Source organism: Rattus norvegicus, chromosome 19 (assembly GCF_021556685.1).
Source record: "Rattus norvegicus strain SHRSP/BbbUtx chromosome 19, alternate assembly SHRSP_T2T, whole genome shotgun sequence".
NCBI classification, from domain to species: domain Eukaryota; kingdom Metazoa; phylum Chordata; class Mammalia; order Rodentia; family Muridae; genus Rattus; species Rattus norvegicus.
In genome coordinates, this window is record NC_141552.1 from 9,568,509 (window position 1) to 9,697,500 (window position 128,992).

Below are 128,992 nucleotides of genomic sequence, written 5' to 3' on the forward strand. Positions count from 1 at the left end.
GACTAATTGATGTAGGAAGACCCAGCCCACTGTGGGTAGCATCATCCCCTAGGCAAGGGGTCCTGAACTGTATTGAGTGCAGGAATGTGGATGTGATGTGATGTATGTGTGCTTGAAGTCCCTGCCACCCTGACTCCCTCATGATGATGGACCATAACCTGGAACTGTTAGCTTAAAAAATATCCTTTCTACCCTAAGTTGCTTTTTCTCAAGGCAGAGAAATGAAACTAGAACATCTCTCCATCTCAAGACCCATAAATTAATAACAACTGCAAAGTTCTTCTACTGTGTGAAATAACCTGTTCAAAGACTCTGGAGACTAAGACAGGGACAATTGCCAAGGGTAGGTGGGAAGATGGGTAGGGATATTACTTAGTGTGGTGGTTTGAATAGGAACAGTCCTCGTAGACTCATGTGTTTGAATTCTTGGCCCATAGAACCGGCACAACAAGGAGGTGTGGCCTGGTTGGAGAAAGTGTGTCACTATGGAGGCTGGCTTTGAGGTCTTGGAGTGCTCAAGTCCCACCCAGTCGGACAGTCTCTCTCCTGCCTTTGGATCCTCTCAGTCCCTTCTCCAGCACATTGGCCTGCACACTGCCATGCTTCCCCCATGATGATAATGGACTAAACCTCTGAAGCTGTAAGCCAGCCCCAATGAAATGTCTTCCTTTATAAGAGTTGCTGTGGTCACAGCGTCTCTTCCCAACAATGAAACGCTGATGAAGACACTTAGGGTACCTTTGTAAAAGGAAAGAAAAGAACCACATACCTGCCTCAGTTGTAAAAGCATCTTTTTCCTTTGAACTTTGAGAGAAACATTTTTCAAACACAATTTGTCCTTCATGTTATCCTAAGGGGAAAAAAATGCACATACATTTTAATCAATTATTAACCCATCCCCCTGTTGCTCTGAATAGTAAATCTGAAACTGCAAACCGGAAGTGTGTAGGAGTGACATTCAGTCATTTCTTTCTAGCCGTCGTAGTTCTGCCCAAACTGGTATTGGGACGGCATTTCACCGGAAGCCAAGGCACAGAGGAAACTGGGTGGACGCTGTGCCCGTGCTACAGCGCACTTGACATTGGGTGTGGTGCTGTGTGGGCGCCCTTTACTGACGATACAGACCTGGGGCTCTTTGGCCTGTTGTTTGGATGATTGGCTGCAAACTTTTTTTTTTTAATCATTCATAGTGGGTTAGGATTAAGAACCCCACTCAACAGGTTACATGCTTATTAACTTGCTACAAAAACCTCTGCGGCTGAAAGCATGTTCTCTTCACCTAATTCCCCTTTCTTTTTCATGCCTGTCTGGGTCCATCTCCCAACAGGAAGGAGAGGAAAAGCCTATGCAGTAACCAGACTTCCCCAAGGAAACACACAGATCTTGTTGTTTCAAGATAACAAACAAGAGGAAACCAATCAGATACTACTTACTAATGATCATCCTGGCTGGGTTTCTGCTTTTATTTTTTGTTTCCCCTTTTTGTTTTTGCCTTAATGAGCATGCACTTAAGGCACACATTTTGGGGGTTGGAGAGATGGCTCAGCACTTAAGAGAACTGGTTGCTTCTCTACCGACCCGGGTTTGGTTCCCAGCACCCACGTGGAAGCTTTCAACCACTCGTAAGTCCAGTTGCAGGAGACCTGGCAGTCTCTTTCCGCCTACACGAGCACCAGGCGTGCACGTGGTGCGCAAACATACACATGGGCAAAAACCAAAACAAACGAGAACAACGGCAGAAAGCCATACACATAAAATGTTTAAAAAGCTTAAAAACACACATTTGGAGATGTTTTACATAGGTGGGGAGTGTTATGGTGGAGCGTAGGAGAAAACGCAGGCCTGACCTGGCAGTCAGTCTGTTTGGCGCGCTGTACGTCTAAGTAAGAATCACGGCGCGCCATGCCTCAGAAGCCAGAACACTGAATTCTGAAGGAGCTGAAGTAGCTGAAGAAGCTGAAGGAGCTGAAGAAGCTGAAGGAGCTGAAGAAGCTGAAGGAGCTGAAGAAGCTGAAGCTGAAGAAGCTGAAGGAGCTGGCCCGTGGACAAGTCTGCGCTCTCCAAGTCTCCTTTAATGTGCTGCGTCTGCACAGAGATCCTGGTGGTGCGAGCATCCAGTCCGCGGTACTGTGCTAACCAATCACAGTAGACAGGCTGCCACCGTGGAAGCGGATGCTCGCGTGTAATAAAGCAGACGTTGTTCCCTGAAAGCATCCGCAGAGTGGCTCACCCCTTTACTGACCCACAGGCATCGCTGTCTTGTTGGGAGATGCCCGTAACAGCAGCAGTGGGGCAACTGGAGGGAGCCCGGGACACACGGGCCATTTCTGCATCATTGTCCTAAGAATTCATCCTTATTTCCCCTTCGAGTCAGGCTCTCTTTACATAGCCCTGGCCTGGAGCTCAATAAGTAGATCAGGCTGGCCCGGAACTCACAGACATCCACCTGCCTCTGTCTGTCTCCTTGAGTGCTTAATCGAGTCCTCAAGTCCAAGCTCTAAGGGCCAGCGACTCACCCTACGGCGGTTCATGTCCTCAATGTACTTCATCACTTTCTGAGTGGCCAGAATGCTCCCTTTCTTCTTGGATACGGTTTTCAGGATATCTTTTTCAAAGTCGTGCACTGCTCTCTGAACTTCATTCCACCGGATGTCAGCTTCCTCAATGATAGCCTGGGATAGTACAAGAGAAAAGTTTCCAAGATGCTACAACAGCACATCCTCTAAGGATACCTACGTCCCCACTGACTTCTGCCTCAATTTAGATGTGTCTTCTCAGGCCTAGAAAGATAGCTCTGGGTATAAACTTGATCAATGACACTATTACTAAAAAAAAAAAAAAAAAAAAAAAAAAAAAAAAAAAAAAAAAAAAAAAAAACCAGGGCACAGGCCTTTAAGCCCAGGACTCTGGAGGCAGAGGCAGACAGATCTCTGAGTTCGGGGCCAGCCTGATCTACAGAGTTCCAGAACAGATAGGGTTTCACGGAGAAACCTTGTCTCAAAAACAAACAAATAGGGGTTGGGGATTTAGCTCAGTGGTAGAGCACTTGCCTAGCAAGCGCAAGGCCCTGGGTTCGGTCCCCAGGTCCGAAAAAAAGAATTAAAAAAAAAAAACAAATAAACAAACAAAAAACATGCCTTGAAAGTTAGAGCATCCACAGAAGCTGGCAACCGACAAAAACAAAAGCCAGTTGTCTCTGTCCGGAGTATTCTTTATCCGTTCAAGGTCAAGCCATGGGCTGGAGAGATGGCTCAGTGGTTAGAGCACTGGCTGCTCTTCCAGAGGTCCCGAGTTCAATTCTTAGCAACCACGTGGCGGCTCATAACCATCTATAACAAGGGCATAGATTCCCTCTTCTGGTGTGTCTAAAGACAGCAACAGTGTACTCACATATATGAAAGAAAGAAAGGAAGAAAGCAAGCCTTTAAAGGTCAAGCCACGTAAAATACATGGAAAATGTGGGTGTGGTGGTGCATACCTGTAATCCAAGCACTTGGAGGGATGAGGCAGGTGGACTGCCATGAGTTTGAGGTTAGCCTGGGCTACAAAGTGAGCTCTGTTTCAAAACAACACAATACCACTAAAACCCCAGCTAAGCAGGGGTCCCTCTTGAATCTAGAGAGGTGACGAGTTAGTCGTATGCTATGTAGCTTGGAGGACAGATACTGCAAATGAACACGTATGCACAGAAGTCCTTCTTTATCTGCACTTTCAGTGTCTGCAGAGCCGCCATTTGTAGGTTAAGTAAGCGGAAAATGCAAGAAATAACTAATTCGGGTTTTAATTTGCGCATCGTTCTAAGATTGCGCATTGTGATAAGATTTCCATTCTGTTTTTCCACTGGAATTATGAGCTGCCTGTCCTTCTGTCCTGTGGTATTCAAAACAAACTTTCCTTCTGCAGTGTGCACTTGGGCGGTTCTTGGAAGAGTGAGGAGACAGCCTGTCAGCCTCTGCTCATTAACCTAAGGACCATGTGACCAGTGAGGTGGCCATCTTGTGATTTGGTCTGCATTATTTGTTGGAAAAATGCCACAAGAAGATCACACTGGGATTTAGAAGTTTCTGGCTAATACTTATCCAGGTAGCCTTTTGTGGCCAGATTGGTCTACAAAGAGAAACAGCATTTTGGAAAAGTGAAATACCTTTGTAACCTAACATGCAATTGGTTCAATAAAGACTTCAAATTTCAAAAAAAAAAAAAAGATTTCCATTCTGTCCCACCCGGGATACAAGTCATCTTTCATCCAGTGTATCCTGTTATATATGCTACCCTCCCTCCCTTTAGTGAATTAGCAGTCATTTGTGTTATCCATTGACAGATTTCAGTGTGGGATTCAAGCAACCTTTATTTTACTTAACAAAGGCCCCTAAATCCAAAAGAAATGCTGGCAGGTCATTATGTTCATTGTTAAAAACTGTTCTATTCTGTATTGGTTATTTTAAATTATGTGCTGTGCCCAGCGTATAAGTTAAACTTTATCACGTGTAGGTAGAGGAAATTATAGTATCCGGTTTGTCGCTATCCAAGGTTTTGGGACTCCATGGGTTAACTTGGAACAATCGAAGGGAGAGCCTTCTATTGACACAGACATTAAGCAACAGGTATACTTCATGAGAGAATCTGACAGTTCTTGAAAGAAAAGCTTTCTGCATACAGAGAGTTATCTGAACTCTAGAGGGAGACAGATCCAAGTGCCAATAGTAATTACTTCTGCACTGTGATGGCAGCACTGTGTTTTTAAATACTCCTTTAGCTTATCCGTGTTTTTAGAATATTCTCTAATGGGGCCGGAGAGATGGCGTAGCAGACAAGAACACTGGTGGCTCCCTCGGGGAGCCCCCATTATGTTCCCAGCATCCGCATGTTGTCTCACAACTCTCTCTACCTGTAGTGCTAGGGATCCTGACGCTCGTCTGGCCTCCACGGCACCAGACGTGCATGTGATACACAAACAAACAAACATGCAGGCAAACACATTCATACTCACGAAATAGGAATAAATAAGTCTTTCAAAATTAAAATAGGGGGTTGGGGATTTAGCTCAGTGGTAGAGCGCTTGCCTAGCAAGCGCAAGGCCCTGGGTTCGGTCCCCAGCTCCGAAAAAAAGAAAAGAAAAAAAATTAAAATATTCTATGACAAATATGGACTTCAACACTGAAACACACACACACACACACACACACACACACACACACACTCCTTTACAGAATAAAGTAAGAAGGCATCTGGGTCACACAAAAATCAGTTTTGGCCAGTCTCTCCTGATTTATCAACAAGAAATAGCATCTTCGCTGGATCTCCTCAGACTCCAGTCTTCCCACGTGGGAGCGCCAGGCCCCTTACACACTACTTTTAGCTTGTTGTTTTTCTGCTAAATTATCCTTAATGGGATTCAGCTTTCTAAGACATGAATGGTTTTTTTTGTTTTTTGGTTTTTGGTTTTTTTTTTTTTTTTTTTTTTTGGTTCTTTTTTTCAGAGCTGGGGAATCGAACCCAGGGCCCTGCGCTTCCTAGGCAAGCGCTCTACCACTAAGCTAAATCCCCAACCCTCCCCCCACCCCACCCCCACACGAATGGTTTAAAAAACAAAAAAAACCCTCTGCCTAGTTCTCAGGTTCCTTTACCCTACTTGACCTGATTCCCAAACCAGTCTCCTCAACAAGATCTTTTTTTTTTTTTTTTTTTTTTTTTTCTGGAGCTGGGGACCGAACCCAGGGCCTTGCGCTTCATAGGCAAGCGCTCTACCACTGAGCTAAATCCCCAACCCCCAGTCTCCTCAATAGAAGAGTTTGCCAAGCTTATCCCTATGTCCTTCTGTGACTTCCGCCTCACCTGTTGGGTATCAGATCTTATCATGTCTTAGAAACAGATGATAAAATAGTTAAAGTAGACAATATGCCTAGAGTTCACTTCCTAACATTCGGGTGAGGAGAGGAGAACCAGAGTGGTCTTGTAGCAATGAGGCCATACCTGGGTAATGAGCATATAGGGGCAGGTGATGACAGTTCAATCATTTTTCATATTTTATATCAAACAAGTTTAAAGACTGTTGTGTACACATAGCTATTGGTAGGGTCTGTAAAGGAAAGTCCTCCGTTTGCCTCATCCTCCATGGGTTTCTCCCCAAGGACCGGCAGTGGTGTGGACACCCACAGGCAGAGTGGTAGGACCCAGAGGGAGGAGGATACCTCGTGATGCTGCAGGTCCCGTTCTGCGTTAGCGCGCATGTGCCGTATTTCATCTCTCGTGTCTTCCAGCTCCTTCTGTACAAGATCGAGCTTTTGCTCTACAGTGAGGCCTACCAGACGGTCCATACCTCCACGGATTTTGGATTTACGCCTAGATCGGAGCTGTAACCCAAGCAAAAGCAAGTCAGGGTAAAGGAGGATGTGGTGATACAGCAACCTTGGGTAGTCATCAAAATGAACTCCGAGACCTACAAGCAGGTGCCCTGGGCGGAGCCTGGGAGAGGAAAGGACGTTAGGCCAGAAGTGACATTTCCTAAGTCATCTTAAAGCCCTGCATTAAATAAGGCAATGAGTTCAAATATGTCTAATGTATCTCGACGGTAGAAAGGCTGTGGGGCAGGGTTGTAAGGCACCATCCTCTAGGCTGAACTGTTACCATCAGGAGAACAGCTCTATCCACCTTTGAGAGTCCAGCACAATCAGGCCTGTGGACTCTTGACAGCCGTCATCAGGAGCAGGGAGGATCGTTGGCCACTCCTCCCAGCGGCCTGTAGTCAATTCTGCCCTAATTGCATGAGGTCTCCAGAAGGGGCAAGGGAATACGGACTGGGGAGGACTGAGTAGGGATACTTTGGTTTGTGCCGGGACCTTAGGAGGATAGGATAGTTATGATTTATGTCTCCCCTGGGAAGGAATTCTAGAAATACCCCAACTAGAGGCTACAGAAAGGCCAGCGCTCAGTGCTTTCAGATGTACACAGCAGAGCAAGGTGTCCCACCCACCGAGTTTAGCAAAACAGACAAAACCCATGGATTTTTCTAAGCACTTAATGGCAGAGTTGGGGTATGAACCTCAGAGTAAGTCCCTTTGCTCCTACATCGATTGGCCCTTTGAGATAAGTCTGACAGATGGCGATTTCACTCATTTGTGTAGCTGGGTGGGTCTTGTTTGCTGCTGTTGTTCTGAGACAGGGTCTCTCTGTGTATCCCTGGCTGGCCTGGAACTCACTGTGTAGACCAGCCTGGCTACATACAATTTACAGAGCTTTGCTTGCCTCTACTTCCTGAGTTCTCAGAGTAAAGGGATGTGCGGCCGTGCCTGTTTTTGCAGACCTTGTAAATTGAGTTCCCCAGTTGAGGGAATTTCTTTTTTTCAGTGAAAGGGTTTGAACCCAGAGCAGTGTCTACACATAAGGATTCTACTCCTGAACTACATTCCCGGACCTTGGGATTTTTTTTTTTTTTTTTTTTTTGAGACATGATCATACGTAGGCCAAGCTGACCTCAAACCCTATGGCTTTCCTTCCTCAGCCTCCCAAGTGCTGGGATTACAGTTTTGTGCCGCCATATTAGCCTTCAAGGGATTTGTTCATATAAATTAAAGTATTCCAGAGGAGTCAGCTACTGAAGGAGATTCCCTTACTTGAAAGAAACTAGAAAGGAAGGAATAATCAGAAAACGAAGAGAGGAAGTCCTGTGGCTCTTTGACCCAATCAGACATGCACTGTTCACCTTTCATTGTGTACCTGTGAAAATTCTGCTGCTGATATTTTAATATCCGATAGCCGTGGCATTCGGTGGTCCCTGGGTTCCAGTCTAGAGTAATATTTCTCGAACATTTCTGTTTCTGTTTTGAGAGCAGAGTTTCCATAGCTGCAAGACACAGAGCATATAAGTAAATTCTGTGAATAGCATCCCCAGAGACTCAGTATTTAATACATCACTGGACACCCATGGCCTTCTGCAAGACATGAAACTCCCTGGTGCCTTCCTTTTTACACCTGTACAACAGGTATAATATCACCCCTCTTTAAGGATAAGGGCAAGGAGTTCTGTGGCCTGAGGTCAGCTTTGGGCCATGGAATTATGCTAGAGTATCTTAGATCTCTTGGCTATTGGGTCTAAGAAGCTACAAGATTCAGAGTGCTGGTGTCCTATTGGTGACAGTGGCCGCTGACACCTCCGGATGTCATCTAACTCATTTGTAAAAGTTCTTCTAAGTGACCGCTTTCTTGAAGCAATCTAGATCCACCAGTCATCTCCAGATACTCCCTTTGTCTTGTTTTTCCCTATTCTTTTACCACCAGCCTCCAGATTAGAAATTCCATTGGACATTGATCATAAATGGAAGAAGTATTTGAAGAGTGGCTCTTAAACAACCAGAGATATAGCATATCTAGCTTGCCTTGTATATGCCAAGATCATGACCTTCATCACTACTTCTCATACATAAAACTTGCCTTTTATGTTTGTTTGTTTGTTTTTGTTTAGAGACAGAGTATGGTGGTTTGAATGAGATGACCCCCTTAGACTCACATATTTGAATGATTAGTCTCCAACTGGTGGAACTGTTTGGGAAGGATTGGGAGGCATAATGCTGTTGGAAGAGGAGGTGTGTCATGGGGGTGGGGTGGAGGTTCTGAAAGCCTAGGCACCACTTGCTCTCTGCTTGTGTTTGTGCAACAGATGGATGCTCTCAGCTACTGCTCTAGTGCCATGCCTGCTCCCCACCATGATCATCATGAATTCCAACCCTCTGTGGCAGTAAACCACTAAATTAAATGCTTTCTTCTTTAAGTTGCTTTGGTCACAGTCTTTTTTGCCACAGCAATAGAAAAGTAAGTAAGATACAGGGTTATCACCATGTAATGCATCCCTGGGTAACCTAGAGCTCCTGCTATGTATACCATGGTTAACCTTGAATTCACAGAACTTCACCTACCTCAGAGGTGCTGGGACTCAAAGTGTGAGCCACCGTGCCCAACTTTAATGTGTGTGGAGTGGGGCACCGGGATTGAACCCATGGCCCCATGAATACTAGGGCAGGGGTGAGAGCTGCATCTCCAGTCCCAAAACGTTCCCACTGTATCTGCACGTACATATGCGGAAAGAGGGTGGTATTGAGGCCTACACGGACTGTCAAACTAATTCCTCAGTTTTGAGGTTAGTACAGAAGCCAAATGGAAAACAGGAAAATCAAGACATCTTGTCTTTTCAGCGCATATTGTGATCTCCGTGGAGCCTTCCGTGAGCCTGACTCTGAATCTGCACGACCTTAAGGAAGAAAACTTCAGAATGTGTTCAATCTCCTAAAATGGCCATACTGGGCCAATCAGTCCTCTCCATCGTCTCCACACTTAAATACTTATTCAGCCCACAAAGCCTCAATCAAATCATTTCAATAGCTTAGTTTTCACCGAGCCGCCATGTTAATAATGTTCATCTTAAAACTAACTTTGGAAAAGGGCTCTTAGGAGGCCACTTGATATAGACTGGGAAGGCAGCTTCCCAGCACCAGGGAGACATCAAGCCAAAAACTCTAGCGTCATTAAATCCTGTCTGATCCGGACCCCTTGCCTCTCCACCTTGTTCAGGCTCCATCGGTGACTTGTCAGTTCAGGAGCAGGAAAGCAGCACGGCTAACCAGGAAAGCAGCACGGCTAACCAGGAAAGCAGCAAGGCTAACCAGGCAAACGCAAGTTCCTCCTCCACTGTAATGAGGTGAGTCACCGTGGGGCTCCGCGTAGACGTGAGTGGTCTGCAAAGCTACATTCGAGGCCGCAGAGGCCCATGATACAGGTACCTGAGCTCCTCCACCAGCCCGCACAGTTGGATGACTGGCAGCTCGCCTTCCTCCTCCGTCTGGGAGTCAGTGATCGCGCTGTCCGAGTCCTCCTCAGACATCTTTCAGCCTGTGGTGCTCTGTGAGTCTTCAGTAAGATGTCCGGCTTCACTTTGGCCGCGACCTTGCAGAGCGTTGCCTAGACAACTGAACGCCGCTTGTAGGGGCGGGGCTTCGGATAATCCTCCCCCTCCCTTGCGCCTCGCGGTGGAGACCTAGCAAAGGTGCGTGCCTATTCAGATGCCTAAACCCAGGCCATCTTTTCTCTGAGAGTCGCTATTCAATTGATAGTCACAACACCAGCTGGGGTTTGCCTAGTGTCTTCTCTGTCCTTAGCACCAGGTTAAGCCTATTTCATGCAAATCTTTGCATAGATCCTGCAATAATACTGTTCATCCTCCCCGCCAGAATGCGCAGGTCCAGAAAGCTGGCAGAGACTGGCAGAAGTCTCTGCCCCGTGGTGTAGTGAAGATCTGGTCTGTGGTCACTGCCTGCAGCCTCACACGTGCTAGCTGCAGTTTTTCTATCATTGCAAAGTCTCGTGTTGCAAAAAGAAAGAGAAACTGATTGGTTTTTTAAAATAAATATGAATTCAAGACAAGTCTCTAAAGGAGACTGGTGTGTCTTCAGAATCTTGGGATAATGTGTACCAAGAACCTTTTCGGGATCTTTTATGGCTTGTAGTTAATGACTTGGGACGCTTAAAGGTGGTTAAGCTGGTAATTTTTTCAATGGTAAATTTTATGATTTGTGGTCGAAAACCACATTTTTCTGAACATTTAAATGCATGTAAAGCAGTGTGAGTTTCAAGGTGCGTTAAGTTTGGAAAAATATAAACCTTAACTCACTCATGTAATAAATCACTAAATTGGCAAAAAATACAGTTAATACTGAAATTCTTTCTTTCTGTTGGCTTGGGAGTGTAGCCTGTTGACACTAAGATAAAAGGGAGGGAGGAAGGAAAGGGCCTTTTACCTCAAGGGATTAGAAAGAGGGGCAGCTAGAGTCAAGAAGGGGGAGTTCCAGAGAGAGTCTTGTTCCTGGCAAATTGTGGAAGCCATCGTGGTGAGGGTTTTACTAAGGGCATCAAAAGTTTTCAGAATTCCACAAATGGAGTAAACCCCAGAGCAAACCTGACAGCTGTCAAACCCAGGACTCCACAAGTGGAAGGTATTGGGGTGGTCTGTTTTCCACCAACAATTGTAGTGTGGTTCAAGGGGGAGGCAGGAAGGTGCATGGTACTCTGCTACTGCTATCTAAACAGGGGCCATCCTGGCAGTACGAAATGGACCAGTAGCCACAAATGGGTCAGCTGCCATTCGGAGCTTTAATGAAGGGGCTGGTAACCTGCTGTGAGGGTTTGTCTCTGCACATTTCCCAGTGGCCCTCAGTTTGCAGAAGACCCCTGCCAGTCATCCTCCATTCAGTTAACTCACTGCTTGGGAGACCACCGGGGATAGCAGCAGGACTTCTTTCTTGGGATTCTTAGATAGATATATTGAAGTTCAAAGAAGACCAAGCTGCCATCTGTTTAAAACAATAAGAGGGGCAACTCTGACCAAAAAGACATTTGGAATTTTTTTTTTCCCTGTGGAAGGGGGCCTGGGAATGGGAGAGAAAAGATACTGTGTATTTATTTACCCCTAGATTTCGATTGTGATCAACATCAACTCCTAATGCCATTTAAAAAACACATGGACACACGCACACAACCAATCTGAGTGTGCTGGTACCCATGGCATCCCAGCACTGGTAAGTGTTGGGGGCACTGAGGTCCCTGTAGTCGCAGGGAAGCACTAAGAGAACCCAGGAATGTTCATCAGGCAGGGGAGCATCCTCAGTGGAGGAGACAACAATCAAACGCCTACATTCCATTCAGAAAGCTGAGAGTAGATTTCGTTAATGACCTGGTGACCTTTTTGCTGTCTGTGGAGGCAGACCTCCCCCACCTTTGGCTATAGAGGTGGACCTCACCCAACGCCCCAGAATGATTTATCCCAGATTCTTCCTCCCCAAGACTAGAGGTCAGAGACTACACTGCATTCTAGGCCTTCTCTTCATTTTCTTTATTTTTATTTCATATGCAATGGTGGTTGGTCTCTATGATTGACTGCGTGAGAGTGTTGAATCCCTTGGAAGATGTGTTACAGACGGTTGCGAGCTGCCATATGGTGCTGGGAATTGAACCCGGGTCCTCTGGAAGAACAGCAGTGCTCTTAACCACTGAGCCATCTCCCCAGCCCAATCCTAGGGCTTTTAGTTGTAGAACCCACCCTCGTGGTCACATGTGCTTTATACAGGAGTTTCTATGAAGGAATACCTTAGGGTTTATTGTGCACCTGGAAGTGGACTGGGTGAACCAATGTTGCCTGGAAACCTTTCCCAAGCTGTACTCTGCTTTAAATATGGGGACAATGAATCACCTGAAATTAGAGTCCCCAGGTGGGCAAAGTCAGTCTGCACCTGCTTTTCATTCTCACCTCTTCACGGGGGTGGGGGTGGGGGTGGGTTGGGGGTGGGGGTGGGGGTGGGGGTGGGTGGGAGGGGTTTCAACAGGTGAAGGAATGGGAGAGTCAGGAGTTCAAGGTCATCCTCAGGCACATAGGAAGTTATTGGTTAGCCTGGGCTTCCTGAGACCTGGTCTCAAAAACAAACAAACAAACAAACAAACAAATGGACAATGTTGTGTTGCTTAACAAGGAAACACTCTGGAAAATGGGTTGTCAAACTATTGCACCATTGGACAAACACCAAGGAGTGTACGTGAGCAAACTTAGGCGGCCTTCTGCATTCCTAAAGGACTAAAGGGTATAAATATTCATAGCTCAGCCTACCTCACTCACGGCCACGATAAGCAAGACTTACCCGAGATTAAATCAAACACCAGAGAGAATGACACGCCCACCCAGTGATTTGGTAAACACACTGCCCAGGAAGCTGCTGCTGGTATAGTACAGCATAGTATGTAAACAGAAAGGATATATAACATTTAAAAGTCTACTTTTTACTTAAACAAACATAATAGTTTGCCCTCACTATTAAATACACCAGGAGCATCGCAAACACACCAGTAATTCACTGCACTGTGTCACAATGGCTGCAATGGTGTCATTCCGACTCATTACTACCTATGGGACCACATCATAGATTTAGTCTGGGGTTGTTGGTTTTTTTTAAGATTTATTATATTTATTTGAGTATATGAGTATCATAACTGTCTTCAGGCACACCAGAAGAGGGCATCAGATCCCATTACAGATGGTTGTGAGCCACCATGTGGTTGCTGGGAATTGAACTCAGGACCTCTGAAGAGCAGTCAATGCTCTTAGCCACTGAGCCATCTCTCGAGCCCTGGTTTAGTCTGCTTTTAACAGAGCTGCCACGTGTAGCTCTTAGCTGTGTATAGACCATGGAGCAGCAGATACTCAACATTTCCTTCCTATGGAAGTGACGGGGGAAGCTATAACTTACCAATAAACTCCTATCTAAGTACATAGAACTTATGCTAACCCAAACACAGAATAGCACAATCCCTCTGGAAATCATTCAGCAGTTTCTTGAAGATCTAGAATACTTTACCACGTGATCCCGTCATGTACTCTGAGACACTCACCCAAGAGAAGGCATTTAAGCCTACCTAAAGATATCAAGGCCGAAGACAAGAATGTTGACCTAACTTTAAAATTTTTAAAATTTTATTTGGTGCGTGAATATTCGAGCACAGGTGTGATCGCGTTTATGCAAGCGCTCAGGCACCAAAGACATCAGATCCCGTTGGAGATGGAGTTATAGGTGGTTGTGAGACATTCGGCATGGGTGCTAGGAACCAAACTGAGGTCCTCTGAAGGAACAGTTTGGGTTCTTAACCGCTGAGCTGTCTCTCCAGCCCCAGGCAACTCTATTTTCAATAGTCTCAAAGAGGAAGCAACCCAAATGTTCACCCACAGATAGAAGTCGGAAGCCATTGCTGTGCCTGAGTTCCTGCCCGTGAGTGATGTCGGAAAGTGAGTGCTACTTCAGTTGAGGAAACGCATAAACCTCAGAATAAGGATGTGAGTGAGAAAAGCCAGGAAACATAAGATGGCTGTGCAGATGCCTGTGTATGAAATTCTGAAAACTACACAGTGTCTATCATGACAGAAACAGAGCAGTAGCTGCCTGGGGCAGGAAGATCCAGTGAAACAGGACCGTGGGAAAGACTACCTGAGGACCAGGACTACCTAAGACTACATATATCCAGGACGATGGGTATCAATAGACTAAAGCTTACCAAGTTCGTCACCATATACTTTTTATAGTATGTAAGCTTGCTGTCTATCGATTATAAATCAATACAACTATAAGGTAAACATCGTCTTTTCCACTCCAGCCTTGCATGTTGAACCTCTGCTCCTGGCTGCGTGGCAGGCATGTTGAATTTCATCTTCCCACTGAAGTCCTGGTCTTTTCAGCTCTCTCTGCAAACCCACTCTTGCACCTTCTTCCTCATCTTAGTAGATGCATGAGCTCAGTTCAGCAACTGGGGGAGCCATCCTACGCCAGCCCTTGAGCGTCCAGCCTCAACTCCGCCTCTGATCTCTCGCCAGATTTCACGGGCTCTTCCTTCAACGTTAAGTGCAGAGTGCAACTTCTGACCGCTCCAGCTATCAAGGTCTAAACCACCACCATGTGTTACCTAAGTGACTGCTGTTACATGTCACTTTGTCACTGTGCACTTTGTCAGATGTCAGTAAAACTGAAAGAGAGGAGAAGAGGGAAGGGACAGGAAACCGGGGAGGAGGCAGATGAGAAGGGAGGAAAGGAAAGGCTAAGGGGGAGGGAGGGAGAGGAGGGAGGGAGGGGTGGAGAGAGGGAAGGAGGGAGGGAGAGAGAGTGGAAGGGAGAGAGGGAGGAAGGGGGAGAGGGAGGAAGGGGGAGAGGGAGGAAGGGGGAGAGGGAGGAAGAAGGAGAGGGAGGAAGGGGGAGAGGGAGGAAGGGGGAGAGGGAGGAAGGGGGAGAGGGAGGAAGGGGGAGAGAGAGGAAGGGGGAGAAGGAGGAAGGGGGAGAGGGGGGAGGGAGAGAGGGAGGAAGGGGGAGAGGGAGGAAAGGCTTTCTTTCTTCCCTCACGCCATGCAGTGTATTCACACTCAGCCAAGGCACGGGTTGGACATAAATTGGATCACGCCTCTCGGTGCAGAATTCAGATAACTTCCTGTCTGCTCAAGGTGAAATCCAGAGTCCCTTCTAAGTCCCAGTTGCCCCTGCTAGCTCTTCTCCTGACTCAGTTCTTACCTAGACCTCCTGACCTGTAATTCATTCCAGTCACACTGGTTCCCTGGCAGTCCCCTCAAACAGGCCAGGCAGGCTCCTGCCTCAGAACCCTTACCACGGCAATGCCCTCAGTCTCCCCTCAGGTGTCCACATGGCTCAACTCTTGCCCCTTCTCAGATTCAGTTTCCTTTCAAGCCTGCCTCCTCCTTCCTGCTGTCTCCTCAGTCTTGGACAAACTACCAAGCAAGTTTCTTTTTTTTTTTTTCGGAGCTGGGGACCGAACCCAGGGCCTTGCGCTTGCTAGGCAAGCGCTCTACCACTGAGCTAAATCCCCAACCCCCCAAGCAAGTTTCTTAATGTTGAAAGAAGCAGCTGGAGTGCAGGATAGCTTGCATACACAGCTGGTCACTGCAACAGCACGTAGACTGCTGCTCCACCCCTCTTGTCCTTCAAATCGACCTCTGATCATCGTTTTTTTTAAATTTTTGCTTTGGTTTGTTTGTTGGAGGTAGGGTCTCAAGTAGCCCAGATTGGCCTTGAATTCCCTATAGAGCCCAGCCTGACCTTGAACTCATGATCCTTCTGTCCCCTCTGTGCTGGGATTACAGCATGTGATTCCACTCTCACTGCAGCCAGAGCTTGCTGATTTTTGGCCAGGCTGTCTGGCAAGTAAGCCCCAGTAATCCTTTCTTCTGTCGCCACATCAGCCCCAGCATCAAGGTTACCAGCACCTCGATCCCACCCCCCGCATGTCCTAGCTCTTTTCTGTGGACGCATGGGATCTGAACTCAGGTCCTCATGCTCGCGCAGCAAGCACTTTATCCACCGAGCCATCTCCCCAGGCCCAGAGGCAGATTGTTTTCATGCTCCAGGGTTCCAGCCGTGGTTTGGTTGCTGGCGTCGACGTGGGGTAAACCTCCCAGTGGTTTCCACCTTTATAAAATGGGGACAGCACTCTTCGGTGACTACTCTGTGCATGCATCTTGCAAGGCTATTATGATCCATAGGACGGGGGAGGGAAAAGTGCGCAGGAAACACGAAACGATGGGCAGGCCCTCCAGCGTCACCTCCGCCCCAGAGGAGCCGGTGCTGTGGTGTTGGGTGTGGAGGCCGCTCTATTGCATGGCTGAGTGAGTCAGCCGGCTGGATTTGAATAATAATAGTGGAAATCACCATTGTTAGCTCTCTGTGTACTCGCTACCCATTAGGTAATATTTCTGTTGCTTAAGAAACGCACTTGGGCCCATCCTTGCTTCAGTTACTGTTTGTTGAGTACTAGCTGATTGATGGTTCGATGCCTTGCAAAGCGCGTTCTGGGCATCGTCTTGTTGCGTCAGCACTGATGGTTCTGTGAGATACAGGCTCCTCTGTGTGTCCCATTCCCCTCACGGGGACACTGTGGATCAGAGAAGTTAGCAACTTGCCCGGCATCACGTAGCCATTCTGGGCAGGGCTGGAATTTAAATCTAAGTTCATCTGAGTCCTTTCTGGTCCTCTGATCTATCTGCCCTGTTATCACAGTGGTCCTCAGTGGGGGAGGTAACCCCCTCCCAGGAAACTTCTGGAAATATCTGAACTAATGTTGTTTGTAGTAACTGAGGATGCCATGAGCATCCGATGGCGGTGCTGGAATTGCTGTCCATGCTAGTTTCCTAGAACCCCGGTAACGAGTGATCCTTTAAACAACAGAGATCGCTTGCCTCGCAGTTTCGAAGCTAAGGTGTCAGCCCTTCTCCCTCTGGAGGTTCTAGAGCAGAGTTCTTCCCAATTTTCTTGGCTCCTTCCTCTCTTTGGTGTCTTAGCCTTTTGGCTGCATCACTGCACATCCCTCGTCTCCTCTCTATATGGCCTCTTTCCCTGTAACTTTGTGTCCTCTGCTATTTTCCTAAGTCACTAGGTTTATTTTTCCTTGACTTTTTTTTTTTTTTGGCTTTTGCTTTAATTAATTGATTAAGTGTGTGCATGAATGCACGTACCCCAGTACACACGTGGAGGTCAGAGGCAAACTTACAGGAGATGGTTTTCTCCTCCCACCAAGTGGGTCCTGAGAATTGAAGTTAAGTGGATCTCGGTGGCCAGAGCCTTCACCCACTGAGACGTCTCGCCAGCACCTCATTTTATTTTTAATCAAAGCTAAAATTACGGAACATTATTACATTAAGAGCCAACTCTAAATCTATAATGATTTCATCCCCAGACTCTGCTCTAATTACACCTGCAAAAACCTTAGTCCTAACTAAGGGTCATATCAGAAGCATGGGTTTGAGGAGAGAAACTATTCAACACAAGCTGTTGTAGAACAATGAGCAAGAGAAGCCCCACAAACAAGGCTTATCTAGTTTCCGATACCAGCAAGTGTGAGATTGGGGGAGTCTTAGCCACTTGTACCCCGGGAAGCAAGAAAAACACACCCTTGTCAATCCAGACAGCTGCCTCGAGCAGTGACGCCATGTTCAGAGGCCATTCTGTCTCCCCACTGCCTCTGCTTCTCCGGGACTCCTTCCATTGACCTGGCCCCTGGTATTTCTGAGCAGGTGCTGGTCCCTGCCTGCATTTCTGCAGGCGTCTGATCTACCCAAGTGTTAAGCTTTGACTCTGAACTGGAACTTCCTGGTCTCTTCCTTACCTATGGAGTATGCTCAATCTCAGAGAAGGGAGTGTTCGGGACTTTTGTAAACAAGATGAGCTGTGTGAAGCGTATCTCATCCAGCGACTTCCACAGCACTTGTCTTCATCCTCTGACAGATGCTCAGTGAATACCTACTGTGTGCATGGCCTAGAAGCCTTGGGCCTCAGCATTAAGTAGCAAGGCTAATAATGTCCGTGCTCACTAGGGGCTTCTAGTCTGTGTAAGCAGCTGCAATTCAGTGTGGCAAGGGGGGAAATGCAGGGTGCCCCTGATTTCAAGGCATCGGGATGGTTTCTGAGAGCTATTGAGGTCTGAGCTGAGATGTGAGCCTAGGTGAGAAAGGCTTTTAACCGAAGTTTGACCACAGTCTTTGACCCTAGCCAAAGGCTAAGAGAAGAATGGTAACCCAGAAAGCAAGGGTTGTGAAAGACTCAGAGAAGAGAGAACACGTCATAGGCAAAGGAAGGCCAGTTTGTGCTCCAGCCCTTTAGAAGAGCAAACAAGTCTTTCTTAGTATTCAACCTTTTCCCTTCCAGTCCTTCGTTGCGAACTGTTGTGATGCTTACCCCTGGGTCTGTGGTGAACCTTACTCCCCTCTTTTCAGAGTCACGTGGACTGACCTAGGCCTGATCGCCAAAGCCTTTGAACCCATTCAGAAGCACTGGGAGACACTGGAAATGGCCAGACATCTTCGATATCTACAAGTCGCTTTGTTTCAGCCAAGAGACAGAACGTTCCCAGGAAGCATGAGCCTGTGCACATGTTCACCGAAAGTGTAGCTCCCATCATAAAAGTCAGCCTCAGAAGCATGTGGTTAAGGGCCAGTGGGGATCTCGCCAAGGCATTGCATTGACGGCGCCAGAGCAGAGGGAATTAAAGACCTGTGTCACCTATTCTATCTGTATCAACTCTAGGCTCTGGCATCAGAGTGATCCTGCACCCGCCGTTCACTGGCTGCATGCTTCATTGACTTTGATCACACTACTGTCCCCTAGGGCTGCACACGTCTTGTGTGGACTGCAAACCTTATGACCCAATTCCCTTGAGAGCTCAGCACAGGGCTCAGCACCAGACAGAGCACAGCCCTTCATATTCATTTCTTCCCATGGCGTTCGGTCACGAACCCAGATCCAGATTCCTCCTTCATCCATTTTTCCGGGGACACTCACTGGACGGAGATGGAGGCCGTGGGGATCAATAAAAGTCTCTTTCTTGGAGTGTTCCTTTTTCACTAATTTCTGAACAAGGAAATGTGCACAAGCCATACCTGTACAGCTTGACACAACCTTGAAAGTGGGAGAGATTTATGCAACCAGCATTTGACTGAAGAAATGGGATACTATTCCTTGGTGCTAGTGGGCTGTAGACCGAAGCCTTCCAGAGGCCCCTTTAAACTCGCCCCAAGCCAAGGAGCAGTGTTAGAATGCCTTCCCAAGTTCATACAGGCCAAGGCTGCTCCAGCTCGCTTACGGACCTGAGTTGCCCACTATAATTAAATACCTGCCCTGCCTTCCTGCCTAGAGAGCCGTCCCAGGAGTGGAGGGTAGCATCTTAGACATGATGGTACCTGTGTGCCTCATGCACAGTGGGCAAGCATAGCTGACACGTGAGCATTTTACTGAGCGCAGACACTACTCACAACACTGACGTCTTAACTCACTCAACATATTGCTGGGGTCCATTCTCTGGATGAGGCGAGGCTCAAGCAGGTAATCAACCAGTGTGCGTGGTTCTCAGCAGCAGCAACGCTCAGAGCACTAAAGGCTTCCCACACACTGGGTTCTGAATGTAAAAGACTTCGGCCGGAGGCTAGAGTCTGCCTTTTGTAAGCATCCCAGCTCTCAGGAGGCAGAGACAGGAGGATCTCTTGTTCTATATCGTGAGTTCTGGGACAGCCAGGACTGCACAGAGAAACCCTGTCCCAAAAACAAAACAAACAAACAAAAAACCAATTAGGACTAGTAAGTGGTAAGGTGCTTGCTGTGTGTGCATGAAGATCTGAGTTTGAATCCCCACAACCCAAAAGCTGGGTACGGTCTCTGCAATGGCTGTGTCTCCAGTGCCCCTGACAAGATGGGAGGTGAAGAGAGGAGAATTTGTTAGAAGCCAGCAGGCCAGATAGCCTTGAGTATGCCTCACCTGAGAGATAGCAAAGACCGACACCTAAGGTTGTCTGTCCTCTGACCTCCTCAGGTACACTATGACATGCATGTTCCTGCATGCACATAAGCATTGCACACACACACACACACACACACACACACACACACACACCTATGTGTGCATTCATATACACGCACACAAAGATTGAAACAAGCCAATGATTACCGTATTTTATCTGACAAAATCATATACATTATTAATGTGCCTGTGTTATTCCAGACACCACCCTCAGGTGTGTCACCTTGGTGACCACATTGCAATCTCAGAATTACAGGTCTTTTTCCTTTCTTTCTTCTTCCTTCCTTCGTTTCTTTCTTTTTTGTAGTTATAGGCCTCCTTTTTAGGGCTGTCCTCTTAAACCTTTGATATAACAGCATTTTCAGTCGCTACACTAATAAAAGAATTGACATATACCTTTTACCTAGATTCCCCAAAACTCCTGAATATTAACCATGCACATTGGCTTTTATCACTCTCTATATGTTTAACTTTTTTGAAACACTTAAGAATAATTTGTGACACCTCTTTGTCTTCTTCAAATACTTCAGAGTGTCTGTCCTAGAAACAAGGGTATTTTAGTAAACTATAAATGAGAATCAATAGTTTCTTCTTGATAAAATATAGCTGGGGTCTGGAGAGACAGCTCAGTGGTTAGGAATACTTGCTGCTCTTCCAGAGGATCTGGGTTTGATTCCCTGCACCTCCTAAATAGATAAATAATAATAAAATTTAATAATTCACAGTGACCAGGAGAATAAGGCTGCTATGGTTGGTTTGCTGTCTAATTTATGTTTCTTGGATAGGTTTTGTCTGCTGCTCTGCTAGTGCCCTACAGAGTAAGAAAAATGAATGAACCACTGATGTTTTCATGGTTCTTTGTTCTCCAGCGGTGCCCTAATCTTTGTTGTCTGTGACCTTGACATTTGTTGTACGGAAGGCTTGTTTATTTTATGCCTGTGTGTGTTTGGTCTGCATGTATGTGTTCTGTGTGCATGCCTGAAGGCCAGAAGAGGGCAGTAGACCACCTGGAAATGCAGTTATAGATGTCTGTGGGCTGCCATGTGGGTGCCAGGGACCAAACCCCAGGTACTCTGCAAAAGCAGCTGTGGAACCAAAGGAAAATTTCACAAGCTATGTCCCTCCCTTAAGAAAAGTTCCCCTGCTGGGAAATTCCACCAGTTATGCCTCCCCCACCCCTTTATGACCTAGTTACAACCTGTCCTCCTGGTAGTCTCATGTCCAGCAGGACCGTTAGGGACTTCCCACCACCCAAAACCACAGCATTGCTCCAGGCACCAAGGACAATGTGACCATGGTTCCATCCAATCCTTGTGTGCTTCGATGTACCCATCCCCATTGCTGTGGCTTTTGTGGTTCTTGTGCTTAAAAGTAGCATGTATCTGTAGGAGGGGATTCTTCACCTTCTTCTCCCTCTTGAAGGCTGAGGAACCCTGATGCACTTAAACCAATAAACCTCTTGTTGATTGCATCGAATCTCAGCTCCAGTGGTCTTTGGGGACAAGAGAATCTTTGATGGTGGTCCTTTGGGTCCAACACAGCCAGTATTTTTAACCTCAGAGCCATCTCTCCAGCCCCAACCTTGACATTCTTTTTTCTCGTGTGTGTATGTGTGTGTGTGTGTGTGTGTGTGTGTGTGTGTCCATTTCAAGAACCCCAAAAGACCACCGAGGAGCCAATTCTGATGCAATCACACTAGGGTCTTTATTCAAGCTCCAGCTCGGACAACACCTCCACTGGACAGGAGGATGAAGTCCGAAGCCCAGTTTCAAGCAAGCAAAGGGGTTTCTAGCCTGGCACACATCTGACTGGGGAGGGGGCGGTTATTATAAAATTTTGTTGCCCTTGAAAATAATTGGCTGGTGCTGGGAGCCAAACCATAAACTTAACTTCTGCTTCCCTCCTGATTGGTGCTTGTTGGGGAGTGGCCTGGAAACTAGTGCTGGGAGCAGGCTTGTTGGTTAACTCAGTTCAACCTTAGGTCAGGTTCTCTAGGATGGAGTCTGGACCCAAGCTGGAGTTGGTCTGGTCTCTCAGTGCGTATGTGTGTGCCAGTCTCAAGTCTCCATACACAGTTCTAGAACTCACTGTGTATAACCGGCTGTCTTCAAGCACAAAGACACAAAGATCCACCTGTGTCTGTCTCTCCCAGCCCTGGCGCCAGCCCAGCCTTAATATGCTTCCTTTTCTTTTTTCCTTTTTCTTTTTGGCTTTCAAGACAGGTTTTCTTTATGTAACCTTGGCTGGCCTGGAACTGGCTATGTAGACCAAGCTGGCCTTGAACTCACAGAGATCCACTTGCCTTTATCTCTGGAGTGCTGGGGTTTAAGGTGTGTGCCACCACTGCCCGGCTGATACTCTTAGAGAGTAAACACCAGTTGTTCGTGAATAGTGTTCCTTGGTTTGGGCTTCTCTGGTGTGTTCTTGTGGTTCAGGTTTTCACATTGGACAGCAATATCAGGGTACTGGAATGTCAACCCGAGGGCAAGAAGTGCTACCTATGTGAGAATTTGAACATGGGCCAGCCCCTTGGTTAAGATGGCGTCTGCCAGGTTTCTCTGCCACAGCTGCTGTTTGTCCCTTTGTGGTTAAGAAGTATGTTGTGGGAAGATGCTGTGAATCTATTTAAATACCTTGTTTCTCACCATCCGCCACCCACCAGTGTTAGTGCTCCTTATGGTTCTTGCCCAAATTCTTGTTACTGTAACAACTGCCAAATGGTGGATTTTCTAATCCTATCGACCCCTTTGTATTTCTTCATCTAAATTCTACTTAGTTTATATCAGGATGACTGACAAGTTCTTTTTTAAATTTTTATTTATTTTTAATTTATATCTATGGTTGTTTGGGCTGCGTGTGTGCATGCTTAATGCTCCCAGAGGCTGGAGGAGAGTGTCAGATCCTCTGGACCTGGACTTATGGAAGGTTTTTAACTGTCATTTGGGTGCTGTCAGGCATTCAATCCAGGTCCCCTAGACGAGCAGCAAGGGCTCTTAACCACTGAGCCATCTCTCCAGCCCAACTGGCAGATTCTTGTTTATTGTGTAAATTGTAATTCTTTGCTACTGTTAAATGAGCTGGCACTTGAACCGCCCCAAATATGGCCAGCAGATGCCCCTTTGAGTTGGTGTCTGTGTCCTTTTGATACATCTTCATCACCTTTTGTGTCCCTGTTTGCTTCCTGGCCAGACAGATGTTCATCTGTCTGTCCCCACTAGCGATGAGACCTAAGCATGCAGACTGGTGTCTGCCTTCCCTGTTGAACACAAACTTCCAGCTGTCAGGTGCTGGAGCACATTATAATCCCTCTAGGAGGTCAGAGGACGGCAAGTTCAAGGCCAGACAAGGCTCTGTGAAGTGAGACCCTGACTTGAGGGAAAAAGTAAAAAGCAAAAACTAAAAAAAAAAAAAAACCAAAAACAACAACAACAAAACATAAGAAAGAGTTGTTGACACACAATGTCCTCCATTCACTGTGTATTCAAGATGTCAGGGTACCCCGAGTACCCGCTCCTTCTTGCTGTGGTTCTGGTTTGTTTCCAGGTGTCTACAAAAGAACCCCATCCTCCACCAGTTACCTTCTACAGAGCTCAATGATAATTAAAACTGACAGCCCTCGGTGAAGACCAAGAGCGACCCCTGTTCCATTCTGACCTACAGGACATCCGGGGCCACTCCTCGTCCTCCGCCATTCCTCAAGGAGCAGCACAGATCAGATGCAGGTTCTGAATGGGAGAGGCAGAGGGAACCGAGAAGTGCCTGACTCATTGTTGTTAAAAAACAAAGTGATAAATGGGTTGGTGGTGTGGACTCTGATCCCAGCTGGCCAAGAGACAAGAGGGTCAGGGGTTCGAGGACATCCCTGGATATAAAAGGAGTTCCGATAGGCCCCAAGATCCTAACATAAGATTATTTTATGTTAAGTGTGTGTGTGTGTGTGTTTACGCAGTGTACATGTACATGAACCTGTGGAAGGCAGAGGAGGGCACTGGAAGCTCCCTGGAACTGGAGTTTCCAATGGTTGTGAGCCGCAAGTAAGGATGTAGCAACCCAAACACTGGTCATCTACAAGAGCAGCAAGCACTCTGAAGGGTGCGGCCATTTGGCTCTCTAGCCCTAGGTGATAGATAGATAGATAGATAGATAGATAGATAGATAGATAGATAGATAGATAGATAGATAGATAGATAAATCCGCAAGCCAGCCAAGCACGGTAGCACAGGCCTGCACTTGGAAGGCAGAAACAAGAGGGTCATTAGTTCAAGGCCAGCTTCAGTGACACAGGAAGACCATGTTTCAGAGAGCTCAGGTAGCAATGAAGCTCCATAGCAGAGAATTTGGCTCCGTGCACAATGCTCTAATCTGATGCTCAGAACAACAAAGCACATGAGTAAGTAGGAAGTGTAAAACCAGGCTCCAGGAGCCACTCGGATCACCAGCAGAACCGTAGAGGAGAGCAGACAGCCCATTTGAAGACTGACCTGAGACGCTGCAGGCACGACCCAAGGCTTTGCAAACCTCAGGTGTGCAGGCACTGCGTGCAGGGCTCATGGTGCAGACTCCATCACTGCTGGAAGACAGACGACTACGAGTGAGAGGCCAGCGTGGGCTACCAGCCCCTCACTCTGTGTCTGCCAGCCTGGCACGGGTGTGAAGTTAATACTGGATGGCAAGGAAGGGGAGTGCTGTTTGAGGTAATGGAGTCTCTCTAATTCTTTCTCAAGGTTGGCCCTATAGCCGGCAAAAAGACAGAGTTCAGTGGGCAAGGTGGTATTTGCCTGTAATCATAGCACTGAAGAGGCTGAGGCAGGAGGATCTTGAGTTAGAAGTCAGCCTGGACTACATGGTGAGACTCTGTCTCAAATACAGAGAGAGAGAAAAGGAGGAGAGGGAGGAAGAAGAGGGAGAGGAAGAGGGAGGAAGGAGAGAAGAGAGAGAGGGATGAGGGAGAGGGAGGAGGGAGAGGGAGAAGAGGGAGTAAGCTAGGCTGGTAAGACCCTGGATTCAACCACTGTCAGGTCCAAAAGAAACCTGGGACAAACTACTAACTGTAGTGCTCATTAACATACCAAAGTGCATGCTGGCATCCTGGCTCTTTTAGCTCTTCTCACTGCCCCTACCCTAAACTTCTTCAGCTCATGGACTTCCCTTCCCCCACCTTCTCATTCCTATATAATCCTGCCATTTTGGTCATGTGCTTTCTTGACTCTCTCTTGGTCTTTTTTCTCTCTTGTGTGCCCCACTCCCCATCTCTTGGTCTTCCCCACCTCCCCCCTTATAGCCTGGTCCATGCCAGCCATGTTTAATCTACCTTTTCCTCTTCCTGCTCTAGACCCTTCCAGGTACATCTAGCTGTATTCTTCGTTATATCTACAATTAAAAAAAAAAGTCCCCTCAACCATACCTTGGCGGGGTCACGTCACTTCATACATGTGGTGCTGAAACCCCACTTTATACAGCCATTACCTTGCCTGTGGATAAAATCAGATTTGGTAGTTCATGCCTGTAATCCCAGGGCTTGGGAGGTGGAGGCAGGAGGATTGCCCTAGACTTGAAATGAGTGTGAATTATAGAGTGAGCTACAAGCCATCCTGAGCTAGAGTATCTGAAAACAGAAACAAAACAAGAAGCCAAATAGTCTAAAGTTTGCGGATTATTTTTATGTATTTCTGAAGCTTCGTAAGTGGTCCCTGTGGTTCACACAGATAACACCTAGAGGCAGGAGCTCTTGAAATATGAAGGTAATCAAAGAAGCTTCGCTGGTGATTAAAACCATGGACTCCTCCCAACTTCCACGTACACCGGCCCAAGGTCCTGGAGTTCATGACTCTTCCCCAGTTCCCCTCGTATGTAGTAGATCAATGACCTGGCTCTGCTTGCCTGGGTGGCTCCAAGAAACCAGCACCATGGCCTAAGTGAAACCGGTCCCTTCTATCTCTGGGTTTGGAAAAGATGCTGTCTTTAGGGTTGTAGAGATAGACTTCTGGGTAAGCTCCAGCCACAAGGTGGCTAAGCGGGAAGGGGAGGAGAAAGCCATCCCCACCCTCTCCAGCAGTGAGTCACCCTGTCAACATGCCCTTTCCAGAATTCAACTTGCAGCTGGTTTTACCAGATCCCCTGGAGATGGGGCCTGCCCTTGCCCCTGCCAACCCAGAACCCTCGCCCTTAACCTCCTCCCGAGTAAGAACCAGGAAACATGCCAGGCCAGCACTGTCTGAACTCTCAGACCCCTTCCTGGTCAAAATTCTCCCTGAGGTCTCTATAAAGAAAAAAAGATTTATTATGGATGGCTAGAGTAAAAACAGAAACCTTCACCTTCCTCTCTAGCCAAGCCTATACTCGAAGGAAACTGTTATTAATGGCTTAGAGTGGAATAGTCTAAATTTTATTTATGCATTTTACAAGATTATTTTTTTATCTTTATTAACTTGGGTATTTCTTATTTACATTTTGATTGTCTTTCCCTTTCCCAATTTCTGGGCCAACATCCCCCTAACCCCTACCCCCCTCCTCTATGGGTGTTCCCCTCCCCATCCTCCCCTCATTACCGCCCTCCCCACAACAATCACGTTCACTGGGGGTTCAGTCTTGGCAGGACCCAGGGCTTCCCCTTCCACTGGTGCCCTTACTAGGCTATTCATTGCTACCTATGAGGTCAGAGTCCAGGGTCAGTCCATGTATAGTCTTTAGGTAGTGGCTTAGTCCCTGGAAGCTCTGGTTGCTTGGCATTGTTGTTCATATGGGGTCTCGAGCCCCTTCAAGCTCTTTCAGTCCTTTCTCTGATTCCTTCAACGGAGGTCCTATTCTCAGTTCAGTGGTTTAATGATGGCATTCACCTATGTATTTGCTGTATTCTGGCTGTCTCTCAGGAGAGATCTACATCCGGCTCCTGTCAGCCTGCACTTCTTTGCTTCATCCATCTTATCTAGTTTGGTGACTGTATATGTATGGGCCACATGTGAAGCATTCGCATTTTGGTTGTCCTTCTTGAGTTTCATGTGTTCTGTGCATCTAGGGTAATTCAAGCATTTGGGCTAATAGCCATTTATCAATAGCCATGTGTGTTTTTCTGTGATTGGGTTACCTCACTCAGGATGATATTTTCCAGTTCCATCCATTTGCCTATGAATTTCATGAAGTCATTGTTTTTGATAGCTGAGTAATATTCCATTGTGTAGATGTACCACATTTTCTGTATCCATTCCTCTGTTGAAGAGCATCTGGGTTCTTTTCAGCTTCTGGCTATTATAAATAAGGCTGCTATGAACAAAGTGAAGCATGTACCTTTTTTATATGTTGGGGCATCTTTTGGGTATATGCCCAAGAGAGGTATAGCTGGGTCCTCAGGTAGTTCAATGTCCAATTTTCTGAGGAACCTCCAGACTGATTTCCAGAATAGTTGTACCAGTCTGCAACCCCACCAACAATGGAGGAGTGTTCCTCTTTCTCCGAATCCTTGCCAGCATTTGCTGTCACCTGAGTTTTTGATCTTAGCCATTCTCACTGGTGTGAGGTGAAATCTCAGGGTTGTTTTGATTTGCATTTCCCTTACGACTAAAGATGTTGAACATTTCTTTAGGTGTTTCTTAGCCATTCGGCATTCCTCAGCTGTGAATTCTTTATTTAGCTCTGAACCCCATTTTTTAATAGGGTTATTTGTCTCCCTGCGGTCTAACTTCTTGAGTTCTTTGTATACAAGATTTATTTTTAATGTATGCCAGTGCTGGAGCACTTTGCCTCACATCCTAGCTTGCACAAGGCCCTGGGTTTGATTTACAGCACACACACACACACACACACACACACACACACACCAGACAAGTCAGGGTCCCCGTCTAAGGTGCTGCATTCTTGTAGAGAAATACAACACAACTTATTGATCTCTTCCTTTTCGTGGGCATGAGTTGTTTGCATTTTTTTTCTTTTTTTTTTTTTTTACATTTTATTTCCTTTCTTTTTGTCTGCCTGTATGTCCGTGTGCCACATGCATGACAGGTGCTCAAGGAGGCCAGAAGAGGACCTCAGATCCCCTAGGACTGGAGTAACTGATGGTTGTGGGTGCTGGGAGTGAAACTCAGGTCCCCTTGCAGAAGCAGCCTAAGAGCTTAACTGCCGAGCCATCTCTCTCGCCTCCTAGTTGTCTCTTTCGTTCTTTATTGAGGACATTTTTTTTTTTGGTCAAATTCATGCACAGGCATGATATTAGTAAGTCAAGTACTATTTCTAGACAAAAATCAGTAACGTCCTCATCTCCTGCCTACACACACAATCTCCATCTGCGAGTTCCGATTCTCTAAGGAAAGGTCACTCTTGCGTCTGTCTCTCCTGACGTCCGTCATCTTTATTTCTGAATAAGATGCTTCCTTGTGATGCGTTGATCTCTTGACCCTAGACATGACTGACTCCCACGCAAGACCACATGCCCCCTTCCCCCCCATTCTCCCCATAGAGTCGTTTGCCAAATTCCTAGTCCGTTTTTATTGTAATCAGTGAAGTACTTTTCCTGCCAAGATACAGCTCTCGGCTTTAACTGCTCACTAAATCACCCAAGGACCTTTAACCACAAAGCCCAGGTTGTGCTCAAATCTCTTACATCAGGCTGAGAGTGAGGACCAGTCTTTGGGATTTTTTGGTGTTTTCCAAGTGCTTCTGACATTTAGCCAAGAGTAAGAACCGAGACTCCCAGGCCAAGCAAGCACAGCAGATGTGCTGTTTTCCCTGTTCTGCATTTCCCACTGGGAAATTTTTCACACTTTTTTTTTCTTTTCTCCTTCCTTCTTCCCTCCTTCCTCTCCAACAGAACTGTAAAACCTTTCTGAAAGCAGTCGTCTACACTGCCAACCACATCTATCTAGAACCTTCTGGAGGTCTCGCCACTGTGCCCGCCACTGCTCAGTGTGTCTGTCTGTCTGTCCCACCACACTCTGCATGTCTCTACCACACTCCCTGGCTCCTGTGTCATTCCTTTCTGAAGTACTCACTTGCTTTTGATGGGCCAAAGCTGTAGTCGTCTCCAATAAAGGGTGCGTGGGAATGTAAGAATATTTTTACTCGCTCTTTCAATCCGATGGCTTGAGGTTTTGTTTGGTTTAGAATCCCCAATTTCAAAGTTGTTTTTAAAAATTATTTCCAGATTATCTTTCTGAAGTATCGTGTAAAGGAGCGCTTTGCTGTAAATGGCTATGGCTCCTCCCAGGGGCTATTTTCTTCCAGCTCTCATACTCATGTTGGGTGCTGGAAAGCTGCAAGAACTGATGCCCCACCCACATGGACGCACTTGATGGATCCTTGACCACTGGGTGGAACACTTTTGAAGCATGCTTTTTCTGCTCACTGTCCAGGACGACCAAGCTCCATTCGCTCGCACTGTGCACTGGCTTAATAGCACGCCTGTTCATTGGCTTCCTTCCCAGTCTCACCTCCTGACCAGTCTTCAGCCAGTATTTTCTGGGATTATCTGCTTTATATTTTGTGGTGCTGAGGATCAGGCCCAGGGCCCAGAATGTGCTACAAATGCTCTACCATTGGGTTACATCACAACCTTGGCGTTAACAAAATCTCAAATCACGTTTCTTTTACATTTACTGAGTATTGGAGGAAGTGTCCACACATGGGCCAGAACCTGTGAACTCCTTCCACCCTGTGGGTCCTGGGACTTGAACTCAGGTCATCAGGCTTCACAGCAGATGGCTCTGCCAAGTAAACCATCTTTCCAGCTTCCGACATTTTTTTTTTTTTGAAAGGCTCTCCCTTGCTGTTACGTGAAGGCTTAGCCTGATACATAGCATCTACACATTAGCTTCTGAGCTTCTCCAATGGTACCTGTCCAGCTTCCTGCTGTGGGTGACATGTGCCTGTGTGTCAGAATCCTTGGAGCCATGTGGCCAGAAAGGTGAGGCTCACATGCACATTACCTGTGGTTTTAGAACCATCCTTCTTTTTTGACCCTGGCCTATATCTTTATCCCTGGTTTATAAAACAAACTGCACCAGGGTCCAAAGGGGGAGTTGTTGACCATGCTACTTTTGAAAGGGCTCCTGGGAGGTTACTCCAAGGGTAGCTGATGGGAGAAGTACCGTCCTAAAGTAATAAAAACAACAGCATTCATTTTACAATCTGTTTCTGTGGGCGGAAGACTCAGCTAGGGGCTCTGGCGTGGGATCTCCTATGCACTTCCAACCATGCAGATGAGCAAGCTAGTCAGATCTCTCCTTCCATGCGTGTATATGGTCTTAGGCTTCTCTCTGTGTTTTCCCACACAGGCTACTTTGGTGTTTGATAGTCTCGGGGATGTTGATTGCTGATCTGAAAGTTTAAGCTTCCAGCATTAAGAGCTCCAACCTGGGAAGTGGCATAGTAGTTGTCATGCATCAAATGACCCTCCATTGGAGGAACGGGAATGCAGAGTCCATCTCTTGGTGGGAGGAAAGGCCCAATAACATTGTGTGGTAGCACATGTAATAGATATGGGGCAGTCCAGTTCTGATCCAATTCCTAGCATTCGGGGCCTGTCACTCGTGAACCTTCCTGCTCTGGGGGAACGTTTGCCATGTAAGGGTAAGAGTAAGCTAAGAGTACCCAGTGAATCCACATTTTTTTTTCTTTTCTTTTTTTTCGGAGCTGGGGACCAAACCCAGGGCCTTGTGCTTGCTAGGCAAGTGCTCTACCGCTGAGCTAAATCCCCAACCCCTAATCCACACTTTTAAGGGGCAACTTTCCAGGTTAAGATATTGCCAACCTGGTCCATCGATAATAATCATTTCCCGGCAGGCATCAGCACAGTGGGAGGGAAGCCAAATGGTGTCAGTTTCCCACCAATGGAAGTTATGCCTCTGCAGGAGCTTGAAGGTCACTTCCTCTTCACATAGGGACTATGCACTGGCAGGTTCGAGCCTTGAAAATGGCAATAGGGTATCATCTACTAGGAATACATTTAGCTACATTTGTAGCTGACCCGGGATGTGTCATGTGACCTGTGAGTGGCGGCTTGGACTCACCTGGCATAGACTAGCAGGGAAGGCTGCTTGTCGGCCACATCGAGGCAGTTCCACCTCTGTCAGTTCAGTTGCTTTCCACCTTCCAAAAACTCACCTGTAGCACCTGTAGCACCTGTAGCACCCCTCACCTGCGGAGACCCCTCTCTGCTCCCTTCCCCTGCTTTTAATGGGTTTAACCTCTGAGGATTTTTACTGTGAGTTTCTGATTGGTTCTTGAGATGGGACAGAGAATTTTTCTCAGCCTAAGTCTAACTGAAAAGAAGCGCCTTGCTTTCCACTTCTCTCCACAACTGCTTTGGCATTGCCTCATTATGCACCTAAGCAAGCGTTCATACCTCTTTGTGTAATTTACATCTGTAAAAATTGGTCATGCTGTGCAATTTGCTTTTTTTTCACTTAATACACTCGAGACATCGTCAATGTCAGTTTATATAGATCCTCCTCATTCATTACTATGGCTGCATAATATTCCAAGTTAGGAACAAGAATTTTAGTCCAGAAGAAAGAAGAGAACAGTAACAGTAACAGAAATCACCTTTATCATTCTTTATCCTTCCCCTAGGGAGGGTACTGGGCCAATGGGTCAGGGTGGACATTGGGAGGGTTCATTGCCTCTGGCACCTTTTTCTGGAATTCTTTTTTTTTTTAAGTATTTTATTTATATGAGTACACTGTAGCTGTCTTTGAACACACCAGAAGAGGACATCAGATCTCATTAGAGATGGCTGTGAGCCACCATGTGGTTGCTGGGAATTGAACTCAGGACCTCTGGAAGAGCAGTCAGTGCCCTTAACCGCTGAGCCATCTCTCCAGCCCTGGAATTCTAATCATGGTGTGGACACTCTGGGTTCTTCCTTTTCCTTTGTACCATCATTCTTATAAAGCAGGATTTCTTGGCTTTGGCATGGTTGACATTCGAAGGATTAAATTTTGGGTTTTTTTTTTTTTGTTTGTTTGTTTGTTTGTTTTGGTAAGGACACCAAACCATGGGCCATGCATTTGGTTTCTGTCCCTGCTTGGAGTCTCTAGAGTGGTAAGAAGGAGAGGAGAGAAGTCAAACGCTAAGGTGAGACACTCACTGGCGGCCGGTGACTTGGTCATGCTTACCTTGGAACTTTCCATAAACACCCAAGGACTGCATGGTGCTTGCTTTATGACAGGTGAACGCATAGAAGGTGCAGGAGAAGGGCAGCCTGTAGGGGATGGGACTCACTCCTCCTCTCTCCCTTTGGCTCTGTACACCATGTGCTGTTGTCTGTAATCGTTCTTATCTCTTTCCTAATAAGCAGTCCCTGAGTTCTAGCAAAGTGACTGAGCCCCAGGAGGGTTGACGGAACCCCAGTTAAGGTACACAGTTGGCCGGAGGCACAGATTACAGTCTGTGCTTGAGACCGGTACCCAGAGTGGAGGCTGGACCCTCAACCTGTGGGATCTAAGTCTGTCTCCAGGCAGAGCTCTGTGTTAGAACTGAGCTGAATTATAAGTTGCCCAGCTAGTGGCTTTTTAGCAAATTTTGAAGGGGTACTTGGTGTGTGGGGAAGGGGGAGAGGCCCCACAAATCTGGTAGGGAAAGTGTTAGATGAAAGTCAAGAATAGGAAAGACTTTTTGTTATTTTTTCCTTTTCTCTCTCTCTATATGAGTTTAAACATAATCCTTCTCTTTGTGTCTGTTGTTGTTGTGTGGTATGTGAGAATATACCCATGTGCATGCATGTGGAAACCAGATCGAGACATCTCCCTTTGCTGCTTTCCTCTAACTTCCCTTTTACATATGGTAATGTAATATCTCCCTGGGGTTAAGTACCCAGAATCCTTTGCAATACCTCTTCCAGGCCAAGCAAAGGGAGACCCTTCTGGTACAACTCCGGACATCTTCTATCCTAGAACATCACTTTCAGTATCAGGGTTTCGTTTTCTCTTTTAATAATTTATTATTTTTTTTATTTCATGTGCATTACTGTTTGTTTTATCTGCACGAGAGTGTCAGATTTCCTGGAGCTGGAGTTACAGACAGCTGTGAGCTGCCATGTGGGTGCTGGGAATTATGCCTAGGTCCTCTGGAAAAGCAGCCAGCGCTCTTAACTGCTAAGCCATATTTCCAGCTTCAGTATCGATTTAAAAAAATTTTTTTAAAGATTTATTTTCTTTCATGTGTATGAGTGGCTTGCTTACATGTGTGTCTGCGAACTGTGTGCATGCCTGGTGCCTGTAGAGGTCAGAAGAAAGTGTTGGATCTCCTGGAAATGGAGTTACAGATGTGTGGGAGCCAGGACTCAAATCCAGGTCCTCTCCAAGAGCAGCAATTGCTCCTAACCACTGAGCCATCACTCCAGCCCCAATATTGTTTTTGTCATATAGAAAACAGCTGCTGTTCCTTGTCAAAATAGTCCCTGGAGAATATTGAAAACTTTAATTCTTATTAAAATGAGTATGCACGTTGGGAGGGGATCACCCATAAGGAAGGGGAGGGGGGAGGGGGATGTTTGCCCGGATACTGGGAAAGGGAATAACACTCGAAATGTATATAAGAAATACTCAAGTTAATAAAAAAAAATGAGTATGCACCCAAGATATGCTTGTCAACAGGGAGATGTTACATGGTACAAAGGACCATCTTTCCTTAGAGAAAAGAGTTGTGTGGCCCATCAGAAAAAGGCATGCCCAAAGCAGTCGGTCATGTTCAGAACAAAGTTGATTAATGGCCACAGGACGATAAAACCTTTGGGGTATCTTTTATATGTGTATATGACAAGGCCTCACAATGTAGCCAGGGCTGGCCTCACACAATCTTACTGACTCATTTTCCTATTTTAGATGTGTGTCAACATACTTGCTGGGGTTATCCTTCTTTAGCAGAAAGAAATTATTTGTCTCACTGCTGAAATTCTGTCAGTTAACATATAACTTTATCTACTCTGGCCTCCAGGAGGAGCCTACCTCAAGTCCAGCGAAGGTGCTTCTCTAAAAAACGGAAACCTCGCCAAGTGCTCCATTGGACAGTGCTATGTGACATGCACTGAAACGATCCATGCCGCTCTTTTGTTTCTCCAATTTGGGGAGTTTCCAAACATTCTTTTTTTTTTTTTTTTTTTTTTTTGGTTCTTTTTTTCGGAGTTGGGGACCGAACCCAGGGCCTTGCGCTTCCTAGGCAAGCGCTCTACCACTGAGCTAAATCCCCAGCCCCCCAAACATTCTTTATTGGTTTTTAAAAGACGTATTTATGGGGGCTGGAGAGATGGCTCAGTGGTTAAGCGCACTGACTGCCCTTCCAGAGGTCCTGAGTTCAAATCCCAGCAACCATATGATGGCTCACAACCATCTGTAATGAGATCTGATGCCCTCTTCTGGTGTGTCTGAAGACAGGTACAGTGTACTCATATATAATAAATACATCCTTTTTTAAAAAGGATGTATTTATTAGTGTTTGTACTCATGCATGTGTGAGCGTATGTATGCCGTGTGAGTACAGGTGATCTTTGAGGCCAGAAGAGGGCGCCAGATCTCCTGGAGCTGGAGTCACAGGCTATTATGAGCTGCCCCATGGGGGGTGCTGGAATCCAAACCCCAACCCTCTCAAAGAGCCAACAGGCGATCTTAACACCTGAGCAACCCTCTCTCCAATCCCGTTCTCTCCCTCTCTCCCCCCCCTCCTTCCCTTCCTCTCTCTCTCCCTCTCTCTTGGAATCCACATCATACCAGCTTAGTTTCTCCCAAAGGGAAAACAGAAAAAGCATCTGAGGTCTTTTCCCATCTGTCCTCTTCCTTCTCTCCATCCACTCTCCAGGAAGGCAAGGTTAGTCCCTAAGACATTTAGTTTCCCTTAGTCACTGCTCTGACCAGGCTTCCTGCCTGCTCTCACCTTTCTCTCTCCTTTTCCTTCTTTTCTTCCTCCCTCTCTTTCCCCCTCTCCCACTCCGATGCTTCCTCATCTACATGCTGCCTCCCTCCCTCCCAGGAACTCCCTCCCTTCCTTGCATTAAAAAAAAATTTAACCTATTTTATTGAGATATGATTCATATACCATATAGCCATTTAAAGTACACAACTCAGTGGCTTTTGACAGATTCACACAGTTGTGCATTCCTGTCACCCTAAAAAGAAGCCGTGTGCTGATTAACAGTCACCGTCATTCCCTCCCACCCCCTTAGCAACCAGGAATCCACATTCTGTCTCTACGGGTTTGCCTATTCTAGAGATCGCTATAAATAAAGCCATACAATGTGTGGGTCTTTTGTGACTGGTTCCTTTCACTTGGCTTAGTGTTTCCATGGTTCATTCATGCTGCACCGTGTATCGGTAATTCGCTATTTTTATTACCAAGTAATACTGCATTAGACAGATACACAGAGTTGCACTTAATCAGTAAACACACGGGCAAGGCCTGTGGGGCCATTAAAAAAAATTCTGCTGCAAATACTTGTAGACCACTCTTACTCACTGGAGACAGGGATAAGGATTCGCTAATGCAAATTCGCTTCTTTATATTTTAAAAACTGTCAGATCGCACGCGTTCATCTGACATGTTTTTCTGGTTGAGAAAACTGGGGGGGAGGGGGGGACTATTTAGACATTCATGTTTTTTTCCCCAATTTTTCAAGTTTATTTTTCGCTTGAGAATCTTCTATACTCGGAGAGTGTACTTTGATCAGATTCACACCCCATTCCCTCCCTTCCAATCCCTCCCCGTCCCCATTGCTGCTGTTTCCTCCAATTTCGTGAGGCCTCTAGTTAAAAATCAAGTAATCATGGACTAGATTTAGCTCATGGCAGCATGCGGATGCGTGCGGTGGCATCTCATAGAGCCTTAGTAGCCTTTCAGGGGCCTGGAGGGGAGAGCAGACAGGCTGTGAGAGCCAGAGCAGTGGGAGGTTGTTGGGAAACTGTTTTCTGGACACAACAAAGCAGTTGCACGTGTGAATTGACAGCAACTCTGACCACATGCATAAGACCGGCACAAAACCCCAACAGAGTCAGGAGGAGGTCAGGAAGTCCCACCCCAAGCTGGCCAGCTGATGGCTATTGGGGGAGGGAGAGTCAGTTTTCTTCCTTTAGTGTTTGGGGTTTTGTTTTTTAAGATAGGATCTCGTGTTGCCCAGGCTGGCCTCAAACTTACTGTCTAACCAAAGCTGGCTATGAACTTCTCAACCTCCTACCTCTACATCTACCTCACAAGTCCTAGAATTTCAGCTAGCTTCATGTCAACCTGACACAAGCTGGAGTAACTGGAGGAGCCTGGATTGAGAAAGTAACTCTTTAAGATCGGGCTGTAGACAGGCCTGGTGGACATTTTCTTAATTAGTGACCACCACTGTGGGTGGTGTCCTCCCTGCGCTGTTGGTTCTAGGTTCTAGAAGAAAGCAGGCTGAGCGAACCATGTGGAGCAAGCCAGTAAGCAGCATCCCTCCATGGCCTCTGCATCAGCTCCTGCCTCCAGCCCTGCTTGAGCTCCCGCCCTGACTTCCTTCAGTAATGGACAACTAGGTGGAAGTGTAAGCCAAATTAAAACACTCCTTCTTAACTAGCGTTTCATCATAACAATAGTAACCTTAAATAGGGCAGTGGTGCTTGAGTGCTGCCCCGAATGCAGTGACCTCCTTTGTTTATCACTACCATATTCATCACCAGCATCTAAATAAGTTGCCGCCTTTTTAAAAAAAAAAAAAAAAGAATCCTCCAGGGAAGCGTCAGCCTCTTAGAGAAGTCAATACAATGTTATTTATTAGCTTATCAGGTGCTGGCCCACACCCTGCAGGGACAGAGCTCAGAAGAGTGGAAGTTTTGACTCATTGAGAAGGGTAGGGAGGAGTCACATTCCAGGACACAGCAAAGGACCAAGTCAGGTCGGTGGCCACAAAACCCAGTTTACTTCGTCAGCCAGTAGACAGACAGTGGCAGCAAGCACCACACAACCACGTGTGCTTGTCCCTAAGTTTTCAGTGGCATTCGTCTCACAGATCCCGCCACCTGCCTCTCAGAGCACAGGTCCCATCCGGTTAGCCGCCGCCCCAAACAGACACTCACACCTGTGCACCAGCCTCCCCTTTGACCTTGTCCGTGCTTGGTCTCTTGGCTTTCACGTTCACGTTCAAACGAGACCTTTCAGAGCCATGCCCTTTCTCTGTTCCGCTTGCTCTGATGGCTTCTGACCGTGGTCATTTGATGAATCAGAATGTTCACTGCAGTCCGTAAATGTCCGTCTCCACCGTTTCCTGCTCCAGGGCTGTGTGACTCCTGCTCTTCTCCCCACACGGCAGGCACTTCTGCCCGGGGCCGTTGCAGATGAAGCCAAGTCCTGCCAAAACACTCCCATGCCAAAATCTGCGTGGTAAGCGCTCTTCATTCATATCCTCATAGGGGCTTTTCGTAACAGCCCCCTCCTCTGGCTGAAGTAGCCCTGCATTGCCAGATTGAGTACGGTCGGAAGAGGCAAAACTAGCATGAGTGCTGAGGTTTTAGCTTGAGATGGACACTTTAGACTCTATTCATAGCTTTCGATATACACACGGGTAGCAATGGGGGTTAGGGGAGATAAACACACTCCATGCCAGTATCTTGACTTCTAAAAACTATTTTCTACCAAAAGGAATAAGGACACCTTGAAGCGGTAGTCGCCTGCAGAGCAGGGGCAGGAAAAATATGTCAAGAGCCTGGAGCGTCCTTCATAACTGCTTTTGCTGGGGATAGTGGTGTACGCCTGTAATCCCAGAAAGCCGGGCGTTCAAGTCGACCTAGTGAACCTTATCTCTCAACAAATGAATAAAAGGCGCTCAGAACCCAGTTGGAAGGAGGTCTCACCGGCAAAACAGTGGACAATTTTAACATAAAAATAATTCGTTGCCAGGCCCTGGTGGCACACACCTTTAATCCCAGCACTCTGGAGGCAGAGGCAAGCAGGTGAGGCCAGCCTGATCTACACAGAGAAACCCTGTCTTGAAAATTTTCAAAAATTCGTAGGGTTGACAGTGTGGCTCAGTGGGTAAATGCACTTGCCGTGCAAGCCTGATGACCCGGGCTCGATCCTGGAGCCCACAGAAGAGGGAAAGAACTGAGTCAGACAGTTATCCTCTGACTTCCACACGGGCACGGTGGCACGTGCAAGCACTCGCGGGCACACACGCAGACACATCATATAAATAAGCACACAGACGTTTAACATCTTTTTCAAAAGACTGATGATAACCTTTGTTTGTTGAGACAAAAAATACTTTTATGTTTGTGTTGTTTTCACCCAGGATACCTGAGCCAAGTCATGAGGAGATGCCTGCCAGATACCTCACACTGAATGTTCTACAGCCGGTCTTCAGCCTTCACACAGATAGGGAGAAACCGTTGCCGACTGAAAGGGCTAAGGGAAGCGTGGTCACTAAAGCTGTAGGGTCCCCTGAAGGACAGCCCTGTGTTCCAAGGGAGCTGACTGGAGCAGATGACGTTACAGTTAGGATTACACAGTCATGACACAGAGGCGGCTGCAGATTGACAACCGCCAGAGAGTTAGGCCAGGTTCCTGCTTGGCCCGGCATTGGTTCCGGTGTTGACACTGTTGTCTAATGGCGTTGCAATGTTTCCATCTTCTGCCCACTGCTTGTCTATGTGGCCTCCACTGATTCAGTGAAGGACTGGTCATCACCTCAGTTGTGTGTCATTCAAAGTTGTTGTTTTTCCCCCTGGGGCTTGGATTGTGCTCTCGGGAGTTGAGGGTGGATCCCTGGAAACTTTTGCTACCACTGCTCTGCTGGGCAGCCCAGAGGGCAGGTCACCTGGGCCATAGAGCCATCCCTACTGACTGGGCTCTCATGTGTTAGCGTTCCAGTCAGTTGTGCAGAGCCCAAAGCATGCGCACAGTGCGCATGCGCACAGCGCGCTTCGTAAAGCAAAGCCGCAGAGCATGATTTGTAGCATGTTTCAGTTTACTCATCTTAGGGGTGCAGCGGGTAGTGTCTAAAAGGTAGTTTGATCGCAGGTTAAAGGGTTGGAGTGCAGGAGGAAGCGCGACCTTAGGACAAATCCTCCACACTGATTGATTTTTCATTCATTCCTTCCTTCCTCTTTTTTTTTTTAACCTACATCCAGAATGAAGGGAAATTTTCCACAGAGATGCCTGGATAATAATGTAAACTTTTCGGCGGAGTTCACGAACCTGCTGAGTTCTAGCCACAGGCTGTGGCTGGCATGTGTGTTGCTGATAAGAGGGTACCTACATTGAGCCTGTGGAGCAGAGGCGATCGACATAGGTTTAAATTTGTGACATAGGCTATGGGGTAGCCCCACTGTAACGGGACACGCAACTTCAAGCAAGAGGGTGGACGCGAACTGGCTTCTGCAGAGAAAGCCAGCTGGACGCCATGATGGACTTGATAAACATGGAGCTGATGATAAACCTGAACAGTCTGTCAGGACTAAGACATGCTGCGAAGAGTGACTTAACTGGCAGGGAAAGGCTTTATAAGGCACTGTGGACATTGCTTCTATGGAGTTCAGCACATTTCACTCCAAATGCCCTGCCCCGCCCCGCCAAGCACACCGGAAGCCAAGCCGCTCTGGGAAAGACTGCAAATCTCTTTTGACCTTTCCTCACTTGAAATTCCGGATTGAGGGCGCATCTGTTAGCCGTCTTCATCCTGACCCGGTTAAAGCAAGTCCCTTTGAGAAAACATTGAGAAATACTTCGGATTTTGTTAGATTTGGGAATTTCCTCACATGCATAATTAAATATCTTGGGAGCTGGGATCTAAGTCTAAAACACAAAGCTCACTTCCATCTCACGTGTATGCACATAGCTTAAGGGTGATTCTGTACAGTGTTTTTTGGTGAAGTTGCTCACCCAAAATATAAAGTTGTGTGGAATTTTTCACTAGTAGCATCATTGTGGTACTCAAAAGGTTTTGGATTTGGTGCTGGAGAGGTGGCTTAGCCAGTAAAGTGCTTGCTATACAAGCACGAAAATCTGAGTTTTTGATCCCTAGAACCCACATAAAAGTCAGGAATGATGGCACATGGCAGTAACTCCAGCACTGGGGAGTAGACGAAGGCAGATCGCTGGCGTTCATTGGTCAGCCAGCCTGGCCAAACTGAAGAGTATCAGGTTCAGAGGAGGCTTCCTAAAATAACAGCGGAGAGCAACCGAGGAAAGACACTCAACCTCGACCTCTCACTTCCACACACACCCATAAGTGCCTGCACCTTCATAATGTGTGTGCACATACCCACAGCAAGAGGTGTGTGCTTCACACACACCACATAGATGGATGGATGATAGATAGATAGATAGATAGATAGATAGATAGATAGATAGATAGATAGATAGATGGATAGGTGGGTGGGTGGATGGATGGATGGATAGATAGGTAGATGGATGGATGGATGGATAGGTGGGTGGGTGGATGGATAGATAGATGATAGATGGATGATAGATATAGATAGATGATAGATATAGATAGATGATAGATATAGATAGATGATAGATATAGATAGATAGATAGATAGATAGATAGATAGTAGATAGATGGATGGATAGATAGATAGATAGATAGATAGATAGATAGATAGATAGATAAAATCCAGGGAGTAGTGGCTCATTTATAAGACCAGTCCTGAAGAGGCAGAGCTAGGAGTATCTCTGAAGCTTGCTAGCCAGGAAGCCTAGCTAAAGTGGTGAGCTCCAAATTCAGTGAGAGACGCTCAAACTACGAGGAGCAACACCTGATGGCAACATCTTCCCTTCACACATATACAGAGAGAGAGAGAGAGAGAGAGAGAGAGAGACAGAGACAGAGACAGAGACAGAGACAGAGAGACAGAGACAGAGACACAGACAGAGAGACAGACAGAGAAAGAGACAGACAGACGGACAGGTGGACAGAGACAGAGACAGAGACAGGGAGAGTTCAATTGACTTTCTGAGCTCCTATCCCCACCCAGCCAGATGGGCAGAATGAAAAAGGCGCTTACTGACAGACTAACAGAAAATGTGGTGCCCTTTTTCTGACTGTGCTGTGCTGTATTCTGCCCCTCCCCCACCTAACTCTCTGGGTAGAGGACACTCACTGAGTCACTCCCTCAGGGTGATGAGGACAAAAAAAGAACCAGAAAGGGATGTCCCTAAGGAATGATGTGCAAGTGGGACCCTGGTAGTCTAGCTGAAGGAATCTGGCTTGGGTTTGTGAAAGACCAAGCAGGTAGTTCTGCACAAGTAGGTGGAAGGGCAGGGAGAGCCCAGTATTGACTTCACTGTGTGTGCCATTTACAAGTGAGTGTGATGAGAATCATAGAAAAGAGGATGCACGAAGATACCTCGAATCAGATTATCCAGGGCTTCCCCACCATGATTCTTCTAGACTCCAATTCTATCCAAACACTAAAACTTTCCTGAAACAAACCAAATACATTTTGAAGAGCCCCCACTCACCTGTCTTGATGAGGTCTAGTTTCAAAACATGTGAGAGATTTTACAGGCCTTTTACTGTGCATAGTTTCTTCTTAAAAACCTCCCTTAAGGCTGGAGAGATGGCTCAGTGGTTAGGAGCACTGACTGTTCTTCCAGAGGTCCTGAGTTCAATTCCCAGCAATCACATGGTGGCTCACAACCATCTGTAATGGGATCTCTTCTGGTGTAAGTGAAGACAGCTATAGTGGACTCATAAATAAAATAAATACTTCCTTTTTTAAATAAAAGAGATGGATGGAAGTTCCCTACCTGTAATTCTCCATAGTCTTGAGCTCAAGTCCAGCCCCCATATATAGAAGACCTCATTTCAAAAACAAAACTAGACAAAACAGAAAGCTAGCCTAAAAATATGAACATTAATGAAGAACAGTGATGATAGTTTCTGTATCCTACATAGTTGAATTAAAAAAAAACCCACTGAGCCATCTCTCCAGCCTTAAGGGAGGTTTTTAAGAAGAAACTATGCACAGTAAAAGGCCTGTAAAATCTCTCACATGTTTTGAAACTAGACCTCATCAAGACAGGTGAGTGGGGGCTCTAGATTTAATCCCCAGCACCAGGAAAAATAGACAGAAAATGCCCTAAGATCTTCAAAATGTATTTGGTTTGTTTCAGGAAAGTTTTAGTGTTTGGATAGAATTGGAGTCTAGAAGAATCATGGTGGGGAAGCCCTGGATAATCTGATTCGAGGTATCTTCGTGCATCCTCTTTTCTATGATTCTCATCACACTCACTTGTAAATGGCACACACAGTGAAGTCAATACTGGGCTCTCCCTGCCCTTCCACCTACTTGTGCAGAACTACCTGCTTGGTCTTTCACAAACCCAAGCCAGATTCCTTCAGCTAGACTACCAGGGTCCCACCTCATGCCAGCTGGTCATATAAAGAAAAGGAAAGGAAAGGAAAAACAAAAACTAAACAAAAACAGTGGACCCTTGCCAATACTGTGGGGGCGCCCATCCTACTTTGCAACAAGCCGCAAAAACACCTCCCATTTGGCTGTGGGAGGGCTGGCTATAGGTTTCAGGGCTGAGCCAATGAAGTATCAGCCAAATCCGGAGTACGTTGCGCCAGAGCCAGGTGTGGGAGAATCCCCAAGCAGCCACACGGGTGGGATCAGGTTATGAGACATGGGTGTGGGCTAGGTGGTGAAGCATGAGAGGCAAGAGCAGGGAGTGCGGGTGGGGCCAGAGGTGGGCCAGGGTGGAGGAGGCAAAGAATGGGGCTCTGCCAGGGCTTGGACACAGTCCTCAGATTGATGGCAGTGGCTTAGAACCCCGTACAGGCCATAGTCGCCCCTGAGAATCTGAGACATACAGAGGAAAACAGCGGACATGCTCAAACGAGCTACAACTTCTACACAGGAGCTTTCTAGAACTAAGAAAGCCTATCTGAGGGTTAGGACTATGACTTGCTAGGCTAGATAAGTTAACAGAAAATTTTGAGGGAGAATAAATCTTAGAGCAGCATTAAGATCTTAAGAACGTGTTAAATAAGAGGCCAAGTTGGGAGGGCATGCTGGAAATCAAGGTCAAAGTCCATTTGTTCCCCAAATGCTTTGTTTTCAGGGGTTTTTTTAAATTTAACTTTTTATTTTATGTGCGCTGGTGTTTTGACTGCGTGTGTCCCTAGAACTGGCATTAGAGATAGTTATGAGCTGCCAGCATTTCAGTGCTGGGAATTGAACCTGGGCACTCACGGTTCAACTATGTAGGATACAGAAACTACCATCACTATTATCCACAGTCAGTTAACCCCTGCACTCTCTCTCTTTCCAGCCCACAGTTCTTGTTTTTGAAGGTGTTTGAGTTTGTGCAAAGTTGCAAACTTGTGGGCTTTTTGTTTTATGACGAGGTCTTGCTATGAAACCCAGGCGGGCTTCAAACTCTTGGTTCTCCTACCTTTGCGCCTCCAGGGTTCTGGCATTACAGGGCTAGAGTCAGCACGCACAGATATTTGGCTTACTTCACTGTCAACCAGTGGCTCCTTCTTTCCATGGATGGTTGTGTCCTTGGGAACCCACAGGTTTTTATTATTTGTTGGTTTTTCTACAGAATTGCTTGAGAATACACTGCAGAAACTAAAACAATTCATCCTTCAACACTTGAAATTCTTAAAAACCAAATTCTTGTTTGACCCCAATATAAAGCTCATGTGCTTCAAGTTAACATTAAAGCATTGGTATTATATAATATAGACCCCATATTAAAGTTACCCCAGTGAGTGTCCTATTAGCTGTATTCTTATCCCTCTGTCACATACACACACACACACACACACACATACACACACACACACACACACACACACACACAGAAAGAGTTCCCGCTTTTTTTTTTTTTTTTTTGTCTTTTGTTTTTGAAATAGGGTCTACATAACCCACACTGGCCTGAAACACATCACAGAACCTAAGCTATGCTCCTACCTTAGCCTCCCGACAGCTAGGATAACAGTCATGCACTACTCCACCGGGCTTGACCCATGACTTATTTTAAGATATTCATTCTTTGTTGATTTTGAATGATAAGAGCAGTAGAAATAGTGTGCATGGCTTTCCAGAGTTCCGAGCAATAAAATGTGTATGGTTTTTATTTTATTTTATTTTGGACAAGTCTCACTCCACAGTCCAGACACACTGGCATCAAACTCATGCCAATCTGCCTGTCCTGACCTCCCACGTACCAGGGTTACCAAAATGCCCCCACACCTGACTGCATTCTCCCCATAAAAAAGTAAACAAAACAAGATTTTACTACGTAGCTCAGGCTGGCTTTGAACCCACAATCTACTACTCAGATAGGATTGTAGTGTGCAGTCTCAAGGGTGGCTCTCAGTTCCCTTTCATCAAGAGCAGCACCTCAAGATTTCTTTTTGGTGTGGCACTGTTATTTTTTTTTTTTTAGCAGTGTGGACTGGATGTTTTGCTGAACCACCCCTCAGTTTGGCTGTGTCTGGTTGGATGCAGGTAGAACTTTTTTGGCAGGTGTAAGTGGTGTGTCCTTTCTCCATGAATCACACAGGTCAGTTCGTCCCTGCATCTGACCTTCAGGGTCCCCTTTGTAACCAGCATGATATCTGTGGGGCAGTAGCACCATGTTGATTGAAGGCCTCCAGCTACAGCAGGCACTGAGTGACCTGGTGGTGACCACCCAGCCCAAGCCATGCCTTCAAATTGTTTTCACAGGAAGGGGACAGATGGTAAACCAGGAGAGAACTCATGTCAAGTGGATGAGTCATTGAGAGAAGTATCAACTTCAGAGAAAGTGGCCTTTAAGGAGTTGAAAAAAAAAGCCAGTCATTTGTGGGGTGGCAGAGGTACCCCCTGGCCAAGCTCAGAGAGAAGAAGGAACTGAAGATGGACATGTGATGCTCTCAGGGAAAGAAAGGTGATAGCGTTTAATAGCAGCATGAACATGTAGTGTTTTAATATTGAGCACTCCCACTTTACATGGTTTAAGTCTCTGCATAGCTCTGTGACATAGGTGCTGGGTTGATGCTACAAAATTTGAAGCACAGAGACGTTGGGTCATTGGCTCAAATCAGCATCACTTGTAAGCTACGGAACTGGGACTTGAACCCGGATAGTTAGGTATATAAAGAGGGAACATGGTCTCATCTAGAAAACAGTGGTGGGGGTAATTAGAAGTCAGAACAACCTGGGTTGGGAGAGGAGATCCTTGTTGATAAAGAAATGGACAGGAGGGGGCTGGAGAGATGGCTCAGAGGTTAAGAGCACTGACAGCTCTTCCAGAGGTCCTGAGTTCAACTCCCAGCAACCACATGGTGGCTCACAACCATCTGTATTGGGATCCAATGCCCTCTTCTGGTGTGAAAAAAAAAATATGGACAGGAGAACAAGATAGTCAGGGACCCCAGGAAATCAAAGACTGTTCAAAGCTTGTATGTTCACCAACCCTTAGTCTCTCCTTCGAGGCCGAACTCCTCACTCCCCAGTTCTCCCTCCTCTCAAACAAATAAACAAAAATGCATATTTACAGTCTTAAATTATGTCCCACAAACGACTGGTTCAATACAAAGGGAAAAAAAACCAATAATTTTATGGGGAAACTACCCAGCGGACTCTAGTTTAACCAAGTAGCCTAAAAGATGACTCAGTGGGCTACCAGGGGAATTGGACGGGGAACTGAGAGGATAGGGTAGATCTAGTAGTAGACTGGTTCTGCATGGAAGTTCTCTGCCTCTTGGGGTTGAAGGCGGGGAAATCTGTGGATAGCAGGGTGGAGTCTAGAGGGGGAAAGAGGAGTGAGGAAGGGAGACAGTTTGAGGTGAGGATTCTTGGGTTTAAAGCAAATCAGCTCAGGGCCAGTATAGGAGGTCTTGGTGGTTGACACGAGGTGACTGGACTGAGGGGCGATGCTAAAAGCGGCGCTAGTCGAGGGCAAGGGCTCCTAAGGGGTGACCTGCGGGTGGGCAGGCAGACTACCACTCTGCTTGGCGGGTGGCGAGATCGCTGAGGGGGCGGGCGCCGGCCACAGTCCCCCGGCACTGTAGGGGGCGCTGTGGGCAGGGGCGGGCTGGGGCTGGGCGGTGGCCGCTCCTGGCGAGCTCGGCCCCTTTTCCGGGTTTCCTCCGCCTCCTCCTCCTCCCTCTTCGCCGCCGCCGCCGCCGCTGCCCCTCTCCCGGCCGGTGGCTGCCGCTGCCGCTGCCGCCACCACCGCCTCTGGGGGCCGCGAGCCGAGCGGAGGCCGCCGCGGAGCACGAACCCCGCCGTCCCGCCGGCTGCCGAAGGCCCCGGGCCGGCTTGGCCGGCGCCTCCCGCGCCCCCGGCCCGAGCGTCCGTCCGTCCGCCCGCCCCCGCGGGCCCGGCCTGGCGCGGACGCCCGCCGCCGCCGCGCTCCTCCTCCTGCTCGGGCGGTCCGCGGCCCGCCGCTTCCCGCGCCTGCCGCCCCGCGCTCCGCGCCGCGCCGCCGCCGCCCTCGGCGCCCCGCGGCGCCCCCCGGTCCCGCCCGCCATGCCCGGCCCGGCCGCGGGCAGTCGGGCCCGGGTCTACGCCGAGGTGAACAGCCTGAGGAGCCGCGAGTACTGGGACTACGAAGCCCACGTCCCGAGCTGGGGGTAAAGCCGCCGCCGGCCGCCCCCCGCGCGAACCGCACCTTGACGGCCGCTCGGCCTCGGGGCTGGCAGGGAGGCCCGACCCCGGCCGCACGTGTCCCCGGCCTCTCCTGTCCGCCCGGCCTCGGTCCCCGGTCCCCGGCTCAGCAGCCGGTGGGGAGAAGCGTAGGGTCAGGGTGGGGGCGGCCCTTCCTCCTCACACTTTGGGCTTCCTATGGGATGGGAAGTCCATGTCTGTCCTCTTGAGCTGTTAAAATCTCTACCTTTTTACTTTCTGAAATGAGGCTGGGAGGGAGGAACATTTTGAACATGGCCCCCCTAGAGGGTGTAAAATGGGAGGCAGGTGCTGTGGAGCCCCGGGCAGGCGGGCACCCCAGTACTACCAGGGGGATACCTTGCTCAGTCCACTTAACAGGGCTCATAAGGCCTCATAGCTGCCTTTTCTCCCTGTGCTTAGAGTCAGTGAGGTTAAGAGCTCTGCAGAATGACGGGAGCCAAGCTTCTGTGTGGCTTTCATTTAGAGAATGAGTCGAGGTGTGATGTCAGGAATACTTTGATTAGCTGGACTTGGTGGATGGATGTATAGTGGACATACGCTTGCTTAATCCCAAATCCTGGCATTTATGTACAATATCTCTTGCCTTTCACAGTAATCAAGATGATTACCAACTGGTTCGAAAACTTGGTCGGGGCAAGTATAGTGAAGTATTTGAGGCCATTAACATCACCAACAATGAGAGGGTGGTTGTAAAAATTCTCAAGGTGAGTGTACTACAGCGGCATGTAACCTTTTACCCCCACAGGGCCAAAGGACCAGCTATTCCAGAATAAGCGGCTCCAGCTCTTGTGTATCTTCTGCAGCACTCCTACCCCATTTTTCCTGTGAGCTTTTGAGAAAATGTGCAGGCTGGTCTTAACGCTGACTTTGATAGGTCAGGAACACTTAAGGTGTAAATTCTGAACTTCTCAAACAAATATGTGAGAGGGGTTGTATCTGATATGAAACAAAGAGATGTTTGCAAGAAAGAAAAGCATTTGCATGTATCATGTCCGTGTAGGGCTCCTAAAATGTACTAGTTACTCTCTGCTCCCAGTTACTCCAGAAAGAAAGTTGTCCAAACAAAACATAACTGGGGTCTTCTCAGAGATAAGTTTAAAGCCAAAAATGCAGGGCAACTCCCCCCAGTTGATAGTTTTGTTTCATTTAGAAGTAAAGTTTCAGGTGGGCTGGATATAGCAAGCCATCACTAAAAGAGATTCGGGGCAACAGAAGAGTACATTTTAGCCCCTGAAATAGTAACCAGAACAAAACTGTCTCAGTGGCAAGATTAGCCCTCTCACTTTGATAATGATAGGGCTTTTGTTATCACTCAAATGAAGACATGATCTTAATGAGCATGAAGAGTCAGCCAAGTTTCTGTACAGGTGATTGGAGATTAATTAGTGCTTTGTAGGTTGTACAAGAAAGTGATCCTTAGGACCTGAGCGGTTCTTCATGGTTGTCAGGTCATTTAATGCATATGCATGTCCCCTTAGGATCTGAGCAGTTCTTCACGTTGTCAGATCACTTAACATGTATGTGTGTCACTCGTGAAAGAAAGACCGCTGGAGAGTGGTAGTACTTCACCTGATTTTCACAGTGCCCAGTGGAGGTTCCCTGAACAAAATGGATTGAAAAGCTCATGCCTCAGGGCAGTCCTCATTTAATTGTAGTGTAGATTTTAGCATCGTGTAAATCATCTTTCAAAAAAAAAATAGCTGCTGCTAACGTTCCTTACCATCCTAGCCTAGTGACAAGGAGCAGCACTGCTGCTGAGGCCGGTGATGCTGCCACTGCTGCCCAAGGCACTGGTACGAGGAGGAAGGAATGATGTGGAAGGCAGGGAGCTTGGCCCACTAAGTATGACTTGTACATAGGAGGTGTGTAGTTACGGATGGGTGTGTTTTAAGCAGAGAAATGTTTCCTTCAGGGAAACATTGCTGGAGGAAGCCATACAATTTCATTACTTACATAAATGCATTTTGAATAGAAGTTACTTCAGATGTTTTCCCTTTAAGGAATAAGCAAAACAAGCATTGTCAGGAACATCCATGTTCCGTTGTACATTTGGAGGATTGAATTTGCCACGTCTAAAGCAATTTAAGGGAAATGTCTCAATGTCTGTGCAATAGACTAAGTGCAGCTTCCTGAGGTGTGTTTTGAAGGGAACAGTGCTCAGGTGTTTATGAGTCCCAGTGTTTAGAGAAGCATAGTTATTACTACTTTTTGATTGTTCTCGTAAAGATTCAGAGGTTGGTTGCTTGATAGTTTTTCCTCTGCTCTGAAGAGTCTCTGCATATATTTACCACATCCAGTATGGAAGCTGCTTTAAATTATTTTTACAAATAGCCTAGGTACAGAGAGACGTACCTGCCATGGTGCTGTTTGAAATGGCCCTTCGCCAAAACTCTTCTTTCCGATTTCTTCATACCTCTGAGTGTTCATTTCAGCACTGGGCTGCAGGATCTTAGCACTGAACACAGTAAGTTTCAGGGTTCAATCATGAGGTTTGGGAAACCCTTTTTATGCTGTAGATCATGAGGTGTTTGGTTCTCAGAGGGCAGTCCGAACCCTTCTACTCCTTTGTCAAAGTCCTGTGGCATTTCTGTATAGATTTTATTTATATTTGAAGGATAGAGTAAGAAACCCCTAATTAATATTGTGGTTTTGTTCTTATAATGGATTTGAAGTATTATTTTTCAAAAAGAACAGAGACTTTATCCAAAAGTTATGCTTATTACTCAAATAAGTTCAAGTTAGGACTAATGCCTACTATTGTGATGTTTTGTTAGAGGAAGTTAAGCCCTTTGCAGTGCTAGCTGCTCAGTTTGGGGCAGTCTGGGAAAGGTTTGCTTCTCTTACAAGCCTGTAGTAGTTAACCTGCAGGGGGGACGAGTGTGCACTTGGTGACTGAGACACAGGGCACAGACTTTAGTGACACTTCATAACAGTTTTTGTCATTCTGCCACAATTGGATGCATAGTGATCATGGAGGGCTTTTATTTCATTTATCTTGCATGTAAGATCTCTAAGTATTTGATTCGTCGAGGTATGTTTGAGCCTATTAGAGGGCTTTATAAATTTAAAAAGCTGCTAGTGAAAGTTTTGTGATTTTTTTTTTTTAATAAGGTAATACTCTTACTTCTTTAATGTGTCTGTGAAAAAGTGAATTATGTGTGGAGGTCTGAGGTTAAATCTTAAAAACTTTCTAATGAATAGAGAAGTCATACCTTTTATTCTTTTGGGGGGTGTCCAAAAAAATTGTGTTAATGAGAAAAGGAAATGATTTTTTTAAAGAATTTATTGATGCAACAAGGTAGAAGGCTACTTTAGTGTCAAAAGCAGTTGATTCTTTTGTTCCTCTCTAGTGCTTAGAAAGGTGTGCCCAAAGTAAGATTAAAGCATCAGTGAGCACGGCTTGTGTGCATGGATGGCAGCTCTTCCTGGGGTCCTCAAGAGCTTTCAATTAAACTGCTGTTTCTTGAGTACTTGTCAAGAGCAATACTATTTTTTTTTTTTTTAAAAAACAACCAAAGTGTTTTGAACCAGTGCTGCAGTGACTTAGAAATTCTCACATAAGGCTCCTGTTAGCAGCTTTATTTTACATTATAAACATATAAATGGCTGTCCATTGCGTTCCTCTCTCAAAATTCTTTTTTTTTTTTTTTTTTTTTGGTTCTTTTTTTCGGAGCTGGGGACCGAACCCAGGGCCTTGCGCTTCCCCAACCCTCAAAATTCTTGAGTAAGGCAATGGTAGTATTAAAATTTGTCTTAAACATGTCTAACATATTCATAGTTTTGTTTAATGTGTTGGTAAGACTAGGTGGTTGCTCACCGGTAGAGCACTAGCTAGCAAGCTTGAGGTCCTGGATCTCGTCCTTACCCTTCTTCCACCTCAAAACACGGCAAAAAAGAATAAAATTTTGTGTTCTTAAAAGGAAGATTGGCATTGATTACAGCTCTTTAATAGTGATTTAATGCTTGGCTGATGACCTTTGTTATATCCAAAGATTGTGTCTTAAGATGAAATGCTCCTTCCTCTGGGCCCTCTCTGTCTAAGGGTAGGTCTCTTACTTCATTTAAGCATGCGTACTGATATATCTCCATAAAGAGACATGTTAATAAGCTTTACTTTTTTGTGAATTTTAGTTTTAGCAAATGTTTCATAGTATATGAGAGATTATTAAAGGGTGTTAATAACATACAGTGTTAGAAATTGTGTGTGAACTGGCCAGAGTTAGATGTAACGTTGACATTATAAGGACATACGTAGAGAGCTAAGCAGAATCACAGAATATACCTTGTAGAGTGCAGACTGATTTCCTTAGGATCACAGACTCAGTGTGGCACTGTGAACAGGGATCTGTGTGTCGCAGAGGAAGTGGAGATGGTAGGTGGCTGACTTATCGGTAATTCTGAGTTGTCATGGAACAATAGAAGGGCATTCCCTGGAAGTAAGAGGGAACCGTCTCTGTTTGGAGTTACTCCTAAAGGGAATGGTTTAGAATTTGGGTTTAATGAAGACTGAATTTGAGTAAGTTCTGTCTTCGTTCCCACAGAAGCATGCTTGCTGCTTTGTCTGCTCTCCATTTTAGGCCTTGGTGGTGGGTTTTATTGTATTTGTTTCCTACTTTTCTCTTTTTTTCCCTCTTGCTTGCTTGATTTGGGGGGTGGGGTTCATGTGTGGAGTCAGAGGATGACTTGCAGGTGGTTTCTCTCCTTCCCTACTGAGGTCCAAGGACTTGAACTCAGGTCGTTGGCAGCCAGGGCTTTACTTGCTGACATCTTGTTGATCCCTCACCAGTTTCTTTAGAGCAGTGGTTCTCAACCTCCCTAGTGCTGTGACCCTTTAATACAGTTTCTCATGCTATGATAACCTCCAGCCATAACATTTTTATTGCTACTTTATAACTGTAATTTTGCTACTGTTACGAATCATAATGTAAATATGTCTGTGTTTTCTGATGGTCTTAGGTGACACCTGTGAAAGAGTCATTTGCATCTCCTTTTTGACCTATAGTTTCTCTTAAGTCTCACAACAATTACTTGCCAGATTTTGGGGTGTATAGTTTAATCCCTTTAATACATTAGAGATAATATGAGTGTGAATCGTGTGTGAAGAGTATATAGTGATAGGAAGTGCCCATCCTTGTGTGTGGCTCAAGGCCTCATGAAGCATTTACAGCCTGGCTTATGGGAGTGCCATCTACCGATTCACAGTCTAAGCAGACTGTTAACCAGGTGAGAAGCAGAGCAGGACGTGAGCTCCACGCTGTTGGTTTCTATCCTCCGGCTCTTTTCCTCTCCCCTGTAAAACGGGATTCTATGATATAAAGGTAGAAGGGTGTGTGGCTCATGTTGTCATAATCTGTAGTGTTTTTCTTCCCAGAGTATGCCCGGAGAATAAGCGCCCTGAAAGTTAGATGTCAGGTCTCATACTTAGCTCTTTGATGCTTTGGATAAACTGTAGGAAGAGAATTAATTTACCTCAGAAGATTAAATGTGCTTAATAAGCTTGGTGCTGAGAGAGCAATATGATACAGTAATAACAATGTTACAGTTGAACTAATTGAACAATTTTAAAAGCAAAGCCAATAGTCAAAAGTGTTGTAACATTAACTTGGTGAGGTTAAAAGGCCTGCTCTACGCTTTGCAACACCCACCTATTCTATACATTGAATATAGCGTAAAATTTAACCACCGTAACCATTTTTAAGTGTTCAGTTTGTGGGATTAAATGAGTTCATAATGTTAGGACCATTGCAACCATCTATCTGCATAGCTCTTTTTTTTTTTCTTTTTCTTTTTCTTTTTTTCGGAGCTGGGGACTGAACCCAGGGCCTTGCGCTTGCTAGGCAAGCGCTCTACCACTGAGCTAAATCCCCAACCCTGCATAGCTCTTTTTATCGTATAAAACTGAAACTATACCCATTAAATGATGCTTCCCCAGTCCTCTGTCTTCCCAGCTCCTAGCAACCACCATTTGTTGTTTGGCTACTCAGGTATCTCATAAATGAAATCATAGATCTGCTTGTGACTGGCGTATTTGACTTAGCATGCTGCCTATATGCATATGATTCGGTTTCGGGTTGGCTAGGCACGCCTATAAGCCCAGCACTTCAGAAACTGAGATAGAAGGGCAAACCTAGGCTTCAGTATAAGACCCTGTTTCAAAGAAAACTAAAAAAGAAAAATTAATTTCCTTCCTTTTAGGGGATAAGTAATAGACTTTTATCTATCCATCAATGGCCAGCACTAAGCTGTTTCCACACGGTCACTGTGGTGACCTGAGCTGCTTTGAACACAGGTGTGCAAAGCCTCTTTGAGCACATGCCTTGCTGCTTTTGGGAATATATTCAGAAGTGCAATTGGTGATTTATATGGTAATTTATCTCCCTATTCATGTATAGATGGCATCTCTTAAGTGGCCTAGGCTGGCCTTGAACTTCCCCTGTACCAGTCCCACCACTGCTAGGATCACAAGTAATGTACCATCACACTGCTAATTCCCTTTTTAAAATTAGTTTCTTAATGCATGTTGTTGTTATTGGGATTTTATTCTTTGCCTTTAGCATCTTTTATTCTTTAGTTTTGAGAATAATTCCCCTCAAGGAATTGGTAGTGTGATTAGAATGATGAGACTTGAAAGATTAGAGGAAAAGTTGCTAGCTAATATTTTTATGTGGGTCAAATGTAGTGGTTTTCAAAGATGTATGCAAATGAGGACATCCATGCCAGCCTGGTTAAGCCTGTTCCGTCCTCCATCGTTCTTCATTCCTGGCACCCATTATCGACTATAATTCTTCATCGCAATGGATGGATAAAGGCCTTTGTTCAGCAGGCATTGGTTTGATAGTAAGATCAAAGTTTCAAAGTTGGTGGCCATATTATTTCCTGTCTTGCATTTATCAATCTAGTTGAACTTGGAAATAAATTTTAAAAGGGCTTTGCCTTTGATACTTTCTTTAATGGATTGAGGTCCTGGTCACATGCCATTGGTAAGCAGAAGTTGACAAGCAGAAATGCAGTTGATGCTGTTAAAATCCACGGCACTGGCTCTGAAGGAGTAAAGCTCTGTGCCGAGTAGGAAGGTAACGGGGTTTGCCGGCTTTGTGCAGTGTGTTACCAGCTTATGTTTTGCTGCGGTTTTTTTTTTTTTGTTTGTTTGTTTGTTTGTTTTTTTTTTTTAGATCTGGGCCACTTTGAACAAGGGTCTTCCAGATGGCCAGCACTGCCCTGCACATGCAGAAAACCTTTTGAACAGACACTTTGTCCATTTTTCATTTTCTGAGCATACATCTAAAACATTTTAAATGTTAAACAAGATTTTTGTCCTTAAAACTTTGTGTTTTTCTTTGCTTAAAATATTTTTTTAGGGGGTTGGGGATTTAGCTCAGTGGTAGAGCGCTTGCCTAGCAAGTGCAAGGCCCTGGGTTCGGTCCCCAGCTCCGAAAAAAAGAAAAAGAAAAAAAAATATTTTCTCAGCACACGTGGTAGTAATAACCTCTGATCCTGGCACTCCGGGGGCTGTGGCAGCAGGGTGGAGACTCAACCTTTTTTGCTGCTTTTTCTACTTTGAGTAGAATATTCAGTTCGGAAAACAGCTAAACCAATGCCATTTGAATCTTTGAAACAGATACCATCTGAATTACCTAGAAAAATGTCTGAGAGGTCTGGTAGCATGCTTGGTGATTTCTGCCTGGGGGCAAGCGGGACTGTACTCTGTACATGAGAGTCGAAGCATCTGTATTTCTGTAAAACTTTTAAAGGTGTCAGCAGTGTCAGAGGTGTCGCTCTTGTCTTCACTGGCCCTGCTGGTAGAATTAAAGGATCTTATTCACTCTCTAGGCTGTAATGGTTTGCGTCTGAGTCTTCTTAGGCTTGGGCCAGTGTACGGAGCAGATGGGGCTACTTGCTGCCTTGGGCTTCGGAGGGGTCTGTCCTGGGCTGGGGGTCACTTTCTTTTCTGAGTCGTCTTGGTGTCTGGCAGCATTTGAGGACCCCAGCTGCTGTGGCTCCACTGGACCATTCCCAGTCTGGTCTGGATAGGTTTGGGCATCAAGGGTGCTTGGCTGCACTGTAAGTTCTCTCAGACCTGGTGAAGACAGTTCAGCCTTGTGCGTGTGAGGAGCTGCATGAGGCTGGAGAAAGTGGCAGTGGCACCAAAGCAGCTTGTGTACTGGCTGTCCCTGTGAGTGGGCGCTGTCAGAAGCAGGAGGACTTTTTTGGTTGAAGATTTTGTCCCATAAATAGACCACACACAAACAGATTTATGTAGACAAGTATATGTTTTCAGATGTGTGTACATAAATATAGTATGCTTAACGTGTTTTTTAATGACCTGTTTGAGAGTAAATCACAATCATCCCTAAGTGTTTCAGTATTTTTCCTTAAATTGTGATTTCTCATATAGTTCTACAGTATCATGTTAAAAAGTAAGAGTTACCATTAACCCAGTACTGTTTCCTAGTCTGTGGTTTTATTTACATTTGCTAGTTCTTCACTCTTTACTGTAAGAAAATCACAGCTTGGAGTTTCATTCATTTTCTTCTTTAAATCTGAACTCGTCCAGAAGTTTTATGACATCGGCATATTTGAGACTTAGAAGCTACTTGACATTTATGTTTCCTTCCCTGGATGTTTTTAATTGGGTTTTATTAGCATTTGATTTCTCCCCAACATTAAAGTCCTTGATTACAGAGACCAAGTGCGATTCCTAGAAGAGATGGGTAGAACACAGTAGCCAGATCTCTCCTGGGTACCTTGACACAGTGGAGAAAAGTGTCATGGCAGCTGACTTATAAGCACACAGCTGTGTTTGCTCCCAGGTGGATGCTGTTGCAGGTGATACTGTTCTCTCCCCAGTCTTTCTCCTCCTGATTGTGGATGTGGTGTGCAGGTGTCATGGAGAAGGCCAGAGGACAGTTCTGTCCTGGGCTATCCTTCTCCACCTTACTTCCTTAAGCCAGTATCTATCATTAAACCTAGAGCTCTCTGTTTATTCTGCTAGGCTGGCCAACCAACAAGCTACAGTCAGGCCTGGCTTTTTTCATACACACTGAGGAGTCTGAGCATAGGTCCTCATGCTTACACAGCTCTTGTCCACTGAGCCACTTCTCCAGCTAGCCCACCTTCCCTGCTCTTGCTCAGAGACATGTTTCAGTTATCAACCTGTATCGTCATCTCTGAGCTTTAAAAAATTATATACATGTGTGTGTGTGTGTGTGTGTGTGTGTGTGTGTTGTATGTGTGTTGAACACAGAGAGAGAACACGGGGAAGTCAGAGAGCAAATTGTGAGAGTGGGTCTTTCTGCCTTTGTGGGTTTGAGGGATTGAGTTCAAGTCATCAGGCTTGGTAGCAAGCACTCTTGACTCACTGAACCATCTTGCCACCTTCCCAGCCCAAGGCTCTTTAGGTCTTATTTTATCATTCATGAAAGTCCATGGGCCTCTCTTTACCTTGGTATTATGATAACGGTGCCTTAACAATAAAGTAGTCCATTTCCTTAGCTCAGTCTCTCTCTTGACCCACTTGAGAGAAAAGCCCAGAGAAGAGGGTGCTGCAGGGCAGTCAGGTTACCAGGCCTGAGTCTTGTTCTGTTAGCTGAGACCTGGGGGAATAACTCCTCGGCTGCTGACCCTCCTACTTAGAGGCTTCCTGGGGGTCAGTGGACTTCCTCCTCAGTCGGCAGGCGGAGGTCAGAGAGTTAGCATGTGCTGTACACTCACTGGTGTGTCCCTTACTGTCTGTCCTGAGTGAGTTATAAATGTCGTGCTTGCCTTTTCAAAACTGCTTTTCTTTATTAACTTCAGACAGGAAATGATACACATACTGTGAGTGTTTCTAAGAACTTACTTTTCCATCTTGTAGGTTGGTGCCTTAGCAGTTAGCAATCATTGCTGGATGAGATCAGCTTTCCCCTTTGCTGAGCCAACAGCTCTCTCTCTCTCTAGGAATGAGATCTATTAGGAGAGTTACTAGCTCTGAGCTGATTTGATTCTAAATCTTAAGGAAGTGGGAGTGGCAATAGGAAATGGGAGCCAACAGTTTGGAAGCAAGTTTGTAACTTGATGTCAGTGAGCTAGTTCATGCCCTAAGATACAACTACATCTAAATTGTGGGAGAGCAGGCGTCTAGCTACTTTCTTTCACTTTTTCCATTTGTTCATGGTCTGCGGCTGTTCAGAACCATGACACATTTGGCAGTAATCCAGTAAAAATGCATTTATTTTTAAAATACTACATGAATGTTAAAGTTTGCTAAATGCCCTAGATATAACTACTTAGGGAGATTGCCACATAAGCTATAAACTAAAATGTTTAACCTGAAAGATTATTATAGGAAAGCTCACTTTCTCTCTTCTAGTTAAGCATATTCTTTAACACAACACAGTACACAGCAAACAATCTATGCTGTTGCCTTAACATTGATTAAAGTTGTATTTATTATGTTAACTTCAAAAGGAGTCTCACTTCTGATTACTCTTGTGTATTTAAGCCAGTGAAGAAAAAGAAGATAAAACGAGAGGTTAAGATTCTGGAGAACCTTCGTGGTGGAACAAATATCATTAAGCTGATTGACACTGTAAAGGACCCTGTGGTAGGTGCCTGGTGGCTGGGGCATGTGCTAGTGGATTGGGGTGGGCTGTTTTTTTTTTTTTTGTTTTCTCGGAGCTGGGGACCGAACCCAGGGCCTTGCGCTTCCTAGGCAAGCGCTCTACCACTGAGCTAAATCCCCAACCCTGGGGTGGGCTGTTTAACACCCAGGACCTTGTATGGTGCTGCATAATGGGCTGGTGGCACTGATAATTACTACCGAGGGGGTTTAAAAACCATGCAAGAGCCACGCCCAGTGGTGATAGCCCCGGGAAGCCCTGCTTTTGTTCTGTTTTTGAAAGCTGCTCACTGCCAGTTTGCATTATCTTACGTCACTCTAGTAGCTTGATCTTGGGAGTATCTATGTTGATTCTAGTGTAGAGAACTAAGCATGTCTCAGATCGCTAGTCCTTTGAAAAAGAAGCCTTACTGTTTCATATTGCTAGTCTTTAGTTCAGCACCTCATATTGTATACATACGTATAAAAATATCTACGTATTTTTACAACTAAAATGCTTCATTTGGGGCAAGATGGCTTAGTGGGTACAGGCACTTGTCACACAGGCCTGGTGACTAGAGTTTGATCCCTAGGAACCATGTCAGAGTAGAAAGGAAAAGCCTGCTCCACAGAGCTATTCTCTGACTCCACATATGTGCCATGGCACATGTGCTGTCATACGTACGTGTATATACATATACACAATAATAAAATAATCATAAAACAGTCTCAATTTCTACCTATCTTAGGGTGCTATTCACTTTTTCCTTCCTCTAAGGAAGAAGCTGGCAGTATTTGATTGCCTAGGCTTTGATCCTTGAGACCACCTTCGTGTCATTTGTGTCTTCTTGCTGTTGTCCACCTGCTCTGTCTGATTATCCCCCTGTTCCCCAGGAGAGCTTCATGTAAGCTCATCTGAGAAGCAGGTCTTTGCTTCTGCATGCTGAGGACACCCCCATACTCTAACGCAGGCCAGGGGCTAGGCTAAGTACTTGGCTGCATTGCACCACTTAATCCCTGATGATCCAGGGGCAGGGGCTCGTACTGCTCTTGTCGACATCTTACTGTAAGGAAACAGAAATCAACAAACATTAAGTCATTTGCCCACCTGCACGGTGATAATATAAGATAAGAAAATATTTTTCTTTTGGAACTTGATCAAGCCTGAGAAAGGTGGTTATATACAAACTCGTAACTGATTGTCACTAAATAATATATCTATCCTGCTTAGTTCAAATTGATTACTAGCCCAAAATTACTTAATGTTCAGGTTAAAATGGGTTTGTCCACTTGAGAATATAAATTCACTCGTGTGTGTGTGTGTGTGTGTGTGTGTGTGTGTGTGTGTTTTAATGTTTGAGATAAAAATGGATATTGCTCACTTAAAGAACACACACACCATATATATATATATAGAAAATGTAGATTTAAGGATATAGCTGGGGGTATAGCTGAGCTGGTAATGTCTAATGGCAGAAGTAGGCCTTGAGTTGGATCCCTAGAACTACATAAATTAGGCAAGGTGATGTGTGTTTGTAATCCCAGCACATAGAAAATGGAAGCCAAATGGATGGTCAGAAATTTAAGGTCATTCTCAGCTACATAGGGGATTTAGGGCCAACCTGAACTGGACACCCTGTCTGTGTGTGTGTGTGTGTGTGTGTGTGTGTGTGTGTGTGTGTGTGTCTGTCTGTCTCTCTCTCTCTCTCTCTCTCTCTCTTACACACACACACACAAACACACACACACTTTAAGAGATGGTATGGGGGGTTGGGGATTTAGCTCAGTGGTAGAGCGCTTGCCTAGCAAGCGCAAGGCCCTGGGTTCGGTCCCCAGCTCCGAAAAAAAAAGAAAAAAAAGAGAGAGAGAGAGATGGGAGTTGGGGATTTGGCTCAGTGGTAGAGCGCTTGCCTAGCAAGTGCAAGGCCCTGGGTTCGGTCCCCAGCTCCGAAAAATAGAAAAGAAAAGAGAGAGAGAGAGAGAGAGAGAGAGAGAGAGAGAGAGAGAGAGAGAGAGAGAGAGAGATATGGTATAGGGACTAAGCCCAAGGGCCTTGTACATAGAAGACAATAATGAGTCAGTAACTGGTGAGCATCCCCTCCCCCTACTTTTTCTTCTTTCCCCTCTCCCTTCCTCCCTCCCCCCTCAGTTAACTGAAGTTACTGATACCTGGCTTAGTATTTGTAACTTGTTAACGTGTGTGTAATATATGAGTTAAGCAAAAATTGAAGACTTGAAAGTGGTTAAAAGCACACGTTATCTTCCAAAGAACCTGACTTTTATTCCCAGCACCTGTGTCAGGTAGCTCAGAGCCACCTGTAACTCCAGCTCTAGAAGGATCCAACACTTGGCGTCTGTGGATAGCCATACTTACCTGCACATAGCAAACACATACACATTTAAACGTTCTTTTCTAATTGATGTGGGTAGGAATGGCTAGAGACACCTCAACCCCTGGATTTGAGAGGATTAGCCTTACCCGTGTCTGCAGAAAGGTCAGGTTCTTGATGAAAATGTTAGAATTGTTTGTTCTTGGTGCTACTAGAACAAGTAAAGACCTGTGTGTGCCAGGTCGAATCCCTAAGAACCGTGAGCTAAAGTTTTCAGTAGTAAAGATTTTTGAGATGAGTTCGTATTTCTATAACCCTAAAACCCCTGCTTTTCTTCCAGTTTTAAAACAGTTCTTCCAATTAGCGTGGTTTTATTTTGCCATAGTAAACATGACATTTGATGCTCTAGATTTCTACAAGGAAGTATTAAGCTGAACACTTAACTGGTTTCATTAAAGACTGTGGTTTTGTGTGGAGAGTTTGTGTTATGTGCTCTGTGCTTTATGCATACGTGTAAGGGGTGCATGTGTTTGGAGGCCAGAAGTCTTCATTTAGGCTGAATGCCCATTGAGCTTCTGGGATCTTGTTATCTCTGCACACTGGAGATTACAATACCCAGCTTTTGCATGGTGTGGGGGGATTTAGACTCAGGTCCTCTCGCTTTCACAGCAGGTGCCCTTAACCACTGAGCCATCTCTCCAGCTATACTGCTTTTAAAAGTTTGCTTACACTCATGGACCTCTGAGCCCAGATGATCTTTTGTAAACACTGTCAGGTGCATTCTGTTTGCCAAACCAAGATGAGTGCAGCTCTTGAACCGGTGGAGACTTGGGGTACTGCTGAGAGTAAATCTTACCAAAATCACCACTGAGCTGGTCAGGGCTGCTGCTGAATCATGTGGGGCAACAGTCTTCCTTTTTAAAACTAAACATCCACAGTTACACAGTAGTACTGTGCCCACTGAGCATGGCTGGGCTTTGACAGTATTCACCCTCATGCCAACCCCTGCCCCTCTCCCACTTTTCCCAGTTATTTTGAAGCAATCCAGACAACATAAATACTTCAAAATTTAAATTTAAAAAAAGGTTCTCAGGAGATTGTTCAGTATATGAGTACTTGGTACTCCTGCAGAGGGCCTGAGCTTAGTCCACTCACAGCTGCTTGGGACTCCGGTTCCGGGGATTCCAGTGCCCTCTTCTGATCTCTTCAGAGTTGGACACACAATAACAAATCTATAAAGACCTAGGCTGTCTCTGATTGGGAATCCCCTTTTCATCTGTGAGGTTTGAGGGTGGGACCCTGCAAATTGCATTTATTACTGTCTGAGTATCTAAAAAAAATCACTGTTCTCTCTTTCAGTCAAAGACACCAGCTTTGGTATTTGAATATATCAATAATACAGATTTTAAGGTGTGTATGCTTCTTTCTGGCATGGGGTTAATGGGGGTAGGAGGGAGTGGCTTGGGTACCATTTGAACTCTGAATCAAAACAGTCATGGATGTTGTTACTGAGTCCCATGATAACTGAATTCGAATAGTGCAGACCGTGGTTGGGGTTCTTAAATCTGGACTTCATTGTCCTTTGACTTGCTTCCTCCAGGAGTTACTGCACTGTGGAGTCCTGTGTGAGATGAGACGTGATGTCTCATCTGTAGCTCACTTGTTTTTATACAGGGCAGTTTTAGTGGATGCTAACTTTGGTTTTCATGACATCTGCCATTGTTGAAAGAAAAAGATAAGTGAAAAGAGAACTTCTGTCAAAAGAGTCATTGGATCGAAGCTAAATGTGTTCGTATACACTACAGCGTGGATAGCAAAACTACCAAGTTACTGTCATCAAAACCCTTGTCCTGAGATACTTGTATTGTCTTATATTTGATCAGAGTATACTATTTTAGGCTGAAGGGTGTTTTGTTTCTATCCATAGTTTTTATATCTTTGGGTCTAAATATCCCTGACCATCCTAGGGCTTGCTCTGTTGGCCAGCTAAACCGAGAGATTCTCTTGCCTCAGCCTACAGAGTACTGAGATGTCCTCAGTGTTTCCCAGCGTGCTCAGCTGAAGATTCTTTTAAGAGACTGTTTTAAGCACTGAATGATTTTTGAGACACTCTATCCCGGGTTACCTGGAATTCATCGTGGCCTTTGTGCCTCAGTTTCCTGAACACCTGGGTTATAAAAATAAGTAAGCAGCCATGTGCAATTTTAAACTTGGTTCATGGATTTGTTTATTGTCTTTATTCATGGAGCCTAAAAACATGAGCCTAACAGTGAGGTTTCTGGTGTTAAGACATAAGGAAAGAAAGCCCTTTTTAGAACACAGTTTGAAAACAATATAAAAAAACAAAATAGTGATACTGATTTCCAGGGGCCTGAGAGGACTTGTGGGTGATCACAACTCTGGCAGGGAATCAGACACTGGTGAGTTGTTGAGGCAGAGGCGAGAGATAACAGCATCTCGTCAGATAGTGGTGTCCAGCATTTGTGTTGCAGGTGAAGTGAAAGAACCTTATTTGCACATGGGATTTCCTTAGCTAATCTAAGGGTATCTGATAAAAACTAAAAAGATACATTTACTTAAAATGAAGTAGAAAACTTTATACCTTTCCTGTATGTAACAAATATTTTTATTATAACTACTTTACAGGTAAAATCAATGAACAGCATTTTGTGTTTCTCGGAGGTGGTATCTGCCAGGTTCTGTGGGGAGTTAACAAATTCTAATGTCCTGGAAAGCCTATTTCTCTGGGATCTGAACCTTTAAAGGAGGTGTTCTGAAGACATGGATAGTCTTTTAAAGAATAGCCTTTTGAAGAATTTGCTTTTAAAGAAATTATGGGGGGTTGGGGATTTGGCTCAGTGGCAGAGCGCTTGCCTAGGAAGCGCAAGGCCCTGGGTTCGGTCCCCAGCTCCGAAAAAAAGAACCAAAAAAAAAAAAAAAGAAGAAGAAATTATGGGGCCCAGTCATTTTTGAAAGTTGCATATTTGAGAACATGTTTTATCCTCACATTTTCACTGTAATTCTGTGTCGAATTCCTGGTCTCCTCTGTTTTGAAGAGTTTGTTCCAGTATCACACTGGTGCCGTTCCTGTTTGATATAAAGATTTCTCTTTCCTTTTTCTGGAAGTGTTTAGGAATTTCTCTTCATTCCCAGTCTTCAGAACATTCAAGCGTGTGCCTTCCTTCCTGTGGGCACCTTCCTTTCATCCTTCTTTCTGGATTCTTTCTGAGCTTTTCCCATCTGAAAGCTCATGGCTTTCCATATTTTCTGTGTCCTTTGATTTCTCCTCCCTTTCTTCTTCTCACTGACTAGAATATAATTCAGGTGTTAGACTTTGTATTTTAGAAGTCCATTTCAGTCTCTGAATTTTTAAAAATAGAGTTCTCTTACACTTTATGTAATATCTGCTCTCTCATAGAGATGGTTGCTGCTTCTCCCCGTGCCCTTCTTCTCCCCATGTTTTTCTTCACAAGTTCATTGTCTGTGACAGTCGCTGCTACTGTTGTGGAGTGATGCTCTGAGAGGCAGTCCCTCCTGTCTTGAGGATACCTAAGCTGTTGCGTCTTACTGGTCTCCAGTTGAGTGCTATAGGGCCTCCTCAGGCAGACTTCAGTGACGCCGGTGGGCTGGCTCACAGCTGCTGCTGCTCTCTTTCCAGCACAGCTGGGTCTGTCCCCTTCTGGACCTTTCTGTGTTTCTTAGTGTGTGCTTATGGGCTCCTCACTGTTTGCCTGAACTTCCAGCTTGTTAAGTTTATGATGTCCATGAACATGCTTTCTGGCTTCCAACTGTTCTTTCACTCCCAGTTCTGGAGTCCATCCCTCCCAAGCCTGTAACTTTAGAGGACCTGCAGGTGAAGCAGAGGGATAGCCATGCTATTTTGGCCAGCCTAAAAGAACACTAAATATCAGGTAGCATGTGTGTTTGGAAGGGTGAATGATGGCTCTTAGATGGTTTATCTTCTAGATAGGATAGCAGGTCACCAATTGGCCATCTGTTCGTCTTTATGTCCTTAAGAAGGATTTTTTACTTTGTCCTGTATGTGCTTTAATGAGAAGGTTTGGTTTTCTTTTTCATCATTTCCCTTGTATTGTGAAGTATATTAATAATTGACTTCAAATTCTATCCAAAGAGTATTTGTCCTGGCTGAATGCCAGGGCGAGGAGGCATCAGTGACTCAGCTTCTGTGGTTGCTCGGTGATGGGTTCCCTTAGCTTGCACAGGGCTCTGGATTCCATCACTAGATAGTAAAACAGAAGCAGCAATGCAGTGTGCACAGCTCGTTCAGTAATATTTATTGGACAATTGGTAATCAGCTTTGATCTGTAAGTTTCCTTTCATTATAGAGACGTCTCATTTTGATATCTAGGTTATATTACGTCTGTAAAGTAAGTTTGGGTAGTTTTTTCTCAGTATAGTCTCTTAAACCTGTACACACAGTGTATAAATCTAGGTGGCTCTCTTCCTGATTTCTTGTTTGTTAATGTTAGCTGACAAGTTTTAAAATCAAAATTCAAATTTTGAACTTTCGGGTTATGGGTTTTCTCCCCAGACTTTCCACACGGTGGCCACTATCGGCCCATTGCCCAGGTGGGCCGGCCAGTCAGTGTTTTGGTCTTGCTGTTCCAGCCCATCGCTAGCTTTATCTTTCTGCTGAGTCATCTTGGAGTTAGTTGGACACTGTCATACTTGGTTTTGAATGTGCTGTTACTGGAACTGAGCATTTTCCTATGTGGTCACAGAATCTAAGACATTTAGTTATTTACACTGTAAGCCATCTACTATCATACAGCTATGCTCAGTAACCATTGTCCCCCATTTTAGAGATATACGTTTGAGAGCATATGGTTCAAGATCAACTGGGCATTTCAGAAAACCTTTGTTGGTTCCTATTTTGATTGTACTTGTGCCCAGAAACTATGATCTATCCAGGTTGTGCATCCCTTGTCTAAAAGTTTCAAGTGTGGAGTGTTTCACATGATTTTTTTAACTGTTTAAAATCTGGAGTAGGCTGATGTGGTGGTACCACTTAGGCAGTAGAGACAGGTAGATCTCTGTTTGATGCCATCCCGGACTACAAGGTGAGACCCTGTCTCAAAAGAAAAGGTGCGAACTTGCTTGTGGTCTGTGTCTCTGAAACACAAATGGATTTTGGCAAATGTTGTGGCTGGGGCCTCCAATCCCAGGGCTCAAACGGCAGAGCCAAGGGGGGTTTGAGGTTAACCTGGGCTACATGAAACCCTGCCTAAAAATAAAATTAAGTAAAACCCAAATACAAAACCATGAATGAATTTTATGTTTAGACTTGGGTCTAAGAACCAAGATATTTCATTATGCTGATGCAAAGATTCTAAAAGCTGAACGTTACCTGACAGTAGAAACACTTTGGTCCCAAGTACCTCAGGGACCCAGCCTGTGTAGTTCTGGTTCTTTGGAACCTGTCAGTGTTCACTGATTCTAATGTGGTTAGTTCTCTGTGACCCTAACTCATTTTTCCCTGGTGTTTGATTTCATGGTAGAGGTACTAGTTTGGTTAGTTCCTCATTTAAAACCACCAACTGTTCCTATACATCAAAGTTAATAGTAAAAGAAACATAGTAGCCCTTAAAAAGACAAAATTTTTTTTTAAATGGCAGAGTCATCTTTGAGAGTTAAGAGCGACCACCTTACAGCATACACCTCAACTTGAAAGTCCTCTAGAGTTGGATATGGTGGCACACACCTATCCCAGTGCTTGGGAGACTGAGTTCTAAGTTTAAGGCCAACCTGGGCAAGTTCTAGGTCATCTTGAACTGCATAGGAAGATCATGTCTCAGAACAAGTCTAAAGAAAAAGGTATCTGTTGAGACATGACAGTTTTCTGTGCATTAAGTAAGAATGTTATAAGGGCTGGAGAGATGGCTCAGTGGTTAAGAGCACTGCTCTTCCAGAGGTCCTGAGTTCAATTCTCAGCAACCACATAGTGGCTCACAGCCATCTGCATTCCTGGATAGCAGTAAGTGAGGCCCAGGGTGACCATTCCTTGAGTGTCTATGAGTTTGCATAGGAGACCTCAGGCCTAGTTAAAAATTGCAGTGTCTTCCATTCTCTTCTTCAGACATTAAAAGCCCAAGGTAGATTCAACCAGGCTTCTTTAAATTACTTGTGTAGTAGAACTGACTTCAGGGAAACAGAAGTGTTGTTGAGACTTTGAAGCTGAATTGGAGTAAGAACTTTTTTTTCTTACTACTACTTTATTACATTTGCTGTGTGTGCATGCATATACGTGGGTCATAATGTGTGTGTGGAAATTGGACCTGTAGGAGTCAGTCCTGTTTTGTCCATGGGTCCTGGGGATCTTTTTTTTTTTTTAAAGATTTACTTATTTATTTTATGTATATGAGTACACCATAGCTGTCTTCAGACACACCAGAAGAGGGCATCAGATCACATTACAGATGGTTGTGGGACACTATGTGGTTGCTGGGAATTGAACTCAGAACCTTTGGAAGAGCAGTCAGTGCTCTTAACTACTAAGCCATCTCTCCAGCCCGGGTCCTGGGGATCTTACCCAGGTCATTGGGTGTGGCAGCAAGTGCCTCTACTTGTAAGCTCATAATCTTCCGGGAAACATACGCTTGGCTTGTTTTTAGTAAGTCTCTTTATGCAGATGTGCAAAATGTTTGCTTCCTGCCAACATTCTGCAGTTGCTTGATTAATAATTCTCTCCAGGTAGCTGGAGGGCAAGTAGTTCTTACAGAGTTTCTCTTTCTAATTTCCCATGGAAGGTAGGTTCTGTTTGTTCTGCTGACTGGTAAGCATTGTAAAAGCAAGTGTGGAGGGGCTAGACCTGCTGTCTGTCCTGCTGTATGAGGACTTGACTTGAGGGTTTGGTAGAGAAAATGGGTGTAGGTTACAGCTGTGCAGTGGATCCATGATGTAGGGAAATGGAGAGTTCAGAGATCCCTGAATCACCTCAGTAGTGCTCACCATCAGCTGAGGGCTCCTGTTTCCCTCGTCATATGTGCAAAGCCAGTTACTCAGGCAACATGAACATAGAGCTCTAGGGAGGAGACAGGTTTAAGTTATAAGTGAGGATTTGCTTCTAGAACTCCAGATTGCTGCCAGTACCTGGTGCTAATTCTAAGGCCACTGAGAATCTCACTGCTGTGAACTGCAGCATGTGTGCTGCAGCCCATTTGGGCATTGCATATCAGATATTTACGTTACAATTTATAACAGCAGCATACATACAGTTATGAAGTAGCAGCGAAATAATCTTATGGTTGTGGTCATCACAACATGAGAAATTCAGGCTGCAGCACTAGGAAGGTTGAGAGCCACTGTTTTAGAGGGAGATCATGGCATGGCCTAGGATTCAAAGAAGGGAGAGGCTCTTGTTTCTCTGTAGCAAGCTGATAGGATGGTTTGGGAGAGGAACACTGAAAAGGGACAACGGAGGGGCAGATACATGTTGGTGTCTTCAGAGAGGGTGGTTCCTGGAGCCTGCTGTGGGGATTGTAGCAACAGCTATTAAAGGAAGCCAGGCTGCCCTGGAGAGGCCTTAATTAGAAGCCCAGGTGGTTACTTGGCCCAGATGGAGCTTAAATTTCTCCCACCAAGAACTGAGGGGGGAAAAGGAGGTCACAGTGAGTGGTGGCTAGCCATTCGGGGCTTTGTAATGGAATAAATCCAAGCACTGTTGTGTAGGTAATGTCTTTCATATTCAGTTAAATTGGTACTGGCTCGAATAATCAGAAATACTTTGTGACAGCCCAAGGACTTTTTTTTTTTTAATGTCTTAGGCCCTTTATACTATGATTAATATAGATAGTACATGATAAGAGAAGAAAAGCCTTTTATAGATTAAAGGTTCAAATAAAACAGCCCATTGGTTTTCTGCAAATAAAACCTAGCCCTGTGATAGTTTGTAAATTTGGTCTTTTTTCTTTTATGGGCTATTTATTGACTTCATGGCTCATTTTAGCACAGCCTGTACAATGGATCTGTCTCACCCAAGTTGGTGTCTAAAGCTTAGACCTGTACATCCTGGTTGCAAGTTGTGACCATGTACTAGATAAGAAACTTGCTTTGAAGCACAAGACTGGTTAGACAAAACCTTGGATTTGGTGGTTAGGAAGCTCAAAGTCCCTGGCATAAATGGTGAATGAGTGTGGTTGAGCACAGCTCAACTGTCAAGGGCTGCCCAGGGTTGAGGCCCTAGCAACACAGCAGCTTTTGTGGGCCTGAGCCAGCAGCTGAGGCCAATAGAGCTGCATATTCCTACTACGCTGGATGGGCAAGGTATTCTTCCCTAAAAACCAAAGGGTTGGGGGTGAGGGCTTTTCTTCTGTGCCTAAAAAAACCCTTTTTATTAGTTTCATTATCATTTTTGTCAATAAGTGGTTTTACTTTCCTCTTATAGAACCATAGTGTACATTCATTCTTGAAGGGACTACACTCCTTGAAGGGACCATGGCGTACAAGTCTTTTTTCTATAGAGTAAAGGTCTAAAGCCATTCCAACTCACTTTTTTATTGAAAGTGCTAATGAGGTTGACAGGAAAGGAGCCTCACTTGGACTTGATTATCAAAGGTGATGCATAGTGTCTGACTGGGCTTGGGGTACTTTAGTGGCCCTGGTACTCTTCTCCAAGCCATTGAAATTTATTTCAAACTCCCATGGGGTGGATCTCTGGATTGTCCAGTAATGAAAGTTTTCGTGAGTATGTTACCTTGGCTTGTAGTCATGTTTGACACTGTTGTCCTTTTTTTTTTTTTTTTCAGATGCCCTATTAATCCTTTTTAAAAAAAAAAAAAATCAGGTATTACCTGTGAAATCTTTTTCAGCCTGGAATTGTTTGGTGGAGAACAGAGCATAGATTTTTTTTTTTTTTGAAAAGTCTTGCCATCTCCAAATGTCTCATTTTTCTCCTGTTTCTCTTTACAAAATATTTTATCCCCCTAACACTGCTTTCAGTCCCTGGCATAGTTTTCCCGGATGTGCTGTGTGTGGGGTGGGCTCTGCTAGCTGTGCACTGGAATATGTGCACAGTTCAACAACTTGGACCTCACAGCGGTGTGGCTGTGGCCATTGAAGTATTTCCCAGAATTCTCTATTGACAGTGGAAGTGTTGGACTCCTCATCTTTGCCATTCAAGGCCAGGCAGTGAACTCTTGGGTGTCTGGAACTTAAGCACTAAGATTGCAGGGGGAGGCCAGTATTTAGAATATCAGAGTACAGTCAGACTAAATTAACTTTCTGCTTTCTGAACTCTGTTTCAGCAACTCTACCAGATCCTGACTGACTTTGATATCCGGTTTTATATGTATGAACTACTTAAAGTAAGTGGCATTTATTAATGGTGCTTCCCCCCCAGGCTTGTTGTTCTTTTGAGAAGATTTTAGAAGTATAGAGAATTCAAGCAGAATATTTCTTAATAGAGAGCTTAGTGAGACTTAAGTTGTGATGAGAATACTATTGTGACGCCTCACAGATTTTCAATAAAACTTGGAAGATTGGCCATCAAGGGGTGCAGGGCCATTATATAAAGCTCACAACCCCTCATGTGTGGCTCTTGTTGGCAGTGGGGTTTTTTCTTTGTCAGTTAATTAATCCTAGTTTTCTCTAAGACAAGTGACCGCAGACGTAGAGTTTTTTTAAAAATGGCTTTTCGTTGCTCATAATTTCTTGAGTTGGCCTGGCAATTTTTCTTTTTTTTAGAGTCAAGTCTACCTGACTGAGGAGATAGTCTACCTGACTGAGAAGGAGACAGTCTACCTGACTGAGAAGGAGATAGATAGTCTGCCTGACTGAGAAGGAGACAGTCTACCTGACTGAGAAGGAGACAGTCTACCTGACTGAGAAGGAGACAGTCTACCTGATTGAGAAGGAGATAGTCTACCTGACTGAGAAGGAGACAGTCTACCTGACTGAGGAGATAGATAGTCTGCCTGACTGAGAAGGAGATAGATAGTCTACCTGACTGAGAAGGAGACAGTCTACCTGACTGAGGAGATAGATAATCTGCCTGACTGAGAAGGAGATAGATAGTCTACCTGACTGAGAAGGAGATAGATAGTCTACCTGACTGAGAAGGAGACAGTCTGGGTTGAGCTCATTCATATACCTATATGACATGGGCTGGGGTTGCTGGAATAGTTGAGGTCCTGTCTTCAAGTAACAGTACGAGAATGGGAACTGCTAAGTCCGTCCTGTAGCTGGCCCTCAACTTCAATGAGTACAAAGTATTCGTGGGTTGGGTTTTGTTTTGTTTTGTTTTTTCCCGGGGTGACAGGGGTTGGGGGGGTGCAGTTAAGGCAGGGTTTCTCTCCTGGAGCTCCCCCTGTAGACTGTGTTCTGGGGTATCCTCAAACTCAGAGATCTGCCTTCCTCCACCTCTACCTCCTGAGTGCTGGGATCAAAGCCAGTTGCCACCACCTGGCAGTTCCTATTTGTTGATGGGATGTAAGCCATGAAGAGGGATGTGTACATAATTGGTGGCAGACATTTGAGCTCATCTTCTTTTTTTTCTTCAAACTGTCATTTAACATCTCTTTCTTGTATGAGAATATCTGTCCCTCACCTCAAGCACTGACTAGTTTGAGCAAGGGAGAAGTGCTGGGTGAATCTTCTAAGTGACTTATAAATACCAAGTCCTGTAAAAATAGAGGCATTATCAGTTAACAGTGAGTGTTCTCGCTTGTCTTGATGAGCACTGCAGGAGAGCACTGTGAGCCGTTTAGGGTAATGGATCACAGAGAACCTGATAACAACTTCGAGCTCCCCAGAAGTGAGTCATAAATGCGGAATTGGCCAGCCATGGTGGCTCACAGCTTTAATCCCAGCACTTGTGAGGTAGAGGCACGTGGATCTCTTGAGTTCAGTGCTTGCGAACCTCAGTTAAGAAAATTGCCAAGATGTGGTTTATATGGGAACTGAAAAGCATTGCTCAAACAAAATACCAGGTTTTGGGGCAAGGCTAGACTTGGGGGAGTGGAAGTTTGCAGATCTTGCTCCCTGAAATGTTTTCCTTAGAATTGCACTGAGTGATCTGCCTGTCACTAGAGCCAGAATTCTGGGCTTGGGATTCACTAGTGTCTGCTGAGCTCTGTGTCAGTAAGGATAAACCACTTGACCTGGCCACCTCTCCTGAGAAAATATAGTGGGAAGAAGTTTGCTGTGCTGTGAGCATCCAGCTGTCCCTTTCCTAGAGGTCTTCCCAGAAAGTCCCATGCATGCACTAGGAGAACCACTGTGCTCTTCTCACAAAGGCTCATTTAGATCGGCTTTCCAGTCTTGTATATTTTAGCCAGCACAAGCTGAATGAAGACAAAACCTAGCACATCTGAGCTCAGTGTTGGTGGCCATGCTGTTGTCCAGGGATGGCAGTGATCTACCTCTTCCTGCTAATGAGGCTAAGAATCCCAGTGGACACCTGAAAATAGATCTTTCATGTCTGCGAGCAGAAGCTGTAGCAGATTTTAAAACTGAAGTACTCTCAGGGAATATACAGGCATGTTAGAAACCCATGGTCTGTCGGGCCGGCGGACCCTGCCAAGAACAACTAACTGCTGATTTTTTCTCTTTTTTTGACTCAGCCTTTGGTTCCGTCGTGTTTTTCACACCCCAGGTATCGTCTTAATTAGATCTTTGACAACACTAGGTAAAGTGAAAAAGATCAACATTTTTTATTATAAAACAGGAAATATCTAACCTCAGTGAAAATGAAGATGAAACTGAGACTGAAGGCCATGGGTGACTGCTCAGTGACTACCCCGACCCAGGCTTTGTGTGATCTGACTCAGATTTAGGGCCGTGTGCCCTCACGGACCCTAGTTTAGTAAGACAACTGCAGAGATGGATTTGGGTGGGAACTAGGAAATCCTGGGTAAGCAAATACCACTTGAAAGAAGGCACGGGAGCACAGAACCTTGCTACATCGGTTAAGTAAACCATCCTTCCATTTCCACGGTGTTAGATTGTAAGGCCTGCAGGCAGATGTCCTTAAGCAAAACTAAGAGTTACGTTATCTGTATGACGTGCTCAGTATCCTGGCATAGCTGGTGACAAGCTATAACTCTAGATTGTTAACTTTGCTGCCTAAATGATGTGCAAGACTGGTAGAGAAGTTATGGTTGGCCAGAAAATGCTTTTAGGCTCCTCCCTCCAGTATTTCCTTCTTCGGAGATTATGTCACCTGGAGTTACTTTTGGTTATAGCTGGAGTGGCTCAGCTGACACTAGTAGGTCAGCGTCAGGTGTTCTGCTAACATTCTTTAGTAAGGAGTAAGCCCCCATGTAAAGAATGTTCTGGCCTCTGACAGGAGAGGGAGAAAGAGAGAGAGAAAAAAGCTGGATGTGGTTAGTGTGCCTGTAATCCCAACACTCAGGTGTCTAGGCCGGGAGGATATTGACTCTGAGGCCAGACTGGCTGGGTACAGAAAGAATAGAACTGTGTAGCATTAAAAAGGAAAAGGCGCATTAATACAAATTTAAAGATAAAAGATTTAAATCAGCATTGCTTCAAAGGCAACCTAAATATAGACTGACTAATAAACACACGACAAATAATTTGTTTCTTCACTAATAAGGAAATACAAATCAGAACTACATTACATTAAGATACTACTTTAACCCACCTGAATAGCTGTTATTTAAAGAAGGAAGTGACAGTCGTTGGCAAGAGTGTAGAGAAACTGGAACCGACATGCATTGGACTTGAGAAAGCAGGCGGCTCCTTAGAAAGTGTAAAGTTCTCATACAGCAAAGCACTTCTGCCCCTAAAAATCTACCCAGGATAAATGGATGCATATCCCTCAGATGACCCACATGGTCCTCACAGCTGCATCTTCTCAACAGCCACGGTAGAAATAGCCCCAGTGCAGCAGACGAATGTGCTTATACAATTACTCAGTCTCAGAAACCAGTGAAGGAAGGGACAAAGGACCGTGCCGTGGAACGTCCCTCAGAAAACAAAATCTCTAAATCGGTTAGCCCATCCAGCCGTGGCTGAATGTCACTTGGTGTGGGAATTAGGTCCTGAGAGTCCTAAAGTTTGGTAGCAGTGGTTACAGGACTTTCAGTTTACTAAAGATCACAGTCTCTCAGCACAGAAAAGCTTTTTATATTGATTCTATTATAGGAAATAATTTTCTCCCAGAATTGTAATGGTGGTTCTTAAAAGCTAAGTGGCTCAAATTTTATATTTAATTAAAATGTAAATGCTTCTCAATCTAGAAAACTCACGGGGGCTGGAGAGATGGCTCAGTGGTTAAGAGCACCCGACTACTCTTCCAGAGGTCATGAGTTCAATTCCCATCAACCACATGGTGGCTCACAACCATCTGTAAAGAGATCCGGTGCCCTCTCCTGGTGTATATGAAGACAGCTACAGTGTACTTATATATAATAAATGAATAAATTTTAAAAAAAGAAAAAGAAAACTCACATGCTCAAGTCTACCTTGTTAAAAGTTATATTAGGGTGTTATTCTTCAAATCCCACACTCTGGTTTCTCATTCCCTCCGTTTTAAGACCACCTTCAGCATGGCCATTGATGCCCCTTTCTGCTAGCGCCAGCTGTAGTGCCCGCAGAGAACATTTTTTTTTTTCTCTTAAAGGCAGTAAGCTGTCCTTTTTGAGACTATATTCAAGTTAAAGTGTCACAAATAATGTGTTTGAATTGGGGGCGGTAAAGGGTTTGCTTACTTTTTTCTCTGTGCTTTCTTACCTACTAGGCTCTGGATTACTGCCACAGCAAGGGAATCATGCACAGGGATGTGAAACCTCACAATGTCATGATAGATCACCAACAAAAAAAGGTACCAATCCAGCCAGGCAGCACCGACCTTTGCTGAAGGCTTAGGGAAGACCTAAGCACTGTGCTATCTGTAGACACCGTGCAGTCTGTAGACCATGCTGAGTCCTTAGACTGCATTACTGTGACTTCTCTAGTCTCCTGTATTGGTTCCTACCAGAAAGTACATGGTGACCATGCCTTTAGTCACTGGTTTTATTTTGGCTTTAGTGTTCAGAGGGCCTTAGGAAGAAACTAGAACAGTGGCTTCTACTTCACTTCTTCATGATCACCCAACTAACCTTAAGAGGTACACTGGGGTCCCTCTACTCTGGCTGTCACAGGTAGAGCAGTGTACAGTGTTTCTGCCTGGAACTCCCGTTAAGAGCTATGATTGACAGGGGATGTGTTCCATGTCAGTAGCACGGAGCCAGAAACGAGGCTGAGCTCTGGTGATCTGGAGAGAGTAAGACCAGGGTAACCTAGGAGAACTCAGAACCATTCCAGGTACTCTGCTCCAGCAACGGTTTCATCTGCAGGTTTTGAAGTGTAGTCCCCAGGGTATACTGTATGTGGTCCAATACCTGTGTAGTGGTGCTCTTGGCCTTGCCACTGGCGTGGGCATCTCCAAGTGCACCTTTCACAGTCTGTTCTGTATTGTCTTTCTCACAGCTCCGGCTGATTGACTGGGGTTTGGCAGAATTCTACCATCCTGCTCAGGAGTACAATGTCCGAGTGGCCTCGAGGTACTTCAAGGGACCAGAGCTCCTTGTGGACTATCAGGTGACCGTGTCAGGGAAGCTGTGCTGAGCTACTTCTGTATTGTCTTAGGGATTTTACTGGTCTGCTATGCAGCGGATACATACAAAACCCAGTTATTATTCTACTCAGCTACATTAAAATTTTTTCATTATTGTGTGTGTGTGTGTAAGCTTACTTGTGCTACAGCCCACATGTGAGGGTTAGAAGACAGCTTGCCAGAGTTTGTTCTTTCCACCATGTTGGTTCTTTGCATAAGGATTAGGTTGTTGGGGTAGGTAGCCTTGGACACTTAGTCTGTCAGCTGAGCCTCTTAACTTCTTACTGCCTTTTTTTTGGGGGGGGGGGTGGCTTTTAGTAATAAAATAGTAAGAGAAAGGGTGAGAGTGGAGCTTGTGTATATGGCCCTAATGCCTCAGAAATAGGGGCTGATCTTCAGAAGTCAGATGGGTACTAGAAACTCTTACAAAGGGTTTCTAACCATCCTTGACTAATCAACCATTCTTACTGCCTTCAGATGTATGATTACAGCTTGGATATGTGGAGCTTGGGCTGTATGTTAGCAAGCATGATATTCCGAAAGGAGCCATTCTTCCATGGGCAGGACAACTATGACCAGGTGAGCAGATTTGGTCACTGTTATGTCACAAATGCTGAGAAATAACATGAGCCATGAGTGTCACTCATTATATATGGCTACTGTGTAAACTGATGAGTTGCTCAGAATTTTGTCTGTTTGTACGAGATCCTAAAGTGTGCAGACATTTGTTATCCATGCTGAACCTTCAAGATGGGTCTAAGAAGTACGGTACCTCTTTGTTGCAGTAAATCTCCAACCCCAACAAGCCCATGCACAAAACACACAACTCAGTCACAAAATGTATAAGCCGCACGCCTAGGGTGGCAGATCCACCACTACACCACTCTATTCCCCAGCTATGCGATCCTTTGCTACTTACGACTTCTCTGGGCCATGTGGCTTTGTTCCATCTTTCTTCCACCTCCTCTTCCTCTCCTTCCTCTCTTCCCCCTCTCTAAAACCTCCAGCCCCACCTTTCCCTTCCACTGCCCAATCACAGGCTCTATCCTTTATTTGACCAGTTAAAATGGGGAGAAGGTTCACATGAAATCACCTGAGTATGTGGTCCGCTCCTCCTTGGGGCAGCCCCTCTTGAAGCAGAATTAACATCAGAATACAAACAGCACCAGGACAACCCACAACATTTCTCCCTTTATGTTCAATTAAAAAGCCCTTTTTTTTCGCAGATAAAAATTGAATACAACTATAATGTATAATTAATGTAATTTATGAAATACAAGATATACTTGATACCCAAATTGTCATATATGTCAATTTAGATAAAGCCATCTATCCTAACTTAAAAAGCTTACAATTTTATATCTGAATTATGTCCTGGTTTTTAGCTTGTCTGAAAATCTGAAAATCATCCTCTCAAATCTATTATCATCTCTCTCAGTGTTAAACAGCTTGAGTTTGCTATGAGACTATAACTGGTCTTCAACCCTGTCAGAAATCCATGAATGACTTAAATAATTACCTGAAAATATTGGAAGCACAAAACATAGTTTCCAAAAACTTAGCCAATTTGTAAAGATAGCCGACTACCTGGACAGTTTCTCATTCCTCAAAATGTTGGAGCATCAGTCTTCAGCCTTCGGGCCAGGATCACCTGACAGACCTTGGTAAAGCAGGATTAGGAAGGACTGCTCACCCTGACAGACCTTTGTAAAGCAGGAGTAGGAAGGACTGCTCACCCTGTCTTGGCAGAGCCCTCAGTTGACTATTGTTAGTGTGTCCTTTCCCTGGACAGTATTTTTGTCTGTAGATGAATTGAGGCAATTTTTGCCCAGTGGCTGTCTTGCCACAACTAGAATAACTCCAATGATGCTCAATTTCTTCTTTTAACCAAGAAAGGGTGCTGTCAGGAGCAGATGTGTTTCTAGTCAAATGATCTTTGATAATGAAATGGCCTTAAATGTCAGATTCTGTGGATTTTTGACATCTTTGAAGACGATGTAAAGTATATTTGAACTGTTAAACCTTAATTATTCTTAGTAATTTCTTAATTATTCTTGAGTAAATTAAAAACACTTTATTATAATTAAGTCAGAATATAATATAATCATGAGTTTACTTTCTGGCCCTTCGCTCGTGTTACTTAGTCATCCGCAACAGTTTGTAACGGCTGTTAGCAGGACTGGGTCCAAGCTCTGTGTTCTTTGAAGAGTTGTACAGGTTTAATGTCTGTCAAAGAGTAACAATATTAATTTTAAGTCTTGCATCAATATAATAAATTTATATCAGTGAAAACTTTAACTCTGTATCAATCTATAAATTATATATCTGTAAAATTACAGCTTCAATTTGCATTAATCATAAGGGTTTCTACCCACGTCAGATATGGCTGTGTAATGTGATAAACTGTCCCTATGACAACCCACAGCACCTCTTTGTCTAACAAAATCAAATTCTTGTCATCACATAACAATGTCCCCAAAGATACTAGTATCTAAATACGTCAACCCTTTACAAGCAGCTTAGAAACTTGGATTCATGTGAGACTTGTGTCCTTAAGTTTTTTTGTTTATCTTAGACTCAGGTCTCTGTTAAGTTCCTAAAGATCTGAGTAACATGGAATCTCCTGATTCCCAGGTCCGGCTCAGTGTTCTCAAAAGGCTCACAGAAAGCCCTGTGGTTGGCGGTTTGGTCAGTTTGTTTTGTGTTTCAGCTTGTTCGAATTGCCAAGGTTCTGGGGACAGATGACCTGTATGGGTATCTGAAGAAGTACCACATAGACCTAGACCCACACTTCAATGATATCCTGGGACAGTAAGTAAAAAGAGAAGGGGTCGGGGAACGGGGAGGAAGGAAGGATGCACCTTGTTGGAATGTTAGATAAAATCCAGTTTCTTTTCCCTTTTCTAACATCAATATTGATGTTGGTTGCTATGTAGACCAGAGCTAGTCTTCAACTCACAGAGAGCTACCTGACTTAGCCTTCTAAGTGCTAGGACTCCTACTAAGAAATGGAAGACAAGCCATGTGTGGACATGGAAATCTCTAATCACAACACCTGGAAGGCTGAGGCAGGAGGATCATTGAACTTGAAGCCAGCCTGACAATCATGAGATCCTGTGGAAATAAATAGAAGACAAAATCATAATGTTACAGGGGGAAAAATGTTACTCTGGTTAAAGCATGTACTTAAAATTTTTTTAAATTACTTCTTTCTGGTTTATATGTAAGCGTGTTTTATCTGTTTACGTGTACATACCATGTGTGTATTGATGACTGCAGAGTCACAATAGGGTTTTCTGAAACTGGAGTGAGGGATGGGTGTGAGCCACCATGTGATTGTCAGAAATTGAACTCTAGAGGAGCTGACGCCATTTCCCCAGCCCTGAATATATTTACTTTGGCGACAAATCTGGGAAAACTATGTTTCTTTGAATAAGAAATGAACAACTGATTTTCTGAATTAAGTTTTACAATAAATACTAAGGATGCTGAGTTTTCAGGTACAGTAGATCGTGTGGTTTAGAGTTTTGTTTGTTTGACAAGGTCTTGCTGCACAGCCCTGGCTGGCCTCAGGCTGAGTGCTAGGATTGCAGATGTGCACCACCATGGCCAGCCCCACTGCAGCATGCTATAAGGAAATGCTTGCCTGGCGTCTTCACACATTATTATAGGAAACCACTTGTTTCTAGAGCCAACTCTCTCATTCTGTCCACCAGGCTGCACTCATAGTTGGGAAAAAAACGGGCCATAAGAATAATCCAGAAAGATTGAACCAATTCTCACTCAGATGTAGAAGTTTTAAACAAATTCTGTTTATCTAATGATTGAGCAGTTTGGTGTCAGTACATCGTGGTTATAACTGGGTGTGGGGGGGGTTGAAGAAGCGTCAGTTATATGAAGTGGGTGCCTCCAAGAATGAGCTTCAGCTGCTTCACACTGGTTTAAGGAGTCACTGGTGTTGGGTCTAGTAGAGGAGAATTTTTTGTGTAGTTTAGTCTCAGAATAGTAATGATACACTGTTTTTCTTAGGCATTCACGGAAGCGCTGGGAAAACTTTATCCATAGTGAGAACAGACACCTTGTCAGCCCCGAGGCCCTTGATCTTCTTGACAAGCTCCTGCGGTACGACCATCAACAGAGATTGACCGCCAAAGAGGCCATGGAGCACCCGTACTTCTGTGAGTTTTTGTTTTGTTTTTTAAGAATTATTATGTATGAAAGTACACTGTAGCTATCTTCGTGCACACAAGAAGAGGTGTCAGAGCTCATTACAGATGGTTGTGAGCCATGTGGTTGCTGGAAATTGAACTCAGAACCTCTGGAAAGCAGTTGATGGTTTTAACCTCTGAGCCATCTCTCCAGCCATTGCCCCCCATGTGCTTCTAAAGGAAGCAATGTGTGAATAAGAGGGCTCTGAGGTGAGGGAACAGGCAGGTGTGACAACTGGACTCTGACCTTTGACATCTTCCATAGAGCACACGTGCTCCTTCTGGACCTGCTTATCGTTTGAATGTTAGTAGTTCTCCCCATTGAAATTTCACACACACCTTACCCATGTACTTGAAGAGGTAGCTGAGTCTAGTCATGGAAGAGGCTGAGAGAGATGAAGTTGAGTAGACTTAGTTCTCTCTGAATCAAGATGAACTCTGTCCTGTAAGGCTTCTGTGTGTTGTTTGACTACTATGTGTTCTTTTCCTTTTTACCTCTGGAGTTAACTAATTCCTAATAATAACTAACACGAAGAATATGTTGCTACAGTTTCAAATTTACAGCAGAAGTTTAAGGTGACAAAAAATATACAGGGTCAGGTTGGGGATTTAGCTCAGTGGTAGCGCTTGGCAAGCGCAAGGCCCTGGGTTCGGTACCCAGCTCCGAAAAAAAGAAAAGGGAACAAAAGAAAAAGGAAAAAAAAAAGAAAAAGAAAAAAATATATACAGGGTCTTCTCTTTCAGCCTTCTATGGCTGAACAGGCAACATTCAATTGTCTGCTTTCTAATTTCCAACACAGAGCTGCTTTTACCCTATGGGGTTGGCCACTGTAAGGATATTGGTATAGCCCGGAGTGGTGGCACACACCTTTAAGTCGGCCGTTCAGGAGGTAGTCAGATCTTTGAGGCCTGTCTTTAATTTAAATAGCCAGGTAATCCCAGAACTCGAGAGGCAGAGGCAGGTGGATCCCTGAGTTCAAGGCCAGTCTGAACTACAAAGTGAGTTCCAGTATAGTCAGCCAGGGCTACACACAGAAAACCTGACTCAAACAGAAACAATGAAACAGAAAACAATACTAATGTAAACTCATAAGGCACGCATATGCATGAGGACTGTACATTTGAGGCCATCTAAGGTATGTAGTGAGATCTGTCTCAGAAATAATAATGAAAACAACCTGATGAAGGTTCCATCCACATAATTCATTATTTGATTAAATAAGCTCAGTATTTGACTGCCCCTTACAGTGGCTGCCTGCCATTGGCTCTTTCATTCACCTTTTCACACATGCTTGTCACTGTATGACACTGGTACTCAAGGAAGGAATTGGTATAAATTTGAACAGTGCTAAGTTAGAATTTCTGTGCTTTTCAGCAGTCGGGTCTATATTCTAAGGGAATAGAAAAATTACCTAGAAAAAAATTCCCCGGGGTTGGGGATTTAGCTCAGTGGTAGAGTGCTTGCCTAGCAAGCGCAAGGCCCTGGGTTCAGTCCCCAGCTCCGGGGGAGGGGGGTTCTCCAGTGGGCATGAGGCCACCGTGGCTAAGCTGGAGGATCATCGGGGTGAAGAAGAGTGAGTTCAGGGCTTCTCTGAGCACCTTGTAAAACTTCATCCCAAAATCAAATGTTCAGTGGGAGGTGAGGAGGTGACTTGGTGGTAGATTGATTGCCATAGCATGTGTGAAACTGTGGGTTCTAGACCCTGCTCTGAGGGGGGAAAATAAGGAACTATTTCCTGATCCTGGCTTGGTGCCTGGTTTTGTTTTGTTTTTTTTTTTTATAACCCGGGTCCCACATAAATGTGTCTGTCTTGGTACTGTGGAAAAAGAAAGGCAGTTGGCTATTATGGTGTTCTCTCTATAACCTCAGTGCTTGTGCTCATGTGGGAAACCTGTGCTCCTCTCTTGCAGACCCGGTGGTGAAGGAGCAGTCCCAGCCTTGTGCTGAGAACACCGTGCTTTCCAGTGGTCTCACCGCAGCACGATGAAGCCTGGGGAATCGACGGTAATGCGGCACTGATGCTTGCCCATAAAAACCAACCACCAAACAAAAACTTGAAGGAAACTGCAGTGTGATAAACAGAGATTCTAATCCTTCCTTCTAAAGGCAAAGAAGAGTAAAGACCTAAGTCTGTCAAAGCAGGAACTCCCCAGTAGTCTGCAGGGCGCTGCGCTGTGCAGTGCAGTGTGGCAGAGCGCATGGTTCAGGATCTGAGGGACTCTCCCTTTGGAATGCATGGGAGATGAGAAGCTCGGAGTTGTTGTACACGTACCTGCGTTTAACTGTTGAATTAACCTGTTCGGTCAACAAGCTCTGATATCTGACTTCCTATCTATTCCATTGTGGTCTGATTTTCTTCTGTGAGAATTCAGGCTCAAGTTTTAGCAAAAGTCAGCAGTCTATTCTGACACACCAGCCTCATTTACAAAGAAAAAAAAAAGGATTAAAACAGTGACAGTATTTTTTTTAAGCTCTTTTACAAATTCATGTGTTCTGTATTTTTTTATGACACGAGCTCTCCAGGAAATGTACCTCATTCCTGCAGTTTTCTTCTAAGTGTATTCATTTGGAAGCAAACTGCCATTGCTCTCGCCATGTCCTCTTTGGTGTCAGAAGATGGCACTATAAATCTCGAGATGCCATGCACAGGTCCCAGGCTCATTAGATGTTACATGCTGTGTGCATAACTTGGGGCTCACCTTTATTGATTTGCCTAACTCTTAAATCTTGTTGCCTTTTTTTCTTCTTCTTTTTAGCTTTTTTCCCCCCACAAAGGAAAACCTCACAGTTTCTCAGCACATCTTTGTGAGGGTGCTACCTTAATGCACACTTTAATACAAAGACTGTCTTTGTTCACAACCATAGCTACAGCTGGAAGTTAGTCTTCAGGCAGCTCAAAGATGGAGGAAACTGTTCTTTTAGGATTTGTTCAGGAAGCCCTCACAGGTGCAAAAAGACACACACCATCTTCCCCCCATTTAACCTGTGACAAACAGATCTGGCTGCAGTCAGGATGATGGGCATTTACAGCTCTGATAGGTCATACATGAATGCGATGGCAAAGAAGTCTCTTGCATGCAGGTGCTGGCTTGTGGGTAAGGCCGTCCTGTGACTCCTGCAGCTGGCTGGAGAGGGCTGGCCATGGCTTGCGGGAGGAAGTGGGGCTCCTGGAGCAAGTGTCAAAGCTTTAGATCCACCATGCTAACCCTCATGTTAGCAAAAGCTAATCTGTGTATTGGTTTTGTTTTGTTTTGTTTTTTAAATAGGGCTGATTTCATTCATGGGATTGGTCACTGACATGGCTTGCCCTAGTCCCCTCTCCTTGGCTACAGTCACGCCTCAGCACTGGGGACCTAACATGCTTGAGACATCCTCCTCATCACACTTAGGGTTTCTTCAGTGACTATTTCATAATGCCATACATTTTTATAAGGTTAGATTGTTTGTTTGAAACATCTGTTTACATTCCAAATTCCAATAAACTTGTATTGGTATTGGTAACAGGTCCATTTCTAAATGCAGATTCTATTTTGTTGTTTGGTCTGTGGGAACTTAAAAAGCAAATGTAACTCTTCTCTTGATAGTATGGAGTTGAGTTTATAGATTAGAATAAGATCTCGGCATTTGCTGCCAGCACTGATGACCTGACATAGGGGAACCTACCCCATGAGCTGTCCTCTCCCCACACAGTGCTGTGGTATGTCACACACAATAAATAAAGTTTTCAAAATCTTCTTTAAGATCCTTTATAAACCAGGACATACATTCAGTTAAGGTTTTCCATAGAGCTCCTGCCTTCTCATGTTGCACCTCTGTGTTTCCATGTATATATTTGTTCTTCCTGAGAATTGGAAACATAGCATGGCTGAGAGACATGGCCCGTGTTGACATACAATGGGGATTAGTATGGGGGTTGTCATGTGCCATCACAGGAGCCTGGATCCTTGGTGGTTAGGGGTTCCTTTTCTGTTCTCTGAAACCATCTCCTTGATTACCCAAGCTTCCTTCTTCTCTAAGTTGTTCAAGAGCTTGTTGGAGGGCCTCAATTGAGCAGCATTCCCACCTTTTTGCCCCAGGTCCTCCAGAGACAGTCCAAACATCTGGGAAGAGAGGTTGGCCACGTCCTCTCCCCACCCCCTTGACATACTCTGGGAGCGAGGTCTGTGAGTGGCAGCCCAGCAGGACATGTTTGCAGCAGTGACAGCATTTCACCTCTCTCCCACCTTGGGCTTGAAATGCTTACTCCCTCTGAGCCTGTACTTGATGCTTAGGCTGACCTTCCCCAAACCGCAGTATCTAGTGGGCCTCTTTGACCTGTCTCCAAACCTACCTTGGTGTATATATATCAGGTACACCTTGGTCCATCCCCCTGGAGATAGTACCTGGGTTTTAAAGAGTGTGTGTGAGTAGGGGTGGGATCCGTTCTATTCAGACTAAGCTAGTAAATTTGCCCACCCAGTGTCCTTTTCAGTGAATTTTTTTTAAGCTCATCTCAGTAATTCTCTTTTGTTTGTTTCATTACCTTACTACAGATTAAAAGTGCCTATGACAAGGACTTAATTATTTCCTAATGAAAAGCAAAAATACCCCACAGAGACCTGTGGGGAGCAGGGTATTGTTGCACTGTCATCTCAGGTATGCCTGTGTTGAAGAGCGTGCCCCTGGTGTGATGACAGGCAGCTCCAGGGCTGCGTTCAAATCAGTTTCCTTGGCATCCACAGAGTGACCACAAGGTTCCTGGACTAAAAGCCATTCTGAGAATTAAGTGTGTTGGTGACAGTTTGTTCTTTTCAGACTCCTGTCAGCCGACCTGCTCCTGTCCTTGTAGGTGGCTGGTAGAAGCCACTGCCATGGAATGAGGCCATGTTTTACTGAGGCTTGATCTGGAAGAGCAGAGTGTCCAGCCAGGTCTTGTGGACCTTACCCTAACATGGCCATGCCTCAGGCACATGGGTTTCCTAGTGGGAAAGAGGGTTCTCTCAGTCTAACTATTGAGAGAAAGGAGCTGGGAGTCCTTGAAGTTTAGAGAAGGTGGCTGTTGGGGACAGGTGAAAGAAAAGATCCAGTAAGAAAAATGTCGTAAAGGTGGGTCTTAAAGAGCTCATACTTACAAGTATGATACTACGGGACACTAAGTTCCTGCTGCAAATGCCTGGACAGTGCCCTTGGCCTGGGTCCAGTGGCCCTTGAGAGGTTGCCAGGGACCTCAGGGAAACAACCTAGGTCTCCAGGAGCATGCGAATGTGTCAGCAGAGCTACTTGGGGCACAGGAAGGATAGAGTTTATATGTGCACTGAGAGAAATATAAATATAGGAGCCCAGTTAACTTTATGTCAACACCATCTTAGGTTCCCTGACACGGACAGAGGACAGTCTCCTGCCCACAAGTTACTAGATAAGAGCTGGGGAGAGGTGGTTGCAAATGCCAGCCCTTCTGAAAGCAAAAGCAAGCAGGTCTCTTAGGCACACAAGAACCTGAGTTTGTCAGGGAGTTCAATCAATGAAACTGTGTTCTGCCTTTAAAAACAAGCCCCACCGGCGGACAGTGGGCAAGGGAGTGGCCAAGAGTGCTTGCTTTTGCCGCCATGTGGGCGTTCTCGGTTGTAGAACCTAGCAAGGTCGGATTATACAACAGACGCATACTTTTGTGTCGACCAACAATGTGCTACAAATGTGACACTTGACCCTGAACTGCATGTATTGGGGACTTTTTAGAAGAAAAAACAAACTTTGAATCAATAAATTAACAGTTTTTCCACCTGGTGGCTCTTCTTGCTGTGAATGATGAATTGGGGACATGGCAAGTTTGGATAATCTTCAAGAACCAAGGAGCCTTCTGTTTGCAGGAAAAAACACTGCCTGTGTTGTGGTCTTTTTCCAAAAGAACACTACAAACCCAGTTCCTCAGTGTAGCCCTGGATGACTGATGTGGTGCCGTGTCAAATTCTGTTTAAATAAATAAAATTTATGTTGACAATTCCTGACCTTCTCAACTAGGAGACAGTTGCTTCAGACCTTAGCTTGCACTTGAGGTGTGGGGTGGGCCATAAACTCGGAGCTTTGGAGACCTGTGGTGGCTGAAGCAGTCACTTCGGTGTGGAGATTTCTCTAGGAGTGAAACTAGTGGCATCACTCAAGACCCCTGCTTCTCAGAAGTAGCTTGATGACTAACCTTGGGCCCTGAGCTCAGGCATTTGTAGAAGTCCCTCTCCACCACTACGTGCAGCACACACGTGGGTGTGTGTGCCTGCTGTCATGTGGCTGATGGCACAGGTCTTCCGTGATGTAGTTTTTTTCCCTAACTGATCCCCCTTGATTGGAGAAGAGCTGAAAAGCTTGAAGGCTGTGTAATTTCTTAACATGCGTGGGCAGCCTTGTGACTTTTAAGCAGTGGAAAGAACCCTTTCCCCAAAGTAACTGAGACAGCTTACTAGATGCCAAGTGCTTTCCACATTGTGATCAATAAAATCCTGTCACTGGCCTCTCAACCGCTCACTTTACCACGATGGGTATGGAGGAGACCAGGCTGGACAGCTTGGTTGTTTGCAGAACCCAGTTGAAAATTTGAGCCCACTTGCAGCCCTACAATGATAGTGGCCTTTTCCCCTGAACAAATACCAAGTCCTCTGATTCCAAAACTCAAGACCTCCTCGGTAAATGTGTCAGATCTGAGAAATGGGCTGGATCTGTTGTCTGGCTTGCAGGATGGTCACCAGGCATCTGCCTAAGCACCTACACTTGAAGGACAGGGCAGAATAGATTGTGACATGTGGCCAGAGTTTCTCTCAGAAGGTCAGGCCGATGGCTACCTTTGTTGGGGGTCAAAGAACAGGAAGAGGATACTTCAAGGCCTGGGCTCATGCTGCGAGTGTCCCATCAAGTGTCGTGGAGAAAACAAGCTTACATCTTGTCCCCAGCCCTGTCCCAAGTGGCCTACCTCACTCTGGCTCAGATTGATTAATGCCCTCTTTCCCCTCCTCCCATCTCTCCCCAGGTCTGTTGCGGTTCCTCCCACTTTTCCATAAGCAGAACAAGAACCAAATCAAAACGTCTTAACGCGTGTAGCGAGATCACGTCCCGAGAGCAGACACAAAATGGTGGCAGGCTTGGCGAACAGGAACTAGACCACCCGAAGGGCAGCCCACCACCGTAAATCAGACCTCACTTCCGAATGTAAAAGGTTCACATGCCTTTGGCTTCCTGTTGACTTCCTCCTGACCCAGAAAGCATGGGAAATGTGAAGGGTATGCAAAAATGGTTGTTGGTTACTGTTGCTCTCCGTGCCCTCGACCCATCCCGTGGCTGCCTGTTGCTCCAGCAAACCCCAAGGACTAGCTGACCACAGACCACAAATGGGATGGGGGCAGTGTATGGCATGGTGGGCAGTTACATATTATTTTAAAAGTATATATATTATTGAATAAAACGTTTTAAAAGAAGTGGATGGAGCGTATTCAGTGTGGAAGGGGCCATTGACCAAGACCTGTGGACAGAGAGGACTGAGTCATCAGTGCACTTGTGCCAAGTTCTAACTAGAGGGAAGCAGGGCCAGGGCGGCATGTTGTCAGACAGAGTGAACAGTCTGGCTTCTACATAGGCTGGGAGAGCTGGGCCGTGTCTTGACTGCAGTCCCCATCGTGTGTCCACCCTTACCTCTTCCAAATGAGTGGCTCAGTATTTGAGGGGGATAAATGCCCCCATGGTGACTTCAGGAGAATGCTGTAAGCTGCCCTTTGCAGTTTCTTTGCTCATGCCTCAACATTTCCTATTACTCAGTTACGCCTACTCCCTTCTGAAGAAATGCCTTAGTCCTGGAGGCAGGTTGAAATCTAACCAATGGGAAGGAGGGATCAAGCCACAGCTACTGCTTCCTGCCCTCATGCTCCCTGGAAAGATAGAGGAGAGCAATTCTCACATGTGTGCATGCGGAAGCCGTTAACAGGAAACTGCCAGTTTACAGAGCCCTTTCAATGTCCTCCGAGGATTGATCCCAGCACGGCTGTGCAGGTGGTGTAAACACAGCTGGGGGTCGGCTAGCCACTGGCCATTCTCACACTGCCTATGGAGCACAGAGGCCCTAGCAGGTTTGGGTGCCAGCTTGCTCCTCAAAGGGCCACTGTCTCTGGACTCATCTGCCACTGGTTCTAAATGCCATGTGACTCTGAGTGTGAACACTCACAGTATTAAAGTGATTATGTGGGAAGGAAATAACGGGCCCATGAGGGCCACCATGCTGTCAATGCCCTTTGAACCCATTTCCATCAGATCCAGTCAGCTCAGCTGGTGTGAAAACATACCCCACCCCACCCTCCAGTGGACACCAGCAAGTACCCTCCAGACCACTGACCATAGACCAAAAAGCCAATGGGCTACAAGTACCTTGCCTTGGTTTCTTTTTGTTTGCTTGCTTGAGGCAGGGTTTCTCTGTAACCTTGACTAACCTGGGAACCACTCTAGACCAGTCTGCCTCTGGAGTGCTGGGATTAAAGGTGCCTGCCTTGCCCTGGCTTACTGTTCTCAAGCTGTCTCCAGGGAGCCTTGTCAATGCAAGGCTCTAGAAAGTCCAGCATTAGTAGCTCATCAGTGTTCTTGAGGATGTACACAGTGGGTATGTGCTTCCTCCACAGACCTGTGCACAGTCCAGGCCCTGTGCAGATGTGGAGGGTCTCTGTGCTGGACAGACGGGTGTGGAGATCCAGCAGTGCTCATAAAGAACTCGGAAGGTTAACTTAATCCTTGGGCTTTTCCTGCTTTTTAACCCTAGTTCTTTGTTTCCCACCGTGGAAGTCATACTTTTCAGAAATCCCAGGCCTATCAGATAGATACTCTTGGGTTTTGTGGGTGGCAGGAAAGGAAAAGACGGAAGGGAAAGGGAGCGGAAGGGAGGGGAGGGGAAGTTTTCACTTGGTTTTGACTTTGAGGAGAGCACCTGGACCCTACTAACCTGAGAACCCGAGTAGCCCATCCACAGCACACATGGTTGTAAGAGAACCCTTGCAACTTCATTAGTCCTGAATGTCTTTTCTGACTGCTTGTAGTTAAAAAAGAAAAAAGTTCAAATGTTATCGAGAGTTAATAGTTAAAACCCCTCCAAGCCATTCTGTTGCCCAGTCTGATCTGTTGTTTTTTGGTTTTTTTTTTTTTTCATTTGTTTCTATAAACCCTTATTGTCATCTAAATTTACAGTGACTTTCATGGGATGCGAATGTAAAAAGAATGATTTGTTTTCTCCAGTGTTTCCAGTTGACAGTAAAACTCCGAGTCAGCATGCATACATCTGCCTCATCTGTTTCCATGGCTACACGGTGTTCCACTGTGTGCTGTGCCAGAGTTAAAGCAGTTCCTTCAGAGATGATGGCTGTTTCCAGTTGTTCAGAATCGCTAAATGAGCACCTTTGCTCCACATTGTCGGTGGGGTGTATGTAGGATAAAAATTACTTTTTAAAGGGGTTTAAAGGACTTCAGCTTTCCCTTTCAAAATCTGTATTATATGTGTGCGTGCACGATGGGCTGGGGTCGGGCTGGAGGAGGGTGGGGAGGACCAACATGACCAGAGGTCCAGGAGGTGGAAAGGATGGACTGTTCTTCCCAGAATGCAGTTTCCAGGGCTGTTAACAAAAGATGCCTCTCACATGTGTTTTGCTAAGAAGCCAGACTCAAAAGGCTGCCTCCTGAATGATGCTGTTTAAGGAGGATGCAGAGCAGACCTCGATTGTCTGAGTATAGTGTAGCTCCAAAGTGTTAGCATGACATCCTTTCGGGGTACTGCAGCATAAATCTGAGGTCACATGCTGCCTTTGTCAAAGCTATCCATCCAAAAGAGCTCATCTTCCTGATAATAAACTTGTAAGCATTTTTTTGATTTATCTATTTATTTCATGTATGAATTCACTGTAGCTGCCTTCAGACACACCAGAAGAGGGCATCAGATCTCATTACAGATGGCTGTGAGCCACCATGTGGTTGCTGGGAATTGGACTCAGGACCTCTAGAAGAGCAGTCAGTGCTTCTAACCACTGAGCCATCTCTCCAGCCCCATCTTATTTTTGTCCCAGGTCCTCTCACTGAACCTAGAGCTTCCTTATTTGCCTACGCTGGCTGGGCTTCGAGCCCCAGGGATCTCCACCACCCAACTAGAATTACATGTGTGGGCTGGAGAGATGGCTTAGTGGTTAAGAGCACTGACTGCTCTTCCAGAGGTCCTGAGTTCAAATCCCAGCAACCACATTGTGGCTCACAACCATCTGTAATGAGATCTGGTGCCCTCTTCTGGTGTGCCTAAAGACAGCTACAGTGTACTCATAGATAATAAATAAATAGATAGATCTTTAGAATTACATGTGTGTCCCACTAGCACCCAACTCTTTTTTTTTTTTAATGTGAATTTTAGGGGCCCAAACTCAAGCCCTTATCCATGGACAGAAAGTACTCTACCAACTGGGTCATGTCCCCAGCCCTCTAGAGCTGTGTCATGATGATCAATTATAATTGTTTTATAGCTACAAACCAGGTGTGGTGTGATACACCTTCGTCTAAGCTTCCATGGGTCAATAAATTAAAAACTTAATAGGTGTCAGATGTGGTGGCACAGACCTTCAATCCCAGCACTCTGGAGACAGAGGCAGGTGCATTGCTATGAATTTGAGGTCAGCCTGTTCTATACAGGACAGCCAGGGCTGTGTGGAGAAACCCTGCCTTACAAACAACAAAAACATTGGTTGATGTAGGCTATGTGGTACACAGCTGTAGTTCTAGCACTCAGGAAGCTGACACAAGAAGATTGAGAGTTTGAGGCCAGCCTCAGGTTCATAGTCAAATCCTGTTCTGGGACACAAACAGCAAAGAAACCTTTAATTGATTCATCAGTTGCCTCCAGGCATGGCTCCAAGGACTTGGACCTGACTGGGGTGTTGAGGGAATGAAGAAATGACAGAGACAGAGAGCTGGGATTGGATGGGCGGGGCTCTCTGCAGGAGAAACCGTTGCACCGAAGCTCAGCCTGTTTATCACACACAGTTGAGAAGAGTCATTGCAGATAAACAAGTGCTCATGGCATACGGCTGCATAGAGGACACAGGTTTGGCTAATGTTGGTAGAAATGGTCTCTGTGGAGGAGCAGTGTTTGGGCTGTAAACATCTAGGGAAGGAAGCTATGGTGGACATTTTCTACACACACTGTTGATGCCTACGCTGGACCAGAGGAAGGCTTTGCCATTCCTCCGTGGGTTCGAGGCTCTGGGGTTCTTGACATGGCAGTGCCTGTGTCAATAGCATACATCCAGACAGGATTTCATTTACCATGGCCTTTCTCTGCTCCCTGCAGCTGTGAATGCTGAAGCCATTGCTCCCATGCTTAATCAAGTCACCTTAGACACTTCAAACTTAGACCACATAATAACCTGTTTTATTTCACAAGCACAGCAGCTAATGAAAAAAATCTCCCAAAGCCACTCAGATACCAACAAACCTAAGTTTAAACTCATAAGTTGGAACTGTTAAACATCCATTGTTTACAATTGCAAATTTAAAACCACGGGCATTTCAAAAAAAAAATTGAGCGTTTCATATTACCTCCAAAGTCTCAGACCCTGTAATATGTTATCATCCTTAAACATTTCACACATCTTAGATAAGCCTGTCCCTGTCGTCAGAAACTCACTCCTCAGTCTGTCAGATTACTGAGATCACAGCTTTGGTCTGTCTACTCATCATAATGTCTGTCTAGAAGCTGAAGAGAGATAGGTCCTCATCTCCCAGGGGACCTGAGTTCAGTTCTCAGCACCACCATCAGGTGACTCACAACCACCCATAACTCCAGCTACCGGGCATCAAATGCCTCTTCCACCTCAGTCACCACCTGAACACACATGTGGGAGCACGTGACTAAACACACGTGATTAAAAATCAATCATTAGAAACTCATGTCCACCTGTTTTAATATTCCAACATGATACACCCTGCCTCGGTTCTAGCTCAAAAGAGGTTAATGGTCAGAGATCCCAGGCCGATCAGAACTGTGAGTTAACGAGCCAAGCCTGTGTCATTGATGGCATCTGTGAGCATGCTCCGTGATACTCTCCCTGAGCTGCTTTTAATGTGCAGATTGGCATCTTCGGTGCTTGTGTGCCTGCTGCCTGGATCTCATTGCTTTACTTCTATACTGCAGTTTCCCTCTCATTGATAGCCTCTCTTTTTTTGTGGTGTGGAGGGTCTGAACCCAGGGTCTGCTGCTTGTTAGGAAAGCACTCTACCACTAAACCACACCCCCAGCCCTCTTGCCTTTTTTTTTTTTTTTTTTTTTTAAAATATTTAGCACTCTGCCTGCATATGTGACTGCAGGCCAGAAGAGGGCACCAGATCTCATTACAGATGGTTGTGAGCCACCATGTGGTTGCTGGGAATTGAACTTATGACCTCTGGAAGAGCAGTCAGTGCTCTTAACCGCTGAGCCATCTCTCCAGCCCCCCTCTTGCCTTTTTATTCTGAGACAAGATCTCACGGAGTTGCCCAGTCTGATCTGTATCCAGGTTGGCCTTGAACTTTTGATCCTCCTTCCTCCTAAGTAGCTGGGATTACAGGCCTGACGCACCAGCCCGGGCTCTTGATGGTCTTTTTATCTGACTATGTTCTAATTGTGTTGGTCATTGCTGTCGTTGATAATACCCAGTTATCAACAAGGTTTCCGACGCTGTGCTGAAGGCTATAAAATATACATACGAGAACTACAGTGTCAGAGGCAGCTGGAAAACAAGAATGACCCCATCTAAAGCTTTGTTCTGCGAAAGGCCTCATTTAGGTAAACTTGGCTTTTATCTTTGAAGTGAATGTTAGTGACAGAAGTGACCATTCGGTTCTCCATTCAGTCACCCAGTGTTCCTTCAGTATGGAGTGCCTGCCGCAGCAGTAGAAACTGACAGGGCCTGGGATACATGATCACAGCCAAGCATAGTGCATCCCTAAAGGGAATATGTCAAAGCCAAGCCATTCATCTACATTCTCCTGCCTCTCACCAGCAGGTCGCTACCTCACCCGAAGCTGTGATGTAATGCTTAGTAAGGCGCACCGTTGCTCTGAAGGAGCACCATGAGCACAGCAGCCCGGGGAGGAAAGGGTTCCTTATTAAAAGCAGCAAGGGAAGGAACTCAAGCAGGACAGGAACCTGGAGGCAGGAGGTGATACTGAGGCCATGCAGAAGTGCTTGCTCCACATGACCTGCTCAGCCTCCTTCCTTCCAGACCAGACTACTGGGGCAGGGATGGTACCACCCACCAGGGACTGGGCCTTCCCCAGCAATCTCTAATTTAAAAATGCCTTCCCGGCTTGCCTACAGCCGGATCCACTGGAGACATGTTTTATCAATTGGGGCTCCCTCCTCTCTGATGACTCAGCCCATGTCAAGTTGGCATAAAACTAGCCAGTACACACAGTAAGTCAATATGTGTATAAATATAAAGAACACCACACACAGTCCACACAGATATTTATTGCAGATGAGTAGCTTGGTGAAGCACTGCTTTCCTCTGCTGATTACCAAGATGCCAATGGTGTCCTCGTTTTTTAGAAAAGATTTATGTATATGAGTACACTATTGCTCTCTTCAGACACACCGGAAGGGGGCATCATATCCCATTACAGATTGTTGTGAGCCACCATGTGGTTGCTAGGAATCGAACTCAGGACCTCTGGAAGAACAGTCAGTGCTCTTAACTGCTGAGCCACCTCTCCAGCCCAGTATCCTCATTTTTAGCTGAGAAGACTGCATAGTTAGCAAAGAAACCTGGTACAACGCAAGGCTCCGACAGAAGAGAGGTGGCTCAGTGGGTAAGACAGTGTTTGCTGCATAAGCATGAGGGTCTGAGTTCAAATCTTTGGAGCCCATGAAAAAAAGTCAGGCATGGCTGAGAGCACCCGGAACCCCAGAACTGTGCAAAGTGGAGACAGGAGGGTTGGTAGGGTTTGCTGGCTGCTAGCCTGGTTCCAGTTTCAGTGACAGACCCTATTTAAAGGGAATAAAAGAAAATGACATAGCAAGATGTCTAATGTCCTTGTCTGTCTTCCCACACACACGTGTGTGTATAGCTCATATACAGAGAAAGAAAAGGACACTTCACAGAGCTTCTGTGGGCAGGCAAAGACACAGTTTACCCCTGATTCAGGTCCATCAGCTGAGCGAGGAGGGACAGAGGCAGGCCCCACTGTGGCCTGGAGCCTCAAGTCCAAGACTGGGTCACTGACTCGACACGGAGTGCATAGCTACTTCAAGTGGTGGACATCTGGTTTGACCCGAGAAATATACCTGCGGGCAACACAGAGCAAACTCATGGGTCAAGTTCAAAACTGAGGGCAAGGAAAGGAAAGGAATGAGAGGTGAATTACTATTTAGACTGTCAAGTGGTGGACAAATAAAGAGGGAGAAAGATTAGGGCATGGAGAATGGGGGTCTTGGCACAGTGCATCAGACAAATTGCCTCTGGAAAGTACACTAGTAAACCGAACAGCGTACCTCAAATGCATGTTACCTGGAACCTCAGCACATAACCTAATTTAGAAAGAGGTGGGTTTCTATGTGGACTTGTGGTGGTTTCAGAATGGCCCACAATGGTTCATATATTTGAATGTTTGGTTCCCCGTGGATGAACTGGTTGAGAATTAGAAGGTATTATAATGGGACCCCAGATCTTAGCACAACTCCATGAATGATGCAAGTGCCATTCAGACATGGAGACAGAACCACCTTCCAAAACTAAAAGGAACCCATCAAAGTTCATAGTTAGGGTTAGGAAATGTGCTAACCTTGCTTTTGGCTTCTGTAGTTCTGCTTCTGGCTAACCGTTCTTGCTAATTGAAGTGTGTTAACTCAGAACATGGATTTTATGCTTAAAAGCTCACCCTGAGGAGAGCTCAGACCTCTCCTGGGATCCTGATCCTAACACTTAACAGCTGTACACTGGCGAATGAAGACTTTCTATTGGCTTTACTCATGTCCGAGCAGTCTTCTATGGTGACTAGCCCATAGCAGCAGGCCTTGTTGGAGGATGTGTGTCACTGCAGGGAAAACTGTGAGGTTTCAGAAGCCTGTGATGAGCTTCGTCCCATTCTCTACCTGCTGCCTGTGGATCAGGATGTAAGCTGTTCTCTACTGCTCCAGGGCCATGGCTGCACCACACTCAACAAAATGATGGCCCTGGACTAACCCTCTGGAGCTAGAAGCGAGCCCCCAGTCACATGCTTTCTTATATAAGCTGCTTCGGTCATGCTGTCTCTCTACAGCACTAGAACAGGAGCTAAGGCAGTACTTAAGGATCTCAAAATGGTGTACTGGATTCAAGGTGGGCCTTAAATCTGACGGCGAGTACCTTATTAGTGGATACAGAAGAGAAGAAAGCAGCCGTGTGAAAATGGATGGAGAGTTTTTATATTACCGTCAGCCAAGAATTACTCAGGCCAGGAAGGATTTTTTTCCCTCTAACATCTTCGAAGTTGAGTGGCTCTGACAACACTGATTTTGGACACCCCACCTCCAGGACAGAAAAAAGTTCTGTTGTTTTGGGTCACTGAGGATGTACTATGGCGTCTGTGATGGTTTGAATAAGCTTGGCCCAGGGAGTGGCGCTATTAGGAGGTGTGACCTGGTTGGAGTGGGTGTGTCACTGTGGCTTTAACACGGTCATCCTAGCTGCCTGTAAGCCAGTATTCCACTAGCAGCCTTCAGAGGAAGATGTAGAACTCTCAGCTCCTCCTGCACCATGGCTGCCAGGATGCTGTCCTGCTCCCACCTTAATGATTATGGACTGAACCTCTGAACATGTAAGCCAGCCCCAATTAAATGTTGTCCTTATAAGAGTTGCCTTAGTAATGATGTCTGTTCACAGCAGTTAAACCCTAAGACAGTGAGTGTCATTTGTCGTGGCAGCCATAGGAAGTATGAAAGTAAGTTTGTTTTTTATTTTATTTTATTTCCCTTTTTAGACAGGGTCTATGTAGCCTTGGCTGTCCTGGAACTCGCTCTGTAGGACTAGACTGGCCTCAAACTCCGAGATCCGTCTACTCCTGCCTCTGGAATGCTGGGTAAAAGGTGTACACCACCAAGCTCAGCAAGACACTTTTGTTAAACAAATCTATAACAATCTAATCTTTTTTTAAAGATTTATCTATTTTATATTGAGTACACTGTAGCTGTCTTCAGACACACCAGAAGAGGGCATCAGGTCCCATTACAGATGGTTGTGAGCCACCATGTGGTTGCTGGGAATTGAACTCCTGACCTCTGGAAGAGCAGTCAGCGCTCTTAACCACTGAGCCATCTCTCCAGCCCTATAACAATCTAATCTTGGGGGTTGGGGATTTAGCTCAGTGGTAGAGCGCTTGCCTAGCAAGCGCAAGGCCCTGGGTTCGGTCCCCCAGCTCCGAAAAAAAAAAAAGAAAGAAAGAAAAAAAAAAAAAACAATCTAATCTTAATCAAAATTGAACAATAAATTTACTGTAAAATCTGAATGGAAAAATAAAACCCCATGAATATTAGACAAACTAGTGCACTGACAATTCTGGAATTTTGATCTCTAAAATAAAAAACATGGAAATATTACAAGAATGTGCTTTCTTTTTAATCCCAGGTGTGGGATATGGGGCCGTTTCAGACTGTCCACAGCAGTTGACTATGATTTGCCTCTTGCTCTAGCAGAGGCGTTGTTTTGTCTGCTGCAGATAGAATTCTGGGAGATTTTTCAGAGGCTATATAAATGCTACGGCCCCAAGAGGCAGGGTTGGTGGTTGGTGATTGGTTGCTAGTAGTTACGCTTAAAGAAGAAACAAAAGAAAAAAGAAATTAGATTCAGAGTCCTTCATCCTTCTTTATCTCCTCTCTAGTCATAGGGGGTGAAACCAAGAGCAGGGGGATAGAGGGTGGGGGGAAAAAGAATGCACAAAATAACAAAGACCTGTTACAAACTAGCTTTGGAAAAATAGAAAATGTTTGCCCTGTTAGATATCAAGGTACACCACAACACTGACATAAATGTAGTCTGTATAGGTATAAGAACTGCTTTCTTTTTCCCTTTGGATTTTTCAAGGCAAGGTTTCTCTGTAACCCTAGCTGTCTTGGAACTCACTGTGTAGAACAGGTAGGCCTCAAAGTCAGAAAGCCATCTGCCTCTGCCTCTCTGCGCCTCTGCCTCTCTCTCTGCCTCTCTCTCTGCCTCTGCCTCTCTCTCTGCCTCTGCCTCTCTCTCTGCCTCTGCCTCTCTCTCTGCCTCTCTCTGCCTCTCTGCCTCTCTGCCTCTCTACCTCTCTACCTCTCTGCCTCTGCCTCTCTCTCTGCCTCTCTGCCTCTCTGCCTCTCTACCTCTCTACCTCTCTGCCTCTGCCTCTCTCTCTGCCTCTCTGCCTCTGCCTCTGCCTCTGTTTCCTCTGCCTCCTCTGCCCCTTGAGTGCTGGGATTAAAGGCCTGCAACTGGCGTTTTGTATAAGCACTTTGAACAGGAGACTAGAAGAGAGAGCTCAGAAAGAGACAGGTGTAAATATGGAAACTTATTATACACAAAAGTGGTCTTGAAAACCACTGAGAAAAGGAGGTCTCGGACGTGCCACTGACAGAAATGGGTGGCCTACATAGGAAAGCAAAGCTGTCAACGCCACTCAGCAGCAGATGCTTCTGAGGTGAATGCTAGGCCTCACAAACCAATAAAGGATGAAGAGCCTCAGTGGAGACGTGGGTAAAAAACACAAACGAGCAATTAAAAAATAAAGTCTCTGTGTGTGTGAGAGGAGGGGTGTGTGTGTGTAGGAAGCTCAGAGAACAAATTGAGGCAGTCACTCATCTATCCTGTGGGTCAGATCCTCAGGCTTCGTGACAGGTGTCTTTACCAACGAATCCCTCTTGCCCACCCCAAATAAAAGCAATTACACACCTGCGAAGAGGGGCGGGAGAGACGGCTCCGCGGTTAAGAGCACTGGGGGAGGGTGCACAGACATCCATGCAGGGAGAGACATCCCCATACACATATAATAAAAACATAGAAGTGACTTTAAATTAATTTTAAATGCCTATGAAAAGATGAGCCAGCCTAATAGTAGTCAGAAAGTGAAAAAAATAAGCCAAAACAACATGTACATAGTTCAGACCTGCAAATTTTAGAAAGCAGACTAATGGTTGTCACTATACGCATTGTCTGTGGGGACGTCAATGGCTACATGATTTGCAAGAGCCATTCGGTCCAACTGGACCGTGTTTACTCCTATCTAGTAAGTCTGGAGCAGACACACAAGCCAAAGAAGTTCTCATCCGGGTTTTTAAGGGGAAGATGTATAAAGATGGCCATTCCTGGGGGAGGGGAGAGATAAATGCAGATGCCTGGCTGGGAGGACAGTGATGGATTCCACACGCACTGGTCCAGAGGATGGATCTTAGCAACCACAGCCTCTGAGGCTGTCTGCACACATTAATATGTGATGGGATGAGGGCAGATTAAGGAGGACTGGGCAGGTAGCCATGGGGACAATATACAGAGGCATACAATTATTTCTGAATGGTGATATTATGAGTGACTGTAATGTTACTTTTTTATAGCTTCCTCAATAATCTGTATTACATTAATCAGAAAAAAAAAAGCCATGAGACAGGGTTCAGAACCTCCTGAGGAGTTCAGTTATTACCTTAATTATTTATTAGTCATTCCGTTTTCTATTTCCAGACTTAGTACTGGTGAATTATTTCTAGAAATAATTTACTTTTTCTAAGATATCAAGTGGTTAATTATATGCAGCATTTAAATCACCATAGAAACTCATACGCCATCATTTCTTTCTTATGTTGAATCGTTTTCCTCCTGAGGATATTCTGAACAACTTAAAAACAAGTTATAAATTATTCACTTGGCTTAGAGTACATAAAGAATCTCCAGATATCATGCAAAAATAAATTCCATATAACAAGTTTCATTTTTATACAGTAATAGATTCACATATTTTTCACGATATCTAGAAATTCTGGCTGGAGTACTCAAAGTTCTGGTGTGAGGGTTGAGTGAGTTAATGCAAGGTAAGGCGCTGCCTATACCTGTCACACAGTAAACGTGTAAACTTTGCAACTATGATCGTTAAAATTGCTAAAGTGATTGCCTTTGCTTCAAACTCTTTAAAACGAATCAGCTGGGGTTGGGGAATTTAGCTCAGTGGTAGAGCACTTGCCTAGCAAGCGCAAGGCCCTGGGTCCCCAGCTCCGAAAAAAAAAAGAAAAAAACCAATCAACCAACCAACCAACCAACCAAACAAACAAACAAAAAAACCCGAATCAGCTATTGGTTCAACTGGACCAGTCCAATTGTGTTTAATTTTTATTAATTTTCGCTTATATCTTTTTTTTTTAAAGATTTATTTATTTATTATATATAAGTACACTGTAGCTGTCTTCAGATACACCAGAAGAGGGCATTGGAACTCTTTACAGATGGTTGTGAGCCACCATGTGGTTGCTGGGAATTGAACTCATAACCTCTGGAAGAGCAGTCGGGTGCTCTTAACCGCTGAGCCATCTCTCCAGCCCAATTTTCGCTTATATCTTAATGTTCAGGCTTTCTTGTTTTCGGATCAATGCATTTAAAGAGATGTTTTCCCCAGGGTATTGCTTTCACATCGTCTCACTCACCGTGACTTGATAACTAAAGATGATGATGTAAATAGGGCACTCAATACTGATTCATTAGCTTACACATTCTTCTGTCTCCTGTTCTCCTGGGCCAACCCACATTTGTTTTTTGAGACAGGGTGTCTCCGAGTCCTGGCTGTCCTGGAGTTAGTTATGTACTCCAGGCTGGCCTCAAATACAGAGAACTTTCTGCCTCTGCTGGGATTAAATCCGGTGCTAGGATTAAAGTCTGGCATCAACACACCGAGGGTAATGCTTATCTGTACTTGGCACAAAGCCACCTTCCTTACTCTTCCCGCCCTTCAGGGGAGGTGTCTGGCGTGACTCCACCCCTCCACACGCCTCCCGGTTCCCATGACACCACGCAGGCACTGTAAACACGTGCGGTAACTTCTTACGTCTCCTTCCGCTGTTCTGAAGCAAGTCTCGGCTGCAGTGGGGAGGGGCGGGGAATAGTCCCTTGGCAACCGAGTTCCGCTCCGGAGGGGGCAGGAAGGGGCGGGCCTAAGGGCGGAAGGAACCGGAAACCGCTCTTTCTGCGGTAGGACTGGGTGATGCGCCTCCGGGAGGCGGGCCCAGGCGTGCGGAGGGATCCGTGGCTGGCCGCGGCGGCGCTCCGCCTCCTCTCAGGCAGGCTTGGCGGCGCGGGCGGCAGTTGCTGTGGTTTCGGTGCTGAGGTGGCTGTGTGTTCACCGAGGCTTGCGGATCCGCCGCTTCCCGCCGTCAGTGGCTGCAGCTCAGTGTCCTTCCTTCGGACCGGCGGCACCCTCTCTCTTTCGCCGTTCGGTTCCGATTTCCAGTCCCGGGCCTAGGGCGGCTGCGGGGCCGCGGCTGGCGAGATGTTCAAGAACACGTTCCAGAGCGGCTTCCTCTCCATCCTCTACAGCATCGGCAGCAAGCCCCTGCAGATCTGGGACAAAAAGGTGAGCGATGGGGCGGGGTGTGGGCGGGGCACTCGCCGCCCACGAAATGGTGTGGCTACTGAGCCTCGGCTTCCTGGTCAGTAGAATGGGTGCAGGGTCCACAGCCTAGCTTGAAACGCATAGTCCTTTGATGAAAGACATGCATGTGTTCGCTGATACCAGGCACTGTGCTGCCCTCTAGACAGAGGGCCTCTTTCCCGGGCATCCTGAGCACCGGCCAAGCCAGAGGTGTTCCGGTCTCATTCATTAGCCCCCTCCATTTCATTGACCGCCGATAGCCTGACCTTTGGAACTTGGCTGCGAGCTTTCTTTAACTTAGAGTCCGTACTGTTCCTCCTGTACCGGCTTTCTCCGAAAACTGCACAAAGGTGATTGTTAGAGGCTTCTCAAGAGCCGCAAGTGCAGACCCAGTGTCAAGCCTCCGTATTTTTATCTAGCCGTCCTCTGGAATGGATGGTATCTTCGTTTGCCACATGAGATGGTGGCCTTCCCTGCTCACTTTTGGAGATGTTAAGAGCTAGCAGAAATGCCTTGGCGTTTCTTTTCTCGTGAAGATTCGTTTTTTTTTTTTTTAATATAAAGTGGGCACTCTAATGCGGAAGCCAGGTGATTTAGGGAGTAGCTTTAGTTCTGCCCTCGGCGGGGGAAGATGGAGAGAGGTGGTGTTCATAGAGATGTATATAGAATGGGTGGACTAAGTCAAGATTATTGTTAGTGGAACGAGAACAATGCAGTGTCTTTCCTAATTCACAGAGGAGGGCTTTGAGGCGCATAGTGGTTGACAGAGTACCTGACTTGCCTTCAGCTTGTCACTGCTAGAGAGTCGTGTGTTCTGAGGACAGTTTTGAGAGAAGCCTGTTGGAAGTATCGTGTCATTTGGCCAAGTCAGTTGAGAGCTCAACAAGATCTGACCTTTGGTACGTGAGCAGTCTGACCAACTCTTTCAGATCCATAGCCAGAGTTATGTCAAGAGTATGGCGTAGGAAGCAGACCCTTAACTTCCCCCATTCTCCTGAGTGTTTATTCATTTTGAAATGAAGCATCAGGAGCTCTTAAATCAGACCTCTGCACCGAGAACCCAGAGCAAGTCCACCTGGCAGTGTTTGGAGGAGGATGCTCACCAGCTTGGTATCTGGACAGTTACGATGGGAGAGAAGTGTCGAAGCTTCTCTCAGAGGCATTCATTTCCCCCCTGGTTTTGATCTGAGATGTGGTTTATTTTTTTTTTTCAAGCCCGACTTTTTGACTGGTCACCATGTTTACACATGGCAGAGAAAGCAGAGTAACCATGGTGCGCTCGCTGTGTCCCTTAACAACGCCTCTAAAGGGCCAATGGTACCCTGATGACATAAACACGTAAGAAACATTGTTGGAGCAGAGTTACATGGAGCAAATTAAACAGACATTTTGGAAAGAAATTAGTTATGTTTCCAACTCTTGTTTGGATTTGACAGACTTAGCATTTAAGGGAGAGGTTTTCTCCAGTTGAAGCAAGAGGAGGCAAGGATGGAGGGGAAGTTCGGCCTCCAGGTTAGCTTTGCTGTGTTCAGGCCTTTCCTGAGTTAAGTTATGAAGTTCCCAGTAACTGGGAACAGTCCAGTCAAGGAGACCCTGGGAACTGGTCATGTTTATCGATCATGTTTATCAGGGATTTACTGAGCAACACCTGAGTGACAGGCATTGTCTACGGATACAGAATTGAGGGGGAACTGCCCTTTTCCTGAGAAGTAAGGTCTGGTTGTAGGGTAGAGGATGATAGGGCTGTCTGTTACCTACACGTGGCTTGGCCCTTTGCCAGTAGACACTACACACTGACTGAGGACTATTTTGGGTTCCATTTTGATATCACAAATATTTACTATTCTGACTTTTGCATTTGTGCACAGAGAGAATGCCTACTTGGCTTCCATAAAACAACAATCTTGAAGGATTGGGTATAGCATCTGCTTAGGCTTCTGAAATTAAGACGGTGCAGTCATCGTCCCTTGGCTTTTCCTCTCCCAAACCTCTAATGGCTGGCATCTGCCTAACTAGTTGTCCAGGCTCACTCACTGGCCCCTCCTTAGAAACAGACTCCTGCATGTGAAGGCCATGAAGCTCTCTGCAGTGTAAAACCTCCCGCACTGGTTGGTGCTGGCTTTCACCCCAAGTCCACCCACATCTTCCTTGGCCTCCGGCTCAGTGCAGAGGAAGCAGTACCTCTGATGCTGCCTTGGCCCTGCAGGCTCAGTTTGTCAGCTCCCAGCCTCTGCATCCTCCTTGTCACGCTGGGACTTACTTAAGATCTGAGACAAATCTTTATTGGTTTTCAGACCAAGAGCTCAGAAAGAATCAACAGGCTCTTTAGTGTTGCTTGACTTCTGGAACCACCAGATCCGACTGTCGTTATTAAGAATGTTAGGGCTGGGTGGGTACAGCTTTAATCCCAGCACTGAGGAGGCAAGGGCAGAGGAGTCTCTGAGTTTGAGTCTAGCCTGGTGAATACAGCGAGTCCTAGGGTGACTAACCAGGGTGACCTAGTGAGTTATTGTCTCAAAACAAAAATAAAAAACAGAGTGTTCCTCATCCTGCACTGTACTGCATGAGCTTCAGTCCTCTTTGCTGCTGCGCTGGAAGTCCATGGGACTGGCTTGTGTTGCTACTAGAAGCCCATCAGACTGATGTGTGAGTTCTGCTCTCTCTTCTCTCCTCCCAGCTGCTGATGTTTCTCCATGGAATGTGACTTTATCAGAGTCTGTTGTTGATCTTGTTAAGTGGTCATGATGCCTGGGTCCCTGTTTCTCATTTTAGGAAAGAATAAAGTCCCTCTCCAAAGTTTAAAAAAAAGTCACTACATTTTTGTTTAGTGTGTGTGTGTGTGTGTGTGTGTGTGTGTGTGTGTGTGTGTGTGTGTACATGTTCTTGCCTATGCCCACAGAAGTCAAAGAACCAGTTATAGGAGTTAGGAGTCAGTTCTTTCCTTTCACCATGTGGGTTCAAGAATTGAACTCAGGACATCAGACTTGGCTGCAATAAGGTTTATCTTACTTACTTTGCTGGCCCTAGACTCTGACTTTTAATTTAATAAATCTTGTTGATATGTGCTAAATCTATCTGGCCTCCATGAATGGAACTGAGTGTCTTTGGATAGAAAGAGTAAAATGATTTTCACTTTCCAAGGCTGTCTTTATTTTTATGAATAATATCTTTTACTGTAACAGGATGGAAACAGTGGGTTCCGTTTACTTGTGCCCTTTCAAGAAACACTATGAACAAGGTGCTGCTGGTGCTCACCTTTAATCCCAGTAGGCAGGTGGATCTCCGAGAGTTTGAAGCCATCCTGGTCTACAGAGTGAGTTCCAGGACAACCAGAGGTACAGAGAAACCCGGTCTGGAAAGAAAGAGGGAGAGAGAAAGTGAGGGAGTACAAGAGAGGAAGAAAGGAAGGAAGAGAAAGAAAGACACACTGTGGTACCCAGATTAGCTAAAGGGATCATTTGCATGTGTCTGGAGCTGCCTGTCGTGTGTTAGTACTTCTAAAAGTACTGCAGGTGGAGAGCAGCCCAAGGTCCCTGCGGCTGAGCTCTGACCACAGTTTCCCACAGAGGGCTCCCTCTCCCTGTTTTCTGACTTGGAGCCAGGTCCCTGGCCCTGGGCACATACTTCCTGCTGCAGGAGACAGCTTTAGGGGCTTAATGTAAGTCGGGACATGTGTCAGTAAGAGGACATGCCAGATGGCTGAGGTTTCAGCTGCAGAGTGAGTGAGTGCAGCCAGAAAATGAAAGTGGGGGAGGCGGGCAGAGGGAATGGTGCAGCTAATGTGTTATTTTTGAATCACTCTGTAGAACTGTGGAGATTGGCCAGCTTCCTCCCTATCCCCGTAGTATTATTTTTCCCTCATCTTGACCCTCTTCCCTAGGGCTTACACAGAGAAGGGGGAAGATCAGTGTTCTTTATTAGTTGCCCAGCAACCAGAAGAGCCTGGGAGAATGACTGAGATGAGCTGAAGGTTTGCTCCCCTGGTGTCTGGAATCCGAGGATCACTCTCGTCTCTAATTGCCAGTGCCTTGGGTTCAAAAGCTGCCATATACTTCGTGTGTAGGATGATGGGCCAAGGTGCACAGGGATGAATAAGAATACAATATAATAACATTTACATATGTCATTATGAAGTCCATTCATTTTCTTCCTTTTTTGGGTTCTCATGAGTAGTGTGTGTGTGTGCATGCATATGTGTGGGGTGTATGTGCTGACGTGTTTGCTTGTGGAAGCTGGAGGTAGACATAAGCTGGCTAGGTATTGAACCCAGACTGCCCATCCCCACCTCCCAGTGCTGGGGTTATAGGCAATGCATTGCCTTTCCCGGCTTACGTGGGTGCTGAGGATCCAAACTCAGATCTTAACAATGTGCCCAGACTGAACTGGAGTTAGAAGCCTAAGGTAGCGATCCTTCTGCCTCAGCCCCCTAAGTGCAGCCACTGTACCTGTTAAACCTGTTACTGTGCATGCTGATAATAATTTTGTTGCTTTTTAGCTGCTGTGGCAGAATAACTTAAGGTAAGAAAGTTATTGTTTGGCTCTTGGTCTAAGGAGAAAGTAGGAGTAGGGAGAAAGGTGTGGCCAAGTTCGTGGTAGCAGGGACAGGCATCTGGGACTCCACACCTATGAAGATCAGGAGTCAGTGAGCAGAGAATTTTGACACTAATCTTGCATTTCTTTTTTACTCTTTAAATCTTTTATTTATCTATATTTGATGTTCATTAGTTTGTTTATTTATTATTGTCCATTGGTTATCTCCACTTGGCGTTTTGCCTGCATGTATATCTGTGTGAGGGTGCCAATCCCCTGAAACCAGAGCTGCACACAGTTTGAACTGATATGTGTGTGCTGGACCAGTGCTCTTAACTACTGAGCCATCGCTCCAGCCCCCATCTTTTCTCCTTTTTATTCAGTGATGGAGTCTGAACCGAAGATGGATTGGTACCACCCACATTTGGGGTGGGTCTTCTCTCATTAAACTTCTCTGGAAGCACATAGCAGACATCCAGAGGTGCGTCGCTATCACGCTGACTTCAAAGGTTGAGGGATCTCTGTGCGTGCGTGCGTGCAGAGTCCTGTGCACGCGCCTGGTTGTATTTATGCTTACCAAGTAAGTGCAGGTTCCAGCAGAGGCTGGAAACGCACATCAGACCCCAGAACTGCAGTACCATGGTCAGGAGCCACGTGAGTGTAGAGGCCGAACCTGGGCTCCTCTGCCAGGGCAGCAAGTGCTCTTAGTTGCTAAGCATCTCTTCAGTCTATGACTAAGTATTAGAGAGAGGAGAGTAAAGCAAGAAAGTGTTCATAGGCCATACTCGGAGTGTGAGCATAGATCGTGAAAGAATTCATGTCATAAGCTAATTCAAGGAAGAAGTAAAGTGAAACCTGCTTCCACCTAAATGCCAGAGAATGCATTTATCTTCATCCGAAGGCCAGGCCTGCCTAGTGAACTCTGAGCTGAGGAAAGGAAGTTGACACTTTCTGGGGCCATACATCTTACCACATGTGTTTTCCAGAAGCTTCCCAGAGGATGGGGGTTACTTCCTGAAAGGCAGTGACAGCCTGGTCTGTTTTGTTTTGTTTTTGTTGGACACAGGGGATTACTGTGTAGCACTGGCTAATCTGATATTTGCTGTGTCCACCAGGCTGGCCTCAGAACTTACCAGACTATCCTAGTTTGCAAGGTTTACACCCATGCACTACCACAGCTGATGTAGTCATTTCTAGAGGGGATGGGGTGGAAACCCTGCCCAAGAACCACTCCCTTCTTCCAGAGCCTAGAGAAGAGGCTTTGAGAAGTCTCCTGTCCTTGAATGCTCACATCCCCAACCACCATCTGCACCCCACTCCATTTTTCCAGCCAGTTTGTATTTCCAGCCCTTTGAAAAGGGCCTTATAAGGGGGGAAATATTTGTTAGTGAATTACTCACTAACAATCAGGCTGGCTTGCCTCTGGATGAGAAGAGGCCTAGGGATTCTGGAGTGCATTCTAGCTCCCTCTGTTGGCCTCTGCATGCTTTGGAAGCCATTGTTCCCTTTGTAAGGACTTAGTGGGTAAAATTTGCAAGCTGTAAACTTAGGGAAGGACAGAAGGCCACTTCCTCCCTACAAGACCTGGCTGGGCTTTCTGAGCTGGGAAGATCTCTTGTTGACTCTGGATGGAGAGCTTTTCGGAAGCGGTAGGACTGAGGCCATTTGAAACAATGTTGGATAAATATCAACATGTTGCCATAGTAGACTTGAGAGCCTAAATACTTCTTAGTCCACTGCTCTTATAGCTGGCTTTTTTTTTTTTTTTTTAGAAGGAATGTGTGTGTTGTTGGGAATAACTAGTGTATGTTATAAATTAATATAGCATTTCATTGGAATGCTCTTATCAGTGTGCTATACCACACTATTTGGAAATAACTTTTTGACAGATTCTTCCTGATTTTCCACAGGAAATACAGGAGAAATCTTGCTACTTTGCTTGGGAGTATTGGGGAAGGAGGTGGGCAGTGCTGGCATGTTCTACACAGACTTGAGCCTTTGTGCTCTTAATCTCTTTTGGAAAGTAGCCCAGAATTCAGAGCAGAAGGGCATTGAATGTGGCCAGCTTTGTTTGAGAAGCATTTCAATGTGACATTTGTGTCTTGACAACCCAAGAACTGCTCCCCATTGGCAGAAATGAGAGGCCCATCTAGCCCAGCATTCTGTGCCTGAGAATGGCACTAAAGGGTGTGTTGTAAGAAGCATTCTTCATGCTACTAGTTTCATGTGCTTTCTGATGGTCCTATGATCTCCAGTGTCCTATAATAGTCTACAGTCGATATGTTATCCAGGAATGTTTAAAACCCTCCTTGAAGCTATTCAAATGTGCCAGCTCTTAGGGTGACAGATTCCAGAGTCAGCACATATTTGAACACTTAGCTTATGCCTCACACGGAGCTGAGTGCTGAAGAGGACCCTAAGGATGGGTGTCATTTGATCTATTCTTGGCTGAGCCTCACAGATGTCACCTGGGGAACACTGCACACAGTGGGGGTAGATTTAGATTGACTCACTGATAGAGCGGACAGAGACTGATGGTAAAGCCCAGAGCAGAATTTTTATAGTCCGTGTTGAAAAAGTATTATTAGTGCCCTCTCCCTATATACAAATCTAATAGAAATAAAATTATAATCACCAGGCTGATTAATGATCAAAAACAAGGAGCTTTGAGTCAGTCAGGTTGAGTCACTGACTATGCGGCCAACTCAACCCCCCTTTTTGGTTTTGGTTTTTGTGAGACGGGGTGTCTCCGTGAAGTCCTGGCTGTCCTGGGACTCGCTCTGTAGACCAGGCTGGCCTTGAACTCACAGAGATCCACCTGCTTCTGCCCCCTGAGAGCTGGGGGTAAAGGTGTGCACCACCAGTGCCTGGCTCAGCCCTGCCTTTGTTTGTTTGTTTGTTTGTTTGTTTGTTTGTTCTTTAGTACCCAGAAGGTTTGTTTTCTTTCTCCTGCAGCCTCTCCCACCCTCGATTGATCTTTTCCGTAAATAGAACATTCAGCTCTGTGTCTCTTGTGCATATTAAGTGCTTTGGATTTAGTGTTCAGAAATGTTTGTTTGTGAAAAGGAATTCATATTTAATGAGAGGTCCTCATATTCTGTGTAGTTTGTATATCTGTATATGTATGAAGTGCTAAATTATGTGTCTAGAGAATATAATTGAAGAAAGTAAATCAGAAAATGGAGAAGTCACTTGGCTGAAAATGAATGCCTGTACATGATATGGGAAAGACCTGAACTTATACTTGAGAAAAAAAACTATATAAAAGAAGGTAAAGAAAAAAGTAGGGATAAACTCGACACACACACACACACACACACACACACACACACACACACACACACACACCCCTTCCTTGAGACAAGGTCTCTGTGTAGCCCAGGCTGCCCTGTAACTCAGAGCAATCTCCTACTTGAGCTTTCTAGAAGTAGACACCAACAGGTGAGGCTTGGGACAGGGTCTTTCTACATAGCCTTAGCTGTGTTGTAACCCAACTATATAGACCTGATCATCCTCGAACTCACAGTGATCCACCTGTCTCTGCCTCTGGAGAGCTGGGATCAAGGCATACATCCTCTTACCCAGATGACAGTAGTTTATTAATCTTTGTGGACAAAGAAGCCATGCAGTAGTAACTTTGGAGTTTTCGTTTCTTTGAGAAACAGAATTATTATGTGAATATGTTTTCATTTTAGTCTCAAGTCTGGAATGTGGGGCTGCTTCAGACTGCACAGCAGCTGACTGATTTGTCTGGTGCTCTAGCAGGGCTGAGGTTTTGCCAGCTGCAGTCTGTGACTGTGTGATGTGTGGAGTTGTGGGGACTTTTCAGAGGATCTGTAACTACAAGGACCCTGAGAGGCAAGCTCTTGGTAGGTTGTTGTTGTTGTTGTTGATGTTGTTGTTGTTGTTGTTAGTTTTAGTTTGTTAAGCAATCATGAGTAAAGAAGCAAGAGATTAGATATCCTGATGGCAAAGATCAAACTTGTCACAAGGCACTAGATGCCCCTAGTCAGCAGAAATTAGTCTATTGATAAACATCTCCCCCTTTCTGACCCCTAACTTTATTTATCTCTCTCTCTCTTGGACTGGAGAGATGGCTCTGCGGTTAAGAGCACTGATTGCTGTTACAGAGGTCCTGAGTTCAATTCCCAGCAACCACATGGTGGCTCACAAACATCTGTAATGGGATTTAATAGGATTCAGTGCCCTCTTCTGGTGTGTCTGAAGACAGCTATAGTGTACTCATGTAAATAAAGCTTTAAAAAAGAGAGACTGGGTCCCCAGCTCCGAAAAAAAGAAAAGAAAAAAAAAAGTTTAAAAAAAAAAGAGAGAGACTGGTCTTTAAAAAAAAGATCTCTCTCTCCTTCCCTCCTTCCCTCCTCTTTGCTCTCCTATTTAGTGTTAGATGGTTGAAAGGGTAGAAAAAAGGGGCAGAGAAGAGTGGAAAAAAGAAGAATTCACAGAGTAACAGAAGACAAGTATATTATGGTGAGCGGAAGGTCTAGGAAACCCAGTCTCCTGCTTAGGACCTGCTGTTTCCAGTCCTTGGGTACTAATTCATATCTGTGAATGAGATTTTTACCACTTAACGTTGTTGTTGTTGTTGTTGTTGTTGTTGTTGTTGTTCTGCTGTGGGTTGAATAATACCATATAGGAACTTTGCTATTGACAGAGTAGAGAGTAAATGTTAGCTAAATCTGAATCAGGAAGGACTTTATTCCACATGGCAGGGACGGGAACACTCTCTTATACACAGGCCTTGACCTGTTGCTGCCAGCTTGTATGTTGTGAGCCTTGGGCCATTTTTCCTCAAATGCACTCAGTCAACCTTCAGAATTCTTATAAAGCTGTTGCGAAAACCTCAACACTGATGGATTTTTCACCTTTACAGGTACGGAATGGCCACATCAAAAGAATCACTGACAATGACATCCAGTCCCTGGTGCTAGAGATTGAAGGGACAAATGTCAGGTAGGTTGCCAGCTCTGTTCTCTGGACATTCTACATCAGGAGGGCATTGGCTTCAGTGTTAACAGGTGGCACAGTCAGACTGCGATCCCTACACCACTTACAGCTTATTTCAGGCAACTTACTTGATCTCCAGCTTTAGTTTCCACATCTGCAGAATGAGAGTGTTTTCCTGCAGGGTTAGTGCAGATTAAATACAGCTCTTAGTCCCATGCCCAGCTTAGAAAAACAATTAGCTGAGTGAAGAGTATGGACGTGCTGTTCTGACCACTCAGCTGCGCCCCTCCATCCTTTCCTATTTACCTTAGACAAGAACTGAAATCTTCTCTACTGAAGAACTTCCCAAGCCTTGTTCTTCAGAGACTTAATTGTTGCTCTCGGGCTTTTGTTTGAGTGGGTTTGGGTTTTTCATTTGCTTGTTTCTTTGGTTTTGGTTTTTCTCAAGATAGGATCTCACTATATAGCGCTAGCTGTCCTTGAACTCTCTGTGTAGTCTTGTAGACCAGGCTAGCCTCCCAGAGATCTGCCCGCATCTGCCTCCCAAGTGCTGGGATTAAAGATGTGAGCTACCGGGCTGGAGAGATGGCTCAGCGGTTAAGAGCACCTGACTGCTCTTCCAGAGGTCATGAGTTCAATTCCCAGCAAACACATGGTGGCTCACAACCATCTGTAAGAGAACCTCTTCTGGTGTGTCTGAAGACAGCTACAGTATACTTATATATAATAAATGAATAAATCTTAAAAAAAAAAAAAAGACGTGAGCCACCACACCCAGCTAGTTTAGGTTTTCGTTTCTTGTTTTTTTAAGATATACTCCCTTTATATTGCCCAAGCTGCCCTTGATCTCGTGGCCTCCAGCACATTGCCATACTTGACATTAACTGTTTGTTCTACTTATTTCAAATGTGTGTATGGGGAACTCAGAATGGTGCTCAACCCATGGTGATCTGTGTTTGGAGGTCAGTGTCTTCTCTTCCTACCACGTGGATCCTAGGGACTGAACTGGTTGGGAAGCACGCATCTAACTGAACTGTTAAGGGGTTCGAGTAGGTGATGAAGCTGAGTCCGTTAGCTGTTTTCTAGTTTTTAGTCTTGGACTGTGTGGTATCATACACACCACAAAGGAAGAAAAACAAGTAATCCGTCCCCTGGTGTTTCTGCTGACAGCACCACATACATCACGTGTCCTGCGGACCCTAAGAAGACGCTGGGGATTAAACTGCCTTTCCTTGTCATGATCATCAAAAACTTGAAGAAGTATTTTACCTTCGAAGTGCAGGTGAGGGGAGCTCGACTCAGGCTGCGTGTTAGCCTCTGGCGTGTGCTCTTTGCCGCCTCTGCTAAAGCTGGTGCTGCTCTCAGTAGAGTGTTCCAAACCAAAGTTTTATTGTGGGGTTTCGAGAAATAGCACCCAGAAAATCTAATCAATAGCTAAGAAAATTCAGGTTAGAGATTAACAGGTCCATTTGGGGAGAAAATATTTAATTTTGAGTGATAATTTCTGTTTTAGTATTTTTGAGCTTTTAGTGGGAAGGAATATGAAATCATTTTATGGTTTGAGAGCCTGCAGGCTGTGTCATATGTCATAGCAGCTGCTGTTGTCTTGACAACAAATAATATAAACTAGCTACTTCCGGGCCATCTGTCACCAGTTGTAACTTGTCTCTGGCCTGTTTATTCTCCCTGGGGTCCACACCGTGGGGCTCAGGCGCTTGTCTGAAGAGCTCATCTGAGCCTGAGAGCATGGAACTAGTGTGGCCTCTGGGTTGCAGGTACTAGATGACAAGAACGTCCGTCGGAGGTTTCGAGCAAGTAACTACCAGAGCACCACTCGAGTCAAGCCCTTCATCTGTACCATGCCCATGCGGCTGGATGATGGCTGGAACCAGATTCAGTTCAACCTATCTGACTTCACCCGGCGGGCATATGGTACAAACTACATCGAGACCCTGAGAGTGCAGGTACTGCGCCTTCCGCGCCGCACAGGGAGGGACACTCGCTAGCATAACCAGGTCACAGACACAAAGTAAATTCTACACGTAAAATCCTCCCTTTTCCCCCTCAAGATAGTTTATAGATTTGTGTGTGTAAGCGTTCTGCCTACAAGTACATCTGTGCACCATGTTCATGTCTAGAGGACCAGAAAAAGCTACTGGATACCAAGAAACTATCCACAGGAATTAGGGGTGGCTGTGAGCTTCTGTGTGGGTCCTGGGAACTGAACCTGGACCCTTTACAAGAGCACGTGCTCTGACCACTGAACCAACTCTTCGAATTTTATATATATGTATGCATGCACACATGCACACAAATGAATGTTTTGCCTGCATGTATGTATGCATGCTACATGTATGCTTGGTACTGAGGAAGTCAGAAGCGGATGTCAGGTCCCCTAGAACTGAAGTTACAGATAGTTGTAAAGCCATTATGTGGATTCTGGGACTTGAACCTGAGTCCTCTCTCTCTGCAGGAGTAGCTTATCTTAATCAGTGAGCCGTCGCTCCATCTCCTGAATCCCCCTGTTTGAATTCACCCCAGTTTGCTAGTAGACTTGACGTTTTAGAGTACCATGAGAGAGCTTCTGATAGAATCAGTAATAGAGGAAACAGTTGTGTTTAGCCTGTCAAAGTGAGTCTTGTCTCCACAGATCCATGCAAACTGTCGTATCCGAAGGGTTTACTTCTCAGACAGACTCTACTCAGAGGATGAGCTGCCAGCAGAGTTCAAACTATATCTACCAGTTCAGAACAAGGCCAAAGTAAGACACCCTTCCTGAAGGAAGCCAGGGGTGGGCATGGGGAGCCATGGCCTGGGACATACCCTTGACCAAAAGCTGGCCTGGCTGGGCTGGCACTGGAGACATGTTTGCCAGGCCTTAGTCCACATTCTAGCATGGCAGCGCCAAGTCAGGCGTGAGCTGTGGCCCGTTCTGTTGCTGCTGCCACTGCGTACATCGCCTCTTCCCTCTCGGCTTCCTGTTTCTGCTCACGGTTCTTTTTGGAGGAATGCCCTCCTTCTGATCCTTTGTCGGCCTCAGAGGCTGGTGAGCAAGCAGTGTACGGTGTGGACTCGGCCACACTGTGCCCCCATGGCCTGGTGTCCGCTCGGGTATCATCAGAGTAGGGGCTGGTGGGACTGACTTCGTTATCTAATGCGGAAACTGATTGCTCATCCTGCTTTCCTCCCTCAGCAATAACTGGACAGCAGCTGAGGGGACAGACTCTGGACGCTGAGTCTTCGTTTAAAAAGGAAGCTAAAATATTTAAACAATCCACTGAGCTATGGCTCACTGACTACTGTGTCCTTGTCGTGGACACCAGTGACCATGCCACAGTTGTGTTCCTTGCATTCTAAGTTCAGTGGAGAAAAGCAGAGCTTTGAGTGACACACACGTGCTGGGGTTTCCTGTGCTGCCTGCCCTGGCATGTGAGAGACACACTCAACAAACGGAAGAATTAAAGACGTCCTACAAGGCAGATTCAGACCAATATTTCTTCGTATAGTTTATTTCTTTTATATATTATCTAAATATATGTATATGTTGTGTAATACACATAATCTGAAAATGAATAAAATGCTATATTCTTGGTTTGTAAATTTACCTTCACGTTACTTTTTCATATGAGTATCTTTCTCGTTCCTTTTGCTATGACAGTACAACTGATTGCAGGACAGGACAGGCGAGGGTGCACTGACCGGAGCACCCTCCAGATGAACTAATGAGAGAATGTAGCCAGGACGTCACTGGGAGAGTGACCTTACTAGGAGGGTGGGTTGTAATTTCAATTTGGCACATGATGGCATTTAACCTAGGTCGTTTTCACACACCGTTTAAAGCGTCCTTGTAGCTCTCTTCATGGTTCTCAGTTGAATTCTCCCTCTGGAACAAATCCCCAGGTTAAGGACTTGCCTGATCCCTGTGGGTATCCCTACAGTCAGTGGGGTGGCCCTGAGATCAATGGTGGTGTTAGTTAAGTTTGCAGAAGAACTCTTGTTTTTGGTTGGTTGGTTGGTTTGAGAAAAGGTCTCCCTACACAGCCCTGTCTGCCAGGAACTCACTAGACCAGGCTAGCCTGCGACTCACAGATTAGCTTGCCTTTGCCATCCCAGTGCTGGGATTAAAGGTATGTGCCACCATCCCTAACAAAATAAGTTTTTTTTTTTTCCTTTTCTTTTTTTTTGGAGCTGGGGACCGAACCCAGGGCCTTGCGCTTCCTAGGCAAGCGCTCTACCACTGAGCTAAATCCCCAACTCCACAGAATAAGTTTTTTAAAGATTATATTTATTATTTATGGGAGGGTATACATGCAGAGGTCAGAGGACAACTTTAAGAAGTCAGTTCTCGGTTGGGGATTTAGCTCAGCGGTAGAGTGCTTGCCTAGCAGGCGCAAGGCCCTGGGTTTGATCCCCAGCTCCGGAAAAAAAAAAAAAAACTAAATAAGAAGTCAGTTCTCTCCTTCCTCACTGTGGGTCCTTGGATTTAAAGTCAAGTAATCAGGCTTGGCAGCAAGTGTCTGCTGCTGAACTGTCTCCCAGAAGAACTTTTTGTTTTAAGGCACAGGCAAGCCTCTGAGCTTGAGGCCAGCCTGGTCTACAGATTGACTGCCAGGACTGTAACAGAGAAACCTTATCTTGAACATCTCACTTGCCCCCCAATTAATAATGTTGCAGGTGATATGCGTGCGTGACTTAGCATGTAATGTGGCCCTCACACGACCATTTTTGGTTCTTCCACCATGAGCGCAGGGGATGGAACTTTAGTCAGGTGGGGCTGAGCTTTCTCTCCTGCTGAGCCAGCTCACTGCTCAGACCCGAGCGAGCGAGCGAGCGAGCGTATCCTCACCTCTGTATGGAACCTTCAGACTTCAGCTGTGGAAGATGAGGACAGAGCTGCTTGCCTTGGGGCAGGGCAGCTTCTGGGCAGCAGGTCTACTTAATGCTAATCCATTTCGAGGATAATATTTCTGTAATAGAAATATCTAAGTTGGGCTGGAGAGATGGCTCAGTGGTTAGAGCAGTTCTTCCAGAGGTCCTGAGTTCAAATCCCAGCAACCACATGGTGGCTCACAACCATCTGTAATGGGATGTGATGCCCTCTTTTGGTGTGTCTGAAGACATCTACAGTGTACGCATATAAATAAAGCAAATAAATCTTTAAAAAAAAAAAAAGTCCAAGTCTTAAAAGGAACAGAAAGCCATGCCAGAGACTGGTCTCCATTCTTCTGGATTGCGTGTCATTACCTGAGCCATTTTGATGTTGGTTGAAGGTAAAAACAGATTGTGAAATATCTCATTACAGTTTCTACTTCCTGAGAAATTGAAAAGGCAGGAACACATTTTGCCAACATACTTGGCCTCCAAGATACTCTGAGCTCTCTGAGGTCAGCAAGCAAGGGGTACCCATTGCTACCTTATGTGACTGTCCTTATGTCCTTGTTCTGCTTGCAGTTGAAAGGTCCAGGTACACTCACCTGTTAATTCTTTGACCTTCCTTGTTGGGCCACCGAGCCAGCCAGAGCTACCATCCACAGCTGTTACCCTGTCTTGAGAATCCCTGGCAGTTGAGCGTCTTGACAGACCTTCAGGTTTTAGTGCAGGTGACGTTCAGCTAGCAGGCATTCCCAGTGCCATGTGCCTGTCCCCTCTACAGAAGAAATCCCCGAAATAAGGTGGGAGTGGGGCGGTCAGTGACCTCAACAGGGCTTCCTGCCTGCCACTGTGCTGGGATCTTCACTGCAGTCTGTGTCTGCTTTGGAGTGAAAGATGCTTTTGTGGAAGCAAGGAAGTCTGGGGTAGCCTTTCTTCCGCTCTTCGTGCCAGGACACCAGTGGAGTGCTCCTGGAGACAGAGAAACAGTAAGACTCTCTCCTCCACACAGAGCCTCTTTCACCCTGAGGCCCTTGTCAGCTAGTGCTGGGGATTACCTCACCAGCCTCTAAAGGGTGGCCGACAGCAGCTGCTGACTTCCCTGATGCTCCGCATACCCATCTGAGAGGAAGTGGGGGATGTTGAGGAAAACGGATGTTATCTAGGCTGGACCCAGGCCAGCGGAACAGTGGCTTCAACCACAATGTGGCCCTTGACTGTGGTTCAATTCAGAAGGGAGATGACAGGCGATTACTAATTGAGAAGCTAAGGGAAGGGGAGACCTTGCGGGTGGAGGCCTGGTCTGGGGTCACCGGGGCAGGCTGAGCTGCACTGAACCAGAGCACCTTAGGAAGTCATGTTTTAGTAGAAGCTGCCTTCTAAATGACAGTTTGTAATTGTCATGCAGCTGCCTCAGGGCCTCATTCTGTATATCAGAGATCTATCATGGCCTCACCAGCTCAATGACTGCTTCGTTTGTGGCCAGCCTAGAAGCTGGCTGGCACTAGACCTGACTTCCTGAAGCTCTTCAGGGATTTGAACAGTTTCCCTAGACATGCGGTGGATTTAGCCAAAACCTGGAGTCACAGAGTAAATAACCCACACTCCTGTTCTACTTAGGAAGACATTGGAACCACTCTAATAGTGACAGAGAGGTCTGAGGACCAGGTCACCTAATGGAAGTCCTGCTCCCTGGCGTTTGAGAGGCCTGGAGTTGGGGGCATTACGATGGTGACAGGGGCTAGGGATATACCGCTCAGTTGGTAGAGACCGGCTAGTCTGCACAAAACCTTGGATTTGATCCACAGCACCACAGAAAAATGAAGCCATATGGTGACTCCTAAATACACCAGCGCCCTGGAGGTGGCGGCCCAAGCTCACACTCGGCTCCGAGGCTCACCTAGGATGGGACAAACCCCAAAGTAGCATATACAACACAGTACGCCGGGCAGCACAGTCTTCCACCACACGTACTTGGTTAGAGAAATGTATTTGTTCCGTGTTTGGGTGTTTTGCCTGTGTATATATCTAAAGGAGCACCAGATCCCCTGGAAATGCAGTTACAGATGATTGCGGGATGCCATGTGGGTGCTGGGAACTAAACCTGGGTCCTCTGGAAGAGCAGCCGGTGCTTTTAACTGCTGAGCCATCTCTCCAGCCCCCATTGTAACGTGGCCTTCATAGCTCTTCAGAAATATCTTCAGGAGCGTTTCTGAAAGAGCAAAAATCGGGGCTGCCCCAATCCACCGACCTATACAGATGCCAAAGGGCTCATGGAGGCTATGTGGCTCTCCTGACCAGGCCACACAAAGCTTCCTGCTGGAAGATCAAACAGGACTTACTATACCATCAACCCACTTCAGATACCTGCTCACACAGCATCTAAAATAGACAGAAGGGAACCGCATTAGAAAATGCCCTTGTCTTTCCGTCAGCCATATTTCAGGGCCCATTGCTGAACCGAGCCCTGGTCACTTAGTGCATATCTCTGTGTGGTATGAGTTACTCCAGGGAGAAGTGAACACCTATAGGTCCTGGGTGGGGGACTGACAACAGCTTGGAGAAATGGTTCCCTGAGGTCTAGCTTGCTGAAGCACCGGGTTTACTGGGGTTACTTAGGGGCATGTAGGTGAGAGGCTGTAGGAGCAGAGATGACTCAGCCTGTAGCATTGCGAGGTCCACCTAGCATGGTTGACACCTCAGAAGCTGCCCTGCAGGAGCTGGCTTTCGCTAGGACAGACTACTCCAGGAAGTCTCCTCGGCAGTTGGTTACTGCTCACACAACCCTGGCAAACGCTCTTTCCAACCTTGTGGTTTTGGTGGGCTTCCTGAGTGTGTTTCTACACAACACAAGTAGCTATGTGACTCCCTTCCCCGTCTGTCACTCTTAGGTTCATTCCGCCACATCTTCCACGGTGTTCCCGGGGCCTGGGGGAGGAGAATGCAGCTGTTTAACGCTTGTTTGTTTGTTTGTTTGTTTATGACTGAAAGTTGGTTCACTACGCCATAGCAAGAATCGTTTTCCCCAGTAGCTTAACTGGGTATGTTCGTGATCTCTGCAGTGATCAATACCCACTGCAAAAAAAAAAGTTTCCTTCCAGCATAGAGGCCAACAGCTGCAAGTTTGTGGATGTAGACGCAGGCGTTCTCAAGGCAGCTTGATGGGCGTGTCACCCCTATTTAACAAAACAACAGTAGTTGCTACTTCATGGGGGCCTCTGACCTCCCCAGCTATTGCCCTGACTGACAGTACCAGATGTGAGTTCTCTCCTGGGGAACAAGCCTTAAGGTTCACTCAGAAGCAGTTGTTTGCACACTCAACAGTTGTGCCGTTATTGTCCCAGAGTTACATCGTGCCTATCGTGTTGGTACTGTAGAATGAAGACTCTACCTCGCTCTAACAACCTGAACAACATTTCCAGGGCCATGAAAGCTAGCCCTGTGTGTGTACCTGTGGAGGGCAGGACACAATCATCAGTGTTGTCCCTTAAGCACTGCCTACCTTTTTAAAAGAAGGCCCCATCTCTTACTAGTCCGGAATTTGCTAGGCTGGCTAGCCACTCCAGTGCTGGGATCACAAGTGTGGGCCACCAGCTAGGCAGCAGAGGCAGGAGGATCTGCAAATTCAAAGTTGGTCTGGTCTTCATAGTGAGTTCCGGGCCAGCAGCACTGCATACCGAGCCTCTCTCAAAGATAAATAAACAATAGATAATAAAGAGATCAGCGGATACAGTTTGGCAGGAAAAGATCCCATTGCTGTAACAATTGTTTTGTCAGAATAATGTTAGTTATAGAAACATGGCTGGAGGTCACTGGCCCATCAGGATCCAGTCATCCTCCACAATCCATCCAGCAACTTAACTGGGTGTGGGGGCCACTGTCACTTTCCATTGTCTCCAGCAGGCTCTCCAGGGTCAGTTTGCACTGCCCAGCCTGGCCCTGGGCCAAGAGACAGTCAGGTCATGTTTTTACCGGCTGCCCCATCACAGCTCTGACACACTCTAGGCTGGCACTGTAGCCTCTTCACTGGGCACATGGCTGTTGAAAGGGCTCTAGCCTGGGTGACCATTCTGTTCTTGCATGGGAGAAGCCCTGTGCACTTTGTAACTTTCTGAGCTTCCTAAATCTTAGAAGCTTCCCAAGTCTTTGTTGTTGATAAATACACAAGCAGTCACATAGTCCAGCTAAGAAAGGACTAGATGGTGAGCCTAGCCAGTTTGGGATGTCCCAGGCTGTAGGACCTGCAGGCCACCCCATCTGATTTTCATGCACCTGCTTTCTCCTGTGGATCCTGGGCGCTCACAGCCCAGAGTTGCCACAGAAGCACCCCAGGAGGAAGCCAAGGGGACTTGCTGGGGGCTTTGGTGACACAGCTGTTCTGCACATCTACCAGGGAATTTCCACTCAGGTCTGTTTTGTTTCCAGGGTAGCACAGTGCCCGTCAGTTTTCAGGGAAGGACTCCCGACTCTCCCCTGCTCAGGGCCTGAAGCTCAGGGAGACTTCCAATGACAAAATAGAAGGAGCCTGGCTCGAAGGACGTTTTGGGTTCAAGTGAAAGCTTAGAAAGCAAGAGGAGGCTAAGGAGCCAGCCTTGGAACCTGAAGGTTATTGTATTTATGGACTGAGATGGAGTCTTGCTATGTAGCACACACTGGTCTTCAACTCACAATTCTCCTGCCGCAGCTTCCCGAACGCTGGGCTCACACTCTGTTGGGGTGATGCAGTCGTGACTGCTGATCTTATCTGTATTCTGTCCTGATGTCAGGAAGGCTCACAGCCTCACTTTGTGCAAGCAAGAGTGGGGGGAAACCCCGGTGAGTGATGGGAAACCAATAGAGACATTCGCTCACACTCTCCACTGTCTTACGGTGAAACAGTATGCCATTTTGTAAGGGATGCTGTTGGTCTGTTCCACATCCCAGCCCTTGCACTGTTTTGCTTAGCTTCAGACACCATGGATACCAACAGGCATGGTTTTTTCCGAGGCTCATGCTCCATCCAGATGTGCAGTGCCTCGTGGATTTATAATTTTGAGCCTCCACAGCTCAGAGGCATGAGCTGGCTGCTTCCCAAGGCCCCATGCCTCCAGGTCATTGGAAAAAACCGAGGGATGTAATCCAGAGGTGGATGTGAAGGGAACTTAGGGGAGGCGGGAGCAGGCCTTCGCACTGCTTTGCCTTCTGAGAAGACTGCATCCTTCTCTATATCTACAAGTAACACACCATCCTGCTTCCTCCGGGCTGGACCAGAATGGGGAAGAGAGGAAGGAACAGAGACTGGGGGAACTGGGAAGGAGGAAGGGAGAGAGAGCAGAGAGAGAAAGTATAAATATGTATCTTTGGAATAAGCTGAGCTTACTGAAAGCTCAATTTTAATAAGCCATAGACAAGAAGATTGGGCTCTGTGTGTGTGTGTGTGTGTGTGTGTGTGTGTGTGTGTATTTGGATGTATCTACCTAAAAACACACAGACCAAGGGTTGGGGCTTTAGCTCAGTGGTAGAGTGCTTGCCTAGCAAGCGCAAGGCCCTGGGTTTGGTCCCCAGCTCCGAAAAAAAAGAAAAAAAAAAACCACACACACAGACCAGAGGATGTCAGGTGTCCTGCTCTATCTCTCTCAGCCTTATTCCTTTGAGACAGAGTCTCTCGCTGAACCTGGAGCTAGGCTGATGACCAACAGCCCAGTGACTCTATTGTCTCCACCCCTACCCCCACCCCGGGACCACTGGATTATAGGCCTGCATGGCTAGACCCAGTTTTGTTTTGTTTTGTTTTGGTTTGGTTCTTAACTTGAACACTGGGGATTTGAACTCGTGTCCTCACACTTGTGCAGCAAGCAAACTTAGCATCTCCTCAGCCCCTAATTTCATGGAAATTAAGAAATCTTGCCAGAAGAGGATATTGAATGTAGTTGTAAGTAGACTAACTTAAAAGTCCACAGGTGAAACTTTACCAGGTATAGTGTAGGATTCGGGCAAGCAATCGATCTGGTGGGTGTTTTAAAACCCCCGAGCACTTGGGAGGCAGGAGGATCTCTGTGAGTTGAAGTCTAGCCTGCTGATTAAAGACAGCGCTGCTGAGTTGTGGCACCCCGAAGTATTCTCCCAGGTCTTGTGACCTCAGCCCTCACCACCCACCACCTTCAGGTAAAGAATTCTGGAGGTCTATCTGTGTTTGTTTGTTTGTTTGTTTGTTTGTTTGTTTGAGACAGAAGTGTCTCACTTTGTAGCTCTGGCTGTCCTGGATCTCACTGTGAAGACCTGGATGGATTTGAACTCAGAGATTCACTTGCCTCTGTTTCTGAAGTGGTCTGAAGATTAAAGGGCCACTCTGCCTGGCTCTAAATCTTTGTGTGTGTGTTGGGGGGGGGTGTATGAGAAAGGGTGGTGGGGAGAGAGGAAGAGGGGGGAAGGGGAGAAAGGGAGGAGGGAGAGAGAGAGAGATAGAGAGACAGAGAGACTGAGAGACTGCGAGACTGTTTGTCTTTTTTTTTTTTTTGTTCTTTTTTTCGGAGCTGGGGACCGAACCCAGGGCCTTGCGCTTCCTAGGCAAGCGCTCTACCACTGAGCTGAATCCCCAACCCCGAGACTGTTTCTCTTTATACGGTTCTGTCTTAGAACTCTCTATGAGGTCCAGGCTAGACCTTAACTCACAGAGACCCTCCTGCCTCCCAAGTGCTCGAGAGTCTTAGAACACCCACCAGATCGATTGCCTGCCTTCACCCTACACTCTACCCTCTTGCCTGTTTCCATAATCGTGTGAGTGGTGTCATCCATGCTCAGTGTGGCTTAAGTTCTTCACGCTACACTTCAGTTATGAGGCTCCCCATTGTTGTTGCACCTAGCTGTCTTCTGTTCCTTTTCACTGCTGTGTAGTATTCCACTGCACACAGGTAGCACGTGGCGGTTTCTCCCAGTTTTATATGCTTTATCAACGGGATAATATTGAGGAGGGCACAGCACATCAAAGCTGAGTGCTACTGAGGTTAAATAGCCCCAGTTGGAAATTTGCTTCCGCCACTCATTGTATAGCCTGAGGCATGTTAATTCTTATGCATTTGTTTTCCTGTGTATGGAATGGGAACAGAGATTTCTATACAAACATCTCTGGCCAGGCCAACCCCCCCTTTTTTAAAAATCTGCCTCATTTTGTTAGTGAACAGGATTTCTGAGATCGTGTACTAATTACAGGGGAGTCAAGGGTCATTCTAGAAAGTTGTGGTCACTAGTTGTGGCATTGAAGAAGGCAGGAGAGGGGGTTCCTCATAACCAACCTCTCCCCTGACCTCCCACACACCTACAAAATCCCAGCAGCCTCGAGGAAGGAGGATGATGGAGCTAGACTCCCTGTGACAGCCGAGCCCTGGACGGGCTGGCACTAGCTGTACCCTACACCCACTATTGAAGCCAAAGTACTAGGGCACCAGATATTCCTCAGGCGTTTACGATCTCCCTAGGGACCCCATGCTGGCTCCCTCCCCTCCAACTAATGTGTCCTTGGGCCTCTCCATGAAACCACACATAACAAAGACACCAAGGGGCTGTATGGACCCTCCTGGGGACAGAGGCCCAGACTGGTGACAACCATCTGGGTTCGGGGGCCTTTAGAAGACAAAGGCTCACATTTGTGCTGTCCAGGTACTCTATATGGCAGCTGAAATAACAATTGTTTTGGTTTTAAAAAATGAAACCTTTAGTTCTGTCACATCAGTGAAATTTCGAGGGCTCCTAAAACTGGGGGATGCTTGAGTTTTCCGAGTTAACTAACCCATTTTACCTGCTCTCAGTTACTACTTCGAGTTGAGAATCACTGGTTTTGAGGTAGGCATGATGGTTAGTTTAGTCAAGGTTACCATTGCTGTGGTGAAACACCACAAGCAACTTGGAGAGGAAAGGGTTACCTGGCTTACCTCCATGTCACTGTTCACCACTGAAGGAAGTCAGGAACTACACAGGGCAGGAACCTGGAGAAAGGAGCTGATGCAGAGGCCCTGGAGGAGCACTGCTAACCGGCTTGCTTCCCTGGTTTGGTTGGCTTGATTTCTAACAGAACTCGGGACCACCAGCCTGGGAATGGCACCACCCACAGTGGGCTGGGTCCTCCACCATCAATTACTAAGAAAATGCACTGGCTGGTGGTAGCAAATGCCTTTAATCCCAGCACTCGGGAGGTGAGGCCGGCAGATCTCTGAATTCAAGGCTAGACTGGTCTACAGAGGGAATTCCAGAACAGCCATGGATACACAGAGAAACCGTGGAGAGAGAGAGAGAGAGAGAGAGAGAGAGAGAGAGAGAGAGAGAGAGAGAGAGACAGAGACAGAGAGACAGAGAGAGAGACAGAGAGAGAGACAGAGAGACAGAGAGACAGAGAAAGACAGAGACACAGAGAGAGACAGAGAGAGGGGGGAAGGGAGGGGAGAGGAGAGGAGGGAGAAGAGAAAGCTCTACAGGTTTGTCTGCACCCCGATCTTCTGAAGATATTTTCTCAACTGAGGCTCCCTCCTCTCTGACGACTCTAGCTCGTGTCAAGTCCACATAAGACCATAAGACCAGCTGCCACAGTGGCACATCCTTGTATTTCCAGCACTGTCAGGCGGAGGCAGGAGGATCTGGAATTCTGAGTCATCTTCAGCTCCACAGCAAGTTTGAGGCCAACCTGGGTTATGCGAGAAACTGCTTTTTAATTTTATTTTTTCAAAATAAAATACAGTGATGTTCATGAATGAATACAGTGTTGTTCATAATTAATCCCAGCGCTCAGGAGGCAAAGGCAGGTGGACCTCTGTGAGTTCAGGGCCAGCACACAGTTGGACCCCATCTCAATACACACACACACACACACACACACACACACACACACACACACACACACACTAAATTATATTTAAAAAGAGAATAAAATCACTAGTCATAGAGAAATAGCCAATACAATTGACCTTGTAGGCCGGGAAAGTTCGCTTTTGTTTGGGCAGACCTTCGACTTCCCATTTTCCAGGAAGCAGCTGTCCTGAGGAGTGGGGTCCAGACAGCTCTCCGTTTGCACACATGGGGTCTCTCTCAGGAATCAACGAATACACACACTTTTGCAAAACTCTTAGTTGTAGTGTTTGGCTGTCAGCAATGCAGCGTGGTCTGCCCAGTCACCCCAGCCTGGCTCATAGCAGCCACCCTGTGCTTTCCACTGGGCTTGCTTGCTTGCACTGAACAAGATAAAGCTTTATCACCACCGGAAAATGTCCTCCACTGTGTAATCAGTCGTGTCTTCAGTAAGCTGAGCTGGTGTGAGATTCACCACACGTATACATAAACCACCTAGGGATCCTGTTCCAATGCAAGTTGATTGGGCAGATCAGGGGGTCAAAACTAGATTCCGCATTTCTCATAAATTTCCAGCATCCCGGGGGTCCTGGTCAGGAGAAAGAAAGCCTGAAATGTGTACGTATTAGCACGTAGTACATCTCAGTTCCAAAAAAAAAAGGTTTCAGGTAACTTAGCTAAACCACACATGATGGTGGTAGATTATCTTCGGAGCTGAAAATAAGAGTGAAAAGGCCAAAGGAAGACAGGAAGGCCAGGCCCCAGGCAGGTCTGCACAGAACTGCTGCTCCTTCAGATCTGCTCAGGGTGTCTGTGAGTTCTTGTGGTTTGGAGGGCGAAGGCAGTGATGCTGCTGGCTTGGAAAAAGAGAGAAGCGTCATCTGATTCCTCACAAACTGTGGCTAGAGATGATGTGTGCTGGGTCAAAGGTTACAGGAAGGAGGAAGGCTCTGTGAAGGAGGTTTCTGAGGACTTAGTTAGCTGTCGAGAATGGTGGACAGAGCAGCAAGAGTGGAGAGAGGCTAGGAGCACACGGCCATCTTTTGCTTGGCAGAACAGACTCCCCCTTGACATTGGATTTCTGAGCTGCAGACCCAGGCATGAAGTGGCTTAATTGGAGCCACAGATGGGCAGGCTTGGGTGCTGGGGGCGGGAGGCCACCCGTCCTAGTCTCCTTCTGCCTTCTTTCTTCTCCCGATCAATGGGAGAAGGTCTTGTTCTGGACTCAGGGATATGGCAGCCATCTTACCCCAGGCCCCGGCCACCTGCTGCAGCTCTGTGGGTGTGGGGCTGTGGGTGGGGGTTCTCCTGTTCCGGTCCCTCCCCTAATCCCTTGCAGCTGTTCTCTGGCAGGGAAAGGGACTAGTTATTTTGAGTGGGCCCCTGGCTTCCAACCAGGAAACATGAAATGGCTGAGTCAAGGACTGGCAATGGGGTACGCAAGCAGGACCAAAGCTGCTTCAGCAGAGGGTGGCCCAGGCTGGGGAGGGAACAGTCGGGCCATGGAGGAAGTGGGCCAGAAGAGGGCTTCAGAAGACAGGGTTGGTCTGAGTCCAGTCTGCATTGACTGCAGGGTTGGGGGGGGCCGGGACAGGACAAGGCAGGGTTGAAGATGAACTCAGTCTTTCCGTTTTGGCCCCTGTGACCCTGAAAAAAGGAAAGAAGGAAAGGAAGTGACCGAGGCTAGGGTAGCTGAAGAGGACATGATGTCTCTCCTTACCCGTGCTTCTAGGAAAACCCTCCCAGGGTCACCTGTCAGAAAGCAGACTCTGTGGGGACTTCACACCTTCACAGTTATCTCTCATTCCTGAACATGGCTTAGGACAGGCCAACTTGGACTCAGACCCCAACTTACAACTCCGTTCCCTCAAAACTCACACCTCACTGAGCCTTCCCTTGCAGAAATGGAAGTCATGAGAGCGACATGCATCTCCTGGGAATAGGAGGGCTTAGATCCATTCATGGGGTGTTGTCATGGTAACCATGTCACTGGGGTGTGGTGGTTGGTATTGGCTCTTGAGCCTTGACTATTTTCATAGAAATACCCAAAGGGGCTTTGTCGTAAGGGGGATCCTGATATTCTTACCAGGAGGAAGACTGTAGACTCAAGAAAGACATTGGGGACCAAGAAGAACACACTGGGAGGGGCAGGGCCAGCCACCAAACTGCCTGCCTGGTACTGAGGGATCCGATGAAATAGTGGGATGAGGAAATGAGTGCGTGATTGAATGAATGAATGGATTAGTGAATAATGAATGAGCGAGAGAATGAATGAATGAGCAAATGAGTGAGTGCATGAATGAGGGGATGGATGAGTGAATGAATGAATGAATGAGGGGATGAATGAGTGAGTGAATGAATGAATGAATGAGGGGATGGATGAGTGAGTGAATGAATGAATGAATGAATGAGGGGATGGATGAGTGAGTGAATGAATGAATGAATGAGGGGATGGATGAGTGAGTGAATGAATGAATGAATGAATGAGGGGATGGATGAGTGAGTGAATGAATGAATGAATGAATGAGGGGATGGATGAGTGAGTGAATGAATGAATCAATGAATGAATGAATGAGGGGATGGATGAGTGAGTGAATGAATGAATGAATGAATGAGGGGATGGATGAGTGAGTGAATGAATGAATCAATGAATGAATGAATGAGGGGATGGATGAGTGAATGAATGAATGAGGGGATGGATGAGTGAGTGAATGAATGAATGAATGAATGAGGGGATGAATGAGTGAGTGAATGAATGAATGAATGAATGAGGGGATGAATGAGTGAATGAGTGAGGGGATGGATGAGTGAGTGAACGGATGGATGAATGAGTGAGTGAATGAATGAATGAATGAATGAACAAATGATGGCTCCCCACAATGTGACCAGCCCTGATGAAGTCCCTAGACTGGGCAGTGAGCAGGATACTGCCATCTGGTCCCTCTCTGGAGTTTGAACAAGGTAGTAGAGAAAAACGGGGTTACAGGACCTTGTGAAACAGACCCAGAGAATTGAAGGCCATAGGTCTACTCTTCAGCTGCCTTCCCTCTCCCCAGCTGCCTGAAGTGGCCAGAGGAGGGAAACAGGAGGAAGGCGATGTCCCCCCAGGGCCCTGTGAATAGCTCATCGTAACCACAAACCTCTCCCTGAGGGGCCAGAAAGCCTCCGTGTACTAGCCATGCCACTGAGCAGGCCAAGCCATGGCTCTCCAGAGTGGCCTCCATAATGGAAAGAGTCCAGAGAGGGGGCCAGTGGGTAGACAAGAAAAGGAAGTGCTCCTTGAGGGTGCTGTCCTCACCGAGAGATGAGGAACAAAGAAAGTAGACATGGGAGAGGAGAGGAGAGGGACTCTAGGTGGAAGGAACAGTATTCACAAGGCCTGGAGGCTGGATGGGGCCTGATCCTTGTGTAGAGGCACCTAGAGAGTAGGGGTGGTGGGAGAAGGGGTTAGAGGGACACCTGGGGTGGGGCCCCATCTAAGCTCACTCCAGCCCGAGGCTCCGAGCAGCCCACAGAGCGCAGCTGCATCTAACCAAGCACCTGTCTTCAGGGCAGGTGAAGGCCTCAGGCAGAGTAAAGCCACTGGTCTCCACGTCTCCACGTCTCCACGTCTCCACGTCTCCACCCCTCTGGCTCTGAGGAGAAATGGCCCTGCTCCCAGCCCATGCCTCACCTGCACAGCGAGGGGCCAGCGTGCTGTTCTAGAGGACCATGTCCAGTCACCGGGGCTAAGGGTGGAGGGATGGATGGGCAAGACAGGGAATCTGAAGGACGCGCCAGGGTTGACGAAGGTGGCGCTTGGCTTTTATAAGGAACTGCCTTTCCCACTCTCAGTGCTGTGCGGATAGAAGCTGCTGACATGCGAGTCCTTCTTTTAGGCTCATAAAAGATGAATTCTACTTGGTTTCTGGTTGGATGCTTGCTTTCTCTAAGGAGACGCTGCTCCCAAGGAGGGCCTGCCTGCCACCTCCTGCCCTCTGCCCAGCTCTGGGGAGAATGGCCCCTCTGGCAATCCGATTCTCAATCTCTCCTTTGGCTCAGGAGAAGAACATGGAGACTGGAGGACTAAGACAGACTCTGTGGTCCTGTCCTTTTTCAGAGGTCTGAGGGTCTCATTTATACCTATGGTTTATGGTTCGGGTCCCAGGTGTCCTTTCCTATGTCCCCTCAGATACGCCTGCTGGGCGGAGGTGACTGCCCTATGTTACCAGTGATGTTGGAAGTATTAAGAGGCCTGCCTGATGCACAGTGCACAGCTCTGTGGGGTCAGCCTTGTAGAGGAGAGGTTTAGGGGTAATGGGGCGAGTTGACTTGGCAAAGGATGCTTATTAAGAATGGGGTATGGGCTGGAGAGATGGCTCAGCGGTTAAGAGCACCGCTCTTCCAGAGGTTCTGAGTTCAATTCCCAGCAACCACGTGGTGGCTCACAACCATCTGTAATGAGATCTGATGCCCTCTTCTGGTGTATCTGAAGACAGCTAGTATACTTATATATAATAAGAATGGGGTATAAAGCCTTGGCATGGGGTCTCATCCTGATGCAAGGGACAGATCAGTCAGACTGAGGCACAAGTGGTGCCCTCGAACCAGGGCCAGGCAGGCTGGATGTGTGGGGATGGGGGTAGGGGTGGTGGCAACACCAGGGAGTATTCTGGAGAAGGCAATGACTTCCAAACAATCCTTCCTCTCCCTCTCCACACAGCCAGGGAAACATCCCCTGGTTCCCAGAACCTTCATCCATAAAGGGGCTCTCTTGCCTCCTCTCGGGGGTGTGGGGTGGAGACTAAACAATGACCAGCTCTCTGAGCTCCTGCTCACAAATGGTCACTGTGAACCTACTGGGTGTTAGCCACGAAGTAAGTGAAACGTAAACTCCCTTGCTGACCTTCTATCCCGACTTGGAAGAGCAACAACAAACGTGTATAGACACAGCTACCATAGTGTGGTGTGAGGAAGGCGTTCCTTAGACCCCTTCTTCGCAGTGGTGACAGGTAGCTAGGTGTCTCAGGGACCAGCATCCTGGGAGGAGGGGACAGCTCTTGTGCATCCTTAAGGTGGTATGTGCTGGGTGGAGAGGGGAGCGGAGAGAAGGCTAGGCAGTCAAGGGGAATGGGTTTAGCCTCCTTGTGACAGTTTCATTAGAAAGTGTCTCTAGCAGCTGCAGGAGCAAAGGCTGTGTGGGCACAGGACAGGACATAGGAACTCCATAGCCACTCCCTCCAACTGCCATTTGTGTCCTTACACATTTCCAGCCTCAGATGGCCTCTTTCTAGAGTTCTTAGGGCCAAGGTTTCCTCCGACTGTGGCTTGTGACTGCTCCACTCCACCACCACCACCCCCCGCTGCAACCCAGGGTGGGGCCCCTGATCTGGTGACCACCACCTCCTAAATGCTGAGGGTGCTAAGTCTGTCCTGGTCAACTCAGGAGCATCACAAAAGGCCCTTTCACCAGAGGGCATTGTTTGGGGACTGAGAGGGGACCTAGTGCCCTCTTGCCTGTGGGCATAAAGACCCCCTTTCTCTTCAACTGCATCAGTTTCTGGACTGGCGGGGGCAGCGGCTTGGGGGTAGCGTGATTCTGTCCTTCTCTTTCACAGTGTGTGCAGACAAGCCTAGCCAGACAACAGCAGTGATTTATAGCCTGCGGTGCAGGGTGGCTGATGGGGTGGCAGCAATCAGCTTCTACTGCAGGGAATCCCACGGGCAAAGAGCCTTGCACCAGGGTGTGGGGTGCCTATCTATGTATACCCCTAAAAGAGAGCTGGACTGCTCTGTATTGGAGAAAAGGGGTCAGGTTTGGGGTGCCAAAGGCCTCCTCAGTTCTGCTGTCCAGAGGTCACATGGGCTGGGCCGACCTCTTTCAGAGTGCAAGCTGTCCTTTCTGAATGGTCGGCCTAGATTTCTCACCCCAACCCAGGCCAAATCTCTCACTGCAGCTGCTGCGTTCATTCGGGGGTGGTCAGACCTGCTTTTGGAGGAGGTGGGCCGGAAATAGGAAGTTCAGAGAGGTCCGCCCAGTGGCTTAGGCAATCTGGTCGTGAAGTGATAATAAGAACCCCCTTTTATGAGACAGCAGCACGGGCAAGGTACCGCGATGGCTGAATCCGAGAATCTCTTCCTGCTAATTGGCCCTGGAAACATTTCATCAAGGATAAAGGAGGGGCTCATGAGGCCCTCACCCCTTCCTGGGGAAATATTGTCCGTTAATGGTGACTGGGGGAGGGGTGGCATTCTCTTTAGTAATGTAGGCACTGATGCCTATTTTCCAGTAAACAACCCCCGCGGGTGCTCATGCCGGCAACCCTAATGAAATTCAGTGGCTCTCACTCAGAACACACAAGCAGACATCAAAGTAGGAGGAGACCTACGACAAAGGGCTCAGTAGTAGAAGAGGGCAGAGGTGAGACAGGGTAATGGATAAAATGACCCAAATTCATTACATTGATATGTGGAATTGTCCAGTGATAATAGGGAAAGGATGTGAGGACGTCACCCTCACGGAGCATGTACATTGGGTGGGGCCAGTTGAAAGTCTCCTAGGCAGAGGCGAGGGGTATCTGCAAAGGCCCCGGTCCTGGTGGAGTGGAAGGAGGGACCTGTAGCTGAGATGGAGTCTTGCAAGGGCAGGTGGAGAGGGTTGCAAGTCTATCCGCACCAGGAGTCAATAACCTTCCACAAGTAGGAGGAGGTAACTGAGTCAGGAGGCAGTGGGAGCAATGGGGACGGACTCAGGGACACAGCCCAGGTAGCAGTGGTGGGAGCAGCACCAGGGGACGAGGGGTGGCCGAGGCAGTCTGAGAGCTGTGGAGGGAGGAGAAGAAAGGAAAGCCAGAAAGTAACAGAGACAAGAAAGGAAGGAGAAAGCCCAAGAGGCTTGGGGGTGGGGGTGGAGAAGGGGAAAAGGGGAGGAGAGGAGAGGGAGGAAACGAGGAGCTGAGCTGGAGGTGGGGGCAGGAAGTCTGAGCAGGAGCCACAGCTGTAAGTGGGGTCTGCAGGGCCTGTCCTGATCCACCCTGCTCTGCGGGCCAGAGAAGCACAAATGGGTTCAATTAGATACAAGTAGGAGCACCTCTCCAAGAGAAGGTGTGCAGGGAAG

At 46.1% G+C, this 128,992-nt stretch overlaps 3 protein-coding genes and 2 long non-coding RNA genes across 20 annotated transcripts in view; 3 read left to right on the forward strand and 2 right to left on the reverse strand.

Annotated features, from left to right (window-relative positions):
* LOC147998784 (uncharacterized) overlaps nt 1-941 on the forward strand; it is a 3,256-nt gene extending 2,315 nt beyond the window's left edge. The window contains exon 2 of the long non-coding RNA XR_015643724.1: nt 438-941. This is a non-coding gene — a long non-coding RNA (uncharacterized LOC147998784). The remainder of the gene's footprint in view (nt 1-437) is intronic.
* Cfap263 (cilia and flagella associated protein 263) overlaps nt 1-9,961 on the reverse strand; it is a 20,240-nt gene extending 10,279 nt beyond the window's left edge. The window contains exons 1-5 of one of the 5 annotated variants that reach the window (XM_087594021.1): nt 9,774-9,961; nt 7,717-7,843; nt 6,192-6,353; nt 1,848-2,672; nt 770-850 (exon numbers count right to left, since the gene is read on the reverse strand). In XM_087594021.1, coding sequence (XP_087450147.1) covers nt 770-850; nt 1,848-1,904 — 138 coding nt within the window. In that variant the 5' untranslated portion in view covers nt 1,905-2,672; nt 6,192-6,353; nt 7,717-7,843; nt 9,774-9,961. Of the gene's footprint in view, nt 1-769; nt 851-936; nt 1,302-1,847; nt 2,673-6,191; nt 6,354-7,716; nt 7,844-9,555 lie in introns of those variants that run through there. The other 4 variants (XM_087594020.1, XM_087594023.1, NM_001427628.1 and 1 more) reach the window with 4 other exon arrangements.
* Nucleotides 9,962-45,551: 35,590 nt separating this feature from the next.
* Nucleotides 45,552-85,577, forward strand: Csnk2a2 (casein kinase 2 alpha 2). Of its 10 annotated transcripts, none has more exons than XM_087594405.1 (12): nt 45,552-45,600; nt 47,038-47,149; nt 56,926-57,027; nt 60,711-60,761; nt 68,615-68,674; nt 73,069-73,152; nt 73,800-73,910; nt 74,404-74,505; nt 76,637-76,737; nt 77,956-78,104; nt 80,046-80,139; nt 85,130-85,574. In XM_087594405.1, the coding sequence occupies exons 5-11, from the start codon at nt 68,657-68,659 to the stop codon at nt 80,120-80,122; spliced, it is 642 nt and encodes a 213-aa protein (XP_087450531.1). In that variant the 5' UTR covers nt 45,552-45,600; nt 47,038-47,149; nt 56,926-57,027; nt 60,711-60,761; nt 68,615-68,656; the 3' UTR covers nt 80,123-80,139; nt 85,130-85,574.
* Nucleotides 85,578-98,390: 12,813 nt separating this feature from the next.
* Cfap20 (cilia and flagella associated protein 20) lies at nt 98,391-111,813 on the forward strand. 3 transcript variants are annotated; one of them, NM_001399181.1, is made up of 6 exons: nt 98,391-98,700; nt 108,140-108,219; nt 109,384-109,495; nt 109,989-110,177; nt 110,864-110,974; nt 111,407-111,813. In NM_001399181.1, the coding sequence occupies exons 1-6, from the start codon at nt 98,617-98,619 to the stop codon at nt 111,410-111,412; spliced, it is 582 nt and encodes a 193-aa protein (NP_001386110.1). In that variant the 5' UTR covers nt 98,391-98,616; the 3' UTR covers nt 111,413-111,813. The 3 variants fall into 3 exon arrangements, with proteins under 3 accessions (NP_001386110.1, NP_001033067.1, XP_087450537.1); NM_001037978.2 differs by having other exon boundaries at nt 109,989-110,145; XM_087594411.1 differs by lacking the exon at nt 111,407-111,813 and having other exon boundaries at nt 98,431-98,700; nt 110,864-111,007.
* On the reverse strand, nt 98,458-109,127 carry LOC147998785 (uncharacterized). Its single transcript, XR_015643744.1, has 2 exons — nt 107,420-109,127; nt 98,458-101,060 (listed from the first exon to the last, which is right to left on the reverse strand). It is a non-coding gene; the product is annotated as an uncharacterized LOC147998785 (long non-coding RNA).
* Nucleotides 111,814-128,992: the final 17,179 nt, after the last annotated feature.

Bases quoted from the DNA above. Each gene is read 5' to 3' on its own strand.
- Cfap20 (XM_087594411.1), top strand. From the start codon at position 98,617: ATGTTCAAGAACACGTTCCAGAGCGGCTTCCTCTCCATCCTCTACAGC. The intron at 108,220-109,383 runs GTAGGTTGCCAG...TTCTGCTGACAG, and splicing joins ATTGAAGGGACAAATGTCAG to CACCACATACATCACGTGTC. The intron at 109,496-109,988 runs GTGAGGGGAGCT...TCTGGGTTGCAG, and splicing joins ATTTTACCTTCGAAGTGCAG to GTACTAGATGACAAGAACGT.
- Csnk2a2 (XM_087594402.1), top strand. From the start codon at position 46,287: ATGCCCGGCCCGGCCGCGGGCAGTCGGGCCCGGGTCTACGCCGAGGTG. The intron at 73,911-74,403 runs GTGACCGTGTCA...TACTGCCTTCAG, and splicing joins AGCTCCTTGTGGACTATCAG to ATGTATGATTACAGCTTGGA. The intron at 76,738-77,955 runs GTAAGTAAAAAG...TGTTTTTCTTAG, and splicing joins TTCAATGATATCCTGGGACA to GCATTCACGGAAGCGCTGGG.